The sequence below is a fragment of the Scyliorhinus torazame genome, chromosome 3 (assembly GCF_047496885.1).
Source record: "Scyliorhinus torazame isolate Kashiwa2021f chromosome 3, sScyTor2.1, whole genome shotgun sequence".
NCBI classification, from domain to species: Eukaryota; Metazoa; Chordata; class Chondrichthyes; order Carcharhiniformes; family Scyliorhinidae; genus Scyliorhinus; species Scyliorhinus torazame.
Genome location: NC_092709.1, coordinates 194,474,390 through 194,618,568, shown reverse-complemented (window position 1 = coordinate 194,618,568; position 144,179 = coordinate 194,474,390). Strand labels below are relative to the sequence as shown.

General features: G+C 49.8%; 1 protein-coding gene across 3 annotated transcripts; it reads right to left on the bottom strand.

Moving 5' to 3' along the window:
* Positions 1-33,530: 33,530 nt before the first annotated feature.
* Positions 33,531-131,901, bottom strand: LOC140408873 (uncharacterized). Of its 3 annotated transcripts, XM_072496688.1 has the most exons (3): positions 131,307-131,901; positions 67,457-67,549; positions 33,531-33,693 (listed from the first exon to the last, which is right to left on the bottom strand). In XM_072496688.1, the coding sequence occupies exons 1-3, from the start codon at positions 131,538-131,540 to the stop codon at positions 33,637-33,639; spliced, it is 384 nt and encodes a 127-aa protein (XP_072352789.1). In that variant the 5' UTR covers positions 131,541-131,901; the 3' UTR covers positions 33,531-33,636. The 3 variants fall into 3 exon arrangements, 2 of the variants coding, with proteins under 2 accessions (XP_072352789.1, XP_072352790.1); XR_011940229.1 differs by lacking the exon at positions 67,457-67,549; XM_072496689.1 differs by lacking the exons at positions 33,531-33,693; positions 67,457-67,549 and adding an exon at positions 110,328-111,184.
* Positions 131,902-144,179: the final 12,278 nt, after the last annotated feature.

Genomic DNA, 144,179 nt, shown 5'->3' with positions numbered 1-144,179 from the left:
AGCCATTATCTGCTGTCTCTCACCTGGGGTAAAGGGTTTATAATTCGCTTTAGGCTGCGCCTCTGTTCCCCCTCGACGTTATGGCGCTAAATTGTATTCTACGCGCCCCACCCTGCCGGAGGGGCGGTTGGCCCCTGCTGTGTGGGCTCGTAAGGGGGTAGGGGATCAGTTTCCCCGCTCCCTTGTTGTTCTCTCAACACGTGGTTGTGTTTCTCCAGTTCCCTTACTCTAGATTCGAATTCCCTGATCATCTCTTTGCCTTCCTTCCACTTTTCAAGAGAGGTGCCTACTTGTTCAATTAGTCCTGCTAACTGATGTACTAAGATTATCCTTATCTTTTTAGTCTTGTTTCTCTTCTCTTTGTCTATCCAACCCCTCTGTTGTTCTAAGGTCTGGGAAGTGTCCCAGCCGACCTTCTTCATCTTTTTTATCAACACGTGTCTGTCTGTCATATATGTCTCGATAAGAGAACCTGCAGATCCCCTTTTTATATCATTGTCTGCCATCTCGCAGACTTCAATACCCCCGGTTACTATGAGTAAAGAGTGCTCTCTACTGGAGGGACTTCACTACCCCCCCCCCCCCCCGCCACTATTACTACCCTAGCACCGTCTGTACAGCCGCAGCTGCCGCCTATCAAAGTGTGCTCTCTACTGAAGGGACTTCACTACCCCCCCCCCCCCCCACAGCCACTATTACTATTCCAGCGCCGCGCTATCGCTTCCGTCGCTCAGGGTTTGACATACTCACTGTGTCCACTATTACCACCTCGGCAACGTGCTTCTCCACCGGAGTTCGGCTCTAGGTCAGAGTTGATCAGCTCCTTTTCCGTACCGCTAAGAAGACATTGGACAGCCCAGAACCCAACTTATGCTCTACTTTCATACAAGAACTCTGCGTTTATTCGCCACTACAGAGATCGGGGTTAGCCGATTTCTGCCACTTGTGCTTCACAATCCTTAGTGCCTTTGGTGCCTCAATACCCACTTCAAAACCTGACCTTCGCGTGGGAGATTCCTCCTCTTGACAGCCAGTCTAAGGCTGGGCGTTTGGGGCAGCACTACCTTGTCCGTTTGTTGATCAGCACAAGCCACAAATCCTTAATACTATCAGCAGTTAGTACCAAATCTGATCTATTATCATGTCACTATACAGTCAAGACATATACCACTATGCTTATCACTATAGGTACCTTATTTTAAACTGCACCTTTTGATTTATCTGACTCCTGCAGATTCGAAACGATCTTTACCCCGGCTTTCCGATTGAGGCCTTCGATCGGAACTCACCAGAAGTAAGATCCTGCCGACTACGCCAATATGTTGTGGGAAAAATCAACCACTTCAAGAGTCAGACTTGCTGTGATCAGATAAATGCAGTTTTATTGTTACACAAAGCTTTGGGAGAAAGCGTATGTACCCCGCGGTACAGTAGCCAGCCTTTCTCCTGGTTTGAATGGCAGCCATTCCTTTTATACTTTGGGTTTGCAATGAGCCCAGATACAAAACAATTATCACCTTGTTACCTTTAAACATTTTATAGATTGTACATTGCTATCACAATGAGCCCAGATACAAAACAATTATCACCTTGTTATCTTTAAACATTTTATAGATTGTACATCGCTATTTGTAAGCATTTTGCCATTTACACATGGCCACAGTCAAAGAGGTTTAACAGGTTACAGGCAGCAGGAAGGTAGTATCGATTGTCCCTTTGTTTTAGGAAATGGCCCAAGACATTCGTATTAGCATATCATTGTGTACAACTTGGCTGAAGTCAGCTTTATTCAAGTGGTGTCCCGCATTTATGTATTTCTTAATCTTTCTGTCTGGCTTCCTTTGTCCTGGATCTGTTCCTATCTGTCCTACTGGCACCCCGCTGGACTCCAGGCATCAGTTATGTCTGCTTTATTCTCTGTGTCTCCATCTTGTGTGTCAGGCAGCCATCTTCTGTGCCAAGTGCCCTTTTGAACCATTTCCCACTTCAACAGTGACTGATAGTGTTGCTAACTTTTGCCTTAGTTTAATTGCTCTGTTTTATCACCTTTGCTCTTGAGTTGCCAGGTATCTTTTTGATACCGCCACGTGGTAGGGTCTGGCAGATGGAATACAACGTTGACAAATGTGAGGTTATCCATTTTGGTAGGAATAACAGCAAAAGGGATTATTATTTAAATGATAAAATATTGAGGAGATTCACTAGGTTAATCCCAGAGCTGAAGGGGTTGGATTACGAGGAGAGGTTGAGTAAACTGGGACTGTACTCGTTGACATTTAGAAAGATTCGCTGGGTGTGGAGCCTGTTGCATGGTGGTAGGCGTGCTGTGGCTATCGTCCGAGTCACAGTCGCTGTCTCTGCTGCTGCAGTCGGTGGGCGTTCCATGGCGGAGTGTATATTTCGGGGGTGGAGTCGAGGTCGTGTCCGTGGCTAGGCTGGACATGTTGGGGGATGGAAGGGTTACGTTGGCTGTGGGAGGGGTGTGGTGTGCTGCGTCGAGCATGACGTGATGTGCATGGTTCGAATGTGTTCCATATACCTTCAGCTGGTTTATATGGAACCACGCAGTCTTCCCGTTGGGGTACTTTATTTTATACACGGAAGGGCTTACTTTATCTGCAATGGAGTACGGACCCGAGTATTTTGGTGACAGGAATGTGCTGGGGTTATATACAGAGAGCATGACTTGCTGTCCTATACTGTACTCAGTCGCATGCACTGTCTTGTCGATACAAGCCTTGCTCTGTTTCTCCCTTGTGCCCAATTTTACTCCGGCTGCTAGCTGAGCCGTTTTAACATTTTCGACTAATTGCTCCACTGCTTTCTCATGTGTGAGGGCCGTCACTTCGGAGCTGGTCAAGTCCAAACCTAATAAAAATCCTGTGCCTTTCATGGGGCGTCCGGTCATGAGGGTGTGTGGGGTGTAACCTGTGGAAGTAGAAATTGTGTTACGTATAAACATCAGTGCAAAAGGGAGAACTGAGTCCCAAGTGGTGTTGTTCTGCTGGACCATTTTTCTGCGGGTGGATTTTAGGGTGCGATTCATGCGCTCCACAATACCACTCGACTGTGGGTGGTATGCTATGTGGAATTTTTGGGTGATGCCAAATATCGTGAGGACGTTCTGCATGACACGTCCTGTAAAATGGGAACCTTGGTCGGATTCAATGCTGCGGGGCAGTCCCCATCTTGTAAAGATGTGGTGGATCAAAATCTTGGCTGTGGTTTTTGCAGTGTTTGTGTGGGCTGGGAATGCTTCCACCCATTTCGTAAATGTGTCAGTTACCACAAGTACATAGTTATAGCCATTCCTGCAAGGGGGCAATGGTCCAGGGGCCATTAACAAGTCGCGTGTGGCTGAGTTGAGCCTTTTTGGCATATCTGTCCGGATTATTCTGGGCACAGGTAAGACAATTCTCGATGTAATGGTTTACACCTTCCTTTAAATTCGGCCACCAACAAAGCTGCTTGAGATGGGCTGTAATGGAATCGATTCCCCGATGTCCATGACCGTCATGGAACAAACAAATCAGTTGATTCCTGTCCTGTTCAGGAACCACATAAAGGGTGTCTTTTAACATCACACCGTCATGTGTGGTCAGTACATTTCTAAGCCTCTCATAGGGAGCTGGATAGTTTCCTTTTACAATCTCCCGGAGATTGCTGTCCTGCTTCTGGGCCTCTACTAGATCCTTGATCTTTGTCTGTGAGACATGAACTGCACTCACTGGTGCGCTTTCGGGGGGTGTCCAAAAATATCCATGCCTGGAACCTGCTTTAGCCAGTGCGTCGGCTTTCACATTTCCAGGGGGGGAGGAACGATGGTGACTGCGGACTTTGATTATCCCATAAGTCCTGTTCTGGGCCTTCTCTAAAATGTGATGGAACAATGGGGCTGAGGGGAAGGGTTTTCCGTCTGCGGAAACAAATTCTCTTGCTTTCCACAGGGGCAGGAATTCCGTGAGGCTGTTGCAGACATAGAGGCTATCCGAGTATATGTCTGCTGGGCTGGGGAAGGAATCTGGGTGTTCCACTATATACGCGATGGCCGCCAGCTCTGCTGCCTGCGTGCCTAGGTGGCCTGGAAGTTTCAACGATATTTCCTCAAGGGCGCGTCCCTGTGCGTCCTCGACATAGATACCGCAATCTGTTATGCGCTTCCCATCCAAGACTGTGGAAGATCCATCCACATAGATCTTTATGGGCTCACACGTGTCCATGTGCTGGGGGCTCTGGGTTGAACTACCTATCTTTCTGGGGGGTGTTTTCGCAATAAAGGGGCCTGTGTTGTGGTGTGGAGAGATAATTTTGCATTCATGGGGGGTTCTGGGGTACTGTAAGTTGTCGGCTAAATAGGTGTGCGTCTTTGCCCTTTTAACAGTGATGTCCCGTCCCTGCAAGAGAAGGGTCCATCTCGCTGCTCTAATCTGGCTTACTGTGCCGTCCTTGAGTCATCCGTCCAGTAAAAGTGGGTGGGGGTGTGTTCGGTGAGAATTGTGTTGGAGTTCAGTCCGGTAATATAGAAAAAACACTGGACTGCCCAGAACACTGCGAGCAAGTGCCTCTCTCAGGCTGAAAATCCCTGCTTCATAGCATCTAAAATTCTGGAGGCGTAAGCTACGGGCCTTAACTGGTCGTGCTGTTCCTGGAGGAGCACGGCCGAAAGGGTGCGGTCTGTGGTCGCTACCTCTATGGCGTACAGGGAAAGCGGGTCTGGAACTTGTAGTGCGGGGGCTGCTATGAGTGCCTGTTTTAAAGAGTCCACAGCATCCGTATGCTGCGGAAGCCATTCCCAGGGGGCTCCTTTCTTTAGGAGGTCTGAGAGGGGCGCTGCCTTGCTGGCGAAACCGTCAATGTGGTTTCAGCAGTAGCCAACCAGTCCTAAAAACGACCGGAGGGCTGAAACGTTCTGGGGAAGGGGCAATTTAGAAATCGAGTCAATCCTTTTATGCTCGATCTCGCATTTACCATGTGTGATAATTGTTCCCAAATATATCACCTTTTCTTCCAAAACCTGGGCCTTTTTGGGGTTGACTTTACAACCGATTGAGTGTAATAGTTCCAGGAGTTCGGACAGAAGCTCAATGTGCTCTTCCTTGGTGTCTGTCTGCAGTAGTAGGTCGTCAACATACTGAACCAGACATTCGGGGCGAGAGAATTTGGGCAAACCATTTGCCAGCTGTCAGTGGAAAATGGAGGGGGAGTTGTGGAAGCCTTGTGGCAGGCATGTCCACGTGTACTGCTGTGCTTTAAAGGTGAAGGCAAATTTGTACTGACACGCCTTTGCCAATGGAATGGACCAGAACCATTACTGACGTCCAAAACCGTAAAGAATCGGGAATTGAGTCCCTGCTTGAGCATGGTCTCGGGACTTGTTGCTACTGTGGGGGTTGCTGCGGGGGTGACTTTGTTGAGTTCCCGTGATCAGTCGCCATGATCCATCGGGCTTTCTCACTGGCCAAATCGGGGCATTATTAGTGGAGGCTACTGATCTAAGTACGCCCTGCTCTAATAAGCTTTCTATTACCTTTGAGATTTCTCCCTCTGCCTCTTGGGGAAATCCATTCTGTTTTTGGGGTCTAGGGTCAGGTCCTGCTATTTGTACGGAGCCAGTCATCCGTCCACAGTTGTGCTTGTGGGTCGTGAATGCTGCCCTGTTCTTTTGCAAAACTGCCCTAACCTGCTTGTCCGTACTAAGCGTGGTCGGGTTGAACCAAAATTCGCCTACGGCGCTAATTTTGTTCATGTACTCTCCTATGTTGAACATTGCAGGGGCTCTTGCGGATTTCGCCATCTTCCAGACACACTGGTTGACTGGATCGAATGAAAGATTATGGGAATTCATGAAATTGATTCCCAGAATGTGTTCTGCTGTGTGGGGCAGGTCAACTAAAACTATGGGGTGCTTGGTGGTGATGGTACCGTTTTGAATGGGTACAGGGGCTGTGATGTGTCCCTGCTGTGAGTGGCCTGTAAAGCCGCTGAGGGTGATAGTGGCTGTAGTGGGCCACGTGTCTTTTTTAAACAGGGTGGAGGAATTTATTGTGGTGCGGGACCCTCCTGTGACCCAGAGAAATTCGATGGGCTGTCCCTGAATTTTTGCTGCAACTACCGGTCGTCCGGACCTATCCCAAAGGGTGTCGTAGACCCAACTGGGGGAGCCCGTACACCGTCAGTCCGTTCCGGTCAAGTCCGTCTGATCTGAACGGGTGCTAACATTATGAATGGGCTCTGTCTACTTCTTACTCAGAGTGCCCGTCTGCTGGGCTCTCTGTGGCTTTTTAGGGGCATTGCACTCTCTTGCGAAGTGTCCCAACTGTCCGCAGTTGTAACACTCCTGTGACTTGGGTGGGGGGCTGTTCTTTCTCTCATTCACCCATGCGGGGTTCTGGTGTGTTTTTACTGCCTGCATATCTGCGCCGGCCTGCTTTTCCTCGGGATTCTTGACTGTGGGTTCACTTTGTTTAGATTGCTCCCAAGCGCGGGACAATCTTTTCACTACCCACTTCTTGTTATGGGCCTCCTCTGAGGGATCATAACTCGCATAGGCTTTCTGTCCTGTTTCTGTGGCATGGGAGCTAAGGGTGCGGGTCCATTTGGCCATGTTGTCTGGGGACAAATGGGCACGGTCTAGGTCTCCAAAGTCTGCTGCAAAGTAGATCCACAGGCATCCAGCAAACGCTGTGGGGTGCTCGGATTTCTTTTGCCTACATTTGTTGAGGCCATACTTAACTTGGAACTGGCCCACCAGGTCAGGGAAACGAATGGCCTTTCGTTCGTGTTCTGAGCCAGCGGGATTCAAAGTTGGTACAGATTGGTAGCTCGGAGCGCCTATCTCGTAGCGAGCGTTGAAGTAAGACTTACTGGATGTCGGCGGTGGCTGAACCGGTCACTGTCAAGGGTTGGTTCGCGTTGCTGAGTGACCCGGTCAAGAAGAACGATTTGAATTTGGGCTTGATTCTTATAGTCCCCAGGGGCTTCCCGCCTTTCGGGGCGGACCCTGTACCTGGTTCCAAGTGATTGGACTTTGTCCCAATCACTTGGTTCGATTTTCTCCAATGCTGGAGCGGTTCCCTGATCGATGGGCGGTCCTGAGGTGGTCGTTCACCTCCCTTTGTGTAGGCTTCTGCTGGCGCCAAAGAGTCTGGTTTGGCTTTATGTGTCTAAATGTTGCTCATTGTTCCCGGGGATTGCTCATTAATATGCAGATGGCTGGTGTTTTGTTATGCTGATGGTTGCCGGTATCGATCTTGTCTGGCTTTTCCAGAGGTAAATACACACTCAACCTGCAGCTGCTCGTTTGTGTCCTGCTGACTGGCTTTCCCATCAGCCTTTGCCATTCGCCACTTTCAATCGGGAGTTAGCCGTTTTAACTGGCTACAATAGAACTGAGGCTATGACAAGTGAGGACCTTGAGAGGATTGTTATCACTCAGGAGATAGTGATGGGCAAGCTAATGGGGCTAAAGGCAGACAAGTCTCATGGCCCTGATGGAATGCATCCCAGAGTGCTAAAAGAGATGGCTCGGGTAATTGCAAATGCACTAGTGATAATTTACCAAAATTCACTAGACTCTGGGGTGGTCCCGGCGGATTGGAAATGAGCAAACGTGACACCATTGTTTAAAAAAGGAGGTAGGCAGAAAGCGGGTAATTATAGGCCAGTGAGCTTAACTTCGGTAGTAGGGAAGATGCTGGAATCTATCATCAAGGAAGAAATAGCGAGGCATCTGGATGGAAATTGTCTCATTGGGCAGACGCAGCTTGGGTTCATAAAGGGCAGGTCGTGCCTAACTAATTTAGTGGAATTTTTTGGGGACATAAAGTGCGGTAGATAACGGGGAGCCAATGGATGTGGCATATCTGGATTTCCAGAAAGCCTTTTGACAAGGTGCCTCACAAAAGGTTGCTGCATAAGTTAAAGATGCATGGCATAAAGGGTAAAGTAGTAGCATGGATAGAGGATTGGTTAATTAATAGAAAGCAAAGAGTGGGGATTAATGGGTGTTTCTCTGGTTGGCATCAGTAGCTAGTGGTGTCCCTCAGGGATCAGTGTTGGGCCCACAATTGTTCACAATTTACATAGATGATTTGGAGTTGGGGACCAAGGGCAATGTGTCCAAGTTTGCAGACGACACTAAGATGAGTGGTAAAGCAAAAAGTGCAGAGGATACTGGAAGTCTGCAGAGGGATTTGGATAGGCTAAGTGAATGGGCTAGGGTCTGGCAGATGGAATACAATGTTGACAAATGTGAGGTTATCCATTTTGGTAGGAATAACAGCAAAAGGGATTATTATTTAAATGACAAAATATTGAGGAGATTCACTAGGTTAATCCCAGAGCTGAAGGGGTTGGATTACGAGGAGAGGTTGAGTAAACTGAGACTGTTCTCGTGGAATTTAGAAGGATGAGAGGGGATCTTATAGAAACATATAAAATTATGAAGGGAATAGGTAGGATAGATGCGGGCAGGTTGTTTCCACTGGCGGGTGAAAGCAGAACCAGGGGGCATAGCCTCAAAATAAGGGGAAGTAGATTTAGGACTGAGTTTAGGAGGAACTTCTTCACCCAAAGGGTTGTGAATCTATGGAATTCCTTGCCCAGTGAAACAGTTGAGGCTCCTTCATTAAATGTTTTTAAGATAAAGATAGATAGTTTTTTGAAGAATAAAGGGATTAAGCGTTATGGTGTTCGGGCCGGAAAGTGGAGCTGGGTCCACAAAAGATGAGCCATGATATCATTGATTGGCAGAGCAGGCTCGAGGGGCCAGATGGCCTACTCCAGCTCCTAGTTCTTATGTTCTTATAAATGGGGGGGTCTCTCATGGGGGTCGTTCTAATTGGTGGGTCTCTTGTGAGGGTTATTCTAATTGGGGGTCTCCGGTGGGGGCATTCTAATTGGGGGGAATCTGGTGGGAGATGTTCTAATTGGTGGGTCTCTTGTGAGGATTATTCTAATTGGGGGTCTCTGGTGGGGGTCATTCTAATTGGGGGGTCTCTGGTGGGGGTCATTCTAATTGGGGGGAATATGGTGGGGGATGTTCTAATTGGGGGGAATATGGTGGGGGATGTTCTAATTGAGGGGAATCCGGTGGGGACGTTATAATTGGGGGGAATCTGGTGGGGGACGTTCTAATTGGGGGGAATCTGGTGGGGGACGTTCTAATTGGGGGGAATCTGGTGGGGGACGTTCTAATTGGGGGGAATATGGTGGGGGATGTTCTAATTGGGGGGAATATGGTGGGGGATGTTCTAATTGGGGGGAATATGGTGGGGGTCATTCTAATTGGGGGGAATATGGTGGGGGATGTTCTAATTGGGGGGAATATGGTGGGGGATGTTCTAATTGGGGGGAATCCGGTGGGGACGTTATAATTGGGGGGAATCTGGTGGGGGACGTTATAATTGGGGGGAATCTGGTGGGGGACGTTCTAATTGGGGGGAATCCGGTGGGGACGTTCTAATTAGGGGGAATCCGGTGGGGACGTTCTAATTGGGGGGAATCTGGTGGGGGGTCACTCAAATCCTTAATCTAACCAAATGATCAAAGGCTGGTGAAACTCGTTGACCCCTTGATTTCTGGGGAGAAAAGAAGGGAGTATGGGAAAAGTACCAGGAACAACAGGAACGTCCTGCTAAAATGAAGGGTAAGACCTCATTTTCATTATTTTAATCCATTTTCCACCAACACGTGAGCAGATTGACAGGCTGCCCAGCTGCTGGGTAGGAAATACAGGAAAGGAGGTTGTAGTCCACCTCGTCTCTCTAACTGAGGGCTCTCTGGTGGGCGGTCTCTGGTGAGGGGTCAATGGGGAGGGAGTCTGGTCACCCTCATGGGCAGATGGGTGACCCAGAAAATCGCTGGGTGGGGAGGGGGGTCTGAATTGCATTGGGGAAGTGGGGCGCAGCCTGACCTCACTAGCGGGCCGCCTGCTCAAAAGGGCAGCCCCATATCAGGATTTGCGAGTAATCGCTCGCCATGCATAAATTTGCATGGCTAAGGATTGTGAATCGCTTCCTGATTTGTGCTCCCAGCATTAGCGCAAATCAAATGCCATTCAGCTCTGGCAGGAGAACATTAGAATATTCAAGAAAAACATCAGGCATGAGAACTATTGATTGGAAATAATAATTCCCTTTGCAAGGACGAAAATATGCAACTTTCCGTCACCCTCAATATCAAATTTTCAATTTCCTATGCCTGTAATTTCTGATGGCACCCTTGAATGAGATTGTCAAATATGCTCAGTTGTGGGTTGGCTTGTCCTGGGAGCCTGTTTCATTAGGCACTGAGATGAGAGAGTGTGTTCTTGTTTCCTACAGGATCCACTCACTGCCAAAGTGGAGACTTTCATCCCAGCAGCTGGTGCTGGATTCAAATCCAGGTCTCGGGCAAAAGGATAGTGGGCTGACTCGTACTAATTCCATTCTTTGAAGTCCTAACAAATGCAAATGGAGATTTTTTTTATTGATAGGCAGCAAATCTAATTTGAAGCATGACTTTATTCTGTGAGCCAGAGTGTGGAAATTTTAGGACATGGATCAGACTTCTGCAATCATTGATTAAAAACCCGTGCGCAGAATGTGCAAATGCTGGCGGTTATATATAACTTTTACACAACCCATGAACATGACCAATGCGTATAACCTCTGGGCTGAATTTCCTCAAAACTGCTTTGGCTGTTTGATTTTAATGCCACAACCTTGTGTGTGTCGGGGGTGGGGGGTGGGGGGGGGGGGGTGAGTGCTGTTGCTATTAAACTTATTTCTCTCACAAATATCAGGCACACTCCCACATTCTGCTCAGTCGTTTAATTGTAGTCAGACAATTCAGTTACAGATTAAGTTGTTTTGAATTTAGTTCATAAAGCTATTTGTTTCTCGACACTGCGAGTGCCGGGAAACAGGCGTCTAAACACGCTCGCTGGGGGACTTTGTTCTCTTTTGGGAACATCGCGCCCAATACCACCAAAGACAAGTACCCGGAAAGCAAAATATAAGTCGGCATACACAAAACCGCAGGGGGAAATGAACTGAGTATGCCTTCTTTGGAATGAGGCATAGAAATTTAACCCTGAATATTCCTCTCCTATTCAGAACTGAGTGGGGGACAGGATAAAAGAGTAGTAAGAAAAGAGGTGTCAGGGCAGCAAGGCGGCGCAGTGGTTAGCACTGCGGCCTCACGACGCCAAGGTCCGAGGTTCGATCCTGTGGGTTACTGTCCGTGTGGAGTTTGCACATTCTCCCCGTCTTTGCGTGGGTTTCACCCCCACAACCCAAAAGATGTGCGGGGTAGGTGGATTGGCCACGCTAAATTGCCCCTTAATTGGAAAAAAAATGAATTGGGTACTCTAAATTTATATGAAAAAAAAGAAAAGAGGTGTAACACCCACAATGTTGTCCCAATATGGATTCTTCACTTTCTCCACCCTTGTTAGGATGGCTACCTATTGCTCCAACCTGGCCTTTGTACATGAATTCTGGAGAGGCGTGGAACCTGGAAAGGTGTCCCATTTTCCTACCTTATACTACTTATTTGGTTACGCCACTGCCGCCAATCTTTCCCAGGAACAATCAGAGGAGCGATAGTGAAGCCCAAACTCTGATCTTTGGGGTCCAGTGCTTTCTTTTCATCGGCCTTCACCTCTTTAGGTGCTGCCCTCTAGCTGCTGGAATTTCACATCCTGGTGTTGTCACCAACCTGCTGGAACAATCCATCATGGCCTCCCAACACAGAAAAATAGAGTGGTGGGTGGAAGTTCCGTCATTACTCTACTAGGGCAAGAAAATGAAAGTGAGGTTGTGGCAAGGCCAGATACGGGCTTTTTTTGGCATCAAGACCAGGCAGTGGAAGACTTGCCGACCGAGAGTTGACGGTCAGTCAGAAGCAGGCAGCACTTTCTCTCGGCTGCACCTCTGAGGAGGCCGTGGATGCTGCTGGAAAAACTCCTGTTGTACCTTTAAAACCTCCGACACGTTTGACCAGTTTATTACTCAAAAGTTTTACCCAGGTGCCCTTATTTGCAAAATGAACAAAGGACAAAGCAGGTTCACAGTTTAACGCAATTTTATTCACAATTCCATTACCCAAGAAAATATGACTTAGATTCACAGCTGAGATTTGGGTTTTATCAGCACTTCGTCAAGGAGGCTGGCAGGCTATGGTCACTCGATGTGGATGTCTTCTCTGGGTGTGAAACACAGGGTCCTTTCTTCTTGCGATGGTTGTGCCTGGGGAACCCCCAGGTTATCGCTCAAGATCTGTTCGAAGTTCCTTTCTTTATACTGGGAAGCTTGGATTGAGTCATAGGTAAATGCCCACCAATGGCCATTGTCCTAGCCAGACCCCAACTGGTTAATGTGAAAGACAGGATACTCCTGTTTATCCATGGAGATTCCATCATGACCCATTGTTCCCTGAAACTCACTTTGTCTGACCAGCCATCAGCTCATTAAAGATGGCTTCTTTTGTCTGTTCTTCATCCTGCTGCAAAGTTGATCACCTGTGTCTGGAAGTTTTTACATATTCATAGTCTTTGGAGTGGGTAATCACAAAGTCCATATAGCAATAACAGGTTGATGTGGGTGCTGTTGCAGATGGCCAGTATCGATTCCAGCCAGGATCTCATGAGACAGTTTCCGTTCCTGGCCTATGTGTATCTTCTCAGTTTGTTATCGGTATCACACTCCCCCCAAAATCCTTTCAGAGTCCCATGATTGCAGATGACCCAATCCGCAGGTAAGTAATGTCAAGGGATAGGGGACATAGTTTTCCAGGATAGGGGGTTGCAGGAGAGGGGATGTTCACAAGGCCAGCATGGTGGCCCTCAGTGCGCCCCCCCCCCCCCCCCCCGCCCCCGCTTCCTGATGTCCAATCTCTTGATCAGGCACTGAGTGTCATTGATCGATGGATCCCCACCACCCCCAATGTCGTGGAAGTCTCACTTCAACAGTCCCACTGACAGTTGGGTTAATACCAGCCTTCGGTGCTCAGTAATTGACACTTAAGGGCTTCAATTGGTCGCGGGACTGGAAAGTTGACCTTGGGCCCTGCTGCCCAGGACTTAATTCTGGTGGATGTGGAAAGATGTCATCATCCTGCCTAATTACATTACTTTCCCGCCTCCAAACTTGGCAGGAGCAAAAGCAGAAGATTCCACCCCTTATGGTAGCTGCCAGCATGCCGCACGATTCCATTATCCTGTTCTTGTGATGTTACGCTGTTTGTTCATTCATGGGTTATTATTTTCATTTACTCCATGTGGTTATTATTAGGGTCTCTAATGACAACATATGTGACATCAATGTGATCCTACACTTTGGCAGCTAGTAAAGCTCCTGTCCTGTTGCCTTCCTTCCATGATGGAAGCATTTTTCCTTTTGGCTTCTGTGGCTTGTTTTGTGCATTAGCAAGTTGAGAGGGTGGGGGGTGGAGGGGGGGGGGGGGGGGGGGGGGCTGCTGGGGTTTGCGAAATAATGATTAAATGTGACAAATGTCACCATTGGTAGTTTGCCTGGAACCAACTGCATAAAAGATGCATGTTGCAATAAATTCGTTGCAATGATCACCACTGTTCCTGTGGCAGATATTTTCTGCAGCTTGAGCTGAAAGTGACAACATATCCCCAAGACTCCTGTGGTGGTATGTATTAGGGGTAATACGGTACACCACGTGTCGACAGGCTATTGGTGGAGGGATGCCAGGCCCTGATAGGATCTGCCACCTACTGGACTCCACCCAGAAATGCCGGTATAAGAACCCAGTTTTTCCCTCCATTTCCCTCAGCAGTTGCATTCTGTAACCACGCTGCTGGGGATAAAGTTCTGCTGAAGAAAACCTTCAATTGCCATTACCTCAACCTGCCTCGCGTCATATTGACGGTGCTACAATTTATTAAGCAGAATTTAAATTGAAGAAAACGACGTGGGAACATGGAGCTCCGAATCACCCCGGAGTGCCTGCGCATCGCACCCCAAGCAGCTAACACGGCCTCTATCTTCAAACACTGGATGGCATGCTTTGAGGGCTACCTCCGAACGGCCCCCGGCACACTGCGAGACGAACAAAAGATGCAGGTCCTCTATTCCAGGGTGAGTCCTGACGTCTACTCCCTTATCGAGGACGGTTTCACCGGTGCCATCGCCGGGCTGAAGGATATCTACATCCGGCCCGCCAACCAGGTTTTTGCTCGCTACCAGCATGCTACACGATGGCAATTTCCGGGGGAATCGCTGGACGAGTTTTAGAACGCCCTGCAGATCCTGGGTCGAAACTGCAACTGCCCGGCGGTAACAGTGAGTGAACACACAGAGCTCCTGGTCCGCGATGCGTATGTGGCAGGTTTGGCCTCTTCCCAGATCCGCCAGAGGGTTCTGGAGAAAGAATCTCTGGGACTTATGGAAGATCGGGCCCTGGCGGCATCCCTCGGTGTGGCCTCGCGTAACGCCCGCGCCTATGCCCCCGACCGCACTACAGCCCCTTGGGCTCCGTGGACCCCCGCTGCGGTCGACTCTCCGACACACACCCCACCCCCACAAACTTGCGCGGCCAAAACACCAGACCAACCGGGGGGGCCCCGCTGCTATTTTTGCGGCCAGCCAAAACACCCTCGGCAGCGCTGCCCGGCCCGCGCGGCTACCTGCAAAAGCTGCGGGAAGAAGGGCCACTACGCGACGGTGTGCAAGTCCCGCGGGGTCGCCGCTATCTCCGGGGACGAAACGGGACCACAGACCCAGCCCCCCCAGCGATCCACGTGCGACCAACGGACGCCACCATTTTGGACCCCGGACGCCACGAGGAAGAGATGGGCGACGCCATTTTGTCCACCCCTAACCGCACTCGATCTGTGGACGCCGCCATCTTGGCTGAAGGACCCCGACAAAGACGGCCACATACTGCCTGATTACGATGCTCAACTTCAACAACCACGTCTGGCTTCGACGACCCTCAACCAGTCGGGACCCCGGACGCTCCAGACTGCAACCATTACAGTCCTAGTGAATGGCTATGAGACGCCGTGTCTTAACGACTCTGGGTGCACGGAGAGCTTCATTCATCCGGACACGGTAAGGCGCTGTTCCCTCGTAATTCGGCCAAGCACCCAGAAAATTTTCCTGGCGGCGGGAACCCACTCCGTTCAGATCACGGGGTTCTGCATCACTAACCTAACGGTGCAGGGGAGGGAGTTCCGAAATTATCGGCTGTATGTCCTTCCCCATTTCTGTGCGCCCACACTCCTAGGGTTGGACTTCCAATGCAACCTCCAGAGTTTAACATTTAAATTTGGTGGCCCTATACCCCCACTGACTGTCTGCGGCCTCACGACCCTCAAGGTTGAACCGCCTTCCTTGTTTGCGAACCTCACACCGGATTGCAAACCCGTCGCCACAAGGAGCAGACGGTACAGCGCCCAGGACCGAGCATTTATCCGGTCCGAAGTCCAGAGGCTGCTGAAGGAAGGCATCATCCAGGCTAGCAACAGTCCCTGGAGAGCCCAGGTGGTAGTCGTTAAGACCGGGGAGAAACAGAGAATGGTCATTGACTATAGTCAGACCATCAACAGGTACACTCAGCTAGATGCGTACCCTCTCCCCCGCATATCCAACATGGTCAATCGGATTGCACAGTACAAGGTCTTTTCCATAGTGGACAACAAGTCCGCCTACCACAGGCTCCCCATCTGTCCCGGTGACCGCAACTATACTGCCTTCGAAGCAGACGGGCGGTTATACCACTTTTTAAGGATTTCGTTCGGCGTCACGAACGGAGTCTCGGTCTTCCAATGAGAGATGGACCGAATGGTTGACCAGCACGGTTTACGGGCCACGTTCCCGTATCTCGACAACGTCACCATTTGCGGCCACGACCAGCAGGACCACGACGCCAACCTCCAAAAATTCCTCCAGACCACTCACGCCCTGAACCTCACTTACAACAAAGAAAAATGCGTGTTCCGCACCGATTGTCTAGCCATCCTGGGCTACCTAGTGCGTAATGGAGTGATAGGCCCCGACCCTGAACGCATGCGCCCCCTCATGGAGTTCCCTCTCCCCCACTGTGCCAAAGCCCTGAAACGTTGCCTGGGCTTCTTTTCTTATTACACCCAGTGGGTTCCACAATACGCCGACAAGGCCCGTGCGCTAATCCAGTCCACTACTTTTCCCCTGTCGACAGAGGCATGCCAGGCCTTTAGCCGCATCAAAGCGGATATCGCAAAGGCCACGATGCGCGCCATCGACGAGTCCCTCCCCTTCCAGGTTGAGAGCGATGCATCGGATGTAGCTCTGGCGGCCACCCTCAACCAAGCAGGCAGACCCGTGGCCTTCTTCTCCCGAACCCTCCATGCTTCAGAAATCCGCCACTCCTCAGTGGAAAAGGAGGCACAAGCAATAGTGGAAGCTGTGCGACACTGGAGGCATTACCTGGCCGGTAGGAGATTCACTCTCCTCACTGACCAACGGTCGGTTGCCTTCATGTTCGATAATGCACAGCGGGGCAAGATCAAGAACGACAAGATCTTGCGGTGGAGGATCAAACTCTCCACCTTCAATTATGAGATCTTGTACCGTCCCGGAAAGCTGAACGAGCCATCCGATGCCCTATCTTGCGGCACATGTGCCAATGTACAAGTGGACCGTCTACAAGCCCTCCAAGAGGACCTCTGCCACCCCGGGGGTCACTCGTTTCTACCACTTCCTTAAGGCCCGCAACCTCCCTTACTCCGTCGAGGACATCCGAACAGTCACCAGAAACTGCCAGACCTGCGCTGAGTGCAAACCACACTTTTTCAGGCCAGATAAAGCGCACCTGGTTAAGGTCTCTCGACCCTTTGAACGCCTCAGTTTGGATTTCAAAGGCCCCCTCCCCTCCACCGATCGCAACGCGTACTTCCTGAACGTCGTTGACGAATACTCCCGTTTCCCTTTCGCCATCCACTGCCCCGACATGACAGCGTCGACGGTCATTAAAGCCCACGGTACCATTTTTACACTGTTCGGTTTCCCCAACTATATCCATAGCGACAGGGGGCCCTCCTTTATGAGTGTCGAACTGCGTCAATTCCTGCTCAGCAAGGGCATAGCCTCGAGCAGGATGACCAGTTACAACCCCCAGGGGAACGGGCAGGTAGAAAGGGAGAATGGAACGGTCTGGAAGGCCGTCCTGCTGGCCCTCCGGTCTAGGAGTCTCCCAATTTCCCGCTGGCAGGAAGTCCTCCCGGATGCCCTTCACTCTATCTGGTCCCTGCTGTGCACCACCACGAATCAAACGCCTCACGAGCACCTCCTCCTCTTTCCTAGGAAGTCCTTCTCTGGAACGCCACTTCCGACCTGGCTAGCAGCTCCGGGACCCATTCTGCTCCAGAAACATGTGCGGGCGCACAAGTCAGATCCGTTGGTGGAATGGGTGCATCTCCTTCACGCCAACCCGCAATGCGCCTATGTGGAGTACCCCGATGGCCGACAGGACACGGTCTCCCTGCGAGACCTGGCGCCCGCCGGAGCTACCCACACACCCCCAACGCCAATCACCACCTCCTCACTCCCGCCGGTTCATTCCGCAGCCACCCCCTTCCCGGGGGGTTCGGTTCTCCTCCCAGACCTGCCTAGGAGTAAGGACACAGGGGACAGCGCTACGCTCCCAGAGTCAGCGGGACTCGAGCCAGCGCCATCACCACCACGCCCGAGACGATCGGAAAGGACGACCAGGGCGCCCATCCGGCTCATCGAATCACTTTAACTCTCAACGTTTTCAGTTATTGTGTCTTGTTATAGTTATGGCATCATGCCGACCCTGTTTGACCCGTTGGCCCAGTTTTCAGTTATTGTGTCTTGTTATAGTTATGGCATCATGCCGACCCTGTTTGACCCGTTGGCCCAGTTTTCAGTTATTGTGTCTTGTTATAGTTATGGCATCATGCCGACCCTGTTTGGCCCGTTGGCCCAGTTGAAGCGATAATTTTGTGCTTTGTTCAAAGTTACGGCACAGTACCGACTCTGTAAACCCCTACCACCATGCGAACCACCATCCCACCAGGTTCTTCTTCAACAAGGGGTGAATGTGGTGGTATGTATTAGGGGTAATACGGTACACCACGTGTCGACAGGCTATTGGTGGAGGGATGCCAGGTCCTGATAGGATCTGCCACCTACTGGACTCCACCCAGAAATGCCGGTGTAAGAACCCAGCTTTTCCCTCCATTTCCCTCAGCAGCTGCATTCTGTAACCACGCTGCTGGGGATAAAGTTCTGCTTAATAAAGCCTTCAATTGCCATTACCTCGACCTGCCTCGCGTCATATTGACGGTGCTACAACTCCCTCCACCACAAAGCATAGGTGGTGATGGTAGGTCTCCTCAGATATCCCCACGTAGTTGTGGCTCTAAGTGCAGAATTACCATTAGAATGCTCAGTCAATTGCAGAGTGCTGAGATTGCAGTTAATGAAGCAACTGCAGTTGGCAGCAGTGATGTGTGAAACATCCCAGTCTCGCAATGCAAGAGTGGCTCAGCAAATAGCTGTAGTATGTAATACAGGTAGAGCTCGCTAAAATCAAAATGACAGAATTTTAAAGGCAAGTCGAAACTCTAAATTATATTTTGAAAAATCCATCTTTTAAAGATTGGGCTGAGGAAGACCAGCAGCATCCATTAGAGAGAAGCAATATCAGCAACTTCACTGGGACAAATTGACATAATTTGGCTGTAATTCAAAAATGTCATGAAACCCTTGTATTCTTTGTGTGAGGCTTCAAAAATTGACAATATTCAGTTTGACCAATTTGAAACACATGAATTGAACATTTACATCCATTCCTATGATTTGGCACAATTTAGTTAATCCCAAACTCTAAGTGAATGTTCTAAGCCCACTTTCATCGAATTGGTCCATTGTGTTTTTGGCTGGAATCTTACCATAGTTTTTCAAGGTGTTATACTCAGACTGCAAACTGGCTCTCCAGTTGCACAAACCAGTCTTTTCTCCAGATTCTGAGCCTCTTTGGAGAAAAAAATGAGTGGGTGGGGTTTTTGCCATCACTCTGGCAGGACGGGGTCTGATCGAGCTGGTAATAGACTCCACAGAGACCAGAGCACCATCTTTAACGGGCACCCGCTCAGAACAGAATTGTCACTCCTGCCCTCTACCCCCTGGCAATTATCGGGGGCTCCCCCCCACCTCCCCTGGACAGTCATTGGCGATCCCCCTTGGCAGCAGTGACCTCTGCATGTAATTAATGGAGGTGATGGTGGTCTTGCCTGTCAGCTTGAGAGCCAGTGAAAGCCCTACATCACCTCCATTTGAGAAAGAGCTTCCACCCACAGGTCCTGAAAGACGTGCTGTTAGGTAATTTGGACATTCTCAATTCTCCCTCTGTGTATCCGAACAGGCGCCGGAACGTGGCGACCAGGGGCTTTTCACAGTAACTTCATTGCAGTGTTAATGTAGGCCTACTGGTGACAATAAAGATTATTATTATTATTATTATTATTAAGTGCCACTCAAGCACTTCCCTGGACATTAGTGGGCCTTCTCCAGTATCAAGCACCCTGGGGAAGAGGTCTGGCAGCCTTTGCTGTCAATGCCATGCCCGTGCAATTCAATCATTTTCCTCAGTCACCTCATTGAGAGGCTGTGTGTGTATGTGTGTGTGTGTGTGTGTGTGTGCAGTGGCCAGATTTAGTGAAGAGCCAGTTAATAAATCTGCTGTGATGTGCGAAAAACTCAGGAATGAGGAAAGCTTCTTGGGATCTTGCACACTCCAACATTATCATCTTTCAATGGTTGTACACCAGTTACGCATTGATAGAGTGAAAGCCCGTGTAGTTTACAAACACTCCCGAGTGATCCAGGGGTACCGAGTTTGGCATGAATGTGCAGTTAATGACACCCTCCACCCTTGGGAGGATGACCAGAGATACAAACCCAAGTGTCCGCTCACCAAAACTGGTGTTGTCAGTAGCAAAGTGTATTTAATTATCGGCCCTTGCAATCATTACATTGGTCACCAGTGTGATGAATTTGTGGGTAGCTGACCTCTGAACCCTGGAAAGAGCCTGAGGCAAAGACATTAAGGGTGGTAGTGACATTGACAGCAACTAGTAAAGGGTAGCCATCAGGCTCACTTGGTAGACTGCGAAGATCTACCACCATCTGACATGTGACCCTGACTCTAGATACGCTGATGTTCCAATATGTCCAGAAATCAGAGAAATACAGCTTTGCAGAGGCCATACTGGAACTCTGGACATGTTGGATCATCTATATTGTACTATAATTTTTAACCCGTTATTCTTTCCTGCGCTCCTCACCTAAAAATGCTTACTAATGTTTGGCTACATGCCCTCATGGCCTGGTAACGTATACAAGTGAACAGTATTTACATGTGTATGGGAAGATAATTGTCAGTAATGAGTATTTGGCTACATTCATGCTGATCTGATATTACCAAACTTACATTTGTCAGCAGAAGTTACTGGATAGCAGTTAGGAGCAGGAATTTGACTTTCTCACACTCTGGCAACCACAACAACAACTACATCTGTGCAGTGCCTGTCATGTTATAATGAGTCCCAAGGCACTTCACAAGAGTGTCATGAAGTCAACTTTGACATTGAGACAGAGGGGTGTATTCTCAATTGCCCAATACTGGTATAGGGATTCCCAATTGAGCGGAAAATGGCAGGTTGCCCCAAAAAATGGGATGAACTTTATGGTGTAAATAAGAGAGAGTTAAACCACTTAGTTCCTTTTGATGTGATGAGGAGCTTTCAATCATTGCAAGACGGTTTACAAACCTTGTGGTTAGCATCAAAGCTGGGTAACTGAGATGCATTCAAGCATGAAGGAAAAGAGAGATAAACAATCCACCAAGCAACTGTCTTTGGACTAATAAAACTGTCAATCACTGGCTATTCCAATGTGTTTCTGTGTGAAATTGAATGGGAGTATTGCATTTAAAAGGCTGTCAATGAATTTGAAGCCCTTGAAGTATACTTGACTTTCAAGGAAGGCTCTGACATTTGTAACAGCAGCTTCATTAAACAGTTGTCTGAGGCTGCAGATGTCAGAGAAGGGTAAGTGAAAATGCAGTGATCTTTCGCTGTACTGCTGGAGTGCTCTTCAGCTTTCGGGCAGGAGTGACTGATGGGGGTTTCTAAAGGGGGTCTCTGATGGTGGGTCTACAGGGGTCTCTGATGAAGATCTCTGATAAGGATCTCTGATGGGGGTATCAGATGGAGGGTCTGATGGGGTGACTAATTGGGGGTTGGAAGGTTGGTGGGGAAATAGTTGGGTCACCCTCATGTGTGCATGCTGTGGGGAGATGACTCATTATTCCCGTGGTGGTGGTGGGGGGGGGGGGGGGAGGATGCCCCTACTTGTCAGTGCAGGGGGAGGCAGGATTTGCAATGTCGGGGTGTAAGGGTCCTTCCTGTTTATTCCCTTATTTACCCTTTCTTTTATTTTGCTGTTATCATTTTTGATCCATGGGTGATTCATTGATATGTATCTTTTATGTCAAGCAGCAGCGAGAATGAGGAATTCAGAAGTTACAGGAGAGAAAACTCTGTTATTATCTGCTAGTTTGAACAGGAGCTTCAGATTTTTTGGCACTAGAGAGAGAGAAGGGTTTGGTGTTGGTTTAATTGATTGGCTGTTGGCCAATGAATTGGCTAAAAGGCTGTACTCTGCCCAGTAACAGGTGGTGATTGGATCCTATCCCACTGGGATGGTTTTAGGAGACCTGAGGGAGTAATTGAGTCCTAGACACAGAAAGACCAGGACCTTCTTTCTCTCTCTCCCAGAAGGCTGTGAGTGCTATAATCTTGAAACTACAGAGGCCTGAATGAATCCACAGTAAAAACCGTGAAAGCAAACTTTGCAGACGTGTAAGATGTTGGAGATCACCATCTGAAACAAAAATCTTTTTTCCTTTCACTTATATATTTACCCTTTTCTTTCCCTCTGTGTTTGTCTGCCTTGTGTGTGTATGTGTATGTATGCGTGTGTGTGTGTGTATATAGAGGGTAGGGAGCAATTTAAAGTGAGGAATTAGGAACTTGACAGTTCACCAGTTGTTTTGCTGTATATTTCATTATAGTTCTTATTATAAATAAACAGTAATTGTGTTTAAACTTACAAACCTGGTGGCTGTAATTCTTGACCAGCTAAGGGCCAAAGACTTTGTGTAATTTTCTAAGAATTATTAGTTAATTCAATTGTGTTATGACTCCGGGTCAAGTGGGGCAAGAATTGACCGTACACTAGCCCAAGGTGTCGTAACTGGGGAGAGGGGGGGCCTGTCATCAGACCTCTCTTAAAATGGCGGCCCAATGCTGTAATTCCAATGGAATCCGGCGAGCTCTCCAACATGCACATGTTTGAGCAGGTCATGGCACAAGTAAAAATAGAGGACGCAAGTATAGGCAGCAAAGTTTTGGATGTTGTTTGACAGGTCAGGATGTTGTTTGACAGGTTTGGGGCAGCACGGTAGCATAGTGGTTAGCACAATTGCTTCACAGCTCCAGGCTCGATTCCCGGCTTGGGTCACTGCCTGTGCGGAGCCTACACGTTCTCCCCGTGTGTGCGTGGGTTTCCTCCGGGTGCTCCGGTTTCTTCCCACAGTCCAAAAATGTGCGGGTTAGGTGGATTGGCCATGATAAATTACCCTCAGTGTCCAAAATTGCCCTTAGTGTTGGGTGGGGTTACTGGGTTATGGGGATAGGGTGGAGGTGTGGGCTTGGGTAGGGTGCTCTTTCCAAGAGGGGGGCTGAATGGCCTCTTTCTGCACTGTAAATTCTATGATTCTCTATGAGGTCAGCCAGGAGGGGATTGCAACAGTCAAGTCTAGGGGTAAAAATTGTGCAGCTGGGGCATGCCGAAGCAGAGGGAGAGGGCGATTGGGCGAAGTTGCGGAGGTAGAGATAGGCAGTCTTAATGAGAACGTGGGTATGTGGTCAGATGCACATTCTGAGATCATATAGTGCCCAGAAATTGCGGACAGTCTGGTTTAGTCTCAAATAGTTAGCAGCAAGTTGTGTGGAGTCGATAGTTAGGAGATTGAATTTGCAGGAGGAAGACAATGGTTTCAGTCTTCCCAATTGGAGGAAATTTCTGCTCAGTGCTGGAAGTTGAAAAAACAGTCTGATCATTTTGAAACAGTGGCCAAGTCGAGAGAGGCGAGGGTGATATGTAGCTGGGTGTGATCAGCAAGCATGTGAAACCTACAGTTTTTAATGATGCTGTTGAGGGGCAGCTTGTGGATAAGAAATGAGAAAGGGTCAAGGGTATATCCTGGCGGACACGAGAGGTTTGTTACAGGAGCAGGACGAGAAGTCATTGCAAGTGTTACTCTGGCTACAATTAGATATATTGGAATGGGAGAAGGTGAGAGCACTCCCACCCAGGTGATGTTGGAGGAGGATTATATGGTCAACTGTGTCAAAGGTTGCAGTCAGTTCGAGAAGGGTGAAGAGGATGTTCTAGTCACATTGGACGTCACTTATTACTTTGATAAGACAGTTTCAAGGGTAGAAACCTGATTGAAGGGATTCAAACATGCAGGTCCAAGAAACATTGGCAAGGATTCTGGGTGTGACACTACGATTGAAGAGAAACAGGAGGCTGGAGATGGATTATAGTTTGCAAGGACCATTGGGTCATTCATTTGATTTTTGAGGCAGGATAGAAACATAGGGCGTGATCTAACCAAATTGCAACAGGGTTCCATGTCGAGCGCATATAGTCGGGTGTTTTCCAGAGCTTGCAGCGCTGAGAAAGACCGAATGGGCCTTTGTTGTAATCTGGGGCCTCAACGAGGAACCTCCCGGCAATGCCGCACTTACTTCTGTTTCCTGCACTGAGGAGCTCCGCTCACCAGAGCTCCTCAGCGCAGGAGAAGATCAGGACTCATTTTTAAATGGGGTCCCTATCTCTCAACGCCCCCCCCCCCCAATGCAAGCCCCAGACTCCCCAATTCACATCGAAGGGTATTCCTAGGGTCCTGTACCACCCCCCCCCCCCCCACCGCCACCCAGCCCCCCCCCCACCCGGTAACCCACCTCACATGGGTAGGGCACCCCTAGGCCCGATCCTCAGCATAGGAAAATAGGAAAAATGCCATCCTGACACGTTGGCCTTGCCAGCTTGGTAAGCCACCTGGGCATCCTCCAGTTGTTAGACGTTTTAGTTGCTGTGAAATGAAGAGTCTAACGTTCTTGTTCCTTTTCACCAAACACCATTTATTTCACTTCCACAGCCTCTGCACAAAACTCTTAACAACACACAACCTGACAGAGGCCACCTGAAGCCCCTTTACATATCAGTGTCAATTAATGGATATTTAACATAAATGAGACAACTAATTGCAATGTCTCTTAACCCATTACTTAACAGTCTCCCCTTCCATGGAGAAAAAATAATAATTAGGTGAAAACAAAATTTCAAGAAACTCAAAAACACACACACGATTTTGTTTTTTTGTTTGGACGAGAAAGAAAAAAAAACAGTCACAGAATCAAGCGCCCTTCATTAACAATGTCCAAAAGTTTCTGTGAACTCACCCCTCTTTTCGTAAAACAGTCTGACAGTTGTTAGCTCCTGTCGACCCATTTAATTTTTGTTATTTCCCCTCTGTCCAACATCTGCTTCAAACTTGCGATGTCTATCCGTAACCTCTTTTCATTGACACTTTTTGTAGAGTGCACATTTTCCCACAGGGATTTATTGTCAATGTGACAGTCAATAGGTATAATACCCAAATCCCCAAATTTCTGTCAATATCATACATATATAAAAAGCCATATCCACTGCCTCTACAAAGCTTAACGTCTCAGCAGCCAAAGTGCTTTTTACCACTCTCCTTATTTTCTTTATTTCCCACACAAGTGGGCAACATTTACCATTGTTCCACAAAAGGAAAATTATAAAACTTCCTGCGCTTGAAACCCCATCACATAAATTTGCGTAGGATGCATCACTATAAACTATGAGTTTCAAGTGCTTAAGGTCACCTAAAACCGGGAACTTCAAAACACACTCCTGCATTTTTAGTTTGGCCAATGCTATATTTGCTCTTATTATGTCTTCCACTTTGGGATCATTCATTTTTGTACTCAACTCTAAGACATCAAAACTCACGTCCGGTCTAGTCTGTCTACCTAACCTGTTCAGTTGCCCAATTAAACTTCGCAGTTGCTCTTTTTCTATCTTTGAAACCATTGCGTCTTTTTGCTTTCCAAATAAGATTGATGATGTAAAGTTGCCCCTAACTTAGTCTGTCCAATTTCCAGTCCAATACATTTAAATGCACCGGAAGCCTGACTTCCAACCCTGAATTCTTTCCTCAAACCAGAGATTACAATAGCTTCAAAATCACTAGACCCACCCCACAAAAAATCATCGACATGCATCATAAAAATGCCAGAAAGATTTCCTTTATAGTGCCAGTAAAACATTGCAGGATCTACTTTCAACTGGCAACAGCCTAACTTTAACAAAACTGACCTTACCGAAAAATACCAGACTCTAGATGCATCATTTAATCCATATACACATTTGTTCAACTTCCAGAGTACCCCTTCTGTGTTAGCTGCTTCTTTAGGAGGACGGAGAAAAAGGTCTCTCTGGAGCTGATGCCCCTGCAAAAAGGCAGCTTTTATATCTATAGATTTGCACTCCAATGCCTTTGTAGCTAATAGAGCCAAGAAGATCTTTAAAATAACCTTCCTGCTGTAGGTGAATCTACCCTTAAATCCTGATCTTCTAAGTTTTCTTCAAATCCCCTTGCTACAAGCCTGGCCTTTGCCTTATAAGTTCCACCTGGAAGAACCTTTTCCGTGCAATCCATCTGTGGGATAGAGCTCTTTGTCCCCTATCCGGTACTTCCGTGTATACCCCAAATTCACTCCAACTATGCAATTCTTGCTGTTTAGCTTCTTTAATAACTTAATCATCTAATTTATTTGAAGCCACCAAAATCTCACGTGCATGTGGGCTTCTACTCCTATTAGTATTCGTAGTCTTACTCATGTTCCGAGATCTTGACAAACTACGTCCCCTCTCCTGCCTGGTATCTCATTCTGTACTGCTACTGCTTGATCTTTCCCTTCTGCTGTGGGATGTCCTTTCAATAGTTCTCGACCTTTTCCTGCAGACCTGTTCACTATCCGATGTACTATCTGAACTGGCACTGTGTTTCTGTGACCTCCATTTTTGAACTTCGTTTTCCCAATCCATTGTCTTGACTCCTTCCATTCAACCAATGTTTATACTTTCCAGTGGCCTTCCCTGCTCTACTAATAACAGTTGCATCCTTCCATTGACTAGACCCTTCAGGCAAGAATGTCACTTTTGTACCAACTTTTGGCAGTTGCCCTTTCGGAAAAATGGCTTGTTTTAATTCACCAGAAGTGTTGTGTTCCTCCACAGAAACCCTGTCTATATCAGTTAATTGGTCCTCATAGTTATGTAACACATGCATACCAGATGACTCTGGTTCTTTGTCATGTCTGTCTGCTCTGTCTAAATTTGAAAATTTGTAATCTGTACCCATTATCCTTGATGAATAGACCCTAACAGTTTGATTACCATGTTGCAAAATAATTGTTTTGCCATCTATGCCTATGATCTTCCCTGGGCCTTTCCATTCATTAGAATTGTCTCTTTTATGGTATACCATGTCTCCTTGCTAAAAGACGGCATCTGATGGCCGTGCGTTATGTCTTAAAGCTCTGCGAACTCTTTCAGAGACTTCTGCTTCCAGAAAAGCTTTTCTACTGCTAGGTAATGCAGTTAAATGTTCAGCAAAACCAGAGCTAATTGTAGTCCCCTCCCAAGCTGGAGGCTGGTCATCCAAAATGGACGGAACTTTACTATTTCTACCAAACACTAATTGATAAGGACTATAGCCCCCAACCATCTTCAATGAATTCTTTGCATGTACAGCCCATGCTAAAGCTGAATTTAGCCTGCAATTTGATCGATCTACCAAAATTTTCCAAAGCATGTCATCGATGACAGCATGATTTCTTTCACAGACACCATTACTAAATGGGCTTTCTGCAGCCGTATTCATAACTCTGATATTCATATTTTCACACATATCCCTAAACTCATCATTAGCAAATTCGCCCCCATTGTCCGTAAGGAATTTTGCCGGTGGACCCATTCCTGTCCCTATCCATTTTTCCACGATTTGATCCAGAATTACTCTCTTTTCTTTACTTCGTACAATCGTTGATTGACTATATCTGGTTGCTAAATCTACAAAATGCAAAGTAAATATATTATTTGCTTTATCCCAGATCTTAAGGTCCATGGCCACAATGTCATTAAAATCCCTGGCCAAAGGTTGGGTTACTATCGGTCATGCTGGTGTCCTTCTGTACTTCCTACAAGCTTCACAGCAGTCATTAACCTGTTCTATCAGTTTAGTATAGTTGTCATCCCTTACCCCTGCATCCTTTAATACATTTTTCAGCCTCCGAGGAGACGAATGTGCAAATTGCCTATGCAGTTTTAATACCACAAGCTTTTTATCAGCTAAAGTCCCATTTCCAACTGCCATTAACACATCCTTAACCTCTCTACTTGAAAAAGTATTTGTCAGTAATGGAATACAATAGTGTCCCAACTGTGTAAATTGTAAGTCCACAGTCTTTCCAAAAACTGTTGCCTTATCCTGTTCCATATCCAGTTTCATGTGTGATTTCTTCATCGACGGTCTGCTCAGAAGCAAAGGTATCTCACTTGATACAACATCCGTGCTAATGAAATGATTCACTCCGGCAATATGAAAATGAAATGAAAATCGCTTATTGTCGCAAGTAGGCTTCAATGAAGTTACTGTGAAAAGCCCCTAGTCGCCACATTCCGGCGCCTGTTCGGGGAGGCTGGTACGGGAATTGCACCGTGCTGCTGGCCTGCTTGGTCTGCTTTAAAAGCCGGCGATTTAGCCCAGTGTGCTAAACCAGCAGGGATCACCACTCTTTTCAGCGACTTCAGAGTATTATTATCCCCAAACCTGAAACTTGTGGAACTTTCAAATTCCTTAACCTTGTTACAATTTTCAGCATTCAAAGTGTCCAGGTAACATTTTAACCAGTCAATTCCACACACAGTAGATGTGCAGCCACTGTCCAATACAGCACAGTTGGAGGATTCTGCAACCAACACCCTCATTACCGGAGTAAAACTGCTTGTCAATAGGACAATGCCTTCTTTCTGGTCACTATCTTTTTCCTCTTCTGACTCTTCCGTGTCATGTGTCGCTTCAAACACTCTATCATAACGAGTTGGGACAGTTGAAAGCATAATGGAGTCACATCAAAACATTGATATATCATGCCCCATGCATTTCTGGGGTTCATCTTCCTATTGTAGGTTCTAACTGGGTTACTGTCTTCATAATTTCCTTGTCTCCGTCTCCGTCTATAGTCTTGAGCCCTATTCGTAGCCATACGATTTCGCCATCCTGTTACTAGTGTATCTTCCATATTCTGCCTTATTGCAGGCTGACCTATTTGGGTCATCAGAGCCATCAGAATCGAATGTTTCCCCAGAAACGTTTGTAAAGCTTTTGTCATCTGTTCGAATAAGGTATCCTTATCAGTAAACTGAACTCCTGTCAAAACCAGGAGCCTATCCATGTTGCTCACTCTAGCACAGTCAAGTAATTTAAAGGCCAACACAGACTGTGGAAATTCCAGATTGTGTTTCTGCAGCCTTTTATATAGTCTGCCAAATTCCATTATATAGTCTTCCATGGAGATATCCTCCATTTTCCGGAACTTATCAAAATCCGACCATGCTTCATACGCACTTAATAAGTCATCTTTCTTATAAATCTTATCCATATAATGTAATAAAGTCTCCAGACCTTCTTCTGAGTCTAACTCTTCCAATTCCAGCTCAGAAAGAACTTTGTTTCGGATTTTACTGCCATATGGTAGAGAAAGAGCCAGTGCCATACCTTGTTTTCTCTTTCCCAAAGCAGTTACTTTAGTCCACATAACTACTGCACTTCTCCATTGGTCGTACGATTCCCTTTCAGAAAATAAGGGGGTATAGTCATATCCAGCCATCTTTGTCCTGGGTTTAGCCATGTATCTTTTTTTTTTTCCTTCTCACTCACTCCTTGGTTTGACCAGGAAAAGTTGTATCTTTCATACCTTCACATTTGCACAGCAACCATCCTCTGCTACCATTGTTAGACTTTTAGTTGCTGTGAAATGAAGAGTCTAAAGTTCTTGTTCCTTTTCACCAAACACCATTTATTTCACTTCCACAGCCTCTGCACAAAACTCTTAACACACCACCTGACAGTGGCCACCTGAAGCCCCTTTACATATCAGTGTCAATTAATTGATACTTAACATAAATGAGACAACTAATTGCAATGTCTCTCAACCCATTACTTAACACCAGTGTCACCCAGACACCCTGGCAGTACCATACATGCACTGCCAAGGTGTTCAGGTGACACTGTCAGGCTGGCAGGGGCACATCTAGGGTGCCAGGCTTGAGTGTGAAGGAGCCCTGCCTTATGAGGTCGTGTGAGCTGGGCTCGAGGACCCCCTAATCGGTAAGTTGGAGCGGTCCGGAGGCCACGGTGGGAGGTTGAGAGATCAGGATGCCTTTTAAAAATGGCGCCTGATCTCTTCCTGTGAATGTAAGTGCGGCTTGACTGGGCTTTCTCGCCGAGATCCCAACAAATCCAGAATACCTTTCAATAGTGGGTTCATTCACAGCGCTGCAGGTGCCATGAAACACCCTGCTGAACGTGCCCAAAATGGGCCTCTTTTATTCCCCAATAAATCACGCCTGTTCTTTAGTGGGAAGCAGGAGGTGTGTGTCAGGCATGGACAAGATGAGCTTGGAGGCGGCAGGTGGGAAGATTGGAGAGAAACTCGAGTAAGCACTGGTGCTAATTGTAACATCTCCCCACAACTGTCTTCTTGGGATCGGCTGGTTAAGCATGGACAAGCTATTGAACTTGTGGGAAAATTATATGAGGTGTTCATCCATTGACAGACTGAGTCAATAGATTAATTTATGAACATAAGTTACACATTTATAAATAGCTAATTTTGCAACTGCAGCATTGGAAATATAAATGCAACAGTATGCAGAGAAAATACGCCCCCCACCCCCCCCCAGCAATTTTGATAGTCAGGTTAATTTACGCAAAATGCTAATTATAAATTAGAATTCAAAAGTGAAAACATTCTAGAGTAACCTTAGATCTATAAAAAATATATCCTGGCACATGGATAGGGCATCTGGGGGCTGATTGAGCTTCCCAGGTCGATACAAGATATCATAATTATAGTGGAGAGTTCGATCCTCCACCTTAGGATTTTGTTATTCTTGATCTTGCCCCGCTGCGTATTGTTAACCATGAAGGCAACCGACCGTTGGTCAGTGAGGAGAGTGAATCTCCTGTCGGCCAGGTAAAGCCTCCAATGTCGCACAGCTTCCACAATGGCATCGGCTTCCTTTTCCACGGAGGAGTGTTGAATTTCGGAGCCCTGCAGGATATGGGAGAAGAAAGCCACGGGCCTGCCCGCCTGGTTGAGGCTAGCGGCCAGAGCAAAGTCAGACGCATCGCTCTCCATTTGGAACGGGATGGACTCGTCCACAGCGTGCATCGCGGCTTTGGCAATATCTGCCTTGATGCGGTTGAAGGCCATGCGGGCCTCAGCCGTCAGGGGAAAAATGGTGGATTTAATGAGTGGCCGGGCCTTGTCTGCATAATTGGGGACCCACTGGGCATAATAGGAAAAGAACCCCAGGCATCTCTTCAGGGCCTTGGGGCAGTGGGGCAGTGGCAGTTCCAGGGGAGGGTACATGCGGTCGGGATCGGGCCCTAGGACTCCATTTTCCACAATGTAGCCAAGGATGGCTAGGCGGGTTGTGCGGAAAACGCATTTCTCCTTATTGTATGTTAGGTTAAGGAGCTTGGCGGTGTGGAGGAAATGTTGGAGGTTTGCGTCAGGGTCTTTCTGGTCATGGCCGCAGATGGTGACATTATCCAGATACAGGAACGTGGCCCGCAGCCCGTACTGGTCAACCATTCAGTCCATCTCCCGTTGGAAGACCGAGACTCCATTGGTGACGCCGAAGGGGACACTGAGGAAGTGGTAGAGGCGGCCATCTGCTTCGAAGGCAGTGTTTTGGCGGTCCTCCGGGCGGATAGGGAGCTGGTGGTACCCGGACATCAAGTCAATAGTGGAGAAGACTCGGTACTGAGAAATTTGATTGACCATGTCAGATATGCGGGTGAGAGGGTACGCATCGAGCTGCGTGTACCGGTTGATGGTCTGACTGTAGTTGATGACCATCCGGTGCTTCTCCCCAGTTTTGACGACCACCATTTGGGCTCTCCAGGGCCTAGTACTGGCCTCTATGATCCCTTCCCGCAGGGGTTGCTGGACCTCCGACCTGATAAAGGCCTTGCTCCGAGCACTGTATCATCTGCTCCTAGTGGTGACGGGCTTACAGTCCAGGGTGAGGTTAGCAAAGAGTGGTGGTGGGGCGACCTTAAGGGTCGAGAGGCTACAGACGGTGAGAGGGGGCAGGGGTCCATCGAACTCCAAGGTAAGACTTTTGAGGTAGCATTGGAAATCTAGACCTTGTAGTAGGGCAGTGCAGAGCTGGGGGAGGACGTAGAGCGTGAAACATTTGTACTCGACGCCCCGTACTGTAAGGGTTGCGACACAGTACACACGGACTTCCACGGAATGTGATTCGGAAGCCAGGGAGATTTTCTAGGTCGCGGGTAAAAGTGGGAGGGAGCAGCGCCGTACCGCACCTGGGTGAATGAAATTCTCCTTGCTCCCGGAGTCGAAAAGGCAGGTCATCTCGTGGTCGTTGATCCGGTCGGCCATCATGGATTTAGTGAGGTGATGAAGTTGAGATTGGTCGAGGGTGATGGAGGCAAGCTTTGGGAGGTGGGTGGGCTGATTGAGGGTAGCAGAGGCCAGCGTATGATCTGGTGAGCAGGGGTTCCGGGAGGTGGCGAGGTGATTCCAAGATGGTGGCCCCCACGGTTCGCACGTATCGGGTGGCGTCGAAGATGGTGGCCAACATGGCGGCCCCCACGACTCGCACGTGGCGGGTGACGTGGAAGGCGGGGGCGGTCCCCGCGGGCTACACGCAGCGCTGCTGGGTTTAGAAACAGGTTGGGCCTGGCAGACTTTAGAGAAGTGGCCCTTCTTTCCGCACCCGTTGCAGATCGCGCTCCTCACTGGGCAACATTTCGGGCCTCCGGAGTTGGTGGGTCACGGCGCGGCACAGACTTGCGGCGCCCCTGGGTCGGGTGATGGCGGCGCCCACGACGTCCACGAGGGTGCCGCGTGGTCGGAGGTGTAGGCATCCATGTTATGGAAGGCCACTTCCAATGAGTCCGAGAGTTGGACTGTGTCTTGGAGGTCGAGTGAACCCCTTTCTAGTAGGCGCTGTCGGAGGTATTTGGATTTTATGCCTGCGACATAGGCACCTTGGATCAGCAATTCGGTGTGCTTGACAGCCGATACCGCCTTACAACTGCAGTTCCGGCCGAGTACCCGCAAGGCGCACAGAAATTCAGCTTGCGATTCTCCGGGGCGCTGTCACCTCATGGCAAGGAGATGCCTAGCATACACCTCGTTGACTTCCTTAACATACTGCCCCTTCAACAGCGCTATCGCATCCTCAAACGAGCTAGCGTCTCTGATAAAAAGGAAAACTTGCGGGCTCACCCGGGAGTTGAGGACTCACAGCTTATGGGTCTCAGCGACGGCAGCGGAGGAATCAATGTAAGATTCGAAGCAGCTTAGCCAGTGTTCAAACATGGCAGTGGCGTCGGCTGCTTGGGAGTGCAGCTCCAGGCGATCAGGCTTGAGTGATGGATCCATCTTAAGATTTTAGCTGATTAAATTGATGTACCATCAATGACGGCAGACGAGAGTCGGAAGAGTAAACTGTGGCTTTAATCAGCTAAAAGACACCTGCTGCCAGCCGGTCCCAGAATGAGGGCAGGGCTGGAGGTTAGCTAGCTTTATACTCGAGCCCGAGGGGCGGAGCCAGCAGGGACAAACCCAGACATGTAACAAACAGTAAGAACAGTAAGTACCATAAGTAAGAACAGTATGTACAATAAAATACAGTGGTTCACCACATGTTGTAAGGCAGCAGTGCTAAATTAGTGTGCCATCTTGTAACCTGTGTTAAATGGGCTTCTACCTTGTTTACTTTAATTATTTTATTCATGTATAATTATCTCAATTAAATGTTGTGTTCTGATGTTTCAGTGAGACATTTGTGACTCTTGTAAAGTTTAATGTAAAACATTTATTAACAAGAATAATTTTATAAATACAAAACTTTGAAACCAGTTAAAATTTAACTCAATGTTTAACTTTATCAGCTGAACAATGACGTACAACCACCTCAATGTTTACAAATTTCTTGCAATAAAATATATTTTCTTATTTAAACACATGGTCCCCTCTATTTGTAAAGGGGAGGGAGGGGAGAGGGGGAGGGGAGGGATGGTGGGGGAAGAGGCGAGTTTTGACAATTGTTAATTGACAAGCTCAACGTGTGAAAGCAGCAGCTGCTGAAGCACAGTATCCTGGCACACATCTACTCTGACATCATTTCAGGATGTCCTTTCGTAGTACACTCTTAAGGGTGGATGATTGATTCGCTGCAATACCTGTCAGACAAGTAATACACATTAGCTTACAGGAGGCTTGCATAAATTAACTGAGCATTCAACTTTATTATTTAATCACTGAGCCATCTAAGAATGAACATTAAATCAAGGAGACTTATAAACAACTCATCTTAAAATGCTTTGCAAAATCCAAATGTACTTTAGCTCTGAATCAGTTGGGAGGGCAGGCGTGCTAACATTAGTGTCCTTGAAGGAATCAATAACACCAGTATCAAGGCCATGATCATCCAAAACAAACTCCACAGGGCCGCCCATATGCTAGGATGTCAGAGTTCCGACGGCCAAATTTTCTTCACCCAGCTCAAGAAAGGATCCCGAACAAGAGGAGGCCAAAGGAAGCTCTTCAAAGACACCTTGTAGGCTTACCTCAAGAACTGGAACATAGACGTCAATGCCTGGGAGACCTTTGCTGAGAAGAGACCTACTGAGAGGAACCTCCTGATTGAAGGGTCACAATTCTTTGAGAACACCCGGCGGCAAGAGGAGGACCGGAAAAGGAGCCTGAGAAAGGAATATCCGCGATTTAACGTTCAAGGACCGATCCCACCTTTTGGAAACTCCTGCCAAGTGAATGATTGAAGATGCGGCTCTCTGATTGGGTCCATCAGCCACTCAATGACCCACAGAACCCATGACCAGTAACACTGAGTATCTTAGGTAGACAATCTTACTCGTTAGTGAGTGACGACTGCATTCTATTCATTATAGTTCCTTTAATTAAATTAACGTCCTCATGATAACCAAAGTTTTTAAAAAATCATTCTTTCACCTTCTGTGACTCAAAGTCACTTTATACAGTAAAGCACTCTTTTAATGGAATTAATTGCCTCATGAAAAACCAAAGTTTAAAAGAATAAAAATACATCTTCCTTTCATTTTATTTGCAGTTTCAACATATTTACAAATGCTAAGCACTAACAATATAGAACTTTCACCAACCACAAATATGTCTCCCGATGTCCCCTGCCTCTGCTAGACTGAAAAATTTCAGTGTAAATAAAAAGATGTAAAAACTCACCAAAAAATCCAGGTTTGTGGCCCAAGTTAGCGCTGCAGCTGGAATTTTCATCCAGCAGCGCAGGGCTTCAAGCTGTCATAACAAAAACTGCTGGGCATTTAAATGCCACAGGCTTTTAGCGCGCATGCACTTACGGGTCATCACACAGCGCATGTGCAGCGCCCCAGCGATTTAGAGTGGCGAATCCTCCAGGAAGTTATGGGCCATTATTTTTTATGACTTGCTCAAACATATTCATTATTAAGTGCCTTTTTTTGATAATAACTATCAAGGAGCCTTAAAGCAATTGTAAATAAAATCCAGGAAATAGTCAGCTTTTGATAAAGAACCATCCAGGCTTGCAACGTTATCTCCCTTCTCTCTCCACAGATGCTGTCAGACCTGCTGAGATTTCCCAGTATTTTCTGGTTTTGTTCCAGGAAATACAAATCTAGCTCATTGGAAAGTACTGAAAATATTTTTTCAATATGGAAATCAAATTTCAGTTTTGTTGGGAGGATATATCCTTCAATCGTTAATCAAACTGGCGATGTAATTATGCATCATTTGAGTAAGCAATTAAAGCACATTTTTTCATTGTTGGCTCGCTGCAAACATTAGAGTGTTTGTTTATTTTCTTTACGACTCTCCAATTTGGTCGCAATGTTTTTGTGTAAAAGAATTTTTTTAATGCATCGATTTAAGTAGGTTAGTTATGTTTGACTGTGAGCTCAGGATTGGAGGACATGGGTTTAAAAATAAGTATTTGTGATTATCGTTTCTTTAAGCAAAAGTTGTGTCTATGTGAACAAACTTTTGAGATGAACAGCTGATGTATCCTGATTAACAGCTTTCAGAAAGAGCTGGGGAAATATATGATTCAGAAATGGAGTTGTGGGCTACATGCATTGAATGAGCAGAATGGTTCCTAAGCTGCTTGCTCCCTGGCAAAAGAAGACAATAAGTGAAGTACCAATAATGTAGAATTTATGATTAATCAGATATTCGATAGGTTTAATATTCTGAACGGGATCTACGGGGTGGGGATGCTTGTCTTCCCCATGTTCCTTGCGGAGTATAAGCTCGCCTGCTAGGGGTGGGGTATCTCAATTACCCAGCGTATATAAGGTGTGCCTGTAAGACACCGACCAAGCAGGAGCCCGGTAGGGGTCTTCCGGGAACTGTGCATATATCGTTTTTAAATAAAACTTTGTTCTTGTCATACTCGATGTGGACTCCCTGTGTCCTTGCTAAAATAGGCTTCCTCAACTTAAACTCGACTCTGGAAAGTTGTTCCTTGCTGACACATTCTTCAGGAGGTTAAGTGAATTGGAGATAAAGTTTAAAATCAAGTGGACTGCATCTGATACATACATGGCTGAAATAACATTGTTTGGATGAATGATCCTGCAGCAATCAATAATAGATAGAAGATTGGGTTCTGTTATCAGTAATAGTAGGCCTACCCGAGGTCCATCCATCAATATAATCCACAACAAGACAGACAGAGACTGAGAAAATAGGAACAGAGGAACAATTGTAGTCTATATACCGCCTCAACTCTGTTCAATCATTCAATTAAATCATGACTGATGTGCATCTTAACTTCATTTACCTTCCTATGTGAGAAAAGGCAAGTCCACATATTGCCTCACTATATTTTTTAATGAATTGTTCCCCCAGAAACATCCAGACGTAAAGCAAAATGAGTTAAATAAGAAAGTGGAAAGGAAGAGGAGGAGATGAGTGAGATAAACCACAGAAAGTAACCTACCATGGATCATCATACACCTGGTTCTTCCTCTGTCCCCAAACTCATTAAAAAAAGTCAAAGACTGAATCATTTTAAAGAAAGAAAGCTATGTTAATATTTGTGCAACTTGTTAGAGAATTTTTGCCATTTACACAATTTCCCCAGTGGTTTCGCAGATCTGTCATGGTTTTAAACAAGAGATTGAGACAAATACTTGGAAATCACAACCGCCTCATTCTTTATATAATTATCAATCAAAATCTTGTAACAATACAGCTTCCAGTTTTGTAATAAGGTTAAGACAGGCCATACAAACCATTCAAGCATATGATTATTGTAGACATTTTGAATATTTTCACTATTTTCAATATTCCGATTCAATATTTCACACATAAAAATCGATAACATTGTTGAACTACTGAGTAATACCATATTCATGTGAACTGCCTGACTGTTTTTGTCTTTTAGCTGTAAGTACATCGTAAGACTGTAGGTATGCTGGCATATCAATCTACTTAGTTCATTCAATACTTAATTATCAAGCATTTAATGTTTTGAAGTGACTGTAGATGATTAATTTAGGAAATGTTGGTGTGCTGTGACACCGATAGGCATGGGTACGCTAAAAGTATGAACTGCCTGTAAATGTAGCTTGGCTTGCAAAAAACACTTCTTTAGCTGGACAAATCCAGCTGAAAGAGTGACCACAGACCAACTGTCAGTTAACTTTTGTTTCAACTACTCAGGGCCGGGTCTCCCGGGTCTCCCCCCCCCCCACCCCCACCCCCCCCCCCACCCCCACCCCCCCGCCCCCCCCTGCAGCGTGCAATGCCGTGGTGGAGGTGAATGCCATTGGGATTTCCAGCTTTTCACACCATCCGCTGTAAGGGAACCCACTGTGGGGGATTGCCGACCGCGGGACTGGAATATCCCATGAGCAGAAGCAGCCAAAAAATCCTGCCCTCTAAAACCAGGGAGTGGATAAAATTCCATGGGCAGGACTTTTAGATACTGAAAGGAATGGGTAGAGTTGGGTGGCGTTCTTGATGGAGAGGCCAGACAAGGAGGGAGCATCTGTGAGGGACAGACCTTTAGGGCGTCATCTGATATGGAAAGGGATCCTTGAGGGAGCCGAAACCCAAACAGGGTATCCTACAAGGCTTTATTCTTGAATTCGGCCAGCCAGCCTCAAAATTGAGGCCATTCAGGAAGCAGTGGGTAACTCACCTCCTGATCCCCAAGACCTGTCCACCATCTCCAACGGACAAGTCAGGAGTGTAAAGGAATGCTCTCCACTTGCCTGGATGAGTGCAGCTCCAACAACACTCAAGAGGCTTGTAGCCATCCAGGACAATGCAGCCAGCTTGATTGCTGGCCCTTCCACAAACATTCAATCCCTCCATCACCGACAAACAGTGGCAGCCGTGTGTACCATCTACAAGATGCACTGCATGAACTCACCAAGGTTCCTTAGGCAGCACATTCCAAACTCAATGTAGGTGTAACTACATCTCAGGGATTGTAGCGGTTCAAGAAGGCAGCTCCCCATAACCCTCTGAAGGGCAATTCAGGCTGGGCAATAAAAGCTGGCCTAACCAGCGACGCCCATATCCCGTAAAAATGAATTTAAAAAAGGTGACCAACAATTGGTCTCAATTTGGGCAAAGGCAGAGGAGCTACCTTAGGCCTCGCTCCATGTAAAATTATGGACAGAACGAGGGTAAGAATTTGTATATCATTTTATCTTCAAGTAAAGAACCAAGATTAAAGTTTTACAAATTCTAATCATGTGATTGGCACATTTACAAGTAACACAGGGGACCATACAATTCTGCCCCATTTTACAGTTGCATGGAAATTTAACAGAAGATAGAATAGCATCAAATAAATGCTGCTATTTAGCAATATGGATCACAGACAAATACTTGGAATCATACCAAAGTAATGAAAATTATTGCTGTGGACTTTCATTCTGGGTAATTCTTGGGTAGATCAATTGATATTCATGCAAAATGGTTAGCTATGCTGCAATAGGGTTTTCTTGGCTACAATGAAAACAAAATTACTTTTCAATAAATGGCTTCAAAGTCCATCTGTTAGCTAAGGTGATTTTTGGATGATAATAGATAAGTAACAGATAGAATCATTGTTATCCTCTAATGGTGCACTGTATTATCGTGAACATTGACTGCTATGGATAAGATTTATTCAAGTGCATTAGTAAGATATTTCACTTTGCCTTCCCTTGCCTGACTGTTACAATGCAGGCAATTTTAATCTAACCAGTGTAAGGTTTTCGGGCAATTCGGCCCTTTTGGAGAAACTCAGAGACTGTAAACTGACTTTCCAGCCAAGGGAACAGAACCAGTTTTCCCAGCAGGCTTGGCCCGCTGAGCTGAGTGGGGACATAAGCACATAAATATTTACAAACACCCCCCTAGGAGCTACAAGGAAGAAGGAGCCAGACAACAAGATAACATCAAGACACAGACAAAGGGGCACGGGAATACACAGGAGGCTTGCATGCAAGCAGGACAATGGGATGGTCATAGCCCCATGCAAATGTAAATGACCTGGCCTCCACCAGAGCAGAATCCAATCAACACCCCATCAACATAGCAGCATCTCCGGAGCAGATGGAAGTCTTTGAAAATCTTCAAGGGAGCTCAACCTCGTTATCTCAAAAAACAGACTGGAGGCGGACCTAGGGGAGGTACTCCCATCTCGACAGCTCTGACCGGCTCAAAGGGGGCGGGACCAGCGGGAACTTTAAAACTTACCTTTTCAATGCAAAAGGGGCTGGCCGATCACAGAACAAAGCCAGGTAAAGCAATATAAAAGGGGCTGTGTTTTCAATTGGGGGTCTCTTCGTTCCTGGCTCGACCTCTGCACCCCTGACTTGACCTCTGCAGCCTGTGACCGTAAGTAACCCGCAGCAGCTTGCGAAGCTCCCTTGATTTTAATAGTGGTTGAGGCTTTGGGGAAGGAAACTTGTTTTGTGCCTTGTGATTTTGCTAAAACCTGTGTAACCGTAAGAATTTTCGTTGTGTCCGCTATATTACTTTTGAATAGACTTAGTTGTATTAGAGCATAAGATTTTATTGTGTTTCTTCTGTTGATGATTTTGACCTGGGTTTTACAATAAATCTTGATTTGATGCTAATTGGAGTCGTTTAAATTCTTCAATCCTTCACCAGCGATCTCTGACCAAGTCATTGTTAAAAATACTCCTCACCTTAATTCCGGGTTCAGGAATCGAGGGTCATCTTGAGCGGTTCACTCAGGACAGACTGCTGGTTAGGAAATAAACAGCAGTGTCCTATTCTCTCTCTTGGGAAGGCTACTCTAGTGGAGTAGGAACCGGGTGGGGGTTGTACCACCGGCAAGAGAGAGAATCACCTGGGTATTGGTAGGGGTCTGGAGATCTGTGTGATATAAGTCTCAGGCTGTCGGTTAGGAATAAACAGCAGGCTTGAATCAGTGCTCTCTTCAGTGGAAGTGTCCCAGTGCGACATCCCCTGGCCTCTGAAGTTTCAGTGCCAGCTGAAGAGAGACACACACAGATATTCAAACCCCAGATATCGGCCCAGTAGTGGAGTAGCGGAGATGGCACCCTCTACAATGGCGACCGCGGCAGGAGCCCGGTGGTTTGGAGTATGTGACTTGGCAGAGGGGGTGAGGGAACGAAGCAAAATGGAGGAGAGAATATCCTCATATTTGTGGCAAAAGGTCAACCTCACCAAACCTTGGGTCTCAGAATTGATCAATGCGGAGCAACCGGTAATGGCAGCGGCTGCATGGACAGAAAGCAAGGCGCACAAAAGGCACTTGGAGAAGGCAGTTTGGCTGGTTTGCCTGTCCGAGCAGGTAGTCAAGACAGAGGATAGGGTCGAAGAGTTAGAGCAGGAGTTGAGAGAAGTGAGGGCCAGCGCAGGGGACAGCGCTAGCGCAGCGGAACGACTGCGGGAAGAAATGGCAGAAATGAAACAGGAAAGCGAGTCTAACCGGTGTGAGAAGGACTATCTCCACTGCCAGATAGTGGAGGGTAAAGAAAAGGAACGGAGGCTCCAGGAACTCTATGCTCGGAGTACAGAGCAGTGTAGGAAGCTGGAGGGGAAGTTCCGGGACATCCAGGCAGCGTACCGAGTGGCTCGCGAGGAAGTAGGGGACTGTGCCCATGGGCCGTGCCAGGCACGAATAACGGAGTTGGAGGAGGCCTTGTCCAGGTTCAGGGGACAGATACACCTGGTAGGTCCAGGGGGGTTCCCTAGGGGCAAGGTGCTCCTCGCAGCGGATGATTCCCCAAAGGCCAAGGGGAATAGACCGCCTCCTGAGGCACCGGGATTGTGTCCGGGCCGGCAGGGGGGGATCGGACTGCACGTTCAGGGGCAAGTCCAAGGGGGGTCGGCAGGGTACCCCCAGCTGGCGGCGTGTCCGCCTGGTTTCGTATGTGGGTCACCATGGGATGGGGACAGACCGCTGCCTGGGATGCCGGTGATGGGGCCGGGTCAGCAGGTAGGGTTTAGACCGCCCGGTCAGGGGCAGGTCCAAGGGGGGTCAGTGGTGTATCCCCAGATAGCGGCGTCTCCTATATGGGTAGTTAGCCCGGGGACAGGGGGGCTACCCAACGAGGCAGGAGAGCTGGACAGTGGGGAGGAGGAGCAGGAACCCCAGGTAGGGCAGATGTGCCCTGTCAGGCAAAGAAGGTATGGTCCCCCGGCGGGGATGGCAAACAGGGGACCGGTTGAGGGCGACATTATCGTTCCTCATGGGGCATCCGCGCTCAGGGGGATGGTGGCCCACGTTCCCAGACTAACTCCAAAGGGGGATCCGTCGCTGCATTTTATGGAGGTGGAACAGGCTGCCAACATCAATGACTGCGACGAAGGGGAGCAAATAAAGATGCTCCTGATAACCCTAGATGCCCAGCTATGCAGGACAGTGACCTCTGGGAATGGGGGAAGACCTGACACCTGGGCGGCAGCACAGACTGCTGTTCTGGAGGCAATGGGTTTGAATCTGGGGAGCCCTTTCATGAGGGTGGGGGAAACCAAACAGCAACCAGGGGAATCTCCCACCATGTTCGCAGACAGACTGTGGACTGTCTATGTGGAGGCGTGTGGGGCTCCCGCGGATAGGAAGAATTTAGATGAGAGAACAGCCCACTGGCTGAAGACCCTCGTAGCTAACTGTCTCCCTCACGTTAGGGCAAAGGCCGAACACTGGTTCGACCCGCAGAGTCCGGACCTTAATGAGGCAGAGGTCCTTAGGAAACTCACCCTTGCATATCGTAATGGGGAGAGGGGTGAGGACAAGCCCCTTAAGGGTAGGGTGCATGAAATCGCGCCAGCAGCCCCTAAGAGAGAGTGGAAGCATGAGAAATACTTATGCTACGGGTGTGGGAAGGCCGGGCATTTCAAGAGGGAATGTAAAAACCCTAGCAAGGAGGAGAGGGCTCCCGCAGTAGAGAGTCAGACCCCGGCGGCAGGAGCAGCTGCCCCGGAAACCTTCGAGGTAAAGAAACTTTTAGCCTTTTTGCAGAGCCTAGCAGCTGGGTCGGGACAGGTGGCAATGGCAACGGGCCAGGGCCTGCCCGCACCCACACCACAAGAACCCGTATGACTACCCAGGGAGCAGCCTCAGGAAAAAGGGAGCGCAGGGGTAGTTCTAGCCCCAGACCCTGGTCCGGTCCAGGTGCAGGGTCCCATTCTGGAGGCTGCCCCAGCGGCTATTTGCAGTTTAAATCCCTTAAGGTGGGACCCATGCGAACGCCACATCAGTCAATTTAAATTGTTCCACCCCATAAGGACAAAAAAGAGCAAGGTGGGGGGAAGACGGGGGGTGGTAGTGGAGAAACCCCCCGTAGAATTAACGACGGTGGGGGAGGTCCCTGACTCCACGGTCACACAACCGGTGACAAGGTGCTGTCCCGAAGGGGCAGTCCCAAAGAGACCGACCGTGCTGCAAGCACCCAGCCCAGGGACAGGAACGATTCCCAAGCCCTTACCTGTGGGTCAGGTAGCCTGCCTTAGTATAGAGGCTAAGGAGGCGGAGGAAGTGGAGGTATCACCTTGGGTTTGGGAACCAGTCAGGGGACGAAGGAGCAATCGGGTCTCCAAGCCCCCGGTAAGATGGTCCCCATCACACCTCCCTGTCACCCGGTCCCGCAGTAAGGGGGCCCGAGTAGAAGGGAGCGATGAGGGATCACCGAACCCTGTTGGGAAAGGAGAGGCAAGGGGCAGCCCGAACCCCCGGGAGGGGACGGTCTGGCCCGAGCCGTTGGACCAAACAGGTGGACTGCCCCAGTTTAGCGGGGCACAGTTTTAATTTGGCCACCCGGAGACGGGTGGCATTGTATATATCATATTCCTTTTTCTTTCCCCCTGCTAGTTCTAATTAGTGTGTAGTTGTGTGTGAAGTATTTAGGATCGTGGGAACACAGAAGCGCCTGGTGCAAGGGTAAAATGATGAAGCACCAGGCACTAGGACCCTGGTGCAGCCGGGCTGTAAAACACAGAACCCCAGACAGGCTGCGGCAACTTCAAAGCAGGAGCTGCTGCTGCCACCGGATAGCGGCAGGCACTAGGACCCTGGGGAGCCGGGCTGTAAACACAGAACCCCAGACAGGCTGCGGCAACTTCAAAGCAGAAGCTGCTGCCGCCACCGGATAGCACCCATGCACTTCAAGGTAGGTAGGGCTGTAGAGGCAAGAATGTGTTTTGGTTTTACAGATGGGGCACCCGACGATGTGGAGTTTGCTGATCTTGGCGATGGTGGGACCGGGAGAACTCCGCAGAGGCGAGACAGAAGAGTCCTTCGACTGACCGGGTTAGGGTGACTGAGGGCAGGCGGGTGTGTTCAACCTGTGAGGGGGACGTTCCTTTGGGGAGACGGTGGTGGCCCAGGAAGCTGAGGCTGGACATGAGGGATCGGTCCTCGGACTGGGAACGGACTGGACAACACCTAACGGACCATCACGGGGTCACCGGGTAGGATCACCGTTTGCGGGGATAAGGGGTGGGCTTCTGACCAGGGCATTTATTTGTGTTCATGGGGATCTACCAAGGCATGTCCACAAGGGGCATTAATCACTTTTGTAAGGTGGTGGCAGAACCCAGGGAACGGGATAAATTGACCGCAGTGGGGAGGGATGTGTAACGCCCAGGGAAGGGATGACTGTAGAAGCTACCGAACTGCTGGTTCAGGTAAAGCGACCCCTGCCCACAGCCCAACCGATCGACCCTCACAACTGTCCGATCACCACCAGGGGGGAGCCTGAGAATGGTTTAGTGTTTGCCCCCACAAAGGAAATGTTGTACAGGGGGTACATTATGCTGCCGCCTCAGTTGGACTAAACCTTTCAGCTGCAGGTATCGACGATGGAGGATAAATGAAGAGCCCTCAACGGGAAGAAGCGAAGTGCAGCCAAGAAAGGAGGATCCTTGATGAAATAAACAAATGCAATTGTAAATAGTTGTATGGATTCGCGGGTCCCAGTTACTTGACTGGGATATATGTACAGGGACCCTTACGTTTGGGGTTCCGGTGAAATGTGTACTTGAGTGGGATATATGTACAGGGACCCTTACGTTTGGGGTTCCGGTGCAATGTGTATATGTTACTGTCTGCTTGAATTAAGTATGGTCTTGTCTTTCCCTTTCATTGAAATCAGGGGTAGCCTAGATTAAGGGAACTGTCTTGGGACTTGTAGTTTCGCATGTTGTTGGGGGGGGGACCTACGGTCCACACAAAAGGAAATAATTGCCCTTCACCTGTGTCGATACGGTCCAAGCAGGTAGGGACGTATCGAAGGGGCATCTGTAAGGTTTTCGGGCAATTCGGCCCTTTTGGAGAAACTCAGAGACTGTAAACTGACTTTCCAGCCAAGGGAACAGAACCAGTTTTCCCAGCAGGCTTGGCCCGCTGAGCTGAGTGGGGACATAAGCACATAAATATTTACAAACACCCCCCTAGGAGCTACAAGGAAGAAGGAGCCAGACAACAAGATAACATCAAGACACAGACAAAGGGGCACGGGAATACACAGGAGGCTTGCATGCAAGCAGGACAATGGGATGGTCATAGCCCCATGCAAATGTAAATGACCTGGCCTCCACCAGAGCAGAATCCAATCAACACCCCATCAACATAGCAGCATCTCCGGAGCAGATGGAAGTCTTTGAAAATCTTCAAGGGAGCTCAACCTCGTTATCTCAAAAAACAGACTGGAGGCGGACCTAGGGGAGGTACTCCCATCTCGACAGCTCTGACCGGCTCAAAGGGGGCGGGACCAGCGGGAACTTTAAAACTTACCTTTTCAATGCAAAAGGGGCTGGCCGATCACAGAACAAAGCCAGGTAAAGCAATATAAAAGGGGCTGTGTTTTCAATTGGGGGTCTCTTCGTTCCTGGCTCGACCTCTGCACCCCTGACTTGACCTCTGCAGCCTGTGACCGTAAGTAACCCGCAGCAGCTTGCGAAGCTCCCTTGATTTTAATAGTGGTTGAGGCTTTGGGGAAGGAAACTTGTTTTGTGCCTTGTGATTTTGCTAAAACCTGTGTAACCGTAAGAATTTTCGTTGTGTCCGCTATATTACTTTTGAATAGACTTAGTTGTATTAGAGCATAAGATTTTATTGTGTTTCTTCTGTTGATGATTTTGACCTGGGTTTTACAATAAATCTTGATTTGATGCTAATTGGAGTCGTTTAAATTCTTCAATCCTTCACCAGCGATCTCTGACCAAGTCATTGTTAAAAATACTCCTCACCTTAATTCCGGGTTCAAGAATCGAGGGTCATCTTGAGCGGTTCACTCAGGACAGACTGCTGGTTAGGAAATAAACAGCAGTGTCCTATTCTCTCTCTTGGGAAGGCTACTCTAGTGGAGTAGGAACCGGGTGGGGGTTGTACCACCGGCAAGAGAGAGAATCACCTGGGTATTGGTAGGGGTCTGGAGATCTGTGTGATATAAGTCTCAGGCTGTCGGTTAGGAATAAACAGCAGGCTTGAATCAGTGCTCTCTTCAGTGGAAGTGTCCCAGTGCGACATCCCCTGGCCTCTGAAGTTTCAGTGCCAGCTGAAGAGAGACACACACAGATATTCAAACCCCAGATATCGGCCCAGTAGTGGAGTAGCGAAGACGGCACCCTCTACACCAGCCTATTGGAGAGCGGATGGTGTTAGCTGTATTATTTTTACACTAACTGATTTTACTCTCTATTGGAGTAACTGGCTGATGGTGTGAACACAGACTTCTTGCTTTACAACTCAGTCCCCTTCCCTTGTCCCAATCTCTTTCTGCCACCCTGCTTTCAGACACCAAAGAACTGCCATCTGACCAGTTACAGCACACCTCGGAGGAAGAGACAGAACAAAAGTACAGCATTGATGAAGAGGCCATGTCCCTTAATCCGGCAATTGTAACCACCAGATATTGGAATTGCACTTGCCCGAGAGACTAATGAAGAGTCAGGATCTGCATATGATGAGACACTGGGCACCAGTGGGCTACAGTCCCACTTACAGATTAATTCTGTTGCAGGGCACTCAGCTGGGGCGACATACAGGAAGAGTCATTTCCAAAATGGCAGAAAACATAACGCAGAGCTTCCCCTTTGCTCAGCTTTTCACCATTTTAGGTAATTTGGATATTTTGAATTCTCCCTCTGTGTACCCGGACAGGCGCTGGAATGTGGCGACGAGGGGCTTTTCACAGTAACTTCATTGCAGCGTTAATGTAAGCCAACTTGTGACAATAAAGATTATTATTATTATCTTCCTGCCACAGTGCAGATCCAGAGACACTGGGGGAATTTGATGGTCCGCCCTTCTGGTGTTTAGAGAGCATCTGTGGCAGAGAGAGCATTTAATCAATGGGAGGGTGGTGAGCTAGCAACCTGCGGCTTTCCCACCTCTGTCAAATGTTAATCTGGGATGGGATATCTCAGGGTTGGACTTCCCATTGATTTGCCAATTGAGGATTTTAGGTGGCCAATGAAGAATCATTTAAGGCAGGCCTTTTGTCATGTGGCGTGCATGGCAAGTAAACCTTGTGGGGGAGAAATGGGGTTTATCATTCAAAGGCATTCGGTGCCTGGTCAAAGGATCTGACATCGGGAAGAGCCAGGCCCTTCCCCCATCTTTGCTGCTAATCCGCTCCCTCCTCAACCACGACTCCCGCCCATGAAACCCCTCCTGCCATTATTTACATATGACCTGGATCGTTCCTCAATCCTGTTCCTCCAGTGGATGTCTTTCCGCAGCAGCGGCCACATCCCTTACGCTGCTGAGCAAAAGAGTTGCTGGTCTCGAACAGGCTGATTGCTCCTGGTGGGCAGATTGTCCCCCCTGCAAGCCTCAATGATCCTAAGGAAGGCGCATTGGTGGCCACCTAAATGCCTGAGATGCACTTAATACCTGCAGGCCTTCAGGGAGGAGGAAACATGGGTCTTCCGTTGGCTCTTTCACCAGCAGGCAAGATCCCTGACACCTCCATTAAATCTCCCCCACTCCACTCACCAATACAGCTGAAGCTCCCAAAATTATTGCAGAATTTGTGTGGTCAGTGTCAGGCCCACACAGAAGTACCCAAGGATGTGTGGAAAAATGAACACTTTATGTTCTTTAAAACAACATGGAGAATGAGCATCCTGGATTGTAACAAGATAGAGCCAAGGGGGTCAGGTGAACTCCGTCCTTGGCTGTCAACATGCACGTAGCCGCCCAAGGCTGGAAGTAGCCTGCCTGTCTGCTCAGGACATTAAAAGGAAAATCGCCATTTGTAACAAGCCTTTCCGAAGATATTAAAAATACATAGGTGGGAATCTCTGAGCCCGCGCCGGCTCGGAGAATAGGTGTGACGCCGAAATGGCACGCGGCACCGTTCCGACGCTGGGACGCGAACCTCCGAACCCACGAAAACTGCGCAAACGCGGCGGGTGCCGCGCGGCCCGGAGAATCACGAGAGGAGCCCGGCGTGCGATTCTCCGGGCCCCCAACAATACTGCAGCCTGGATGGGCCGAAGTCCCGCTGGCGTAACCCGAGGCGTTCAAGTAATCTGCTTCAAACCAGTCATGCTGGCTGACGCTCAACCGGAGGAGGTAGGGCTCGGTGTGCAGGGACCTCGGGCTGGAGGAACGGGCACGGCCATGGCTGCGGGTGGGCGGTTGGGAAAACAACCACGGCAGTCGGCAATGACCCGCCATGACAGGGCGGTGCCAACGCCGCGGACGCCATTACGGCGGCCATGCTGATGGGCACTCACCTCAGTCGCTGCCTCAGCCCAGGCCTCTCGGCCATTCGGATGAGTGCCTCCACGGGGCCCCACACACCCATCCGGCGGCATTCACTGGCAGGTAGGTCTAGGGCAGCACCCACGGCAGCCCCCGTTGAGGGCAGTGCAATTAAACTGTGCCCTGACAGGAGGAATGGGTGACAGGTGTTGTGGCACCGAGCAGACGGGCGGGTGTGGGGGGGCATGCTTGACTGGGGCGCGAGTTGCCAACTAGGGCGGCCATGTAGCCCATGGCACCTGGTTATGGAGGAGGTTATGCGCCATGGTGGAACTTTGTTGACCGCCCCCCAATGCAGATCATAATGTTTGGCCATCTTCCAGCGTTGTTAGCCGCCGTGGCGGGCGCCGCTGCCCTGCATGAAGCCCTGTGGGAGCCAGAGCAGGGATGTCTCAGTGAGGAGGCGGCGGCTGCAGCAGAGGTGTGGGCCGCAGAGGGGCAGGTTCCAGCCATTCAGCCTGGAGGGCCGCCCGCCCGACAGGTGGAGAAGGAGCAGGAGGAGGAGGAGGACCACGATGAGGAGGAGCCACAGGGGGAGGATGCCAATGGGGAGGAGGAGGTGGTGCCACAGAGGCGCCTAATGAAGCCTCGTGTGTACCGGTGCCGCCTGTCTTTCCAGGACTTCCCGGACATGGCATGCAGGAGGAGACTCCCGATGAGCCGGGAAACCGTCGCCCACATATGCCACCTGAGGCACACCTGGCACCGCATGGGACTGGGGGCAGGACACCCTCTCCCTGTGGCCACCAAGGAGACGGCCACCCTGAACTTCTATGCCACGGGGTCATTCCAGTCTCCGAGTGGGGCTCTGTCTGGCATCTCCCAGGCATCGGTGCACAGGTGCATCTGTGCAGTGACTGATGCTCTATATGCCCTTGTGGACCGGTACATTCAGTTCCCCGTGCCCACCAGGATGCCCGGGCAACAGCTTCCGCTGCAGTTGCAGGATACCCATGGTCCAGGGGGTCATCGATGGGGTGCACGTCGCCATGCGGCCACCATCGCATAACAGGCCGATGTTCATGAACAGGAACGGGACCTACCCATGAACGTGCAGGTAGTCTGTGACCAACAGATGAAGATCCTGCACGTCTGCGCCTGGTACCCAGGCAGTGTACATGACTCGTTCATCCTGGCCCAATCATTCATCCTCGGCTTGTTCGAGGGTCCTCTGTGTGTCCGTCCTCTGTGTGTCCGTCGCCTGTATGTCCGTCCTCTGTGCATCGGTCCTCTGTGTGTCCGTCCTCTGTGTGTCCATCCTCTGTGTGTCTGTCCTCTGTGCGTCTATCCTCTGTGTGCTCGACCTCTGTGTAGCCGTACTCTGTGTGCCCGTCCTCTCTGTGTCCATCCTCTGTGTGTCCGTCCTCTATGTGTCCGTCCTCTGCATGTCCGTCCTCTGTGTGTCCGTCCTCTGTGTGTCCATCCTCTGTGTGTCCGTCCTCTATGTGTCCGTCCTCTGTGAGTCCGTCCTCTGTGTGTCCGTCCTCTGTGTGTCCATCCTCTGTGCGTCCGTCCTCTATGTGTCCGTCCTCTGCATGTCCGTCCTCTGTGTGTCCGTCCTCTGTGTGTCCGTCCTCTGCATGTCCGTCCTCTGTGTGTCTATCCTCTGTGTGTCCGTCCTCTGCATGTCCGTCCTCTGTGTGTCCGTCCTCTGTGTGTCTATCCTCTGTGCGTCCGTCCTCGATGTGTCCGTCCTCTGCATGTCCATCCTCTGTGTGTCCGTCCTCTGTGTGTCCATCCTCTGTGTGTCCGTCCTCTATGTGTCCGTCCTCTGCGTGTCCGTCCTCTGTGTGCCCGTCTTCTGTGTGTCCGTCCTCTGTGTGCCCGTCCTCTGTGTGTCCATCCTCTGTGTGTCTGTCCTCCCTGTGTCCATCCTCTGTGTGTCTGTCCTCTGTGTGTCCGTCCTCTGTGTCCGTCCTCTGTACGTCCGTCCTCTGTGTGTCAGTCCTCTCTGTGTCCGTCCTCTCTGTGTCCGTCCTGTGTGTCCGTCCTCTGTGAATCCGTCCTCTGTGTATCCGTCCTCTGTGTATCCGTCCTCTGTGTGTCCGTCCTCTGTGTGTCCGTCCTCTGTGTGTCTGTCCTCTGTGTATCCGTCCTCTGTGTATCCGTCCTCTGTGTGTCCGTCCTCTGTGTGTCCGTCCTCTGTGTGTCCGTCCTCTGTGTGTCCATCCTCTGTGTGTCCATCCTCTGTGTATCCGTCCTCTGTGCGTCTATCCTCTGTGTGTCCGTCCTCTGTGTCCGTCCTCTGTGTGTCCATCCTCTGGGCGTCCGTCCTCGGTGTGTCCATCCTCTTTGTCTGTCCTCTGTGTGTCCGTCCCCTGTATGTCCGTCCTCTGTGCGTCTGTCCTCTGTGTGCTCGTCCTCTGTGTGTCCGTCCTCTCTGTGTCCATACTCTCTGTGTCCATCCTCTGGGTGTCCGTCCTCTGTGTGCCCGTCCTCTGTGTGTCCGTCCTCTGTGTGTCCATCCTCTGTGTGTCCATCCTCTGTGTGTCCATCCTCTGTGTCCGTCCTCTGTGTGCCCGTCTTCTGTGTGCTCGTCTTCTGTGTGTCCATCCTCTGTGTGTCCGTCCTCTGTGTGTCCATCCTCTGTGTGTCCGTCCTCTGTGTATCCATCCTCTATGCGTCCGTACTCTGTGTGCCATCATCTGTTGCCCTTCTTCTGTGTGTCCATCCTCTGTGTGCCTGTCCTCTGTGTCCATCCTCTGTGTGTCCGTTCCCTGTGTGTCCATCCTCTGTGTGTCTGTCCTCTGTGTGTCCATCCTCTGTGTGTCCGTCCTCTGTGTGTCCGTCCTCTGTGCGTCTGTCCTCTGTGTGTCCGTTCCCTGTGTGTCCATCCTCTGTGTGTCCGTCCTCTGTGTGTCCGTCCTCTGTGCGTCTGTCCTCTGTGCGTCTGTCCTCTGTGTGTCCGTCCTCTGTGCGTCTGTCCTCTGTGCGTCTGTCCTCTGTGTTTCCATCTTCTGTGTGTCCGTCCTCTGTGTGTCCGTTCCCTGTGTGTCCGTCCTCAGTGGATCTGTCCTCTGTGTGTCCGTCCTCTATGTGTCCGTCCTCTGTGCGTCCGTCCTCTGTGCGTCCGTCCTCTATGTGTCCGTCCTCTATGTGTCCGTCCTCTGTGTGTCCATCCTCTGTGTGTCCGTTCCCTGTGTGTCCGTCCTCAGTGCATCTGTCCTCTGTGTGTCCGTCCTCTATGTGTCCGTCCTCTGTACGTCCGTTCTCTGTGCGTCCGTCCTCTGTGTGTCCGTCCTCTATGTGTCCATCCTCTATGTGTCCGTCCTCTGTGTGTCCATCCTCTGTGTGTCCATCCTCTGTGTGTACGTCCTCTGTGTGTCCGTCCTCTGTGCGTCAGTCCTCTGAGCGTCCGTCCTCTGAGAATGTACAAACTCCATACAGACAGTCACCCAAGGCTGGAATTGAACTCTGGCACTGTGAGGGAGCAACGAAAACCATTGTGTCACCATGTCGCCTGAATGGGGCTGGTTTAGCTCACTGGGCTAAATCGCTGGCTTTGAAAGCAGACCAAGGCAGGCCAGCAGCGTGGTTCAATTCCTGTACCAGCCTCCCCGAATAGGCGCCGGAATGTGGCGACTAGGTGCTTTTCACAATAACTTCATTGAAGCCTACTTGTGACAATAAGCGATTTTCATTTCATTTCATTTGATATAGCATGAGGAGAGGTGTTGAAATCCAGAAATGGTGTCCGCAATTACTTGTAATGATGTTATGGTGAAATTAACGTTTACAAAGAAATGAGGAAAAAATAAATTACACTGAAACACAGCAATGGTTTTACACAGTATCAATACTTTATGACAATTCTGTCATGATATTCAGGTTAACATCATGGAGCAAACAGACATACATACTGATGGACAGATCAACGGACCAATCAACACACACACAACACCACAGCCAATCACAGGCAAGAGCATACACAGTACAGAACAGGGAACACAACACTTCCTGGGCATTCCAGCAGGAGACAGCTCAGGGCACAGAGCTCACAGCAAGCCACTCAGACATCCACCATGTGCTGAGTGCCACTCCAAGATAGTGTTAGGAATGGGTCCACAGATTCGAGGGTAATGATCGAACCTCAGTAACCAGTTTACCAGTGTAAATATTGTTAGTAATAAAACTGAGTTGTACCATTCGCAACCGTGTTGGTTCGTCTGTGTAACAGAGTACCCAACACATCATAGTACCAGGATTAGAACCCGGTAACTATGGGACCGACCTATGAATCCTCAGGAATCTGCCTTTCGGCGCCATGGACACCATCAGCACGCCGCAGCCATTACAAATCGCTGGAAACCTCGGCGTCAATTGGAAGCTGTTCAAACAGCGCTTCCAGTTGTTCCTGGAAGCCACCGAAAGGGAGAGCGCTTCGGACACCAGAAATATCGCCATCCTCCTCTCCACGGCAGGTCAACACGCCATCCATGTCTACAACTCCCTGGTGCTCGTAGAAGGTGAGGACAAGGCCAAGTACAAGACGGTCCTTCTCAAATTCGACCAACACTTCAACGTCGATGTCAACGTGAGTTTCGAGAGGTATCTCTTTCAGCAGCGCCTGCAGGGTAAGGATGAGCCCTTTCAATCTTTCCTTACACACCTCTGTATACTCGCGCAGTCCTGCGGTTACGACACCACCTCCGATTCGATGATTCGGGACCAGATTGTTTTTGGGGTCACCTCGGGCGCCCTACGCCAGCAGCTCCTAAAATTAAAAGGTCTCACCGTAGCCTCCGTAAGCTAAGCCTGTGTCCTGCATGAAAACGCGATTAGCCGCTACTCCCAATTTCAGGCGGCCGAATCGGCGCGGCAGGGGTCCTACGGGGCTGGATCGCCGAGGCAGGCGTCCTACGAGGCCGAACGGGTCCAGGCGATCGAGTTCCTCCTGGCCCGCGGCCCGGACGAAGGCGGCCATTTCGCACGCTTTCCGAGGCCTCCCATGTTTGTGCGCGCCAAAAAAGACGTTGACACAGAGGGACGTGATGCGCAGGCGCACTCGACGCAAGATCGAACTGCGCATGCGCAGTGGCGCAACGAACGCCATGACATCACAACGTGCGGCAAATTGCGGAGCCGCACATTTTGAGCGGCAATGTCCGGCAAGAACCCGACAATGCCTCCGCTGTGGCAAGATGGGCCACTACGCTGCCTGCTGTCGAGCAGCTCAACCTGCCAATGTTCCCCAACTCCGACAGCCTCGTAGGGACGTGCGGACCATTCAGCCACCTTACTACGAGTCGTGCCCAGACGATATCCAGACCAGTGACACAGACGACCGGGACGCCTTCCGTGTTGCGGTCGTTGATGGGAACCGAATGTCTCCAGCCAGGACCCACCAGCCGATGCCAGTGAACAGCGTCAATCAGGGTGATGAATGGTGTGCCACCCTAACGGTCAACCGATCACTGATAACATTCCGTCTGGACACTGGCGCCTCCGCCAAACCCATAGCATGGTCAGCCTTCTACGTCATGAAGGTCAGACCTCCAATTCGGCCATCCCGTTGCAAGATGGTCGACTACAATGGAAACATTATCCCGGCTATGGGATCCTGCCAGCTCCAGGTGACACACAACACACACACGGCCACACTCTCATTTGAGATAGTCGGATCATCAAAGGACTCCCTGCTAGGCGCACAGGCGTGCAAGGTTCTCCACCTCGTGCAACGGGTCCACGCTCTGTCTCCAGAAGGCACATCTGACTTCCCAGATGCAGAATTCATGGCACAGCTCCAATCGCTCCTCGCCCACAACCAGGAGGCATTCGAGGGCATGGGAACACTGCCCTACACCTACAAAATACGGCTCAAACCAGACGCCACCCCGGTCAATCACACACCTCGCAGGGTCCCAGCGCCACTCAAAGACAGCCTCAAGCAGCAGCTGCAGGATCTCCAGGACCAAGGGGTGCTATCCCGGTTCACGGAGCCCACGCCATGGGTCAGCTCCATGGTGTGTGTTAAGAAACCTCCCGGTGAGCTCCGGATCTGCGTTGATCAAAAAGACCTCAAAAACAACGTAATGAGGGAACACTACCCCAAACCCAAACGGGAAGAGATCACGAGCGAAATGGCCCGGGCTAAAATCTTCACAAAACTGGATGCTCGAATGGTTTTTGGCAGATCCAACTGGATCAGTCCAGCCGAAAGCTGTGCACCTTCAACACCCCTTTCGGCAGGTTCTGCTATAACAGAATGCCATTTGGCATCATCTTGGCATCCGAGGTCTTTCGCAGGATCATACAACAGATGATGGAGGGCATCGAAGGGGTGCGCGACTACGTGGACGACATCATCATCTGGTCCACCACACCACAGGAGTATATCAATCGTCTCCAGCGCGTCTTTGCGCGCATACGGGAAAACGGCCTGCGCCTCAACCGAGCCAAGTGTTCTTTCGGCCAAACCGATCTGAAGTTTCTGGGGGACCACATATCCTGGTCAGGGGTCCGTCCGGATGCAGACACGGTGAGTGCCATCACAGCCATGCCGCAGCCGGCAGACAAGAAAGCAGTGTTACGCTTCCTAGGCATGGTCAACTTCCTGGGGAAGTTCATTCCCAACCTTGCCTCCCACACGACGGCTCTGCGCCACCTCGTCAAGAAGTCCACGGAGTTCCAGTGGCTGCCCACACACCAGAAGGAATGGGAGGAGCTCTTAAGCGCACCACAGCCCCTGTATTGGCGTTTTTCGACACATCTCGTGACACTAAAATTTCGACTGGTGCCAGCCAGTCCGCCATTGGGGCGGTACTCATACAGCGGGATGACACTGCATCATGGGCCCCAGTCGCCTATGCCTCGCGGGCCATGACCCCCACAGAACAGCGCTACGTGCAGATCGAAAAGGAGTGCCTGGGTTTGCTAACCATGACTAGGTGTATGGTCTCCTCCTGTTTACCGCTGAGACTGACCATCGCCCCCTGGTCAGCATCATAAATAAGGACCTGAACGAGATGACCCCTCGCCTCCAGCGCATCCTACTTAAACTCAGGAGGTACGACTTCCAACTGGTCTACACCCCGGGAAAGGACGTTATCATTGCGGATGCCCAATCTAGAGCAGTGAGCACACCGCCCGACTCGGAGGGGTTCGTCTGTCAGGTCGAAGCACAGGTGGCCTTCACATCGGCAAATCTGCCAGCCGATGACTCCAGTCTGGCCCGTATTCGCCGGGAGACTGCGGCTGACCCCCTTCTACAACGGCTGATGCGCCACATGACGGGAGGGTGGCTCAAAGGGCAGTGCCCGCAGTTCTACAATGTCCGGAACGACTTAGCCGTCATTGATGGTGTCCTTCTAAAGCTGGACCGGATTGTGATTCCACACAGCATGCACAAGCTGGTCCTCGACCAACTACACAAAGGCCATCTGGGGGTCAAGAAGTGCAGACGGAGGGCCCGAGAAGCTGTGTACTGGCCGGGCATCAGTGATCAACTGCCCCACCTGCCAAAGGTTTCAGACGGCGCAACCTCCTGAGACGCTTCAGCCCCATGAGCTGGTGACGTCCCCCTGGGCGAAGGTGGGTGTGGACCTTTTTCACGCGCTCGACAGGGACTATGTAATCGTCATTGATTACTTTTCAAACTATCCAGAGGTCATACGCCTGCACGATTTGACATCGTCCGCTGTCATAAGGGCCTGCAAAGACACCTTCGCTCGCCACGGCATTCCGATTACTGTCATGTCGGACAATGGGCCTTGTTTTGCCAGCCAGGAATGGTATTCCTTTGTTGCTTCGTATGGCTTCACACACGTGCGTCCAGCCCTCTGCTTCCCCAGTCCAATGGAAAGGCGGAGAAGGGCGTTCACATCGTCAAGCGGCTCCTATGTAAGGCTGCTGCTGCAGGATTGGATTTCTGCCTAGCCTTGCTGGCCTATCGCTCGGCCCCACTAGCCACTGGCCTCTCACCAGTCCAGCTGTTGATGGGTCGCGCCCTCAGGACCACTGTGCCATCCATTCTGGTACCCACAACCAACCATGCTCCGGTACTGCACAGGATGCGACGGCAGCGCGTTCGCCAGAAGATGGCATATGGCACACGGGGAACTGATCTTCCCGCCCTGGCCCCTGGAGACGACATCCGCATCCACCTACCAGAAGGTGGCTGGTCAGCACCTGCCGAAGTTCTCCAGCGCGTGGCTCCCCGCTCGTTCCTGGTTTGCATGCCTGATGGATCCATTCGCAGGTGCAATCGCCGGGCTCTTCGCGTACTTCCACGCTCGCTACGGGAACTTACACCGGTACCATGCCCTCCTGTTCTTCCTGATGTCGACTTCGTGGAGTTTCCTGCCACCATGCCCCTTCCGGCGTCACCTGTGGCCAGGCCCATTCCTCAGCCGGTGGATCCTGACCCACCCTTGAGGCGGTCAACCCGAATTCGTCGCCCACCTACTAGACTGGACTTATGAGCCTGTTTGTACATTGAACTCATACTGCCACTGTGTTAATATGTTTCTGCTCTTCCTTGTCGTTACAGGAATTTGTTTTGTCGTTCAACATTTCCCTGTCCTTTGTTTATGGTACAACCTCGTTGCTGTGTCGCACCCGACATCGCCCCTTGTATATAGTTTAGCCCCATGTACATGCTGTAGATATTGCACACACACACATTCAGCTGCACTCAGTACACATCTCTATTTATAACCACATAGGCACATGTTCTTGTAAAAAAGGGGATGTCATGATATTCAGGTAAACATCATGGTGCAAACAGACATACATACTGATGGACAGATCAACGGACCAATCAACACACACACAACACCACAGCCAATCACAGGCAAGAGCAGACACACTACAAAACAGGGAACACAACACTTCCCGTTCATTCCAGCAGGAGACAGCTCAGGGCACAGAGCTCACAGCAAGCCACTCAGACATCCACCACTCCAAGATAGTGTTAGGAATAGGTCCATAGATTCAAGGGTTATGATCGAACCTCAGGAACCAGTTTATCACTGTAAATATATGTTTGTAATAAAACTGAGTTGTACCATTAGCAACCGTGTTGGTTCGTCTGTGTAGCAGAGCACCCAACACCAAATTCCACACAATCTTAATTTACCTACCTCCAGAGCTAACCTTCCCAGTATCTATTGAGCAACTTCTTATAGATTTTTAAATCTATAAAAGTCCAGTAATTCTTTTTACCACACATTGCCTTTAATTTCCCTTGGGGTGTCCTCTCAGGTTAACAGCAACTGTTTTTTTTTCGATCTGACTTCATTCACACTGCTTACTGAGAGTTGGCCAGTGATTCCTGCTTTCTGCTGTGATCTAAAACAACTACCCACATAGGTTTCAGTACCTCCTTAAATATGTTATTTCTTTTTGATCTCTCCATTGTCTCACCCAGTCTCTTTCAAAATGTTCTCTCACGGAATTGATTAACTTAATTTATTTACTTTAGCTTTTAACATTTAAAAGAAAAGTAAACTCACTCTATCCATACTGTACCTGTGACGCCTTAATTTTCTTCCTGCCTAAAGAGCTGGCTTTTAAAGCAGACCAAGGCAGGCCAGCAGCACGGTTCAATTCCCGTACAGCCTCCCCGAACAGGCGCCAGAATGTGGCAACTAGGGGCTTTTCACAGTAACTTCATTTGAAGCCTACTTGTGACAATAAGTGATTTTCATTTCATTTTTCATTTCATCCACTCAGATCAGAAACGCATACCTCAGTTTATTGTTGGCTCAGGGCTACTCCTGAAGACTAAGCATAACAAGTTATATCGATCTGATAGATCTGAAAACAGCATATAGTCTGACTTTTCCTTTCCAATTATTCCACTTCAGACTCCCTAATGGTTATGCTTGCTCTATTTAATGTCTAGGGACATTGGCTATGATGAAGGTTTTGTGTGTAGCCTCTGCTCTAATACTTGCATTAAATAATCCTTGTTGGTACGCATGGGAATTCAAATGCCTTTTCCAGTTTCCTCTGGTAAACAGATAGAATCTGCAACACATGAAGATATTCACTCCAGTGCTAAATTAGGAGGAAGCAATGAATATTATTCTAGGATTTTATATTCACTGGGGAGTGGATTGAGACTACTACATCTGAATTAACTTGCAATTGTCAACAATGATCAGCATGAGAAGATCTTTATTTCCTTCTCCTAGATGGAAATTGAATCTGGTCTCCGCAGGAGAATGAAGTCTTTCCAATTGTCTAAACTAGGTGCTCTACCCATTCTCTTGTGACTCATTAAATTTAGAATTACAAAAAGTGATCCAAATAGGGGTAAAACTAAATGTAATAAGGAAGGAAATATTTTAAAATCTGATAAAAGACGATAGGATAAAATATTTTGGTTGCATTGTTTGACAATAATACATGAAAAGATCATGGGCTGGATTCTTCGATTTTGAGGCTATGTTCCCATGCCGGCGTGGGAACGGTTGCGTTTTACAACAGAAAAAATAGCATAAAACGGCTACTGATCCTCCGTTTGGCCGGGGTCTAGCATGCCGGCAGCGTAGAGCACCCAGGACTGTGGTTGTGCATGCGCGCAGCGGCAAACTGCAGCGGCTGCGCCATGCTACATGGTGGCGGCTGCTGGCAGACCTGGCCCGCAAAATAGTCTTCCCCTTTGGCCGGCGCGCGTGCCCCGGACCACCACGCCACAGTGCCCCCAGCCCCTGATAATGACCCCCTGCCTGCAGATCGGCCCTCCCCCTACTGTGGCTGTGCTGGACTGAGTCCGCAGCCACCATGCCGAGTTCCCGACGGGTGAGACTGCACGTGACCGACGCCGCCGGGAACTCGGTCAGTTGGGGGCGGAGCATCGGGAAGGCGGGCCTCAGGGATTAATAGAATTATTGAATTTACAGCGCAGAAGGAGGCCATTCAGCCCATCGATTCTGCACCGGCCCTTGGAACATAAGAACATAAGAACTAGAAGCAGGAGTAGGCCACCTGGCCCCTCGAACCTGCTCCACCATTCAATGAGATCATGGCTGATCTTTTGTGGACTCAGCTCCACTTTCCGGCCCAAATACCATAACCCTTAATCCCTTTATTCTTTCCAAAACTATCTATCTTTATCTTAAAAACATTTAATGAAGGAGCCTCTTCTCCTTCACTGGGCAAGGAATTCCATAGATTCACAACCCTTTGGGTGAACAAGTTCCTCCTAAACTCAGTCCTAAATCTACTTCCCCTTATTTTGAGGCTATGCCCCCTAGTTCTGCTTTCACCCGCCAGTGGAAACAACCTGCCTGCATCTATCCTATCTATTCCCTTCATAATCTGATATGTTTCTATAAGATCCCCCCCCTTATCCTTCTAAATTCCAATGAGTACAGTCCCAGTCTACTCAACTTCTCCTCATAATCCAACCCCTTCAGCTCTGGGATTAACCTAGTGAATCTCCTCTGCACACCCTCCAGTGCCAGTACGTCCTTTCTCAAGTAAGGAGACCAAAACTGAATACAATACTCCAGGTGTGGCCTCACTAACACCTTATACAATTGCAGCATAACCTCCCTAGTCTTAAACTCCATCCCTCTAGCAATGAAGGACAAAATTCCATTTGCCTTCTTAATCACCTGTAAAACAACTTTTTGCGACTCATGCACTAGCACACCCAGGTCTCTTGCAAAGCACCCTACCCAAGCCCATACCTCCACCCTATACCAGTAACCCAGTATCCTCACCTAACCTTTTTTGTACACTTGAGGGCAATTTAGCATGGCCAATCCACCTAACCTGCACATCTTTGGACTGTGGAAGGAAACCGGTGCACCCGGAGGAAACCCATGCAGATACGGGAAGAATGTGCAGACTCCGCACAGACAGTGATCCAAGCCGGGAATCAAACCTGGGACCCTGGAGTTCTGAAGCAACTGTGCTAACCACTATGCTATCCTGCTGCCCCTCGCCCCCTGCAGTGACCTGAGGCCATCGATATGCCACTTTGGAGGGGGCGGAGCATCGCAAAAGCGGCACTGCCCTGACTGGTTGGGAATTGTGATTCTTCGGCCGATTGCCTAACACAATTTCGGTGTCGCCTACCGGAGAATCCAGCCCCATTTTCCACCCTGCCCAATTTTAGTTTCTTCCTCCATTAATACTGAAAGCTTTTGAAATTATTCAGAAAGCAACAAGTAGCTTTCTGCGATAAATCAGGACACATGTATTGCAGTAAGAAAACCCGCTCTTGTGAAATTAAGGCCTCATTGCGAGCAACATTTTTGTCTGTGATATAAGATATGTTAACTATCAAAACATAAAACTATAACCAAATATTGCACTGTGAAAATGTGCTGGGTGCAAAACTGCTCAAAACATTTGTGGTCCTGAGTGATGAACTTCTTTCAAGACTTTTTCCAAGACGTGGCCACCTTAGCCTGGTTGTGATACTTGCTGGATTTAGCTCATAAAGTTATTTAAAATTGGATATTACTTGTGAAAATGGGTGTCTCAGAGTTCAGGTAAATGTAGGTAGTTTTGGGACCAAGGGATAATTTCATGTCTACTTATGTGTGATTGTGTATTATAATCCTCTTGTCATGTGTGCTTTTGTTTTTCTTTTAAATGACTGACCTGTTCCTCACTGGGTGCGGCGACACAGTGGCACAGTGATTAGCACTGCTGCCTCGTAACTCCAGGGATCTGCGTTCAATCCTGCCTTGGATGACTGTCTGTGTGAAGTTTGCACTTCCTACCTGTTTTTGCATGGGTTTAGTCTGGATACTCTGGTTTCCTCCCACCAGCCAAAGATGTGCGGGTTAAGAGCTTTGACAAAGAGTCTTCCAGATAGCTCTATTCTCTCTTCACAGACCCTGTCAGACCTGGTGAGATAGTCCAGTATTTTCTGTCTTATTTCAGGTTCCAACATCGGCAGTATTTTGCTTTTACATGCAGGTTAGGTGGACTGGCCATGCTAAAATTATCCCTTTGTGTCCAAAGATGTGCAGGTTAGATGAGGTTAGAGGGATAGGGCGGGGGATTGGGCCTAGGTAGGTGCTCTTTCAGAGGGTCAGTGCAGATCCAGTGGGCTGAATGGCCTCCTTCTGCACTGGAGGGATTCAATGGTTTCAGGTTCCATGGGTTGCACACCATTCCTCACATTATACCAGAACAAAAACACATACCACAAAGAGTCACTGTTCTAAGTTAGCCTTCTGGGTTTTGTGATACCCTTGCATTTAACATCAGCATGGTTCATAACACATGTTATGCAGCAGGAACAAGCCCTCCCCGCATGCTATTTAAAGATATCAACTAATTAATGGATCATTTCTGTCATGATATTCAAACACACACATCATGATAGACACACCAACAGACAAATCAGAACACACAACACCACAACCAATGACAGAAAGATATAAAAGCACAGACACGACCCCTGGTGGTCAGTAAGAGCTGCAGAGGAGAACCAGGACACAGCTATTGCCAGAGACACTCAGGGAGACAGCACGTGCAGAGTATCCAGAACGAACTGTATTATAAGAGTTATAATAAAATAGAGTTGTACCACATACAACTGTGTTGGCTCATCTGTGCACCAGAGCACCCAACACCACATGGTACAGGAGTGGATCGATACCTGCCGGCATACCTCAGTGTACAGAGACAACCAGCAGTGCCCAGGCATGATGTACAAGCTCCCAGTTCCGCAGGCGCTCCAGTGCGACGGCGACCTCCACGAAAACTGGCGGCGATTCCGGCAAATGTTCGAGTTGTTCCTGGCGGCAGCTGAACTCAAGGACCTGGATGATAAGGAAAAAATTGAATTTCTCCTCACCGTCGCCGGTGCAAGGGCAAGAGCAATGTTCAGAAGGTTCAGGTTCTTCAGGAGGCAGCAAAGGCACGATTACCAGGCAGTCATGGGCAAATTCGCCAAGTACTGTGAAGAATACGCAATCCAATGGGGACTTAAAGGTAAGAAAAGCTGCAGTACTCACCTCGTGGCTGGGATCCCGGAGCCCGAAATCCCGGGCCTGAGAAAAGGCTGGGTCGAGGTCGGCGGCCATCTTGCTAAAGGTATAACGCTAGCACAGTTGCGCGAGAAGTGCGCAGAACCGGAAGTTTCGTTTGCGCATGCGCGAGATGCTGCGCATGCGCAGTCAAGAAAACGGCCATCGGTAAAGGAACAGCGATCTGAGCATGCGCAGTCGCTTCCTACATGCTACATACCGAGCGTCAGGATGTCAGAGGCCCAAGACTGGATCAATTTAAAAAGGAAATGTCCCAAATCCAATTTAAAAGGGAAACGTCCCAAATCAAAAAAACAAAAATCTGTTAAAGCTGTAAAACAACCTTCCTTCACCTGGAATGACAGCACAGTGCCGCAAATTGACCCAGGAGATGAATTTAACCTCCGAAGAACCCTCCGACAAGCAGTTACCTACGCACAAGCCGATGATTCCGACCTTGAATACTTCGATGACGATTTTTACAGTGTTTCCGGACCTCGCGAGCCCAATGATAGCTCCGTGGTCCTATATGACTATGACTCGGACGAACCTTTCGTGTTGCACATTGGCGGCCCCCACATTGAATCCGACGCAGATGCGGATTCATTTTTCGGATTTGAGGATCTTCAATCCAGCAGATATGACGTTCCAACTTATCAGTACCGGATGATGCTGCAGCCTGACATTAACAGACAGGGAGCGGTGCAAGCACACGAAGAGTGCCCTGCTGCCACACAGAGCGTGGTCCACGTCCCGCTCAACGTTCCCGACTCTATGAAAGAAGACATGCAAGACTCCAGAGTGCAGTCCTCGCATGAACCAGAAGTGACTCCAGTGTCACAAGCTTCCACAGCAAGCTCGTGGACAGACTCCACAATTGCAGAAATGCAAGACTCCAGAGCGCAGTCCTTGCACGAACAAGAAGTGACTCCAGTGTCACAAGCCTCCACAGAGAGCTCGTGGACAGCCTCCACGATAGAAGCAACGCAAGACTCCAGAGCGCAGTCCTTGCACGAACAAGAAGTGACTCCAGTGTCACAAGCCTCCACAGAGAGCTCGTGGACGGACTCCACGATGGAAGGAACGCAAGACTCCAGAGCGCAGTCCTTGCAGGAACAAGACCATGAGGGTCTAGCAACCTCTCCTGACCAACCAGCGGCAGACGATGCAAGTCTGCCATGCTCCCGTGAACAGCAAGAAGGATATAACAGCCTACCATGCTCCACTACACAGCAGCATGACCATGACGGTCTCTCATGCTACAATAAAGGGCACAGCGCTGAAGACTGTTCAAGCCCAACTGAAGACAAGCCAAAGGAATCGCCTCGTCCAAGCCCGAAGAAAAAAGGTTTATGCGCTGACCTTCAGGATCATTGTAGCCGAACAGAGATTAATAATGCTGCACGGCCACAGAAGGATGCTGAGGATTTGCTAACGAAATTAATTGAATGTTTAACTTGCAAGGAGCAGACTGAGAATTGCCAGTGTTTTAGTACGGATCGAAAAAACGGACAAGACATTGATCCTCAGGTAATGGAAATAACACAACCTGAATCATATCTACAGCAGGGACAAATGTCTCCCTTCAACACAATGCCGCAAAATCCCAACTTCGGAGACCAGCAGTTAGTCAGTAATGACTCTTCAAACCTGGAGGGGAACATTAATTGCATTGAACCTATACACACTCCACTGATTATTGAGCAGAACATTGGAGCAAGAATCCTGAGGACACCGACATCGAGTAGCCAGATAACGAATTTAAAACCCACAGCAGTTTCAAGTGAACCAAGTGTGCTTTCCACTAATGGTGAAGATGCAGATAAGGTCGACCCGATTGTCCATTGTACCACACTAACCCCAGTGATTAAGCAGTTATGTATGGGGAGTATAATGTGGGCAATTGAGAACAGTAAAAGAGAGACCGTGACCATGCCAGTCCCAGCAAAATCAGACCCAGAGACCATGAAGGCATGTACATTAAACAAAGTTACATATGAGGTACCTGAGAAGAAAAGTGAAACGGAATGTTCTTTGGAAAATGGTACAATGTCGATAGAAACAGTGCATCCTATATTCGAGACCATACATATGGGAGAATTTGGGGGTAATAAACAAGGTTCTGCAATGTCTGGGGGAAGATTTAAAGTTCCAAAGAAGAAAAGCCCAAATGAAGGACAATGGCAAGACAATGACAGTCCACCGACATGGTGTGCACCACCAGATGAAAACTCTGACAATTTACCCAACCCTAGTGAACAGCAAGCTGCTAATGACGACCTATCCACGGGATGTGAGACGAGTGACGACAGCATCCCACTTCCCATGCAAAAGGTGCAAGGTGACAGACCTCGCCTAGTGCGTACCGAGGCACTCAACGATCACGGTGGGACCACTGACGACTGCGGTGGCGGCGCACCGCTTCCACCCTCGATGGCTCGAGCCTCTCCACTGGTTGGTGCATTCCTGCATGTTCCGACTCCAGAAGTGCAGCTTCAGGGAATCTCGGCTGCCTCCAGTGAACCTGTTGGGACTCCGGACGGGGGGCATCGGCGGAAGGCAGACCGGACTCCAGATGGGGAGCAGCCAAGCGCCGACTCTGATTTGCGCACGCCAGACCTTGCTCCGGACGGGCGGTGTCGCGGCCTCGGTGATGGCACGCTCAGGGTGACGGCAGATGCCACGGCGACAGGGAATGGATCGCGTGGCAGTCCCACTGGGTCGGCAGTGACAACCAGCACCGGCGGTCCAAGATGGACACACCAATTCGCGCCATCGCCAGACGTTGATGCGAGCAACAATTCTCTCTCCAAGGCGACATGCTTCGACGTTTCTCTGCGGAGTCGCCCTTCCGGCACAGCAGAAGGCCGGAACCAGCGTACACGGTCTTGGCCAACTTCCACATCTGGCACAGTCATCGCCTTGCATGATATTAGTGATGGTGCTACTTCGATGGCAACGACCCATCGGCTACAAGATGCCGTCCACCACAAACATAAAAAGAAAACAGACTCCACCTTGTTCCTGGCATGCAGGGCGGATGGATTGGTGCGTAGGCGCAATCAGCGGGCTTTGTGCCGCCTTCCACGCTCGCAACTGCACCGTACGCACACGCCGGATCCTCCACTGGTTCCCAAGGATGACTTCGTGGAGATGCCACGGATCATGCCCCTTCCATCGCCACCAGAACCAAACCACAGCCAGGGCACCACTAACAAAGATGTTGAATGTTATATTTGCAAGAATGAAAAAAACCAAGCACTGCATGAAGTACAACAAATGGTAAAGTAGAGACTTCGGCAACAGCATCACCTCCAACAGCCCAAGGTGAACCAGTGTGACCCCAAATCTCCACAGCTGAACCGGCTTGAGGACCAGCCCATTCTTGAGGCGGTCACCCATTAGACTGGACTTATAATGCTGTTAATACGTTCAAAAAGTCAAACACTTCTGTATTATAACCTGTTGTTGTTTATTGTTCCAGATATCGTCTGACCGGACCAATGTTCAAGTTTTTTTTTTTCTCTCGCATCCAAGTTTTGTTATGGTACAACCTTGTTAGTGTGACGCACCCGACATCGCCCCATGTAAATAGTTACGTCATAAACACACGCTGTACACAACACAAACGCACACTCTTAGATGCACTCACGACACAATTATATTTATAACCACGTAGGCACTTGTCTTTGTAAAAAGGGGGGATGTCATGATATTCAAACACACACATCATGATAGACACACCAACAGACAAATCAGAACACACAACACCACAACCAATGACAGAAAGATATAAAACACAGACACGACCCCTGGTGGTCAGTAAGAGCTGCAGAGGAGAACCAGGACACAGCTATTGCCAGAGACACTCAGGGAGACAACACGTGCAGAGTATCCAGAACGAACTGTATTATAAGAGTTATAATAAAATAGAGTTGTACCACATACAACTGTGTTGGCTCATCTGTGCACCAGAGCACCCAACACCACAATTTCCAGTTGACTTCTTTTGGCTATTGCTATGACTTTTTTTTGCTGCTTTCGACAGTTGCTTCAAGTTTCATAAGTCTACAGAGAGTGGTGAGGCAGGAGCCAGAAAGACTTTTAGGTGACTTCAAGGCTTGTGCACAAATTTATTACTCCCACACATGATTGCAGAAGTAGGTCTTCCTTTTGGAATCAAACATGACTTAGGGAATGAACAGAGGTCATGCAAAATAGTGCAAGTTGCTGTTAAAGTGAAGAGGAGGAGGTATAATGTATTATGTTTGGGGCATGTAGCTGTCATGATTGTAAGTTAGCAGTGTGTGAAGCGAATATGAAGCTTGCAGCCATGCTAAGTATGTTGCATGTAGTAAAGCATGCACCTGTTAGGTATGAGCCCTGATTGATAGCGATTACTGGTAGATGGGTGATCGAGCCATCGTGATTTGAGCACTGCATGAGGCTAATAGTACAGTCTGTAGGATGTGTCTTTTGAAGATGCATTCATGCATTCACTAACTCGTGGAGTAAAGAGTTCATGGTTTTGTTAATGAGATAACGATGTTAATGGTGGCCTAGATTCTCCATTCTGGGGGACCAAGTGCTGCCGCCAGTGTTGAATCACAGTAACTGCATGCTGCTGCAAGCAGCGCCGGCGAGGAGCAATTCATGTCATGTCAATGGGCCAGCAGCAGCCCACATGCAGCCCACCCGAGTTTAGTCCTGGCACGTGTCCCATTCGCTGGCATCGGGAGTCATGTTCAGACCCAAACAGGCTGGAGCAGGTTTTAAACGCTTCATTCAGCACAGACTGTCGTTCCAGCCAAGAAGATGGCTGCTAAAAGACCTGCTCCAAGGTTTCTGGATGCTGTGAAGCAACAGTGCTAACCACTGCGCTACCATGCCACAACCCTGGCTCCGCTTCTCCATCTGCAACAATCACGGGATCATCTTTTCAAGAAGCGCAACATCTGTCTGGGCGACTGCTGTTCCCTGGGATCAAGCAACCCACTTAGTCTCCCAAAACGGAGAATTTAGGCCATCATGAACATCATTATCTCATTAACATAATCTGGATGCAGTTGAGGAGTGGAGGGACACCCTCTTCCACAGGGTGAGATGGAGACTCAAGCCCACTGTACTGAACAAGGCCTCAGATCACGTGACAGAGGCTGTGAGTGCGAGCAGCCTCAAAAAGAGTCATGCAATACAGTAAGGAGATGAACGACATGCTTTGATCAGCTCACTTGAGTAACCACCTGTGTGTCCCTGGCATCACATCTGTGCCACATTCCTCACATCTACCTCCAATCAACTGGAGGGCAATAACTCCCAAACCTCCTGTATCTCCCTTACAACCCACACTCCACGAACCCCTAATACATGTATTGCCCTCTTTGGCCAGGAGCCTTGCACACACATCTCGCCAGCTACAAATCCCCATCAAATGTGTGTCCCAGCATCACACAATGTCTTGTCTGTGTCACCAAGGCCAAAGCGCGCCATAATCGCCTGGAGTGCCAGAAGACGGATGGGGATCCAGATATTCGGGTCCACACCCCTTCAGAAGGGTCCTGCAACTCATGGGGGAGATCAAGGTGAAGGGAGTAGCTGGAATGGAGTTTGGCATGTGCCAAACAAGTGAGGGACCAATGTAACGCAGAAAAACATCTGGAATTGGAAGTCTAAAGATGTCCATGAAACCATTGTTGATTGTCGCGAAAACTCATCTGGTTCACGAATGTCCTTTAGGGAAAGGAAATCTGTCGTCCTTACCTGATCTGGCCTACATGTGACTCCAGACACACAGCAATGTGGTTGACTCAGGGATGGGCAATAAATGCTGGCCCAGCCAACGACGCCCACATCCTGTGAACACATTTTTGAAAAATTACCTGATAGCAAGCGAGTGACACATCTCCCACAGACCATTCCTTCCCAAGTTCTCACCCTGTGTCTTTTGTCTTACAGGATCCGCAAAAGACGGGGCGTGGCCATCTGGGGTCGCTGGTCCCTCTGCATACCCTCAGAACTCCCCAGAGCACCATTCCAGGGAAGACACCAAAGTTCGACACAGCTGTCATATGCACCATCTACCATTGCAGAGACTATCACCTCGGTGGGTAATGTTAGCGAACAAGCTCCTGGGTCATCCTCTGTTGAGTACCACACATACGCTGCAGCACATCAGGTGGAGGCACGGACTCCCAAGAGAGCAGATAGTTGGAGAGTTGTTTGATCCCAGGGAACAGCTGTCACCCAGACAGATGTTGCGTTTCTGGAAAAGGTGATCCCGTCATTGTTGCAGATGGAGACACAGAACCAGGATTGCGGCATGGTAGCACAGTGGTTAGCACTGTTACTTCACAGCGCCAAGTACCCGGGTTCGATTTCCACTTGGGTCACTGCCTGTGCAGAGTCTGCACATTCTCCCTGTGTCTGCATGGGTTTCCTCCGGGTATCCTGGTTTCCTCCCACAAGTCCCAAAAGATGTGCTTGTCAGGTGAATTGGACATTCTGAATTCTCCCTCTGTGTACCCGAACAGGTGCCGAAGTGCGGCGACTAGGGGCTTTTCACAACGTCATGCCTACTTGTGAGACTAATGAAGAGTATTATTATCTACAGATAATAAGGGGGAGATGTCAGCAACTTTACAGCGCCAGCTCCAGCTGGAGCAGTCCAGTCGCTATCAGGTGCAGGAGATGGTGGCGACAATGCATGACACTGAGGCCAACAGTGATAGGGGGCATCCGCTGTGAAAGGACTGGGCAAGACATCAGATCCATTGGTCAGGACATCCAAGGCTTGGGGCACACTGTGCCCTTGATGGCTATGGCGCAAGACAGAAGAGTCCAGCTATAGGAGACATGTCCCGGGCGCAGATGGACTTTAGAGATTGACCCATTCACAAAGAGTCATGACTGAGGGCATCAAAATCATTCGCCAGATGCTGAGGGACCATAACCAAACATAAAGGGACATGTGCGAGTAGCTGAGGGGCACGACACAGTCACAGAATAACATGCCCAAGGCAGTGAGGGACATGTCTCACTTTCTGATGGAGAGTGAAGTAGCTGATTCTGAGAGTAGGGTCCTGAATCTTGATAGAATGAACTACGATGGTATGAGGTGCAAGTTGGCTATGATAGATTAGGAAACGTTACTTAACGGGATGACATTGGATAGGCAATGGCAAACATTCAAGGAGTGCATGGGTGCACTGCAACAATTGTTTATTTCTGTCTGGCACATCTTAAAACAGGAAAGGTGGCTAATCCATAGCTTACAAGGAAAATTAGAGATAGGATTCGATTCAAGGAAGAAGCATACAAATTAGCCAAGATAAACAACAGATCTGAGGATTGGGACATTTTAGAATTCAGCAAAGAAGGACCAAGGGATTGATTAAGAAGGGGAAAATAGAGTGCAAGATTAAGCTTGCAGACAACCTAAACACTGACTGTAAAAGTTTCTATAGTTACATGAAGAGAAAAAGATTGCTGAAGACAAATGTAGGTCCCTTACAGTCAGAAATAGAGGAATGTATTATATGGGACAAAGGAATGGCTGAACAACTAACATATACTTTGGTTCTGTCTTCACAAATCAGATACCAGAAATGTTGGGGAACGCAGGGTTTAGTGCAAAGGGGAAACTGAAGGAGATCAATATTAGTAGAGAAATGGTGTTGGGAAAATTGATGGATTGAAGGCTGATAAATCCTCATGGCCTGATAATCTCAATGCCAAAGTACTTATGGAGGTGGCTCTAGAAATAGTGGGCGGGATTCTCCCAGTCCTGGGCCAGGCCGGAGAATCCCCGCGACCGGGCCAACCCGCCCCAACGCCGGCACGTGATTCTCCGCAGAGTGGCCCCCCCGTGATTCTCCGGCCCGGGTGGGCTGAGCAGCCGTAAGAAAAAAACTAGTCCTGCCGGCGCCGTTCTAACTTGCTCTGAGCCGGTGGGACTCGGCATTGAAGGGTCGAGTGGCGGCCTGTGGGAGGGGGAGGGGGGGATCCGACCCCCTGGGGGCCTCCGATGTGACCTGGCCCACGATCAGGGCCCACAGATCGGTGGGTCAGCCTCTCTGGCTGGAGGTCTCCTTTCCTACGCGCCGGCCCCTGTAGCCCGGCGCCACGTTGCGTCGGGGCCGGCGCATTGAAGGAGGCCACTGCGCATGCACGCGTTGGCGCCGGCGCCACTGAGCATGCGCGGATCCCACTGCGCACATTTCCACTCCAGCGCCATGCTGGCCCCCTGTAGGGGCCAGAATTAGTCCTGGCAGCGACGCGTTCACGTCATTGCAAAACGCGATGGCGTTTACGACGACGTGGACATTCTGCCACGGGATTAGAGAATCCCGCCCAATGAATTGTCATGGGAGTGTCCATTTAAGAAATGTTTTTGTCTTATCACATGGCTTCAGTGATGTCATTGTGTGGGTGGAGCTGGGCTGTGGCCCTGGGAGTTTGTTTTACTTTCGCTTTGAGTTTGAACTGGTATTGTTCTGCACAGGCTGAGAGAAGGATTTTTCTCTCTCTGCATTTTAAAAGCTGATTACAGACTGCTTGATAACTTGAAAAGAAATGACTGTTTTCTGGCAGAATTCAAACCTGCTGTTTTGGAAAGGAAATAGGAGCAATCATACCAGGTCTTGAGTGCTGTCGCTGGGCCACTCCTTTGAAAAGGGTTTTCTGTTTTTTGGGCTCTTGTTATTAAATTGGAACAGCTAAAGGGGGAATTTATTCAGGGTCATACATAGAGTACTGTAGCTGTATGGGGTACTTATGTTGGTAGTTGATAAAAATGCTTACTGTGTGTGTTTATAGAAATGTTAAATAAATTTGTAGAATAACCTTTGTTTTTGATTAAAAGTGCTAAAGACCTCTGTTGAATAACACCCGAACGGTAGGCCCTTGTGCTCATCGTAACCAAAATCGATAAACAGTTGTAGGTCAGGTGAACTCCGTGATATACTTTGGAGTCTTCTAAACCATGGCTCAGAACAGAATGCACTGGTGGTCATCTTCCAGGGTTCTATAGACTCGTGAAGTAACAAGAGGAATGGAAGGTGGGACTTTGTCCCATTGTATTACAATTCAAATTATTAAAAATCTTTTGAATGTAAAGTCAAGATTATTTTAACTTTTATTCTTAACGTAATGATTGTTCTAAGATTGAGATTCAAAATTTAATGTAATCTATTCGTGGACGTTACATAAGAAATTCAAATTGTTTACCTCACAAACCATCGCAAAGCAACTGTGTGAAATGATGCCCAGGTTTCTGAAAATGCAATCTAAATGGTTATGTTTAGAACGTATCATGGGCCACTGTGTCTGAAAATTGCAGCATTTAGTGAACTGTGCAGAATAAATAGCTCAGTTGATGGTGAGAATCTGAAGTAACTCTACAGAAATCTTTTCTGTTCATTATTATTCTATCAGCGCTATTCAATTTTCTTCCAACTTCTAGTTGGATTTTGTCATTGTTTCAAGTCCTTGTTTCTATTTTATCCTGTCAGATATGATGAATATTCTTGCCACTTCTAGTTCTATCGATCGATCGTCAGCATCTCATTTTCTCTCCTTATTTCTGTGAAAAGACATGGATTTATTGTGAAACCTTTCTTCACAAAAAACTATCGTAAAGCTGTTATCAGAGAGGTGGCCCAGCTAGCTGACCCCTGGGCTTGCCATTCAAGCTGAAGGAAAATGTATTTCCTTGAAAGTGATGACAACCCACATGCAATCAATTTGTCAGCAAGACCAGAAGAGGCTGGCAATTACATCTCAATGAAGTTTTAATATAAAACGGACTAACGCAAAGATCTTTGAAATGATGAGTAGCTTTTACTCTGGTCAAAGTGCAGATTTTCAGTCATAAAAACAACTAACAACACTTCTTCAACCAACACATGAACATCCATCATTTTAATGTAAATGTATTTACTGACTTATTTAAGAAGACAAGATATCTGCCTCATAATTACTCTATTTGATGGAATGTAAGAGGCATCTGTATTTTGTTCTAGCAGAGGATGCAATGACAACACAATGCACAAGTCTAGTACTAAATAATGGATACTGTTTATCCACGCCAGATATTTTAGTTGGCCTTAATTTGAGCAGCATATTTCCTTTATTTTTCCTTTTAATATGTGTGTTTCATTGGGGAGCTTTTATGGAAGATAAATTTTAATCATACACGTTCATTGCATGCAGCCTCGCTGGGCAGGGCCATCAGCCAATGGCAGCTGTTGTTCCCAGTTTTAGCTATCGATACAGACTATGAGGAGCACAGAAAGTCAGATTGTCTTCTCACCAACATCCAGTTCATAGCAGGGTTCATCAGATAGCAATAAGAAGCAGGATGCCTGAGATACTGTTACCAACTGTGACACTCACTTTTGCCTGTCCACTTGGGATAAGCTAACTGAGGTTAGCTTTCTAGGTTTGTAGAAGTGAGTACCACACAAAACTATATGGCTGCATTAATATTATACGAGATAAATTGGGAAGTTTGAAGAAAACCTGATTTTTTTCCCACTGTTTTTTGGGAAGATGGCAAATGAAAAATGTCCCTCAGTTGCTGTGAAAGTGAAATAAAAATCTTCCCTGGTGTGGGCATTGCAGCTAGCATTGCTCTTGTTTTCAATCAGTTCCATACTTCATTGTGCAGTCAAATATGTACTGCTGTGTATTTCAACATATCCATATGTGCACCTGTGTAACAGGAAATACTGGGCTGCATCGGGAACCCCACTACCGGCAACGGGCAGGGGAGAATCCAGCATCATGCAAAAGACGGGCCATCGATCCCATTCTGATGCTCCGGTCCACTGCTGGTGGCAGCTTCAAGGTTCGCGCCTCCACGAGCAGGAAGGTTCAAATAGGCCAATTTGACCCATTTGCATCCTATTAATGGGCTGGGCACCGACTTGTCCAAACCTACATGATTCTCCGGTCCTCTGGGCCGGGATTAATGTGAGCGAGCATTGGTGCAGATATTTCCCAGTATGGCCCTAGCACGGTGGACCACACGGTCTCTTTCAGAGAGTTGTCTCCAAAGTCCATCGTCAGACCCCCCTCCCCACAACAATGCAAATCCTTCCCACCCACACCCCACCAGAAACCTCCCATATGAGGGATCCCCCACCTGAACCGTCCCCATTTCAGAAACCCTCACCAGCGATCCCTCGTTACAGAGACCCCCGCTTGGAAGTTAGAGAACGGTCTAAACAAAGACTGTGGTCTCTGGTCGCCACATCTGGGTGCCAATTAGTACTGGTCTCCACAAGAGGAAACCAGATGTGATGCCCACTCCAGGGATCCCAGAGGCCATTACAGCCCAAGGGTGGTCAGGGACAGGCCAGGGCAAGGAAGGCCTTGGCACTCCCTAGGCTCCCTGGCTGTGCCGCCCTAGCACCTTGGCAGTGCCAAGTCATGGGATGGAGAGACAGCTGGAGTGAGCTCCAGAAGCCTCTGTGTTATCTGGCATTGCCATCCTGGGGACTCCCCATTGTCTGCACCATGGTGTTGATGCTCTGAGCTCTGGTCCTCATTGACTGGGCCACGCTCTGGAGTGCTTCGGCAATGTTCAGCTGTGTTGTCATAGACTGAGCCATGCCTTGGACGCCATCAGTTAATACGCGGGTGTTGTGCTCCTGGTATTCCACTGCAGTTACCACCCTAGCTGTGTTGGCCTCCGTTCCTTGCATTACCGGCACCATCTCCTGCACCTGAAGGCTTTGGGGCTCCTCCCATTGGTCTTCCAGTCACTGGAATTTCACTGACACCCCCTCTTGAACCTCATGTCTGTGGCGTACCATCTGCATCAGCTCAAGGACAACCTTCTCCAGAGCCTCCGCATCTGTGACCCAGCTGTATCCTGGAATTCAGCAGACCTCCAACTGCTGTCTCTCTTGGAAGACCCTGCCTACACCTGATGTGCAGCTGGAGGATGGGGTGATAGCTGTGATGCATCGCTGAGAGCTCTCCTTCGAGGTTTTCTCTTGGGTTGTGAGGGAGGCAGGAATGACTCCGGATGGGTCGGCCTCATCAGATGGTGATACTGTAAGACAATAGACATGTGGTCAGTGAGAGGAAACGGTTAATTTTGTGGGACATCAACAAATCACTTGATTCAGGTCATAGAATAATAGAATTTACAGTGTAGAAGGAGGCCATTCGGCCCATCGAGTCTGCACTGGCTCTTGGAAAGAGCACCCTACCCAAGGTCAACACCTCCACCCTATCCCCATCACCCAGTAACCCCATTCAACGAACATTAAAGGCAATTTTGGACACTAAGGGCAATTTAGCATGGCCAATCCACCTAACCTGCACATCTTTGGACTGTGGGAGGAAACCAGAGCACCCAGAGGAAACCCACGCACACACGGGGAGACGTGCAGACTCCACACAGACAGTGACCCAGACGGGAATCGAACCTGGGACCCTGGAGCTGTAAAGAAATTGTGCTAACCACTATGCTACCGTGATGCCCTGGTGTATCTGGGTAAAGGGATCCTCACCTCTCTCATGCAGGCCAACCTCGTTGTTCGTCACTGCTCACTCCTCAGGAAACCCCACGATCTCCAGGGCCTGTTCCTCATGGAGGGATGAGGACTTGTAGCTCTGCTCCACCCCATCTTGGCCCTTTCCCTCTTATTGTGGGTGATCTACCCCTGCAGGGACAAAGAGAGGGCATGATGAGCCGCATGCTTGATGGGGCAAGGGGTTCTATAGCAGGTGACATGTGAAGGCACTGCACATAGACATGAAGGGATTGTGCTGGTCTGTGCCAGGGGGTGCTGAGGAACAAGTTTGAAGATTGGATGTGGGGAGCGTGTGAGTTGTCAGCCAGTTGATTGGGGAGAGAAGGGGGTGCAGTTTGGGAAGTAGAGGGGTGGCAGGCAGAACTGATGCCAGAAGAGAGGTGGTAATTTACGCTTGCAGCTCATTGGAGGTCATTTGTCATCTTTCAACATTGGACAACGGTCCTCCTGGCCGATTGGCCAGGGTGACCCCCATGGGACTGGGGCGGTGTCCAATCATGGACTGCCATTACTGCAAGGCAGGTATCTTGCTGCACACCCACTGACCACAGGCCTTGGCCCCTGGTTCTGCAGAGTGATACCAGCCATATGGGTGCCCTCACAACCCCACCCCACCCTCTGCCATACCCCCCACCCGGTCACCACCCACTGGTGGCCCACCAGGGTAACACTCACAGTGGCCCCTATGGAGGTGCCGAGTGAGGGCCGTCGTAGCCAGTTAAAATGGCTAACTCCCGATTTAGAATGGCTAACTCCCGATTTACAATGGCTAACTCCCGATTTACAATGGCGAACGGCAAAGGCTGATGGGAAAGTCAGCCAACAAACGAGCAGCTGCAGGTTGAGTGTGTATTTACCTCTGGAAAGGCCAGACAAGATCGATACCAGCAACCATCAGCATAACAAAACACCAGCCATCTGCGTACTAATGAGCAATCCCTGGGAACAATGAGCAACATTTAGACACAGAGACTCACCATTGCCAGACATTAGTTCAGCAGAATCCTCTGAGAGCTTGTCTGCAGAGACTGGTTAAGGAACCAGATGCCCGTTCGTAACTGCCCTTCTGATTCAAAGGTAGAACCACTACGGCAGCCCCAACACGATGACTACATTTTTTGCCCGTTCTTGTCGATTGCTCAGGCAGTGGAGAAACGGCTTGGGACCCGCCCTGCCTGGGAACCCCCCCTCTAGTCAACTATGCTCGGGTAGGAGAGACACGGCATTGGTAGCCGTCCTACCCGGGGACTCCATCCAAGTCTTACCCGTCGTGGCCCGTACGCACCTCATTTTGGCACTTTTCATTAAAAAAAAAGTTTTGTTTTGTTTCGGTAACCTTTAGGTTGCCAACCACATGCTATTTACATCCTGAAACATTTGGATGGTAAATTGCACAGTCTGCGAGACGGCTCGCACTGGTTCATTATTGGGAAGTGTGTCTTGTCCTAAAATTCAATTTTTGAAAAAAAAATGAAGGAGTCACACATAGTGACCAATTATAAAGGGAGTAATTGGCACTACAGGACAGACACACTATCGTACAAGATATTAAACAAAGATAGTTACAGACACTATGCTTGTTTCCACAGAACTCCAGAAGCTCCAGGACCGGAGAAGAGAAGAAAGAAAAGGAAAGAGAAGAGCCATGAGGACTTCCTTCATATGGATCAGCATCATGTTTATGGACTTTTGGTTGCGCGTGAACGCGGACCCCATGACTTCAAGCCCCCCCAGCCGTTAATGTTTCACTTCCCTTTGTTAGTTAAAAAAAATGTCATAGCTATGGTCAGTGCAGAGGCCATGAAGGAAGTGTAAGTGTTCCCCCCCCCGCCCCCCAGGTCAGGGAATGGAAAGCAACATAGTTATGTGATCCTTCAGGCTTCGCGTTAGGATCACAAGGAGGGAATGTAGCTAGTTAAAATGGCTAACTCCCGATTTAGAATGGCTAACTCCCGATTTAAAATGGCGAACGGCAAAGGCTGATGGGAAAGTCAGCCAACAGGACACAAACGAGCAGCTGCAGGTTGAGTGTGTATTTACCTCTGGAAAGGCCAGACAAGATCAATACCAGCAACCATCAGCATAACAAAACACCAGCCATCTGCATATTAATGAGCAATCCCCGGGAACAATGAGCAACATTTAGACACACAAAGCAAAACCAGACTCTTTGGTGCCAGCAGAAGCCTACACAATGGGAGGTGAACGACCACCTCAGGACCGCCCATCGATCAGGGAACCGCTCCAGCATTGGAGAAAATCGAACCAAGTGATTGCGACAAAGTCCAATCACTTGGAACCAGGTACAGGGTCCGCCCCAAAAGGCTGGAAGCCCCGGGGACTATAAGAATCAAGCCCAAGTTCAAATTGTTCTCCTTGACCGGGTCACTCAGCAACGCGAACCAACCCTTGACAGTGACCGGTTCAGCCGCTGCCGATATCCAGTAAGTCTTACTTCAATGCTCGCTACGAGATAGGCACTTCTAGCTATCAATCTGTACCAACTTTGAATCCCGCTGGCTCAGAACCCAAATGAAAGGCCATTCGTTTCCCTGACCTTGTGGGCCAGTTCCAAGTTAAGTATTGGCCTGTTAGCTGTAGAGTAGCTTAGACGTAGAATTTGTACATGAGTAGTGATTACTGTGTATCATAAATATGCTTTGATTTAAATCTTACTAAGCGGTGTATTGGATTATTGATCATTACTCGGACTTGAACCACGTGGCGGTATCAGAAAGATACCTGGCGACTCAAGAGCAAAGGTGATAAAACAGAGCAATTAAACTAAGGCAAAAGTTAGCAACACCGTGGAGTGTACCACTGGCAAGGGCAGTGCCAGCCAATGGTGCCCTGGCATCAGAGAGCAGCACTAGGGCTAGAGGCCACCACAGCGGCGGGCATCAACAGGATCAGGGGTGCAGGGATGGGGGGCCTACGGAGGAAGAACCCGCGGTGCCAATCAGGGCCATTGTGTGGCCTGTTGGACCTGGTTGGGCACGGGGGTATGCAAATTGCTAACATGTTGGCCTTTCACTCCCTACAGACAATGGATATTGGAATTCAACCAACAATAGTGGCCTTCCTGCTAGTCGCCGCTGTCCTGGGAATGCCCTGCGGCTGTATGAGCTGGAGCTGCTCGAGGAGGAGGAAGCTGCAGCAGCGGAGCGTGCAGCAGAGGAACAGGAGGCGTCCGCTCTAGATGGAGAGCCGGCTGCCCAAGAGGCTGGGGGGAGGAGGTGCTAAGGAGATGCCATGTATCTACCGGCAGAGTCTGTCATTCGAGGACCTGTCGAACTGGGTATTCCGTCGAAGACTCTGGTGAGCAGGAAGATGATGGCACACCTGCCACCACGGGGTATGGGGGAGGACACCTGCTCCCGGTGGCCTTCAAGGCGACGGTCGCCATGGACCTTTACACAACAGGATCCTTCCAGGCGCTGAGTGAGGACTTGTCTGTGATCTTGCCGACCTCGGTTCACAGGTGCATCCGCGCAGAAGGGTCTCCAACTCAGTGTTGGTGAATCTTGGGGCTGCTCTACTCGCTGCCATCTTGTTGGCTGGGATGGTGTGTGTGGGGAGTGATGTATGTGTATATGCGGCTGCAGTTTGTCAGCTTCCTGAATGTCATTCGTGAATCCAGTGCACCCAGCAAGATTTCTCATAGGAATCAATTGCGTTCCTCATGGTGCTGCTGCTAGCCCCTTAACAGTAGCGGAATCGGTCTAGGTGCGGCATTAGTGTTTCTGTCGTGGAACTCCACGAATTCTGCGTCAACACTTAGTCTCAGAAAGGGAGAACCCCGCCCAAGGATGATCTTTGGATATGTCTACTGCTCTTTAATTTATTTTTCCATACATATACAATTTTGCTGAACAGCTTTCAGCCCTCAGGAAGTTGTTGGCACAAAGACCACCAAAACCTCTTTGAAGCACTGAAATAGTAATTATTAGAAGCATTGGTATTGCAATTTTCTGATTCAGGGAGACAACTGCCCTGGAGATAGATGCCCCACACAAAGGTTTGGGAGCTTGCATACTAAAAATATGCAAACCGATTGCATTTGTTTCAAAATCACTGTCCTAAAGGCAAACTAACTGTTCCAACGCGGGCAGAATACGCTCGCTTCAGTGTTTGGAATCATGCATTTTCATTCCTGTTAAAGTGGCAAAATATTTGTGGTAGCGACTGAACAGAAGCTACTGTCGATAATTTAGTGAAAACCATTCACCAGTCCACTGACAAAATTGAGATGTCACTTGGTAAATTTTCAAGGTTGTGAGTGTGAGATTAGAAACAAGCCAGGTAACTTGATGATCACATTGGATACAACTGGGATTGTCCAACCCAGTGAAAACAAAAGTTATATCCATAAGACCATAAGACATAGGAGCAGAATTAGACCACTTGGCCCATCGAGTCTGCTCCGCCATTCAATCATGGCTGATATTTTCTCATCCCCATTCCCCTGCCTTCTCCCCATAACCCCTGATCCCCTTATTAATCAAGAACCTACCTATCTCTGTCTTAAAGACACTCAGTGAATTGGCCTCCACAGCCTTCTGCAGCAAAGAGTTCCACAGATTCACCACCCTCTGGCTGAAAGAATTCTTCCTCATCTCTGTTTTAAAGGATTGTCCCTTTAGTCTGAGATGGTGTCTTCTGGTTCTAATTTTTCCTACAAGTGGAAACGCCCTCTCCACGTCCAATCTATCCAGGCCTCGTGGTATCTTGTAAGTTTCAATAAGATCCCCTCTCATCCTTCTAAACTTCAACGAGTACAGACCCAGAGTCCTCAAACGATCCTCATTAAACAAGTTCTTCATTCCAGAGATCATTCTTGTGAACCTCCTCTGGACCCTTTCCAAGGTCAGCACATCCTTCCTTAGATATGGGGCCCAAAACTGCTCACAATACTCCAAATGGCGTCTGACCAGAGCCTTATATAGCCTCAGAAGTTCATCCCTTCGATCTACAATTTGACTTAATTGACACCAACTGATCTGGTATTTTTTGCACAATAAAAATGCCAGAAGACGAAGTGGCAAAAGGTTCTACACTGCTGAAACTATGGAAAACCATCCTCGAAGGATGGTCTGATTCAATTCAACTTTTCCATGAATATATGAGATCACTTCGGCCTTATTGAGGTAATCTAAGCATCTCCTGGGGAGTCATTTTTAAAGGCAGGTCGGTGATCATACCTGAATCCCCACTATTTAGTTGGAAGCCCTATCCATAGCCCTAGTTATTTGTCCAGTGGTGAGGGACAGGAAGGTGTGACTATGAGTGAGGCAGGTAGAGGGATCCAAGAGGTAGGGTTGCAGGACTCTGGTCTCAGCATGATTGAGGTGAAGACCGTCCTATTGGAACAGCTCCCTCGTTTACCACGACTGGTGCCTATGTCTCATGAATTCAAAACACATTTCCCACACTAACCTCTGAGCCACGCTTTACCTCTTTAATCTTATTAGCTTATGCCTCAGGTAGTAATTCGGAGATTATTACTTTTTGGTTCTGTTTTTCCATTTAGCTCTTAGCTGTTCATATTCCTTCAGCAGATCCTCTATCCTTGTACTATGGATGTCATTGGTATCCACGTGGACCACAACAACTGGACCTTTACCCTCTCACTCCAAGTCCCTCTGCCCGAACCCGAGCACCAGGTAGGTAACATAACCTTCAGGACTCTCAATCCTGATCACAGAGGACAGTGTCTGTGCCCCTAACTATACTATCCCCGATTATAACTGTAGTAATATGCATCACTGTATATACACAAGGGATTAATGTAAATAGACTACAACTAAGTAACCACTAGAGGGGGCACCAGAGATGTCATGACATGCAGGCATGCAACACATGGGTCAGTAGAACAGGACACAACCAATGGGCACCATTGGACAGGACACCCTGTGTGGGTTTCCTCCAGGTCACCCAGAGGTGGCATTACCACAAGGGGGCACTACACAACCCATATAAAAAGGACAAGGCACACAGGCTTTGCCTCTTCCACCGGCAGAAACTAAGAGAGCAGGACAGGGTTGATTATCAGCAACATCACACCCTAGTACGTGGTCGAGAGCAAGCTTGTATAGTTAGCAGAATAGACTGAGTTACTGGAGGCAGATTAGTAGAGTGTCGAACACATCAAAGAGCATTGTTAATCGTTCAATAAATACGTTAAACTCATCTCCGAGTCTGGAGCATCTTTCAGCAGAGCCTACATCAAGTGGCAGCTTATGTTACTAGCAATAACATAACACAACAATGACTACATTTCTTTCTCTCCCCCACTTGAAGGCTTCCTGTACCATGGTGCTGTGGTCAGTTTGCTTATTCTCCTCGCAGTCCCTGCCCTCATCCACACTGGGAGTAAGAAACCTGAACCTGTTGGTCAAGGACTGAGGATCCTGCAGTGCCACCTTATGGATCCCTCCACCTACCTCACTCAGAGTCACACCCTCCTGTCCCTGACCACTGGCCGAATTCCAGGTAGAATTTAAGTGGTGTGACTGCCTCCTGAAACACAGCGTCCAGACAACTCTTCCCCTCCCTGATGTGACAGCGACAGCAGTGAGTACGATCAACAAGATACATTGCAGAAACGCACCAAAGCTCCTTAGACAACACTTTGCAAACTGATGATTGTCATGATATTCAGGTAAACATCATGGTGCAAACATACATACATACTGATGGACAGATCAACGGACCAATCAATACACACACAACACCACAGCCAATCACAGGCAAGAGCACACACACTACAAAACAGGGAATACAACACCTCCCGTGCATTCCAGCAGGAGACAGCTCAGGGCACAGAGCTCACAGCAAGCCACTCAGACATCCACCATGTGCTGAGTGCCACTCCAAGATAGTGTTAGGGATAGGTCCACAGATTCAAGGGTAATGAACGACCAGTTTACCATTGTAAATATTGTTAGTAATAAAACTGAGTTGTACCATCCGCAACCGTGTTGTTTCGTCTGTGTAGCAGAGCACCCAACACGACATAGGACCATGTTTGGAACCCGGTAACTGTGAGATCTACTTACGAATCCTCAGGAATCCGCCATCCTGCGCCATGGACACCGTCAGCACGCCGCACCCGTTACAAATCGCTGGAAACCTCGGCGTCAATTGGAAGCTGTTCAAACAGCGCTTCCAGTTCTTCCTGGAAGCCACCGAAAGGGAGAGCGCTTCGTACACCAGAAAAATCGCCCTCCTCCTCTCCACGGCAGGGGAACACCCCACCCATGTCTACAACTCCCTGGTGTTCGCGGAAGGTGAGGACAAGACCAAGTACAAGACTGTCCTTCTCAAACTCGACCAACACTTCAGCATCGAGGTAAATGAGAGTTTAGAGAGGTATTTCTTCCAGCAGCGCCTGTAGGGTAAGGATGAGCCCTTTCAATCTTTCCTCACACACCTCCGTATGCTCCCGCAGTCCTGCGATTACGACACCACCTCCGATTCAATGATTCGGGACCAGATTGTTTTTGGGGTCACCTCGGGCGCCCTACGCCAGCAGTTCCTCAAAATTAAAGGCCTCACCCTAGCCTCCGCAATCGAAGCCCGTGTCCTTCATGAAAATGCGACCAGCCGCTACTCCCAATTTCAAGCGGCCGAATCGGCGCGGCAAGGGTCCTACGTGCCCGAATCGGCAAGGCAGGCATCCTATGAGGCCGAATGGTTCCAGGCGATCGAGTTCCTCCCGGCCCGCGGCCCGGACGAGGGCGGCCATTTCGCGCGCTTTCCGCGGCAGCCAAAAAAAAGACGTTGATGCAGAGGGATGTGATGCGCAGGTGCGCTCGACGCAAGACTGAACTGCGTATGTGCGGTGGCACAACGCACGCCATGACGTCACGACGTGCGGCAACAGCGGAGCCGCACATTTAAAGCGTCAATGTCCGGCAAATAACCGACAATGCCTCCGCTGTTGCAAGATGGGCCACTACGCTGCCTGCTGTCTAGCAGCTCAACCTGCCAATGCTCCCCAATTCCGACAACCTCGCAGGGACGTGCGGACCATTCAGCCTCCGTACTACGAGTCGTGCCCAGACGATATCCAAACCAGTGACACAGACGACCGGGACGCCATCCATGTTGCGGTCATTGATAGGAACCGGATGTCTCCAGGCAGGACCCACCAGCCGATGCCAGTGAACAGCGTCAATCCGGGTGATGAATGGTGTGCCACCCTAACGGTCAACCGATCACCGATAACATTCCGTCTGGACACTGGTGCCTCCGCCAACCTAATAGCATGGTCAACCTTCTACGCCTTGAAGGTCAGACCACCAATTCGGCCATCCCGTTGCAAGATGGTCGACTACAATGGAAACTTTATCCCGGTCATGGGATCCTGCCAGCTCCAGGTGACACACAACACATACACGGCCACACTGTCCTTCGAAATAGTCGGATCATCAAAGGACTCCCTGCTAGGCATACAGGCATGCAAGGTTCTCCACCTCGTGCAGTGGGTCCACGCTCTGTCTCCAGAAGGCACATCAGACTTCCCGGATGCAGAATTCATGGCACAGCTCCAATCGCTCCTCGCCCACAACCAGGAGGCATTCGCGGGCATGGGCACACTGCCCTATACCTACAGAATACGACTCAAACCGGACGCCACCCCGGTCATTCACGCACTTCGCAGGGTCCCAGCGCCACTCAAAGACCGCCTCAAGCAGCAGCTGCAGGATCTCCAGGACCAAGGGGTGCTATCTCGGGTCATGGAGCCCACGCCATGGGTAAACTCCATGGTGTGGTTTAAGAAGCCCTCTGGCGAACTCCGGATCTGCATTGACCCGAAAGACCTGAACAACAACATAATGAGGGAACACACCCCATACCCAAACGGGAAGAGATCACGAGCGAAATGGCCCGGGCTAAAATCTTTACAAAGATGGATGGCTCGAAGGGTTTTTGGCAGATCCAACTGGACCAGTCAGCAGGAAGCTGTGTACCTTCAACGCTCCTTTCGGCAGGTTCTGCTATAAAAGAATGCCGTTTGGCATCATCACGGCATCCGAGGTCTTTCACAGGATCATGGAACAGATGATGGAGGGCATCGAAGGGGTGCACGTCTACGTTGATACATTGACGACGTCATCATCTGGTCCACCACACCACAGGAGCACATCAATCGTCTTCAGCGCGTCTTTGCGCGGATACGGGAAAACGGCCTGCGCCTCAACCGAGCCAAGTGTTCTTTTGGCCAAACCGAGTTGAAGTTTCTGGGGGACCACATATTCCGGACATGGGTCCGTCCGGATGCAAACAAGGTGAACGCCATTACAGCCATGCCGCAGCCGGCAGACAAGAAAGCAGTGCTACGCTTCCTAGGCATGGTCAACTTCCAGGGGAAGTTCATTCCCAACCTTGCCTCCCACACGACAGCTCTGCGCCACCTCGTCAAGAAGTCCACAGAGTTCCAGTGGCTGCCCGCACACCAGAAGGAATGGGAGGAGCTCAAAATTAAGCTCACCACAGCCCCGGTATTGGCATTTTTCGACACATCTCGTGACACTAAAATTTCGACGGATGCCAGCCAGTCCGGCATTGGGGCGGTACTCCTACAGCGGGATGACACTGCGTCATGGGCCCCGGTCGCCTATGCCTCGCGGGCCATGACCCCCACAGAACAGCGCTACGCGCAGATCGAAAGGGAGTCCCTGGGTTTGCTAACCGGAATAGACAAGTTCCATGAGTACGTGTATGGTCTCCCCCAATTTACCGTTGTGACTGACCATCGCCCCCTGGTCAGCATCATACATAAGGACCTGAACGAGATGACCCCTCGCCTCCAGCGCATCCTACTCAAACTCAGGAGGTACGACTTCCAACTGGTCTACACCCCGGATAAGGACCTTATCATTGCGGATGCCCTATCTAGAGCAGTGAGCACACCGCCCAACTCGGAGGGGTTCGTCTGTCAGGTCGAAGCGCAGGTGGCCTTCGCATCGGCAAATCTGCCAGCCGATGACTCCAGTCTGGCCCGTATTCACCGGGAGACTGCGGCTGACCCCCTTCTACAACATGTGATGTGCCACATGACGGGAGGGTGGCTCAAAGGACAGTGCCCGCAGTTCTACAATGTCCGGGACGACTTGGCCGTCATTGATGGTGTCGTCCTAAAGCTGGACTGGATTGTGATTCCACACAGCATGCACAAGCTGGTCCTTGACCAACTACATGAAGGCCACCTGGGGGTCGAGAAGTGCAGACGGAGGGCCCGAGAGGCGGTATACTGGCCGGGCATCAGTGATGACATTGCCAATATGGTGCTCAACTGCCCCACCTGCCAAAGGTTTCAGCCGGCGCAACCACCTGAGACGCTTCAGCCCCATGAGCTGGTAAAGTCCCCCTGGGCGAAGGTGGGTGTGGACCTTTTTCACGTGCTCGGCAGGGAGTATGTAATCGTCATTGATTACTTTTAAAACTATCCAGAGGTCATACGCCTGCACAATTTGACATCGTCCGCTGTCATAAGGGCCTGCAAAGACACCTTCGCTCGACACGGCATTCCAATTACTGTCATGTCGGACAATGGGCCCTGTATTGCCAGCCAGGAATGGTCTGCCTTTGCTGCTTTGTATGGCTTCACACACGTGACGTCCAGCCCTCTGCATCCCCAGTCCAATGGAAAGGCGGAGAAGGGCGTTCACATCGTCAAGCGGCTCCTCTGCAAGGTTGCTGCTGCCAGATCGGATTTCTGCTTAGCTCTGCTAGTCTATTGCTCGGTCCCACTAGCCACTGGCCTCTCACCAGCCCAGCTGTTGATGGGTCGCGCCCTCAGGACTACTGTGCCGTCCATTCTGGTCCCCACAACCAACCATGCTCCAGTACTGCACAGGATGCGACAGCAGCGCGTTCGCCAGAAGGTGGCACATGACACACGGGCAACTGATCTTCCCGCCCTGGCACCTGGGGACGACGTCCGCATCCACCTACCAGAAGGTGGCTGGTCAGCACCTGCCGAAGTTCTCCGGCGTGTGGCTCCCCGCTCGTTCCTGGTTCGCATGCCTGATGGCTCCATTCGCAGGCGCAATCGCCGGGCTCTTCGCCTGCTTCCACGCTCGCTACGGGAACTTACACCGGTGCCACACCCTCCTATTGTTCCTGATGTCGACTTCGTGGAGCTTCCTGCCACCATGCCCATTCCGTCGTCGCCCGTGGCCAGGCCCATTCCTCAGCCGGTGAACCCTGACCCACCCTTGAGGCGGTCAACCCGAATTCGTCACCCACCTATTAGGCTGGACTTATGAGCCTGTTTGAACATTGAACTCACTGCTGTATCATACCACTGTGTTAATATGTTTCTCTTTTTCCTTGTCGTTACAGGAGTTCGTTTTGACGTTTAACATTTCCACGTGTTTTGTTTATGGTACAACCTCGTTGCTATGTCGCACCTGACATCGCCCCATGTATATAGTTTAGCCTCATGTACATGCTGTAGATATTGCACACACACACATTCAGCTGCACTCAGTACACATCTCTATTTCTAACCACATAGGCACATGTTCTTGTAAAAAAAGGGGGGATGTCATTATATTCAGGTATACATCATGGTGCAAACATACATACATACTGATGGACGGATCAAAGGACAAATCAATACACACACAACACCACAGCCAATCACAGGCAAGGGCATACACACTATAAAACGGGGAACACGACACTTACACTTCCCGTGCATTCCAGCAGGAGACAGCTCAGGGCACAGAGCTCACAGCAAGCCACTCAGACATCCACCATGTGCTGAGTGCCACTCCAAGATAGTGTTAGGGATAGGTCCACAGATTCAAGGGTAATGAACGAACCACAGTAACCAGTTTACCATTGTAAATATTGTTAGTAATAAAACTGAGTTGTACCATCCGCAACCGTGTTGGTTCGTCTGTGTAGCAGAGCACCCAACACGACAATGATCTTTACCATCTAGAAGGACAAGAACAGCAAACACATGGGAACACCACCACCTGGAATTTCCCCTCCAAGCCACTCACCATCCTGACTTGGAAATATATTGCCGTTTCTTCACTGTCGCTGGGTCAAAATCCTGGAACTCCCCACCCCTCTCACCTAACAGCACTGTGGGTGTACCTACAGCAAATAGACTGCAGGACCTCTAGAGGGCAGCTCACCATCACATTCTCAAGGGCAATTAGGGATGGACAATAAATGCTGCCCGAGCCTACATCCCTTGAATGAATTTTTAAATTGTGTTTCTGACTTGAATTGTTGTTTTCAGTGTTGATCAATGCTGCCGACTCATAGTCCCATCGCCATGTTGTGCTCCTCGTTCTAGAATAATACGAAAGCAAAGCTAATGGGCAGAAATAAAGATTGAACACAGAACTTTAATGGAGACTTCAGCTCACATGTGCGAACGGACTGTGCAAGAGAACTGAATTACATGACAATACATCCCTTCCGGTGGTGTCATTTGTATTAGCACAAACATATACTTAAATGGTTGTATTTCACATGCTACCAAATGCACTATCACAACAGATACCAGGGGCGGGATTCCCCAACGCTGGTTTCGTAATTGGTGATCGGGCGGGGAATACCTTTTTACCACATAATCGGGGGTGTTGCCTGTTTCCGAATGCTCCCCCCCCCCCCCTCCAAAACAGCATCATTGGGGAGTACGCCGCATGCCGTTGGGGCAGCCTCAGGACGTTACCTGAAGGCCTTCCCCGATGCTCCGCCCCCGCTGGGCCGATTTCCCAATGGATTGGGACACGTGTCCGCTCAGCTTTTGGGAACCCGGCATGGCAGCTGCGGACTGTGTCCAGCATGCCGCTAGCAAGGGGGGCTTTGTTGAGGGTTGGGGGGACTGGTGGGGAGTAGCCCGGGGGTGGCGAGGGGGGGTCTAGGGTGGCACTATCTGGCAGGTAGGGTCCGCGCTGGTGCCATGTTGTATGGTGTGACCACTGCAGGTGGTTGCCGTGCATATGCGTGGCCACGGACCTGACAATTCTCCCACCGTTTATTTTGTGAAGGCCGGGAGTTTTACTTGGTGGGGCTGCTAGCCCCTCGCCGGTAGGACGGTCAGTGCTGGGGCCTTGTCGATTTTTTCATCCTCGAACGAGACACTTACTCTAGACAGAGCCTCAAAATCGGAGAACCCAGCCCCAGGTCTTTTAAAAAAAATCTCAGCCCTGAATCTTTTCAGCATATCTCTAGCAAACCACAGATGTAAGCAACGTCACAAAGACTGTCTATTTCCAGCTCCATGACATTGCCCAGACCTGTCCCTGCCTCAACTCACTTGTTATTTTTTTTAATTTTAGAGTGCCCAATTATTTTTTTCGAATAAAGGGAAAATTTAGCATGGCCAATCCACCTATGCTGCACATCTTTGGGTTGCAGGGATGAGATCCACGCAGACACGGGGAGAATGTGCAAAATCCACACGGACAGTGGCCCGGGGCCAAGATTGAACCCAGGTCCTCGGCGCTTTGAGGCAGCAATGCTAACCACTGCACCACCATGCTACCCTTACCATGCTACCCTAAGTCACCTGTATTAAAACCTCATCCATGTTTTTTAACTCCAGGCTTGATAACTGCAATGTACTCTGGGCCAGCCTCCCACATTCTATTTGCCTTGAGATCTTCAAAACTCTGCTATCAGCGTATCAACTCACACAAAATCTTATTCACCCATCACCCCTTTACTTGTTGACCTTCACTGGCTCCCAGTTAAGCAATACCTCAATTTAAAAATTGTCATCCTTGTTTTCAAATCCCACCATGGCCTCACCCCTCCCTGTCTTATAGTCTGTCCCAGTCCTGCAATCTTTCAAGTGTTATGAGCTGTCGAATTCTGGCTATTGGTGGCCATGCGTTCACCTGCTGAGATTTTAAGCTATGGAAGTCCTTCCCTGGATCTGTCCACTTCTCTACCGCACTTTCCTCCTTTCAGACATGCTTTAAAGCCTACTTCTTTGACCAAACTTTTGGTCATGTCTCTTTTATGCGTTGTTGTCATACTTTGTTTTGTAATTCCTCTGTGAAGCCCCTTTTTTATGACATTAAAGGCATTGTACAAATGCATATTATTGTTGTTAAAGAAAGGCTGAGGAGATTGTGATGATCTCTGTATGTGCATGTACATAAGGGGTTAATGTGTAATCAGTAGAGTCAGATGATCACTCAAGGGCAGCACCAACAGGAGTAGAAAGCCAGACTCACTCTGAGTTCCCGTCTCTTTTGGGTGTATTGTGACTAGAGGATTGGAGTGTAGATTAGCTCAGAGTGTTAGTGTAGATAATCATTGCTACTGTATTTAGCTCTTGTTAATCTTATTGCTAGTATAAATATTAAAGTAAAGAACTCATAATATTATTGTTTTAGTTACTCAATAAATCTTTTGTTATTCCTGGACGACTTCGAGTCTTTCTCATCAAGATTCAGAAAATCTCATCAACAACAGTATTGAGTAACATATATTACATTCAGTAGTATAACATAACATACTACCAGAAGTGTAATATAACACATATCTGACTTGACTTAATCATAATTAGCTTCCTCACTTGGCTAATTTGATGATCCTATGAATTGCACATGCTATTGTGATGAATGTAGGAATTTCTTATATATATTGGATTATATGTATCTGGTGCAATGACAGTTGTAAAAGCTTGGTTTAGGGTGTGTATGTATCTGCTGAAGTAATGGTTTTAAAAATCCTGGTATAAACAACAGGCAGATACTGTGGCTACAGGAGATGTCATTAAGATGTTGTAAAAGTGATATCATATATTATTTCAAACCATGCTTATGTTTAAAAGGAAAGGCCAATACGTTTTTGTTATGATTTCTGGGGAGTAGATAATTCGACTTAAGTAAACTTAAGTAATCAGGTCATGGGATTTGAATGTGATAAAGATGATGTAGTAATGGGAGGGGCCAGGTCTGTGGCAGTGAGTTTTGGAGTCAGTTCTACCAGAAGCTGTGGGCTGAACAACAGCCTTTTCCAAATGCTGTGAGGTTAAGCAATAGTCTGCAACAGACAGGATTTCGCTCTTCAAGAAGTCTTTACAAGGCATCTCTATACAGAAAGTAGCTCTTTATTTGTTAACTTTATTTATAAGTATTATTTGGCCTGTGATGGGCTTTGCTCAATTGGAGAAAAATAAGATATAGGTTAGTAGTAAAACAGGGTTTCCTTTTATTGTTAGGAATTGTTTAACTTTTATGATGTTAAGATAGTTTAATACTGAGGTAATAATAAAGTTTATTTTAATACACCGTAGGCTGAATTCTCCGATCCTGCGGCCACGTCCGCAGGACCCGTCTGGTCTTACGACCAGAAAGTCGGCCCCGCACTGATCCTCCGTCCAGTGGGGGGGCTAGCAGCCGTGTAGCGTAGAATTCCTGGCTTTACCTGCGGATACAGCCGGAGAATGGCTGGGTCCGTGGCCGCGCATGTGCACGGCAATGGCCTGCAGCAGCCGCACCGTGCAACATGGTGCCGGCTGCATCAGGACCCGACATGCAAAAAACTGCCCTCCTGTAACCACCCCCGGACCACCTCCCACCAGCCCCCGCCAAAACCCCCCTTGCCAGCGGAACAGCTCACCCCCCAACTGTGGGGGCGCTGGAAACAGTCCACAGCCGCCATGCGAGGTCCCCAAACAGTGTGAACACACATGAGCGACACCGTCGGGGACCCGGTCCATCGGGGGCGGAGCATCGGTGGAGGGCCTCAGGTGATGTCCTGAAGCTGTCCATATGGCGTGGGGCGTACTCGGTTATTGAGGGGCCGGAGCATCGCAAAAACAGCGCCGCCCCCGGTTTCAGCGTAAACGGGGCTTCTCTGGATGATCACCGATCAACAAACGTAATTTCAGCGTCAGCGATGGGAGAATCCAGCCCCATATCCCTATTTGCGTGTGGAATCACTCCTGGAATTAAGTACTTTTCCTCACAGTTTTACAAATGGAAGAAAATTGTCGGGGTCTCGTCCGGTTTCCTAATATAAATTGGGGTCTCATCTGGAATTGTAATACTGGAGCAACATATTTTCATTTCTCAAGCCTCATCATTCCAAGGTTGTTTTCTGTAATGTCAAATTAATAAAAGATCTGAATAAGCAGCTTCAGGGGGACAGAAAAAAATTGTATTTGTTTCTAAAAATAAGTATAATGGCAAAACATGGAGAGGAGGAAACCTAGGAGAGGACATCCACAGAAGGAAGAAGAAACTACTGGCAGAAACCAATATAATTGGATAAGTTTAAGAACAATAATCTTTAAATTGGAAATCCAGCCGGTTGTGTCTTACCTTCTGTTAAATTGACAGGTCCAAACTTGCGCATTGAGTTCTGTGGGACCAATTTCATCCTCCTGTCCAGACAGGAACGTGGAAATAGTGTAAGGAAAATGGGAACGCACAATTTATCCTCGCAGTTTCAGTTTGGAGGAGTCCTTGAGATGGCTGTTCTAGGTGTCTGCTGTAAACAGGCCTCATTATCCCTTGAAAATCTGCACTCTGTGACATCACCAGGATGTCGATACAACATTTAGAATGTGCACCTGATATGCTCCTCAAACTTGCATTTGCTTCTCGCAATCTAACCAGTGTTTTTGAAAGATACTACAGTGGGCCACTCAAAAAGATCATAGAGCCAGAGGGCAGGATTTTACTGCCCTGCATTGGAGGGGGCGGAGCTGCAAATGTGGTGAGCCGTTCAAAACTCCTTTGAGATTGGCGGGACCAGATGATCCTGCTGTGGGAGGGGCTATAAAATTCTGCCAATCGAGTCATGTGAAATTTCCAGCACAGAAGGAAGCCATTCAGCCCATTTTTCCTGGTCTTGGAAAAAGGCTATCCATCCTAATCCCATTTTCCAGCTATTGGCCCGTAGCCCAGTACGTTACAGAACTTCAAGTGCATATCCAAGTATCCCATAAAATGTAGGGGCTGGTTTAGCACAGGGCTAAATAGCTGGCTTTTAAAACAGACCATGGCAGGCCAGCAGCGCGGGTTCAATTCCCATACCAGCCTCCCCGAACAGGCGCCGGAATGTGGCGACTAGGGGCTTTTCACAGTAATTCATTTGAAGCCTACTCGTGACAATGAGCGATTTTCTTTTTTTTTTCAAATGTGATGGGGTTTTCTGCTTCTGGGGGGGGGGGGGGGGGGGGCGCACATAGCACCGTGGTTACCATAGTTGCTTCACAGCTCCAGGGTCCCAGGTTCGATTCCTGGCATGGGTCATGTCAGGATATTCAAACATACATCATAACACATACATAATGATAGACAGACCAACGGACCAATTAGCACACATAACACGACAGCCAATCACAGACAAGAGCAGACACAGTATAAGACAAGAAACATAACACTTCCTGCGCAGTCCATCTGGAGACACCACAGGGCCAGGACCTCATAGCAAGTCACTCACACCGTCACAACGTGCTGAGTACCAAGTCTGATGTATAAATAGTTAAATGGAATAAAACTGCGTTGTACCAATCGCAACCGTGTTGGTTCGTCTGTACCTCAGAGCACCCAACACTTCATGATACCAGGAGTGAATTGATACCTACCGGCAAATCTGCCATCCTGAGCCATGGACACCCGCAACAAACCGCAGCCGTTGCAAGTCGCAGGGAACCTGGGCACAAATTGGAAGCTCTTCAAGCAGCTTTTCGAACTCTTCATGCAAGCCAATGAAAAACAGGGCGCCTCGGACATAACAAAGATTGCCATGCTCCTCACTACCGCAGGTCAGCACGCCATCGATGTATACAACTCCTTGGTGTTCGCGGAAGGTGAGAACAAAGCTAAGTATGACACGGTCCTCCTCAAGCTCGATGAGCACTTCAACGTTGAGGTAAATGAAAGCTTTGAGAGGTCTGTCTTTCAGCAGCACCTGCAAGGTAAGGATGAGCTCTTTCAGTCCTTCCTGACGCACCTCCGCATACTCGCGCAGTCCTGCTGTTACGACACCACCTCAGAGTCCATGATCCGGGACCAGATCGTTTTAGGCGTTGCCTCCAGTGGCCTACGCCAGCAGCTTCTAAAAATTAAAGGCCTGACCTTAGCATCTGCAGTTGAAGCCTGTGTCCTGCATGAGAATGCGACCAGCCGCTATGCCCAATTTCAGGCGACCGAATCGGCAAGGAGGGGGTCCCAAGCGATCGAATCGGCAAGCCAGGCTGCCCACAAGGCCGAACGCGTCCAAGCAATCGAGTTTCTCCCGGCCCGCGGCCCGGATGAGGGCGGCCGTTTTGCGCGCTTTTTAAGGCCTCCCGCGTTTGTGTGCGCCAAAACCTACGGCAACATTGAGGGACGTGCTGCACAGGCGCACCCGACGCAAGACCGAACTGCGCATGCGCAGTGGCGTAACGAACGCCATGACGTCATGACGTGCGGCAACTGTGGAGCTGCACATTTAAAAGGGCAATGTCCTGCAAAAACCCGACAATGCCTACGCTGTGGCAAGATGGGCCACTACGCTGCCTACTGTCGAGAGGCTCAACCTGTTGATCTTCCACATCTCCGACAACCTCGCAGGAACGTGCGGACCATTCAGCCTCCACATCACAACATCCAAACCGACGACACAGATGACCAAGACGCCTTCCGGGTTGCGGTCATTGATGCGAACCGGGTCAACACCATCAATCCGGGCGATGAATGGAGTGCCACCCTAACGGTCAACTGATCGCCGATCACTTTCCGCCTGGACACTGGCGCCTCTGCCAACCTCATAATATGGTCAGCCTTCTACGCCATGAAGGTCAGACCACCAATCCAGCCATCCCGGTGCAAGATGGTCGACTACAACGGGAACGTTATCCCGGCCATGGGATCCTGCCAGCTCCAGGTGACACACAAAACACACACGGCCACACTCTCGTTCGAGATAGTCGGCTCATCGAAGGACTCCCTGCTGGGCGCACAGGCATGCAAGGCTCTCCACCTTGTGCAACAAATTCTCTCTCTCTCTCCAGACGGCACGTCTGACTTCCCGGATGCAGAGTTCTACGCACAGCTCCAATCGCTCCTCGCCCACAACCAGGAGGCATTCGAAGGCATGGGAACACTGCCATACACCTACCGAATTCGCCTCAAACCGGACGCCATCCCGATCGTTCACGCAGCTCGAAGGGTTCCTGCGCCACTTAAAGACCGCCTCAAGCAGCAGCTGCAGGATCTCCAGGACCAAGGGGTCGTATCCAGGGTCACGGAGCCCACGCCATGGGTCAGCTCCATGGTGTGTGTCAAGAAACCCTCTGGCGAGCTCCTCATCTGTATTGACCCCAAAGACCTCAATAATAATATTATGAGGGAACATTATCCCATACCCAAACGGGAGGAGATCACCAGTGAAATGGCCCAGGCGAAGATATTCACGAAACTGGATGCTTCTAAAGGATTTTGGCAGATCCAACTGGACCCGTCCAGCCGAAAGCTATGTACCTTCAACACCCCTTTCGGCAGGTTCTGCTACAACCGGATGCCATTTGGCATCATCTCGGCATCTGAGGTCTTCCATAGAACCATGGAGCAGATGATGGAAGGCATCGAAGGGGTGCGCGTATATGTGGATGATATCATCATCTGGTCCACCACACCGCAGGAGCACATACATCGTCTCCAACGCGTTTTTGCCTGCATACGGGAAAACGGCCTGCGCCTCAACCGAGCCAAGTGCTCCTTTGGCCAGACCGAGTTGAAGTTCCTGGGGGACCATACCTCCCGGTCAGGGATCCATCCGGATGCAGACAAGGTGAGCGCCATCACAGCCATGCCGCAGCCGGCCGACAAGAAGACTGTCCTACGCTTCCTTGGCATGGCCAACTTCCTGGGGAAGTTCATTCCCAACCTTGCCTCCCACACGACGACTCTGCGCCACCTCGTCAGAAAATCCATAGAGTTCCAGTGGCAACACACACACCAGCTGCAATGGGAGGAGCTCAAACGCAAACTCACTACGGCACCAGTGTTGGCGTTTTTTGACACGTCTCGTGCCACCAAAATCTCAACTGATGCCAGCCAATCCGGCATTGGAGCAGTGCACCTGCAGAGGGATGACACGGCATCATGGGCCCCAGTGGCCTATGCATCGCGGGCCATGACCCCCACAGAGCAGCGCTATGCGCAAATCGAAAAAGAATGCCTGGGCTTGCTAACCGGTTTAGACAAGTTTCACGATTACGTCTATGGTCTTCCACGGTTCACAGTCGAAACTGACCACTGCCCCCTGTTCAGCATAATAAACAAGGACCTGAACGAGATGACCCCTCGCCTCCAGCGCATCCTACTTAAACTCAGGAGGTACGACTTCCAACTGGTCTACACTCCAGGGAAGGACCTCATCATGGCGGATGCCCTATCCAGAGCAGTGAGCACGCCGCCAGATGCGGAGGGGTTCGTATGTCAGGTCGAGGCACAGGTGGCTTTTACAGTGGCAAATCTGCCGGCTGACGACTCCAGTCTGGCCCGTATCCGCCGAGAGACTGCGGCCGACCCCCTTCTGCAGCGAGTGATGCGCCACATGACGGGAGGATGGCTCAAAGGGCAGTGCCCGCAGTTCTACAATGTACGAGACGACCTAGCCATCATTGATGGTGTCCTTCTGAAGCTGGACCGGATTGTGATTCCGCACAGCATGCGCCAGCTGGTTCTCGACCAACTACACGAAGGCCACTTGGGGGTCGAGAAGTGCAGACGGTGGGCTCGAGGGGCGGTATACTGGCCGGGCATCAGTGATGACATTGCCAATATGGTGCTCAACTGCCCGACCTGCCAAAGGTTTCAGCCGGCGCAACCTCCTGAGACGCTTCAGCCCCATGAGCTGGTGACGTCCCCCTGGGCGAAGATGGGTGTCGACCTATTTCACGCGCTCGGAATGGACTATGTCATCATAGTTGACTACTTCTCAAACTACCCAGAAGTCATACGCCTGCACGATTTGACGTCGTCTGCTGTCATCAGGGCCTGCAAAGACACCTTTGCTCGCCACGGCATTCCGATGACTGTCATGTCGGACAATGGGCCCTGTTTTGCCAGCCATGAATGGTCGTCCTTTGCTGCTTCGTATGGCTTCACACACGTGACGTCCAGCCCTCTGCATCCCCAGTCCAATGGAAAGGCGGAGAAGGGCATTCACATTGCCAAGCGGCTCCTCTGCAAGGCTGCTGCTGCCAGGTCGGACTTCTACCTCGCCCTACTGGCCTATCGCTCGGCCCCACTAGCCACTGGTCTCTCACCAGCACAGCTGCTGATGGGTCGCGCCCTCAGAACCACTGTGCCTTCCATCCTGGCACCAACAATAGACCATGCTTCGGTACTGCATAGGATGCAACTGCAGCGTGGTCACCAGAAGAGGTCGTACGACATACGGGCAACTGATCTTCCCTCCCTGGCCCCTGGAGACAACGTCCGCATCCACCTACCAGACAGTGGCTGGTCAGCACCTGCCGAAGTTCTCCGACGCGTGGCTCCCCGCTCGTTCCTGGTACGCATGCCGGATGGATCCGTGCGTAGGCGCAATTGCCGAGCCCTTCGCTTACTTCCACACTCGCAACGGGACTCTACACAGACGCCGTGTCCTCCATGGCCTCCTTCTGCACAGTAAATTCTATGATTCTATGATACTCCTTCGCAGGCAATGAATTCCAGAAACGCCTCATCCCCTGGATAAAAATATCCCTCCTCAACTCCCTTCTAATCCCTCTACCTATTAATTTAAATCCAAACCTTAGACTCGTGACCTCTGCTAAGGGAAATAAGTCCTCCCTATCCACTCTCTCTAGGCCCCACATAATTTGATACATCTCAATTAAGTTTCCCATCAACCTCCTTTCTTCCAAAGCAAGAAACCCCAGCCCATTTAGACTTTCATCATTTTTAAAGATTCTCAATTCTGGGGATACTTAGTCAGCGAGCATTAGGTTTGGAATAAAGCCACATTGTAAGGCATGTAGCCTCACTAACGTATTGAAATTGGGACCTGCCTGCCGGGAGCAAATTAGTCTCCAGTCCTTGACATCTGCCTCAGGTAAAACTCAAAGTGGGAGTGTTGGAGGTTGGTTGGGGTCAAGTTCCTGTTTGTTTTATTTTTAAGCTCCCACCCTGCCTGCGCACACCCCCACCCCACACACACCTTCAATGCCCCTTCCCACTGCCTCCCTGGGAAAATAGACCCTCATATCATTTTGAACTGCCCGTGCTGCCCATGACCTCCTACACTGTACTAATAAAGCTCTAACAAGCTACAGGAAGAGGACCTATTCTTTTGATGAGGCACTTTACAATCTTCTGGCCTCAACAATGAACTCATCAAGTTCAGATCATAGCCACCATTTCCATTTCGTCAGACCGCAGTTCCTGGCAGTGTATCTGCTGCTGCCATGCACCTCCTCTGAACCACATATTTAGTTTATTTTAATTGTCCTCTTTCCACCCTCCTTTTTGCCTTGCACCATCATTGTTTATGGTCATGTAACACATCTGTTGGTCTCTAAAAAGATTATCAGATCTTGCAATTGTTAAAATCTCCATTATTAGCGCGAGCTGAAATTGTAATGAAACAGAGATGATAGACTGACAACCAAAAAATAATTAATAGGAACTAGCCGTTCTCATTTGAAGGGCTAATCATCAGCTGCAGAATATGAACTTTCCAAAATGGCACGAAAAAAATTTCAATTATATGTTTCAAATTGCCAGGTGAGAGAGTAAATTATTCCCACTTAATGATGATATGCATATATCATGCTGACAACCCTGTTCTACTCAATTTTAGACTATCGCCCAGGAAATATATAACCACATTTTGCCATATTCAGTGAAGCATACATATAATTGAAACTTCATTAGTGCCACGATTGGCGTCCCCGATGGAGGCCTTGGGGGAGAGGGTTTCACCAGGCCTGGCATATGTTGACCCATGGCCGAAGACCTCTCCCCCAAGGCCTCCACCACAGACGCTAATCGCGCGGTGTTGGCCTGGGTGGCACACATGGCTGGCAGCACCTCCTGCTGCTGCATGTGGTTGGACTCCTCCAACTGCACCTGCAGGTACTGGATACTGGCCGAGAACCCCTCATGTAGTCCCTGGCTCTGTGACTGCATCTCCACAATCAATGGGACTGTCCGTTCCAGAAGCTAGAAACCCCGGGGTCAACCCACCCTCTGACCACTGTGCCACTGAGGGATACCAGCTGTATAGTTGTCACCCCAGCCAACCCCAACCACCCCCCTGCCCCCCAGGTGCCCTCTAGCCCATCAGCTGTCTGGGTGCGCTCCAGCACAAGCAGTGCCATCTTGTTGATTGGGATGAGCGGTGTGAGTATGAAATGTTTATATGCGGCTGCAGCTTGTCAGCCTCCCGAGTGTCAATCACAGACCCGGCAAATCTCGCACCATTTCTCATTGGAATTGATTGTGTTCCGCGTGGTGCTGGTGCTAGCCGCTCCACGGTCACTGAATCGATCCAGGTTTGGTGCCTGATTTGTAAAAGTCCACGAATTCTGCCCAGGCGGCAACACTAGTCTCAGGAACATAGAACCAGATGCGACCATCAATTCACTTAAAGACACGAGGAGAAGTAAACCGTGGTTTTAATCAGCTTAGATCAGTGCCTGCCTGCGACCGGTACAATACTGGGAACTGCCTGCAGGTCAGCTGCTCTTTATACTTCCTCTTAAGGGGAGGAGCCATGGGTGGAGCCCGTACATGCCCCAACATATCCCCCTGTGGGTGAAGCCACACAATGGCCCACAGGTGGAGCCCACAGGGTTAACAACATAACACAACAGCAGAACATGATACAAATGCACTGGCGAATTATTAGCACTATACATTCACCACGTTCACCCCTTGTTAAAAAATGAAGTCCGGCGGGGGTGACGGGCTCATAGATTCAGCCGGTCCGGCGCACAGATCGTGCGCTGCGATTGCCGAAGCACTGGTTTTGCAGCCGGTTCGGGTGGCTGTGGAAGTGGGTCCGGTGCGAGCACAGGCGTGGACTCCGGGAGCGGCTCTTCCAGAGCTTCATTCCTGTGGACCGGTGTGGTGGGTGGGAGGGAGCGCGGGAACCATATAGGGGTGGGGGCGCTGAACTTGGAGGTTGGACGGGATATAGTGTGGGGGCTGCGGTGGTGGGGCCTGCGGGCACCAGGTCCCGGAGAGAGACAGTATCTTGTCGGCCATTGGGGTGTTCGACATAAGCATATTGTGGGTTGGAGTGTAGGAGCTGGACCCTCTCTACCAGGGGGTCGGTCTTATGGCTCCGAACATGTTTTCGGAGGAGGACTGGACCCGGTGTCATCAGCCAGGGCGGAAGCGAGACCCCTGAGGTAGATCCCCTAGGGAAAACAAACAAGTGGTCATGAGGAGTCTGGTTTGTGGCCGTGCAAAGGAGGAACCTAATAGAGTGGAGCGCATCGGGGAGGACCTCCTGCCAGTGAGAAACTGGGAGATTCCTGGACCGCAGGGTCAGTAGGACGGTCTTCCAGACCGTCGCATTCTCCCTCTCCACCTGCTCGTTTCCCCTGGGGTCATAACTGGTCGTCCTGCTCGAGGCAATGCCCTTACTGAGCAGGTACTGACGCAGTTCGTCGCTCATGAACGATGAGCCCAGGTCACTGTGGACATAACTGGGGAAACAAAACAGGCTGCAGACACTATGCAGGGCTTTAATGACAGTGGGAATGGTCATATCGGGGCAGGGGATGGCAAACGGGAAGCGGGAGAACTCATCTATGATGTTGAGAAAGTATGTATTGCGGTTATTAGAGCCCCACTTTTCTCTCCAGATCTTTAGCCTCTTTAAGGAAAGAAAATGAGCAGACGGTGTTTACTCTGTCACTCTGGCAGGGCAGAGCCTGATAGAGCTGACACCCAGCTCCACAGAGATCAGCGTGGCAATGAAACCTCACAGCCTCCAACCCCCACAACAGAGGTATCGGAGTTCCCCCACACCTCACCAGGAAATCGGCGGGGCCCCCCCATAGGCCAGGATGGGGAAATATCACGGGCGCTCTCCCCCTTCAGTGTCCGCTCTCCACCTCCACCACAAATTAAAGGAACTCCCCGCCCCAATGGGGCTCCCACGTGGGTCCACTGCTGTTACTGCCACGGCACAAGTTGGCATTGCCACGTTGGCACTGCCAGGTTGACAGTTGCAACCTGTGCTGGCAGCATGTCCTTCTCCCCCCGGGGCTTATATTTACTGTTGTGCTACAAGAGGGATCCCATCAACTGTTTCTCGTTTTGCCAAACCTGTTGTATTTGGTGGATATTTGGTGAGGGGGATCATGTTGTGGGGAGTCCCGTTAATAACGTGGAAATGTATTAAAATCCATTTAAATGTGGTTCCCATCCTTTGTGGGCGTGATCCTCATAATGCTGTGAGCTAAGGGGTGGGTAAAATTGGGAAATGTGATCTCACCGAAGAGAATCATGCTTCCAGAGTCTCTCTGGATTTTTTATCCGCGTCACCATTCTTTCGGATGGCGATCATGAGTTGAACATTGCCCCTCATGTATTGCATTCTGCAAGCACAGGCTGCTGCAGTACTTTGCCTGTTGCAAATGGCCGAAGGGAGGTGCTATTTGATACGATCTGTAAATTGTTGGGACCTATGGGGCGGGCTTCTGCGTTAGCCGGCGCCAAAATCAGTGCGATTACGCGGACAATAGCTTGCAACTCGGAAATCACGGGAGGCGCCAGTTTGACACTGATCCGCGATGCTCTGCCTCCTCGAAAGCGGCATCATTGTGATCCAAGCCGCGCATAGTTCAAACCCCGTTCGCATCTCATTAGTGCACCCACCCACGATGCTCCGCCTCCGATGGACCAAGTTGCCGACGGCGCTGTCCACATGTGCTCTCAACAATCGGGAACCTGGCGTGGTGGCTGCGGAGAGAGAGAGGGTGTACAGACAGTGTCCAGCACCGCCATACTTCGCCGGCAGTCGTGCCGCTGACCGGATAGCTCCTACCAAGGCCGGGGGGAGTAGTGGGGGGTGACCAGGAGATGAGCTGTGGGGTCGGGGTGGACGGGTCGCAAAACCATTACTGCAGCCGGCAGGGCAGCCATGCGGCTGCGCATGCCACTGACAGCCTGCTTAAAACCTGGTGCCCTGGATCGTAGAGGTGACCCCGTTGGGGCACCTCCCCTTGGTGTGCCCTCTGGCCCCAGCCAACCCATCAGCTGTATGGGCGCTTCAGCACGATATGTCCCACCTCTTCGGCCACGATCAGTATGTGTGTGTGTATGTGTGGGCGGGGGTTCCCGGCGATTCCCGTACCGTTTTTTTGTGTGTTCTGACAATGTTCCACGTGGCGCCGGTACGGCTAGCCCCTCACCGGTAGCAGAATCGGTGCGGGTTTGGCGCCGATCTTTCTGGCGTGGAAATCCAAGGATCCTCCAGTAGGCATCAGCCGTTAGACTCAGGATTGGGGAATCCAGCCATTGTCTACAAACCTGGCATGATGGCACCTGGCCAGATGTGATGCCAAGTATCTCGGCCATACATCAACTGAAGTATCGTGTACTATCCTGAGAGATGGGCGACCCGCCAGATGGATTGACAAATGAACGATTTATTAAAGTGAGAAACTACGTGCAGATAGTGAGATAAAAACTACCCTGTTCCAAGACTCCAAACTCTAAACTGACTGGAAACCCACGCATCGCCCCCAGGGTTTGCGTAATCCAGCCTAATGTTTTTTTAAAAAGAGTACCCAATTCATTTTTTCCAATTAAGGGACAATTTAGCGTGGCCAATCTGCCTACCCTGCACATCTTTGGGTTATGGGGGTGAAACCCACGCAAACACGGGGAGAATGTGCAAACTCCACACGTTCAGTGACCCAGAGCCGGGATCGAACCTGGGACCTCGGCGCCGTGAGACAGCAGTGCTAACCACTGGGCCACCATGCTGCCCTATTATCCAGCTTCATTGGCTGACTCGGTCATATGACCCCCAGGGACTCATTGAATCCCCACAGTGTAAAAGGAGGCCATTCAGCCGATCGAGTCCCCTCTGACTCTCTGAAAGAGCACTCCACCCAGACCCACTCCCTGTAACACCCCTAACATTTTAGACATTAAGGAGCAAGTTAGCATGTCTAATGCATCTAACCTGCACATCTTTGGACTGTTAGAGGAAACTGGAGCACCCGGAGGAAACCCACGCAGACACAGGGAGAAAGTGAAAACTCCACACAGACAGCCACCCAAGGTCGGAATCGAACCAGGTCTCATGCTCTGTGAGGCAGCAGTGTTAACCACTGTTCCACTGGGCCTCCCCCTTAAATGGACACACTATCGTATCCCCCTCCCTTTATGACCCTGATGAAAATTCTCAAATAGCAAAGGAACTATTGTGGTGAATGTACTTTATTAATAATCCACCATTGTATCTGTACTCTGCTGTTGCCCTTGTATTTGTATCTGTGCTATGCTGTTGCCCTTGTGGGCTCCACCTGTGGGCCATTGTATGGCATTATCCATAAGGGAACATGTTGGGGCCTGTATGGGCTCCGCCCATGGCTCCTCCCCTTGAAGGGAGGTATAAAGAGCAGTTGACCTGTAGGCGGTTCTCAGTCTTAGATCAGTCGCAGGCAGGCACTGTTCGAGTTGATTAAAGCCACAGTTTATTTCTACTCATGTCTCGAGTGAATTGATGGTCGCATCAATTTAATCAACTACAACACAACTATGGAATCGGCCCTCAAACCTGACCGACTGGAACTTGATCCGCAGGCCGCGGAGCCAAAAGAAATCTTTTCGCACTGGCTCCGCTGTTTCAAGGCCTATATCGCCGTCTCCTCCACGCCTTCCGTCTCGACGAACAGAAGCTGAGCCTCCTCCACGCACGGGTGAGCCATCGAATCTCTGTTCAACTCGATGAGGCCTCCTCCTACGCAGACGCCCTCGCGATGCTCGAACGCCTCTATGTAAGGCCCGTGAACGAGGTCTACGTGCAACACATCCTCACCACTCGCCGGGCAATCGCTAGAAGACTACCTACGTGACCTCAAAGTCCTCGCACTCAGCTGCAACTACCAGGACGTTACGGCCATTCAACATATGGAACTCGCTGTCTGAGACGTCTACGTGGCGGGAGTCTGGTCCAACTACGTGAGACAGTGCCTACTCGAAAAAGGGGCCCTGGACCTGGATCAGACGGTAAAGTTAGCCTCCTCTCTGGAAGTAGCGTTCCAGAGCCTTAACGCGTTCCCGTCTGACCACGCGGCCCTCTCGTGGACCCCCGACCAAAGACTACCCCAGGTCTGCCGTGCGGCCGCCCGCCCACCATGGGGGGCTACCCTGCTATTTCTGCGGCCAGTCCCAACACCCCCGGCAGCACTGCCCGGCCCATAACGCGAACTGCAGCAGCTGTGGGAGAAAAGGACATTTCGCCAAAGTTTGCCTGGCCAGGTCCAAGAACTCTAAACCGCAGGCCCGACCCTCAGATTCACAGACCCGCAGAGTGGCAGCGTGTCTGCCGACTCCGCCCCTGTGGGTGCATCATCAGCCTCGTGCTATCCGTGAGGGCAGCCATCTTCCAGCCCACACAGCACGTGCGACACTATTTACAAAAATGTACACCAATTGTCTCTCAAAACAATCTCTTATAGGGTAAATTGGTCAGGGGACTTCTTCATTCATGGGTGGCATGGTGGCACAGTGGTTAGCACTGCTGCCTCACAGTGCCAGGGACCCAGGTTTGATTCCGACCTACGGTGACTGTGTGGAGTTTGCACGTTCTACCCGTGTCTGCGTGGGTTTCCTCCGGGTGCTCCGGTTTCCTCCCACAGTCCAAAGATGAGCAGGTCCGACGGATTGGCCAGGATAAATTGCGTCTTTGGGTGGGGTTTCAGGAATAGGGTGGGGATTGGGCCCAGGTTGGGTGATCTTTCGAAGGGTCGGTGCAGACCCGATGGGCAGAATGGCCTCCTTCTGCACTGTAGAGATTCTATTCTATGATTCTATTCTTTGAGAGAAACACAATTCAGCAGTCCCTCAGTGGGCTGACTCTCGATATGTGAAGGTGTATCCCATTCAGGTAGTTTCCTCAGTTTCCCTTGAAACAAAACTGGGTTTGTCATCCAGGCATATCGCTGTGGCATTACTTTCACTCGCATCCAACTCACTGACAAGTCTACTCAGGCCAGGTTGTCACACTAGTTCAATGTACAGTTCACTTTTCTTTAAGTGGACCAAGTGTTTTAGTCACCTTCTCTCTTGTAATTATAATAATCTTTATTACTGCCACAGGTAGGTTACATTAACACTGCAATGAAGTTATTATGAAAACCACCTCACCGCCACACTTGTGGGAGGAAACCAGAGCTCCTGGAGGGAACCCACGCAGACACGGGGAGAATGTGCCGACTCCGCACAGACATTCCAAAGCCAGGTCAATGGGGTTTATTTAAAACTTGCAATCATAAAGTTTCCAAGGTTTAATAAATTACACATCATGCTCCCTTCATCTGCTGACTAAATGAACCTGATTTGCATATTTATGATTTTTCTTTGTCAAGGAGGCGAAGACTTCACTGCCACGGTTAGAATGAGAAGTTACATGTTAATTGATATATGGAAATTATTTCTGACTTTTTGAGGTTACTTGTTACAAAATGTATGCCAATAGCATACAAAAAGTAGGAAATTCATTCTGTCAGGTGGAATTAACACGCTGTAAACTTACTTCAAAAAAGCACAGCAACAAGAAGCCCAATGTGTAACATGGCAGATTGAACACTTCAACGTCTATTCCAACTTTTACTTATGCCAAATTTATAAATTAAAAAATACGATGCTCCAAAAAGCAAGAGTTTCCTGCAGAATACTGCACATAAAGTGTAATATGCAAATGTCAAGTCTTATTTCTGAATGTTCATATCAAACAGTGTTAAACACGTAACAGAAGAATCCGTTTGGTTTTTTTACCCTTTCTTATTGTTACCTCACTGACACACAGCTTCATCCACAATGTACTTTAACCTGGAGAGAAACTTAGAAATAAGAAATGAATTCACCAGAAAACATGGCACCTGAGATATTCAATCTCTACCCATCACACGCGCGGCATTTGCTTTTAACTTTAACTTCATTACAGTTGATTCTTTGGCACCAGAAAGTGAATTGAAGTTTGATGATTTATTATTTGTTCTTACACTTCATTTTGCGATGATGGATTTAACTGATAGGAAAATATAATAAAGGTGTTCAAAAGTATATGGGGCGAGATTCTCCGCCGGCGGGTTTCTCCATTTTGCGGGCGCCCCGAGGTTTCCCGACTGCATGGGGTTACCCCACAATGGGAAACCTCATTGACCGGCCGGCGTATCGGAGAATCCCGCCGGCGGGTCGAGGCAGAAATGTGACGCGACGGGATGGAGAATCCAGCCCATGGAGTTTTGATCGAGCTGGAGCCACTGGAAACAGGGCTGGTAAGCAGCAGACACTGATTTAAGATAATTGGCAAAATAAGTTGGGAAAAATTATTTTGTTTAGTTATAATCTGGAATGCACCATTTGAATGGGTGATGGAAATAGATTCAATGGTAACTTTCAGTTATAACCCCTGCAGGTGCCTTGGGATAGGAACCATCAGGTTTCCCGTGCCCTCCGGGAAATATGAACTTCCCAGCTAAAGGGGTGGGGCTTCCCCATAACAGGTGTAGCCCCTCTCGTATAAAAACCCTGACTTGGTGCAGGTTGGGGAAGGAGATCCTCTGGGGAGTGATGATGATGATGATATTATTGTAATTAATAATAAACCACTTTGTGCTCTATGATAGGGGGGCACAGGAATCACTGCCGCCTCAAGGCGCCAATGACCAAATTCTTTTTGTTTAATAATCTTTATTGTCACAAGTAGGCTTACATTAACACTGCAATTAAGTTACTGTGAAAAGCCCCTAGTCAGCGCCTGTTCGGGTACACTGAGGGAGAATTCAGAATGTTCAATTCACCTAACAGCACGTCTTTTGGGACTTGTGGGAGGAAACCGGAGCAGCCGGAGGAAACCCACGCAGACATGGGGAGAACGTGCAGACTCCACACAGTCAGTGATCCAAGCCAGGAATCAAACCTGGGACCCTGGTGCTGTGAAGCCATAGTACTAACGACTGTTCTACCGTGCTGCCCTGATCCTGGTCCCGGGTCATTGTCCATGTGGAGTTTACACATTCTCGCCCTGTCTGCATGGGTCTCACCCCCACAACCCAAAGATGTGCAGGGTAGATGGATTGGTCACGCCAAATAGCCCCTTAATTGGAAAGAAATAATGAATTGGGTCATTTAAATTTATAAAAAAGGGAAAAAATAACCCGTGGCTTGGGCGTGGCTGCTTACCTCGGATCTAACACTTTCAAAAATAAATTAGATATGTACTTAGAAAAACTTTTAGAGTTATAGGCAAGTAAAGTTATTTTGATAACTCAGTAAAGTGCTGACACACGGTCAAGGTGCTGACTGGCCTCTTCCTGTGCTATATGATGAGAGATGGGTACTGCTGAAGCAGCTAGGTGTTCAAGAGAGTGGCTCAGCATGGAGGTGCACTTGAAGGGGCAAGGGAGATGATAGTGTGATTGAAATGTCACTGGAAATTCTCATGCAGAGACTCACCTGGGCACATGGGTTCAAATCTCACTTTAACAACTGGTGGAACTTAAATTCAATTAATTTTAAAAATCAACAATTGAAAACTCGTCTTAGTAATTGTAATCACGAAACTAACATTGATTATCTTAAGATCTACCTTTAGGGAAAGGGAATAAGCTGTCCCACCTAGTGTGGCCCACATACGACTTGCCTACAGAAATGTGGTTGGCTCTTAACTGTTGTCAAGGGCAATTGGGGATGGGTAACAAATGCTGGTCTTGCCAACAATGCCCACATAGCATGACAACTTTTACAAAAAGAATAACATTTCAGAGGGGTCAATTAGACAGGCTCGTCAGATTGAATGGGAAACCCTTCCAGATGGCTCACTGTGGCAGACCCTCACTTTGTGGGGTGGAACTTCTTGCTCCAAGAATTATCTCAGACTGCCAAATGGAGACCACCTCCACTGAAAGGCAACCCCTGTCCTTGGCCACACCAGTCACCGCCAGGGCCCACACCTCGAAGGAGGTGAGGATTCTCAAGTCTGGCATCCCACCACCAGTCTAGACCTTCTACCGCCAATTATAGGAGAGCTTTTCCTGAGGAGACACAGAGAGGGCATCATTACACGTGCATGGTTCACAGTTGGGTGGGGGTGTGAAGGGAGTGTTGGGATGGAGGGAGGGCTGAAAGTGGAGGGATGGAGGGAGGGTTGGGGGTCGCCTGGGGGGAGTGGGACAATGGTGTCTACTCGTTCGTGCTGCCCGGTGTAGGCCTCATTAAGTGGTCCAATTAATGTTAAATAGTGTTGTCGGCCTCGCTGGGCTGAGCGCCGGGAAACTGGCAACAATTCCCGCTCGCTAGCACATTTGGAAGTTTTTCCGAAAGATCGTGCCCTTTAATTGCTCCATGCAAATCCTTGGACAAATGTATTCTTTAACACAACAAATTACTTGAATTATCAGTCTGTTTATCCAATTAAGTTGGGGCTGTTGCAGCTAAATGATTGATGAGGATCAAGCAGAATGATTTTCTGTTTGATTTACTGCCCTACCGGCTAAGAAACCTTGGGCTGGATTCTCCCAGACATCGCGCCGAAATCGCGAAATGCAATCGGTCGGAGAATCGGCTCCGACGCCGAAATCGAGCTTGACGCCGGTTTCATGCCGATTTTGGATTCTCCAGACCCCCCAACCCGACAAAATTATGGCGCCGCCGCGCGGCCCGGAGAATCGCATTATCCACACCGACGGCCTCAGCGATTCTGCGGCCCGGATGGGCTGATTTCCCGACGGCGTGGGTCGAACCACCTATAAAAAATCGTGATACCGGCTCTGAGGCAGCTGCGACAGGAGGTAGGGGTTGGCGTGGGAGGGACTGCGAACTCCCTTAACGGACACCGGCCGTGATTTGGGGGGGTGGGGGGAGGGCCTGCCAGGGCCGGAGAGGAGAGAAGGGGGGGAAATAGGCTGAGCAGTCGTGGAGCCCCCGACATGACACGGTGGTGCCCCATAATGAGCGCCATTATGGTGGCCATCTTGTTGGCCACCCACCCCGGGTACTGGGTGAACGCAGGGTTAACGGCCGTATAGGTGGGTGCCGCCCCCTCCCCAACCACCCCACTCAACCGCCGATACCCACCGGGGGGAACACCCAGGGCCACACCGATAGCAGTCACCAGTGAGGGCAGTGCCATCAAATGGTGGCCCTGGCAGCAATGACGGGCGCCAGGAGCGGGGGCACCGACGGGGCGGGGTGGGGGGAATGCGTGGCTGGGGCGCGCGGTGCACGGATGTATGCGCCATGATGACATGTTTTCCCTTCACCCCCTTGTAGATTATCATGTTTGGTCACCTACCAGGAATGTTGGCTGCTGTGGCGGGGGCCAATGCCCTGCATGCAGCCCTATGGCAGCGTCAGTGGAGGCGGCGCAGAGAGGAGGCAAAGGCTGCAGCAGAGGAGCGGGCCGCAGAGGGGCAGATGGCAGCCGCTCAGGCTGGTGGGCCGCCCACCCGACAGGCCGATGGGGAGGTGGAGGAATGGGACAAGGAGGAGGAGGAGGAGGAGCAAGACGCGGAGGAGGCGATGGTGGTGCGGAGGAGCCGGATGAGGCCCCGTGTACCGGTGCCGCATGCCCTTTGGTGAACTCCCGGACCGGGCATGCAGGAGGAGACTGCGGATGAGCCGGGAGACTGTCGGCCATATCTGCCACATGATGACACACCTGCCACCGCCTGGGAGTGTGGGGGGGGGGGCGCTACCGGTGGCCGTCAAGGTGACGGTCGTGCTAAATTTTCATGCCACTGGGTCGTTCCAGTCGCTGAGTGGGGACCTGTCCGGCATCTCACAGGCATCGGCGCACAGGTGCATCCGTGCCATCACTGACGCCCTGTATTCCCTGGCGGACCACAACATCCAGTTCCCTGTGGGCCGTGCTCACCAGGATGACTGGGCAGCAGAGTTCGCTGCCGTCACCCCAATGCCCCGGGTCCAGGGGATAATCGATGGGGCGCATGTCGCCCTACGGCCACCATCGGATAGTAGGCCGCTGTTCACCAAACAAAAGGGGTACCATGCAATGAACGTTCAGGTGGTCTGTGACCATCAGATGAGGATCCTGCTTGTCTGCGCCGATACCCAGGCAGTGTGCACGACTCCTTCATACTGGCCCAATCTGTGATACCTGGCAAGTTCGAGGGACGTCCCCCCTGGCTGCACGGCTGGTTGTTGGGTGACAGTGGTTACCCGTTGCGGCACAGAGACCAGGTAAAATGATGCCCATGGTGCGACCAGGGGTGTGGTCGAGCGGTGCTTCAGGTTCCTGAAGACGCGCTTCAGGTGCCTGGGCTGCTCTGGAGGGGCCCTCCAGTACGAGGCAAGAAGGGCCGTCCACATTGTGGTGGTCCACAATATCGCACAGCAGAGGGCTGATGTGCTGGAGGCGGATGAGGAGCAAGGGCAGGCCTTGTCAGACGAAGATCAGGGGGAGGGGCACAATGAGCGGAACATGGGGTCTTGCCATGCACGGGAGGCCACACTATGCCATCGGCAGGGCCAGCGAGCACAGGATGCTTTAGTCAACGCACATTGCACCAACTAGAGGTGGGGGGGGGGGTTGCTCGGTAGGGGCACGGACACCACAATACCACACACCCTCACCATCTGACACCCTCACCTCCCACACCACTGACCACCATCACCTCTTACACCATCGAACCACCCGCATGCACCCCCCCCAACATTAAATATACCTGCGGCACAATGAGCTGAGGGCACTGGGTTAGCGGTGACAGCGGGTCTGGTCCATGGGATGGAGGATGATGACAGCCCACTTTGTGATGAGCTCCATGTTCCACATCGTTAGACAATGTCTGACTCATGCCCACAGTAGCACCGTCCAACTGGGTGATCACTGCATGCGGGCTGGCCAGTCCATTACACAGTCCTGTTGAATCGCTGGGGTCGAGGTGGTGGGGTCGGTCGGGGGAGGGGAGGCTGCACGTTCCACCCACTGGGCCTCACTCGTCCACCACCTCTCAGTCCCAGTGGCCATCACTGACCGTCCCACCCCCACACCCATCAGACAGAGCACAGAGGCAGGTTTGAACGGTGTTAACAGGTGTTTAATGTGAAGAGGTGTGGTAAACCACTGTTACACCTTTATTAGGTAATGTAAGGTAGGATCTGTACAATAGGTTCGCCGGTAGTCCCTGCCTGCTGGCTCCGCCCAGTAGGCGGAGTATAAATATGTGTGCTCCCCATACAGCAGCCATTTCGCCAGCTGCTGTGGGAGGCCACACATCTTAGAGCAATAACGCCTCAGTTGTATCCAACTCTAGTCTTTGTTCAATTGATCGTGCATCAAGAGGTATATACAATCTGTGCCTGAAAACTTATAACTAAACTGTGCCCTGCACCTGTGCCAACTTAACTGGTGTCTAGCTTTCTGGCCTTACGGGCCCTAACACTAGGCCTAGGTGGTTCCCAGATGGTACAACAGGAGTGGAGGCGGACTGCTGAGACTCCTGCCCTGCGACTAGGGTCCCCGTTGGCGCTCGTCTCCTGGCGCGGCAGGCCTGGATGGGGCCAGCTGCTCCTCGGATGTCCCGGGTGGCGTGCTTTCGCCCTGTTCTGCCCACCAGATGCACCAGGGACAGGAGGAGGGGAGGTGGGGGAGTCTGAGGTACTGCGATGTTCCGGCACCTCCCCTGCGGGAGTCACCGGCATGGGCCCGAGCACCTCCTCCTCCCTCGGGGTGCCCGATGGCCCCAGGGCTTCTCCATGGGATGGGAATGCGAGCGGAGCCAACCCCTGAGGCCTCCCTAACACCTGGCACTGCCAGTCCTGGATGCCCGCTCTGGTATCGACAAGGGTCTGTATGTTAGCGGCTATGGAGCACAGGGAGTGGGCCATTTCCCTCTGGGACTGCACCATCTCCCTCTGGGTCTGTGCGATGCTGGCCAGCACCTGGGCAATGGTTCTGACGCTCTCAGCAATGGCCTGCTGTGACTTGGCCACACTGAGGAGCGCCGCTGCAATCTGCAGCTGGCTCTGGCACATGGTTGCCTGTGAGTGGGCAGCCCGTCCTGGGCCACGGCCCCTGCCTGCATGGAATTCCCTAAGCCTTACAAAACCTAACCCATGTTCAACACCGTCGCCTCCATTGCCTCCCCTATGGACGCCACCCTATCGGTTTCAGCCTGGGTGACACGTATGACCGGCACCTCTCCCTGCTCCGGCAGGTGGTTGGACTCCTCCACCTCCGCCTGTAAGTGCTGGAAGCCGGCCATCATCCCCTCCTCTAGTCCCTGCGTCTCTGACTGCACCTGCACCGTGCGTGGGAATGGATCTCCCAAGAGCCTGGGACCCTTCTGGGCGGCAGCTGGTTGCTGGGGCCGGGCTGCCCTACGACCATCCAGCCCCTCGGCTGCTCTTACCTCCATGTTCTGGACCGGAACGGCTGTGTGGTGCACACCAGTGATTGCCCCAGAAGCCTCCTCACTAATTTGCCCAACCGATGTGATAATCTCTGAGATGGTGGAGGGTGTTAGAGACAGCAGTGACGGAAAGTCAGTGTCCTCACCCGACCCGAACTCCGGGGTCACCTGGGTTGTGGTCCCCTGTGCATCTGTCCTCAGTGTCTTTGTCTTCTGTGCGTCTGTCCCCTGTGTGTCTGTCCCCTCTGTGTCTGTTCCCCGTGTCGCGGTCTCCTGGCTTGTCTCAGGCAGAGGGCTGGTGTTACGGGTGCTCTCCCCATCGGTGCTTGGGGTCTCGGGGGGCACCAGCCCTGGCACTGGCTGGCCCATCACCGGCTGGTCCTGTAAGACACAAGACAGCATGTACGGTTAGACAGGCGGACGGGGGTGAGGCGAGAGGTGGTGAGGGCTGTTGGTGTGTGGGGTGAGGGACGTTGGGGTGTGGGGTGAGGGGGTGAGGGGGGAGTGGGGGGAGGGATGTGGGGTGTGGGCTGAGGGGTGTGGGGTGTAGGTTGAGGGGGCGAGAGGTGTGGCGTGAGGGGGTAAAAAGGTGAGGGTGTGTGGGGTGAGTGGGTGATGGGGTGAGGGGTGAGCACACATGTGTCGTGAGGACCCGCAACCAGGCAGGGGGTCTCACTTGGTGGCGCGCCTCCGACCTCCACGTCAGCGACCTCCCTCTCTTCCGGCCTGCCGACAATGTCTAGTGCCCTCTGCTCGGCCACGGTGAGGGGATGCAGGTCTGGTGGTCCTCCTCCGGTCTTCTCCCACTCTCGGGGTGTCATTGGGTGTGCAGCCGGACGCGGACAAGGTAGCTGCCATCACAGCTATGAAAACACCAGAGGACAAGAAGGCGGTCCTCTGATTTCTGGGCATGGTCAATTTTTTAGGGAAATTCATCCCTAACCTCGCCTCTCATACCACGGCTCTCAGGAACCTGGTCAGGAAAACGACAGCCTTCCAATGGCTCCCTGCCCACGAGCGCGAATGGAGAGAACTCAAGGCAAAACTGACCAGGGCCCCGGTCTTAGCCTTCTTTGATCCAGCAAACGAGACCAAAATTTTGACCGATGCCTGTCAATCCGGCATTGGGGCAGTGCTCCTTCAACATGATGAGGCCTCATCATGGGCCCCCGTTGCATATGCGTCATGTGCGATGACCCCCACGGAGCAGCGCTACGCGCAGATAGATAATGAGTGCCTGGGCCTTCTGACCGGTGTTGTTAAGTTTCACGATTATGTCTACAGACATCCTCAATTCACCATCGAGACCGACCATCGCCCGCTGGTCAACATAATACAGAAAGACTTGAACGACATGACGCCTCGCCTCCAGCGTATTCTTCTCAAACTCCGGCGATACGACTTCCAGCTCGTATACACCCCGGGCAAAGACCTAATCATTGCCGACGCTCTCTACAGGGCAGTCAACACTCTATGTGACCCAGCGGGATTTGTCTGCCAGGTTGACGCCCATGTGACCTTCGCGGCCTCCAATCTACCTGCCTCGGATGAACGCCTCGTCCAAATTTGCCGCTAGACAGCGGCAGACCTCTTGCTACAGCGTGTCATGCGCCACCTAACGGACGGGTGACTCAAGGGCCAATGTCCTCAATTCTATAATGTCAGAGATGATCTGGCAGTAGTAGACGGGGTTCTTCTAAAATTGGACCGCATTGTCATCCCGCATATCATGCGCCAGCTTGGCCTGGAACAACTACACGAGGGCCACCTTGGCGTGGAAAAGTGCCGCCGATGGGCATGAGAGGCAGTGTACTGGCCCGGCATTAATGAGGACATAGCCAACACAGTGCTCAACTGCCCCACTTGTCAGCGTTTCCAGCCGGCCCAACCACGTGAGACCCTGCAGCCCCATGAGTTGGTCACATCACCATGGACCAAGGTGGGCATCGACCTATTCCACACGCTGGGTAGAGACTATGTCCTGATCGTGGAATACTTTTCGAATTACCCGGAGGTGATACGGTTGCATGACCTCACCTCGTCTGCAGTCATTCGTGCATGTAAAGGAACCTTTGCTCGACACGGCATCCCGCTCACAGTTATGTCGGACAGTGGCCCTTGCTTCGCCAGCCAAGAATGGTCCAACTTTGCCAGGCGGTACAATTTTGCCCATGTGACATCCAGTCCCCTGTACCCCCAATCCAACGGTAAAGCGGAGAAGGGAGTACATATCGTCAAACGGCTCCTATGCAAGGCTGCCGATGCTGGGTCTGATTCCTACCTTGCCCTGCTGGCCTATCGCTCCGCCCCACTGTCCACTGGCCTGTCGCCAGCCCATTTACTCATGAGTCACACCCTAAGGACGACGGTGCCATCCATCCATGTCCCAGACCTCGACCACATTCCGGTCCTTCGCCGGATGCAGCTGTCTCGTGCACAGCACAAGGCGGCTCATGACTCCCGTGCAGCTGATCTCCCTGCTCTGGCTCCAGATGACAACGTCCATGTCCATCTTCCGGATGGTGGCTGGTCTGCAACCACTGTTGTCCTTCGGCAGGTGGCCCCCCGCTCGTTCCTGGTTCGTCTACCGGATGGCTCTATTCTGCGCCGCAATCGACGCGCCCTTCGTCTCACTCCACGCTCACCACATGATCTTCCAGTGTTGCCTCGCCCTCCTGCTGACCCTGCCATGGACTATGCAGAGCTCCCTGTCACTCTGCCTCCCCCTGACTTTGACGCAGTCCAGCCCGCTCCTGAACCGGCTGCTCTCGACCCACCCTTGAGGCAGTCAACCAGAACTCGTTGCCCACCTCAGAGACTAAATTTATGAACTATTCGAATTTATGGACTCTCTGAATTGTTTCATTGCTTTGTTTGATCGTTTCCCTGTTTGTATATAGTGTTGATCTCGTTATTCTTGTTGCATACTGCTTCTCTGCACCAGGCACCTTCCCATGTAAATAGCTTAGTTCTCATGTACATAGTCCTGTAAATAAGTCTTTGCACCCCACACGTAGTTAGGAACATTCTCACCACACATTATTTATTGCCACTCACATACATTTTTTTATAAAAAGGGGGATGTCATAATATACACCAGTATATCATGGTGCAGACACACACACTGATGAACACACAGCAAGACCGATCAACACACAACACCGCAGCCAATCACCAGTTAGAGCACACTCACTATAAAGACAGAGGGCATCAGAGTTCCCGTTCATTCGGGATGCAGCCTCTCAGAAGGACAGAGCTTACAGCTTACAGCATAGATCTTCACTATGTGCTGAGTGCATAGACTGGTTAGGACAGGCATAGGTCTTTAGTTTAATCTAACATTGTGTTAACCCACAGTGAAAGTATGTTCAACAGTTTCTAACTTAATAAAATAGTGTTGTACTATTTTAAGTGTTGGTGGCCTATATGTGTTCCACGGATCCAGAGCACCCAACACATCACGGGGGCTATGCGCGACTTGTCCTGGAAGGGGGGGGGGAGCAAACACAAACAGCAACAGTGTTAGACGGTCCATGGAGTCCAGTAGGGCCTCAAGTTCGCCATCCCGAAATCGCGGCACTGCTCTCTTGGCGGCCATCTTGCCTGCAACGGTGTGTGTGGGGGGAGAATTATTAATTTCAGCTGCGGCGTCACGTTAATGATGGAACCTGCGAATCGGCGTTGCACGATGCATCCATGCTAGCCCCTTCTGGGCCGTTGAATAGCTCCACTTGGGGGCCCGCTGACACCGTCGTGAATCTCCACAGTTTCCACAACGGCATCAACACTTAGCCTCATTTTGGGAGAATCCAGCCCCTTACCTCCAACCTGAAACATGTACCTCCCAACAGTCTGTATTCCACTCACATGGTGGGATTCTCCGATCCTGGGACTAAGTGTTGACGCCGTCGTAAACGCTGGAGCACAGGGGGCCAGCACGGCACTGGAGTGCTTCACGCAGCTCCAGCTGTCAATCCTGGCGTCAGCACGGCCGGTGTGAGTTCACGCATGCACGTGGGTTGCCGTCTCCGCTGGCCCTGACGCAATATGGCGGAGACCTACAGGGGCCCAGCGCGGAGGAACATAGGTCCTCACCGGAATAGCCCGCCCGTCGATCAGCAGCCCCCGATCGCGGGCCAGGCCACCGTGGAGAAACCCCCCCCCGGAGTCGGATCCCCCTGCCCACCCATCAGGCATCCCTCCATAGACAGAACGCCGAGGTTCCACTGGGTAGGATCACAGAGAGCGACCCCGGCGGGACTCAGCCGAACTCGATGGGCACTCGGCCCATCGCACGGGGAGAATCGACGGGTGGGCGGGCTGAGCGGACCCCGACCGGCGGCGTGGCGACCGCGCCGGCGCCATTGGCACAGATTCTCCGGCGACCAGAGAATCGACGGGCCGCCGTTGGAGCGGCGTCGCAGGATTCACGCCCCCCTCCCCCCCCGCACCCAGCGAGTCTCTGGCGTGAGATCGGAAAATCCCACCCACTGACTTTGGTAAGCACTAACAGAGCTACACAGAATATCGGTATTTGGAATATTCCATAGGTCTTCTCCCAATCCTCAATCATAATTTTGGTGGAAGATTGTTGTAAAACTGCAAGAAATAAATTGCAATTTACACTATTTTCCTGGCGTTTCAACTGATTCTCCACCAAAGTTTCATGAGAAATCAGGAAAGCCCCTGTGGTAATTCCAGGAGAGTGGGTCAAAAGAGGGAGATTTTACAAATCATAACATGTGGCTGTGAAATAATAAATAATGGTTGCAGGTTATTCGCAAGTACCTGCTGCCCAGAGATACAATAGTTCAAAATCTGCACCTCGAAATGGATTAAATCAGACAACAATAATTGATGTGCACACAAGCACAGGAAAACACAAAAGTCAAGAAGTGGTCTGAGTTGCCCTGCTTTCCCACAGGTTTTGCTTTATTTGCATCTCACTGAGAGAGTCCCGGTTCTGAAACACATCTGCAGGAAATTGTTGCCCTTACTGTGAGATCTACTCAAAACATGACAGAAGGGTTGTAGCTTGTTCATTCAAGTAGGAGCAAATGTTTAACAGCATGGTAAGTCATGGGCTGGAATTCTCCGATGGTTGGGATTCTCGGTTCCCACTGGCAGTGCCCCCCCCTTCTGTAGGTTTCCCTGTGATGTGGGGTGGCTTCAATGGGAAATCCCATTGACAAGCGATGGAAAGAGGGAATCCCGCTGCCTGCAAACGGCACACTGCTGAGAAACACAGGGCAGGGGGACCGAAGAATCCCATTTCTGCCAAATACACTCTCTGTGTGTGATTTGCCATTCCTTTAGATGTTTAATTTAACTTTCTGTCTCATTGGCTTTTCTCTCTTTTATTCTCAACTCTCTTTCCTTCTCCTTATTTGGATTTCTGTGCGTGATTTTCTATTGAATTAAATTCTCTAACTTAGGCTTCTTGCTTGCATGTCTCAGTAAAGATTCAAGTTGAAGAGATATGTCATTGCTTGCACTGTTCACAAAGATCGCAGTTCCCCTTTATGTTTGACAGTCGGATGATCACAAATCACTCTGTAAGATCCCTCATACACTCTGTGAGCAAGTGTAAGCATGATGAATTGTGAATGGTCACTAATCACAAAATATCTTTCCTTCCCGAGCTATAATGCCTCGCGATTGAAAATCCGTGGTGCTTCCTCATAGAACATTGAAATGGATCCAAAATTACTGGTTGAAGCACGGGCATCTTTTGTACCTTACTTTACACGCGTTTGAATTTATTGCAATTCTAACTGCATAAAGCTATTGAGAGTTCTGAAGATCAGCCTAGAAATGCATCCATTCTTCAATAAGACTCTTGAAGAATCACTTTGAACTCCAGTGTAGCAGGAGATGGACAACAGGAGAGAAGATATCAGAAATGGTTTAAGGCTGAGCTAGCTATGCATATAGCTGATGTGTAGTGAATTATCTACTATTTTTCATAATCCATAGAATTTCACCCAGCATCATTCCATGCTGAGATTAGTCATTACGACACAAACCATGCAATACTATTGTGCATCGTCGGCATGCTGAGTTTAGTCATAAAAAGATCCCACTGTTCATGAAAGAAGAACCCAGGTAGATAATTAGCAATAAAAATTGATTATTTTGTTCTTGGAACTTTTTCCCAATGCCATCAATAAAGGCACAGATGAACTACATTGTTCAATTAGAATAATTAACTCATCACTTAAAATGTACCCATCACAGTATGTTATGTTTTTCTATCAAAATAAGTCATGATTGTAATCTTATTAACATTTTTCTTGACATTGATAGAAATATTTTTTTAAACTATAATTTTCATAATATGCTGAGGATTCGTCAGTGGCCCTATCCAGAATCGTCAAATTGCAAGAAGAAAAATTAAGGGTAGCTGGTAGTGGTGTAGAATTCAGTTTACACACACAGCTTTCATGCCCAAAAAAAGGGTAACCAGGAGCTGAACAAGGGGTACCTTGGGATATGCTATTGACCTCCCGAGGCCCATTTGATGCAATGTTTTGGCGTTGCTGTAAATGGGGGCAAACTGTCCAGAATAGATGTCAGGTGACTTTACCAGGCAAGTCACATCCCTATACAAAACTCATTGGGTTAGCTTGCACCACACAAACTCAGCCTAGCTGTATCCCATCTTGTGTGGCTTAATGAATGGCCCCTAAAGTGACTACTGGAGGATGCTCACAAACACTTGACTCCATGAAAGTACTTCATACTTTCCGCCTACACAGTCTGGGGATCTCTATTGGGACAGTCTTTTGCTTCTTGCTGCTTGATGCTTCCATTCATAGGAGAAAAGATGGAGAATTTTGCTCTGGCCTCAGGCCAACATGGGACAATTGATTTGCCGAATTGTAATGTGGGGTGAGGGGGGGGGGGGGGGGGGGTATTCTCTCATGTCCGCTAGGTAGTGGTGGGATTTACGACGACCCGGAGAATCAGGCTTCCGGCACAAAACGGGTTTCACGGCAGGCTTCAAATCCATTGCAAGTCTATCAGCTTCCCCTGCCAAACCCGACAGGCTTCCCGCCCAGACCTAGGGGGGGGGGGCTTCCAAATTTATTCTGGGTTGCAGAGGGGGGTTTCCTCCTGACCTGCGGTTAATGTAGAGGACAGAGGTTGAAGTTGGGGGCCACCCTCCACCCCCTGGGATGGGGGTGCCGTGGCTTAACCTCTTCACGGTGCAGTTAAAGATTAGCAACCCACCCCTTAGATGTTACTTTCAGGCACCTGGCCGCTTATAGTGCTGACTGCTGTCAGTTTCATGCAAGCGCTGTGAGGTCTGCTGTTCATGGACCCATCCATCTGGAAACCCTCATTGTTGTGTCAGCACTCTGTTCAAAATGTGGGCGTGGCCATGGTTAACCTCAGGACCCCAGGTGTTGGGACACCTCATTGAACTCCTTAGATTCACAGCTCAGATGAAGGAGGGGATTGGCAGAGCTTAGATGGCACAAGTAACAGATGCACCAGTAGCTAATGTTAGGATATTGTCTGTCTGTTATATGTTCCCTTTTAATGCCTGTCCTGCTGCCTCTTCTGATGTAGATTCTTCGGGGTAGCTGCTACACATTACTGCACCCTTTGCGATTTCTGTTTAAATTGAAGTCTTTGGACATTGGAAAAAAAAACCCTTTCAGATGAGTTGGTTCGAAAACATCCCCTTTAGGTTCTGTGGCAGGATTTATAATGTTCTCTGATAGACTTGGCAAGCGGCCAATTGGTGTAGGTGGAATTTTCAATGTTTTCCTATCGGGGCCTGTGGATGGTGAGGCCAATCAGTAACTTTCAGGAAAGAAGGTGAGTCTTTTGGAGAGTGCCATCTTTTTGTTCAGTTCTGTTAAGCAACCAGCAAACAAGTGTCCCTCGCTTCTTCTCCCTCTCTCTTTTTCTCTGTGCTGAATGATTTTAGAAAGCATTGTAGCCAAATCTGTGAAAACTTTCCTGTTTAAAGGAGCACAGACAGCCAACGGAACTGAGAGAGATATCCTCTATTATTGGGACTATGTCCCAACGCCGGCGTCAAAATGGCAGCGTTTTCTGCCAGAAAAACGTGGATCAAAGGGACACGCATTCCAAGCCCTGCAAGGGGCTAGCAGGGACCCGGAGTAGATCTCACAGCTTTTGCTGCATATATGGGACCCTGCACTTCCGGGTCGGAGGCCGTGTATGCGCATGGCGGCGGCCTCCAGCGACCGCCGCCGTGCTCCATGTTGGACTCGGACCACGGAGCTAGACCCAAAAAAGAGACCCCCCCCAATTGGCCACATGCCCAACCCTCAACCCCCGCATAAGCATTCCTCGGCCGCCTATAAGGACCCCCCCCCCCGCCCTCCGATTGGCCCACCCCTGACCAGGGGGTATCCCGACCAGCTGGAGCACATCAATTCCACGCCATTGGGACTTCGGCCAGTCGGGGGCGGAGAATGTCGGAACGGGCCTCTGGCAATGTTCCCCGGTGGCGCGGCGTACTGCCCGGTGACACCGCTTTTCGGGCCCCGCAGAATCGGTGACCCAGCGCCAGTCCCGATTTCTTGTGGGAATGTCGATTCTCCGCCCCGTGCCGGCCGCGATTTCGCCGCGAGGGTGCGGAGAATCCAGCCCCCTGAATGTGCAAGTATAAGTTTTCCGAAAGTTAGCAACCTTTCAGCTGTGTGTCTGGGGCTGGGGAGAGCTGAAGAATTCAGGCTGGAATGTTCCCTTCCAGTCGGGGAACACTTCAGCAGTCAAGGGAATTCATCCTTTGATCTTCGGATAAGCGGTCTCCAAGGCGGCCTTCAGGACGCGCGACAGCAGAGAATCGCCGAGAAGAACTTACAGCCAAGTTCTGCAAACATGAGTATGGCCTCAACCGGGACCTGGGATTCATGTCACATTACATTCACCCCCACCATCTGGCCTGGGCTTGCAAAATCCTACCAACTGTCCAGGCCTGAGACAATTCACACCTCTTTAACCTGTCATTATCCCTATCTCCAGTCACTCCGTCTGGACCCGTAAAGACTTAATTACCTGCAGAGACTCACATTCAAAGTATTGTCTTGCATCATTGACTTTGTCTATATATGTGTTTCTGGAATCCACCTCTTCAGTCACCTGAGGAAGGAGCAGCGCTCCGAAAGCTTGTGATTCAAAACAAACCTGTTGGACTTTAACCTGGCGTTGTAAGACTGCTTACTGTGCTCGCCCCAGACCAACACCGGCATCTGCACATCATCTGAAGAATTAAGGCTTAAAATGAGAGCATTTGTGATAAAGCCGCCAGAGTTTTGTACAGGAATCAGGCAAGTATAAACTGCTAAGTTCCAGAACCAAAGCTGTATTGTTCTCGGAGGGAGGTGAAAGCTCTGTCTGGTGATAGAAAGGCGTAAGTGCACGGACCTGAGCATCCTGTGTACAGCACCATTTGGTGGCCGGCGACAAGAACTGCACTGATCTGAAAACCCCGGACTTAGCTCCACCTAGTGGGCGAATGATGGAATTGTGCCTAACTGAACCTCTCGAGTCAATCTGTTTCCCAGATATTAGAACCACAGTATGAAGACTCATCTCAGACATACCCTTTTAATCCCTGTTTTGTTTATTCCTCAACAATCCTTACCTTGCGTCTGTCTTGTGTGTGCCTGGGTAGAGGGTGGGACGTGATCTTGGGATTAGACAGTCCAGTGGACGATTTCCCTTTTATTTCCTTATAGAACCTTTTTGAACCCTAAGGGCAATTTAGCAAGGCCAATCCACCTAACCCGCACGTCTTTGTACTGTGGGAGGAAACCTGAGCACCCGGATGAAAATCACACAGACACGGGGAGAACGTGCAGACTCCGCACAGACAGTGACCTAGCGGGGAATCGAACCTGGGACCCTGGCGCTGTGACGCCACAGTGCTATCCACTTGTGCTTCCGTGCTGCCCCTAAGATGTTAATCTTCTGACTCTGGTGTCTGTAACTCATTGGAGCAGTCAAGAGTTAAATAACTTCGGAAAATCCAAATTATTGGTCAATTCACTTATGTTGGGACTCCGGAGGGTCTGTCGGGCTGGAATTGACCGCACACTCGCCCAGGGTTTCGTAACACTGATCAAACCTTTTTTTGCACACCACCCATGTCAGATTGAAAATGACATTGTTGAAATAATCAGTTAACATACTCTTAAGACTATTGTCGCGATTCTCTTGCCATGTTGCGCTCAAGCGAGAGCACAACGCGGCCGGAGAATCTCGGGAGAGGCCTCCAGAGGGCTTCCCAAACACCCTCTGTGCCTCGTGGCATTCACCCAAGTCCTGCGAGATGTCGTATTCGGAACTTCACCCAAAAGAGGCGGGACTGAACGGCATTCGCGGACGTAGGTCGTAAACCTACTTACCACCTATTGCCTGGGGTCCACCGGACTCTGCCGATTCTCTGGCCTCCCCAGGGGGGCTGCAGCCATGCGCCATTCAGCACTGGACAAACAAATGTAGACCAGGCGGAACGGCACCTGGTGGTCTCCTGGGCCATCAGAGACCCTTGGGTGGTCAGGGTCAGTGCAGCATGGCCCCCTGACTCTTTCCCTGGAACGTGGACACCTTAGCATTGCCCAGCTGACATCTTGGCACTGTCATCTGGCACTGCCAAGGTGCTTGGGTGGCAATGGCAAGCTGGCAGGAGTACCGCCTGGGTGCTCAGGTGACAGTATGAGGGTGCCTGAGTCCCAGTGTAGCACTGCCAAGGGTCAGGGGCCATACCCATGAAAGCAGGGTGGGGGGTGTTTGAAGGGTGGGGGTGTGCAGGGCAATTAAGTACAGGCCTCTGGGAGGTTGGGGGGGGGGGGGTGGCGGGTGAGGGTCGTGCAAGGGATAGAGTGCTGGAAGAGGACTTGGGAAGCCTGGCGAGGGGGGCCCCCCAGGGACCCCATAGCGCGATGTCTTCACTTGGGGGGATGCGTGGCAGTGTCCATGTGTGTGGAGGTAACTTTTCCCATGGGTGGGGGTGTGTGGGGGACCCATAAGCTCACTTCGAGATTGGGGCACCCTTTCAAAATGACGGCTCGATCTCTGAGTTCAGCTCTCCAGTGCTAAAAACAATTCGAAATGTGGGCTAAACCAGTGGATACTCCCCAGGGCCTCAAAAAATGACTAAGTGTCATTGAATAGCGGCGGGGGGGTTCGCCGGCAGAGCCAACGGGAAACTCACTGAAAGTTGAGAAGGTGACTGAACAGGTAGACGAGGGTAGAGCAGTTGATGTGGTGTATATGGATTTCAGCAAAGCGTTTGATAAGGTTCCCCACGGTAGGCTATTGCAAAAAATACGGAGGCTGGGGATTGAGGGTGATTTAGAGATGTGGATCAGAAATTGGCTAGTTGAAAGAAGACAGAGGGTGGTGGTTGATGGGAAATGTTCAGAATGGAGTACAGTCACAAGTGGAGTACCACAAGGATCTGTTCTGGGGCCGTTGCTGTTTGTCATTTTTATCAATGACCTAGAGGAAGGCGCAGAAGGGTGGGTGAGTAAATTTGCAAACGATACTAAAGTCGGTGGTGTTGTCGATAGTGTGGAAGGATGTAGCAGATTACAGAGGGATATAGATAAGCTGCAGAGCTGGGCCGAGAGGTGGCAAATGGAGTTTAATGTAGAGAAGTGTGAGGTGATTCACTTTGGAAGGAATAACAGGAATGCGGAATATTTGGCTAATGGTAAAGTTCTTGAAAGTGTGGATGAGCAGAGGGATCTAGGTGTCCATGTACATAGATCCCTGAAAGTTGCCACCCAGGTTGATAGGGTTGTGAAGAAGGCCTATGGAGTGTTGGCCTTTATTGGTAGAGGGATTGAGTTCCGGAGTCGGGAGGTCATGTTGCAGCTGTACAGAACTCTGGTCCGGCCGCATTTGGAGTATTGCGTACAGTTCTGGTCACCGCATTATAGGAAGGATGTGGAGGCTTTGGAGCGGGTGCAGAGGAGATTTACCAGGATGTTGCCTGGTATGGAGGGAAAATCTTATGAGGAAAGGCTGATGGACTTGAGGTTGTTTTCGTTGGAGAGAAGAAGGTTAAGAGGAGACTTAATAGAGGCATACAAAATGATCAGGGGGTTGGATAGGGTGGACAGTGAGAGCCTTCTCCCGCGGATGGATATGGCTGGCACGAGGGGACATAACTTTAAACTGAGGGGTAATAGATATAGGACAGAGGTCAGAGGTAGGCTCTTTACGCAAAGAGTAGTGAGGCCGTGGAATGCCCTACCTGCTACAGTGGTGAACTCGCCAACATTGAGGGCATTTAAAAGTTTATTGGATAAACATATGGATGATAATGGCATAGTGTAGGTTGGATGGCTTTTGTTTCGGTGCAACATCGTGGGCCGAAGGGCCTGTACTGCGCTGTATTGTTCTATGTTCTATGTTCTATGTTCTACAACAGAACTTAGAAATTTCTCCGGAGAATTACGCCCGCTGTGATTTCTCTCAGACCCACAGGTCAGTCTTTCAACATTTGTATTCCACAGTATTAGTTCATGAATCTCGAGCCTACCCAGTACAGCTGAACTACTTTGTGACAGAACTCATGTTTTAAACATTGGCTACATACTTCATTGTTGCAATGCTCCCAGCAAAGGCACACATCCTCAATAACGATCATCTTTTGGCAATGGTATGAACAGTATGAACTTCACCACCACACAAGCAGCTACCACAGCTCTGACAAGAAGGCACAAGGGTCCCTCAATGTGGACCCCCCCCCCCCCCCATGTGACTCAATGAGAAACAAAGGAGAAAGACCAAAGAGCCCATCGCAGAGGCCTTTTGATCCGGCCACTGGCTCCACATCTGGGAGGGGGAGGGGAGGATTGTGAGCATTGAAGATTTTCAGAGCAAGGGGCAAGTAAAAGTGACTGACGGGGACAGGGCTGCAGTGTCAAGTCAGTGTCCTGGCCCTTGGGGTTGGGAGGTGGGGAGGGGAGGTGGGGAAGGTGGGCTGTCATTCGTTGTTAAAGTGCCAGGTTCTACAGTGCCTGCCCCACTGTCTGGATTGTGACTACTTGACAGGAAAAAGATGGTTCGATGTTCAAACCTGATCATCCATCCGGCATCCTTCCACACCTCTGAGAGAACCTGTGTCCTCTCACATTCCTGCTAACCTTGAGCCTCCTATTAACTGTCCGTCATCAATGAGAATCCAACTATCCCCAGGTTCAATATGCAAGTATGGCTCAGGGGAAGAGGCAGTCAAAAGCAGGGCCTGACCCTTGTCACCATGGGCCTACGCAGGGATGTATACCTTCACCAGAGGATGATGCTCACCATTCCTGAAGCAGTGAAGGGAGGAGTCATCTAGACCAGAGATGGTGGACAAAAATTAGGGGACAAGCGGCAGTGTAAGTGACTGTTGTGGCCAGCAGCTCATTAAGGCCATGCTGGGTGACGGGAATGGTGAGGGTTAGTCAGCTGTCAAACGCAAGATAATCATGGGGTTTGGGGTAAATTAAAGGTAAAGGGATGCATGACCTTGCTGACTGTCTCTCCTTTCCCCCTCTCCCCCCTTCACAGATTAAAGATGGAGTCAGAATTCATCCAGCACTGCCAGCTATCTACCTGGCGAGTTCTGCCATAGTAGATGCACAGTGGCGAGAACATCAGGGCCAGCCCGGGTAAAACTCTGCACTACAGGAGCCTGACCCCGAACATCAGGGACATGCTGGTGAGACTCAGCTGCCGGCTGCCCATTGTTATGGGCCAGGATTTAGAAAACTCCAATGTATATCATGGAGTTCACCTGACCTACAACTGTTAATTGATTTTGGTTATGATGAACACTGGGGCCTGCCTTTCAGCTGTTATTCAACAGATGCCTTAAGCATATTTAATCAAAAAGAAGCTTTATTCTACGGATTTAGTTAACATTTTTATAAGCACACACAGTAAGCATTTTTATCAACTACCAACATAAATACTCCACAGAGCTACAGTAATCTATGTATAAACCTTAATAAATTCCCCCCTTTAACTGTTCCAATTTAATAACAAGTTCCCATAAACCAGTACCCCCTTTTCAAAGGTGTGGCCCAGCAACAGCACTCAAGAAGGTATGGATGCTCTTGTTTCCTTTCCAAATCAGCAGGTTTAAATTCTTCCAGAAAGCAATTATTTCTTTTCAAGTTATCAAGCAGTCTGGAAACAGCTTTTAAAAATGCAGATACAGAAAAACGTTCTTTTAACCTGTGCAGAACAAAACCAGTCAAACTCAAAGAAAAAGTAAAACCAACTCCCAGAGCCTCACAGCTCCAGCCACACAATGACACCACTGAAGCCATGAGAGAAGACAAAAACATTTCTTAAAGTGTCATGTGAGAGTATCTTTAAGAAATGGGTGTTTATAAATGGGTGTGTATGTAAGTATCTGTAGTGAGAGTACCTTTAAGAAATGGGTGTTTATTACTGCAGTGATGTCAGAGAGTGGGTGGAGCTGGGCTGTTTGTCAGCTTTTTACTTTAGTTTTAGGCTGTTTGCTGCAGGGTGTGTTTTAGTTTAGTTTTCAGAGCTGGATAGCTGCAGTCACAGCCAGAAGGGGTATTAGTCTCTCTCTCTGTAATCTAAAGAATGTAAATCGATCCTTTGGTGATTTAAAACTAATAACTGCTCTCAGTAGTGACTTTAACCTGATGTGCTTCTTTTAAAAGATTTTTTAATGTCTTATGGATGTTAAAAGGAAAGTAAGAATTACTTAGTGTTGTATACTTTGGGGGTTGCATTTGAATTAATGGTTGCTAAGATGTTCACTGTATGTTTCAAAAAGGTTAACTTGAGTTCATAGAATAAACATTGTTTTGCTTTAAAAAATACTTTTCCATTTTTGCTGTACCACACCTGTAGAGTGGGCCGTGTGCTCCCCATACCACAACCATACCACAAAAGTTCTGAGTCAGGTGAACTCCATGATACACTTTGGGGTTCTCTAAACCCTGGCCTATAACAAAAGGGGCACTCCCATGACACCATCAATCCGAGGAGGGGGTCAGAAGGCTACCTACCAAATGCCACATGTTTATAGAGGTGCGGGTCCTTCAACGAGCTGTCAGACAACATGTGTCAGTGAGACTGCATCTTTGCAGGAAAAGCCTTGTGGCCATGGGACTGCGTAGGGGTGTCTACCTTCATGCGGCAACTGCGTCAGATTATTGTAGACCTTGCATTCTGAGGAGGATGATGACACTTGCTCTCGGTGACTGCCAAACTAATGGCTGCTCTGAAATTTTATGGCATGGGACTTTCTAGGTTTTGAGCGGTGATCTGTGCGAGATATCACAAAGGTCTGCACACTGGTACAACCACAATGTTCCAGATGCACTATGTGCCCAAGCAGCGGACTACCTCTCCTTTAACCTGAACAGACCCACTAGGGTGCAGAATTCACTGCCATCACTGCGATGCCTCAGGTCCAGAGAGCGATCTATGGCACCCATGTCGCCCGAAGAACGCCAGCTCGACAGAGGTGCCCTTCATTAACAGGAACGTGTTCCACTCTCTGAATGTACAGTTGGCGTGTGACCATCAACTCAATTTCATTCACATATGTACACGCTATACGGGCAACTTGCACAAGCATATATTCTGGCGCACTCTGAGGTATCCAGCACCTTCGAGGCTCTCCTCGGATGAAGGGTTGGCTATTGGTGCCAAGGCTTACCCGTTAAGGTCATGGATAACAAGAACTGTGTCGAGGTCCCATACTGCTGCAGAAGAATGTTATGATGAAGCCCACTCAGTAACCAGGAGCATCATCGTGCACAGGACTTTTAAAAATACAGTTCCTCTGGTACTGACCCCGCCTCCCACAAACGCCTGCAAATCCCCCCCCCCCCTCCCCCCCCGGGGGATGGCCGAACCACCATCCTGCCCCACATGCCAGCACCCATGCCAGCTGCAATGGCTGGGTTCCCTGGCCCGACCCTCTTATGGACTGACCTCATTAACACTGCACCCCTGTATGCTTCACCCGATGCCGGAGTTACGTGTACCTTGTGTTGCCCTATCATGTGTTTTATTTTATTTTCGTTTCTTTTCATGTACTTACTGATCCGTTGAGCTGCTCACAGAAAAATACTTTTCACTGTACCTCGGCACATGTGACAATAAACAAATCCAGATCCAAATCCAAATCCACTGATGCCTTCATCTACCTGAACCCTGGACTGCATGCGTCGGAACATCTAACACTACCGTTGTTTGTATTCCACCACCCTACCACCCCCTCCCCCCGCACCCCAGCATAAGGCCGCACACAATCGCCGAGAGCGGAGGGGGACCACCAGACCGGCGGCCCCTCACCATGCCCGAGCAGAGGGCACTAGACATGGTCGGCGGCCTGGAGGAAAGGGAGGTCGGCAAATGGGACCCTGCTTTGTTGTGGATCCCCATGACATGTGTTTGGACACCCCCACCCCCACACCCACCTCACCCCCTTCACCCCCCTCAGTCCACCCCCCCTCCCCCTTACCCCCTTCACCCTTATCCGCCCCCCCCCCCCCCCATTCCCCCCACGGCCTCCTGTCTAACCATACATGTGGTCTTGTGTCTTACAGGACGTACCGGAGATGGGGCCGATCCATCCGGAGCACCCCACCCCCAGCCAGAGCCGGTGCCCCCCAGACGGCCAAGCACTGATGCGGAGAGCAGCCCGAACACCAACCCTCCGCCCGAGACTCAGGACACCCTGGAACTCGGGTCGGAGGAGGACACCGACATTCCGTCACTTCTGTCTCCAACACCATCCAGCATCGCAGAGACTATCACCTCGGTTGGCTACATTAGTGAAGAAGCTCCTGGGACACTCACTGGTGTGCACCATACAGTCGTTCCAATACAGCAAGTGGAGGTAGGAGCAGCCAAGGAGCCGGACAGTTGGAGGGCAGGCCGTACCCAGGAACCAGCTGCCGCCCAGACGGGCATGGGCTCCTGGACCATCCAGTCCCAGACATAGTACAGGTGCAGTCAGAGACCCAGGGACTACAAGAGGGCATAACAGCAGGCATCCAGCACCTGCAGGCCATCAGTGTGCAGGAACATGGTGTGGTGTCGGTCATATGTGCCAACCAGGCCAACACCACACGGGTGGCATCTGCAGTGGAGGCAATGGGGGCAACGGTGTTGGATATGAGTCAGAGTATCCAGGGCTTGGGCATTCTGTGCAGGCAGGGGTCAAGGCCCAGGAAAGGGCTGCCACTAAGGCAGCCATGTGCCAGAGTCACCTGTCACGATCAGACTGTCCCCTGTGGCTGGCCCTGGCGATGCTGTTGTGCGGACTCCCTTGTCTGCCTGGGCCCCATGGCCTGCTCAACGTCCCCTTCCCCCACATCCTCCTCAGCAGATGAGGCCTGCCCTTCCAGCACATCACCCCTCTGCTCTGCCATATTGTGGAGGATGCAGCAGGCCACCACGATGCGGGTGACACTCTCAGCCTCCTTTGGAGGGCCGCTTCAGAACAGTCCAGGCACCTGAAGCGCATCTTGAACCACAGCTCGACCACTCGGATCGCTGTAAGGGTGTCATTGTATCGGGTCTCCGCGTCAGTTTGTGGCCTCTGGATAGGCGTCATCAGCCACGACCGCAGTGGGTAACCCAGCAGCCAATGCTGCAACTGGGGTGGAATGTCCCTCGAACATGTCGGCATCCATCGAGTGTGCCAGGGTGAAGGCGTCATGTACACTGCCCGGTTATCGGGCGCAGACATGCATAATGTGCATCTGCTGTTCGTGGAGTGAAACCCTTTTCGATTGGTGGTCACTGGCTGTTATCCGCTGATCCTCGTAGGGCGACATGCATTCCGTCGATCACCCCCTGGACCCGGGGCATCTGGCGAGGACAGTGTACCCTGCTGCCCGGGCATCCTGGGGGGCTCGGTCCACATGGAACTGTATGCACTGGTCCGCCTGGGCATATAGGACGTCCGTAATGGCACGGATGCACCTGTGCGCCGAGGCCTGTGAGATCCTGAGCAGGTCCCCACTCGGCGCCTGAAAGGACCCCATCGCAATAAAGTTCAGGGCGACCGTCATCTTGACCGTCGCCAGGAGCGGATGTCCTCCCCCATACCAGTGCGGGGCCAGGTGTGCCATCATGTGGCAGATGTGTCACACTGTCCCTCTACTCATCTGCAGTCTCCTCCTGCATGCCCGGTCCGGCAGGTCCTCGAACAACATGCGGCACCGGTACACGCGGGGTTTCATGCGGCGCCTCATTGGCACCTCCTCCTCGGCCTGTTGGGCGGCCGGTCCTCCAACCTGTGCGGCGCCACCTGTCCCTCTGCAACCCCGTCCTCTGCAGCCCGTTCCTCAGAGCCGCAGGGCATCTCGCAGGGCTGCGGCCATCACCACAGTGGTCAGCATCACGGGTTGGTGTCCGAATGCCATTGTCTGCAGTGGGTGAAAAGCCAACATGTTAGCATGGGGCATACTCCTGTGCCCATCCAGGTACCACGAGCTACATGGTGGCCCTGGTTGGCACTGCAGGCCCCGTCCATGTATGTCCCCACCCACCTCCACCCCTGCACCCCTGACCCGTCGGCATCCGGCCCCGTCATTGCCCCCGGTCCTGCTGCCAGGGGAACCATTGGATGGCACTGCCCTCACTGGGGGCTGTCTTGGGTGAGGTCCTTGGTGGTCCCCCAGTGGTGGTTGCCGGTTGGGTGGCGTGTTCGGGGCCGGGGGGGCACGCTGCGGTGGGTGGGTGGCGTGCGGGGATGGGCGCATCTCTAGAGCCGGTGCATTGTGTAGAACCAGGGGCCGGGGTGGGTGGTCAGTGGATGTTCAGCAAGATGGTGGTCGGTGCCTGGGCATTGCCCCAGTCCCACGGGGGGGGAGGGGGGGGGGGGCACCATGGCTAGTCGGCCCGGCGTCCCCCTCCCCCGGCCCTGACAAGGACACCCCCCCAGCAACCAGTATGGCCGGTATCACTCCATGCCATTTCCTACTTCCTCTCTCTCGCTCAGCAGCCAGGACGCCAGGGTCACGATTTTTAAGTGAACGATGCCATTGGGAAATCGGCCCATTGGAGGTGGTGAATCGCGGAGGCCCCAAAGCATAGGGTGTCGGGCCCGCTAATGATATGCCTACTGTACTTTCACCTCGCACAGCGAATGACACATACGCATTTTCGGTGTACCAGAGCATCCCGATTTGGCGTCAAGCCAGCGGCAACCGCATTTCCGGCGTCGGAGCTATTCTCCGCCCAATTGCATTTTGTGATTTCATCATCGGCAAGCGGAGAATCCTGCACCTGGACTCCACCCATTTCCACCACTCAAATTCAAACTTTTTCCCTGTCCCATGACCAGTGCTCACCCTTAACACCCTTAAGTACAGCTTAACTCCACACCAGGGTGATGGGCCTGAGTTGGCAGTTTCAGCGGGTCTCTTCTGCAGGCAAGAGGGTAATGATGCCTCACTGTGAGATCAGCTCTGGTACTCCTCATAATCTGAGAAAGTATGACTCCTGTCATTCTGAATACAGGCCACTGACCTGCCCGTTCATTCATCAGTGAGCGATGGAGACACTCTTGTTCCTGAGGGCTATTGGTCTTCTCCAGTTGGCCTTGCAATCACTTGAATGTCACTTAAACCCTTCTGTAAAGACTACCAAGCAGTAGGATCTCAACGAATGATGGGATCACCCTTTCCAGAGGCCCAACATCTGGCTTGGGGGCAGTAGTTTACTGGGATTGGGCAGCCCTCCATCTGCCCACAGCCTTGGAAGTTCATGCCTCCACCTGATGTGCTACAGCAACTGTGGGATGCTCACTAGAGAGTGTCCCAGATGCCTGTCCGCTAACATGTCCCACCGAGTTAATTGTCTCTGTGGTGGTGGATGGTGCTGCCAAAAGCAGTGCCGAGAAGTCGGTGTCCTTCTTTGTAGTTCTGCTCCAGGGTGCTCTGAGGGGTTGGAAGGGGGACAGTGATCCCGGATGCCCAGCCTCATCTGATGGATATTCTGGAAAACAAAGGACGTGGGGTCAGCATTTGGGAATGACAAGGCTGTGGGAGGTGAGAGACTCACTTGAGATAGGACATCTGGATCAAGTTGCATTGGCCTCTCACTTCTTTGGTGCAAGCCCACCTCACATTCTGCCACTGCTCATTCCTCGGCGTCCCCCATGAGTTTCATGGCCCTCTCTTCAAAGTGAGTGAGGACACGTATCTTGGCCATGCCCCGACCCACCTTCTCCCGCTGCCTCCTGTTATGGCTTGCCTTGTCCTCCAGGGACACAAAAAGGGCATTATGGGGTACTGGCCTGGTGGATATGGGGGAGTTTACAGCAGATAGTATGTGTGGGCCAGGCACCTAGACAAAGAGGGGATGGGATGATTTACGGTGGGGATTCATGATGGGTGATGGTTTCTGAGGGAAATGCTGGCAGGTTGGGTTTTAGAAGATTGCAAGGGATTGGGCTAAGATACTAAAGGTTAGGGATGAGAATGATGCCAGGGGCATACAGATGGGTACTCACCCTAGAAGTTTGAAGGAGATCATTCATTTTCTCGTGGCAGGCCAGTCTCTTCATGATGATAACAGCACATGCGGCCTCTGCCACAGCATCCCAGGCTTCGAACATCTGACGAGAGGGAAGTCTTCTGCCAGCCCAGGAGAATAGGGTGGCCCTCCTCTCCTCCTTTAAGTCCAGCATCCTATCGATGTTTGCATCAAGGAAGCCTGGTGCAGATTTGCATGCAACCAGCTTCATGGCTGAAATGACAGTCAGAGCCAAGGGAAATGTTTAAATGCTGCTCCTGCTTGCCAGGGCAAACTGATGATTCCCAACTCTGGCGAGATTCACATGGGCGGTGTGTTTGCCCAGTTGCATAGATTGAATGGTGTTTCTTCAGCACTCCTAGGGTCAGCAGAAATCTCTCCAGTTTTCCCGTTAGTGGAGTATTAGTCTACAAAGGGGAGAATCGCACCTTCATGTTTTGGGTGAAAGTTATTTAGTCACCGGCTCCCCTCCTCCTTCTAACCCCCACCAAATTCTTGTTGGCAAATTGAGATTGTCTTTTCAGCAAATATCTTTATATCCAGAGGCTGTGACTGGCAATATGTTCCCAGTCCTATTGTACTCGTGATTAATGCAAAGTGCAAGATGTAAATCATTTACACAATATCTTGCAACTGTTTTTAGAAAGCAAAAAGGTCAGTGAATAAATTGCTGCTGTTGCTATGGCAACAGGAAATACTGGCAAGAATATACTTTCTCTGATCCCTTAGTTCCTTCTACGCAAAGAAGTTGAACAAAATTATTCCCTTTCTGCCTCCATTATGAATTAATACCCGATGGAGGTAATTAAAATAACATCTTCAAGTTAAGTTTTGTATTAAAATGCAGAAAATGTATTTCTTCATGTAAATTTTGCTACTTAAAAAAGAATTATATTCATTATTATACATACTTCAGGAAACTACTTACATAATCTACCAATTCTGCTGTGTGATATTCGTACCAAACATGTTAATGTGTTCAGAATTATAGTGAGCATAAAATGATTGAATACTAATGTGCTAATTGTGTTAATTACTTAATCTGCAAAGTCCAACGTCATCCCACAGGCAAGATAAAAGAAACATTTAAGACAAATATAGGGACAAGTAAGTTAAATCAGTAGAAAACTTTGGTTATCATTCATAAGGTGGCTGTGATTCAGTGACCCCCTGTTGCGCCCTGCGTAAGTCTGGACGCAACGGGTAAATTACACGAGAGCCCCAAATCGGGTTCCATGCTGGGCGCCGGGCCGATCACGAGTCTCCCGATTCGCTCGCCCGGCACGATCTGGATCACATCCTCGATACGCAGCATCCAGATATGCATATTTAAATGAGCCTAATGGATAATTTAAATCCTGGACACTGATTCACCCAGCACTCAACTATTGTGCCTGCGAGATCTCGCCAGGGTGCCGTTTAATATTTGTCCACTTTGGTGGATGGTGGAGGAAAGGTTGGGGCTGCCGATCAAAATGGCACCCCAATCTGCGAACAGCCGTTCCTGTTGGCGAGATCAGCTCGCCAGCAGGAAATCAACTAAAGTGTGGTCTCAGCAGGGAGAAACTCCCCGAGGCCAAAATAAGCAGCAAAGTGCAGTTGAATAGCGGAGCAATTCTCATCTGCATCCACTGCGAAAGCCCCGTTAAACGTGCCCCAAAGTGGACTTTCACATTTGTTCACGGAATCGTGCCCACAAGTTATTAGAAATGAACTCAGGTCATTCCCAAAAATGTATTAAAATTAACCATTTAATTTGTTATTCGTTTAGGACCTAAAGTTTTATGATTTTCAAGTTGAATTAGAAGTTGCAATTAGAAAGTCAACATCTGAACTAATGGATACCATCCAGCCCAACACACAACAATTGACATTGAACATATCAAAGGCTTTTCAAGGTAACAATAAATGTGGCAAGACAGAAAAGCTGAGATAAGATTTTCAAAATGAAGGACAAGTTGACAAAAGCTCTGACATAAATGTGAGGGGGGAGTTTATGTAGAACTACAGAGAATTACGTAGGATATACAATAGAGAAACACGGCATTTGGCACAATTGGTCCATGCCCGTGTTTTTACACTCAACATGAACCTCCTCCTGCCCCACGTCAATTATCCTCATCACCAAACCCTATTTCTTTCTCCATCATGTGATTATCTAGTTACACTTTAAAATAGCTATGATATTCACCTTTGTGGTAACAAACTTCATGCTCTCGTCACAGATTGACCAAATAAATTTCTCCTGAATTCCCTATTGGATTATTAGTAACCATCTCATATTTATGTCACCCAGTTATTAACTCCCTATAAGTAGACACATCTTCTCTGCATCTAGCCTATCGAACTATTCCGTAAACTTAAAGACCATTATTATGCTAGCCATCAACCTTCTCTTTTCCAGACAACAGAGCCCCAGTCCATTCAGTATATACTGATAATTCTAACCTCTTTATCCTGGTATCATCTTTATAAATCCATTTTACGCTATCTCCAATTGTGTGTTTGCACTTTTGATGGCCATGTTAATCTGTTTTGCTCCTTATAATCACTTGTGAATTTATACCCTAAGATCCCTTTGTTCCTTGACCACATTTAGACATGTATTTTCCAAAGATTGTGTGACCACCTTATTCCTCGCATGAAAATGTCCCACCTCAGACTTACCCATATTGAAACCCATTTCCCATCTACACACCCATTCTCCAATCTTCTGGTATTCAATGTCTCCTTGTATTTTGTTGCTATCTTCCCCAGCATTAACCACATCCCCCAATTTGTTGTGAGCTACATATTTATAAATTTAGCTTCCACTTCCTAATTCCTAACTTTTTATATAAACTGAATCATCACAGTATCCAAGGCAACGGACCAAGTGCTGGAAAATGGATGAGAATAGATAGGTGTTTGATGGCCGGCACAGACGCAATGGGTCGAAGGGACTCTTTCTGCCTTGTAAAACTCTATGACACTATTAATAGTGCAAAAATTATTCCAGCAGCCAATCCCTGTGGAACACTGTCTTCCACTACCAATAATCCCTATTCACTGTTTACTATTTGGCAGTCAGCTTGCTAACTGTGCTACTGGTCCCCTGTCTCTTATGCTCTGACCTTAGAAATGATCAATACTAGTGAAAGAGCAGTGTGTGCAAACTGAGATGTAGCTCTGGAGAAGTAGAATAAGCCTAACCATGGGAAGATTTGGTGCAAGGATGAGAACTTCGAAGCTGATACACTAACAGGTAAGTGGAAGACTAGGATACTTGGCCTTTAAACAAAAAACTTTCATTATGCCTGAACTCTGTCCCATCTTAATAGCGAATACATGAAAACCTATGGGTTTGTTTTACAACAGGGACAATAATTTCTGGAGGTGCACTGTGCAATCTTATGAATGCAACAGATTTTTTTTTAAATTTCCAGCATGCTGCGTTTACAATAAGCGATTATTATATTATTATTACATGTCCTTTTGTCAGTACCCTAGAATTAACTTTAACCTCCAAACTGTGTCTCTGACTGTTCTGAGGAGTGTTCAACAGGCCATTTTCCTCACTTTTATACATATCTTATCCTGTTGCTAACATGCATTTGAAACAATTCATAACTATAATTATAATCATTGCTGTGGCCTCTCTTAAAAACTTTATGATCAGCAAATTTGGACTTGATTTCCAAAGGAACACTATTTTCAAATTCTTCCATTAGGATCACCTCTAAAGTTTTCAAGTCTTGTTCAAACTTCATAGATCTACGGCGCCTATCAAATATAATTTTTATTTTCACTATCAAATTCCAAAACAGTCTGACCACTTCTTCCTCACATTTCAAAATCTGTCGGTAAGCATCTGGCACAAACTCACAGGCATTCAGAATCGCAGCTTTTACTGTACCGTGGTCAGCTGATTGTTTGTTTGAAAGAAATGAGAATACTTCAAATTTCCACGCATCCCATCGCTTCAAAGAGAGAACCAGTTCTCATCAGCAACCACCTTGATGGCTAACACAAAAGGCGCGATCGTCTGGCCTCATTGCACTCGCGCTCAAGCGTAATGAGGCCGATAAATAGTGGGAGAGGCCAAAAACTGGAACCCGCCAGGCACCAAACAGTTTGCGATGCAACCGTCCCGCTCCCGTAGGCGCATTCGGAATCTCGCCGGAGAGTGGCAAGAAAACAATTATCACCACTTAAGCCCCATTTCCATACAATTAACGAGAGGCACATGCCATCCAAAGGCCTCCTGTCATTCACCGGCCTCCCCAGCAAGTGGCCACATTGGCGCTGATTCGTACTCCTTTTGAAAAACATGAACCTGGTGGGAGGGCTTCTGTGAGGAGCTGAGAAGGGGAGTAGCAATCATTGCACACAGACAAAGAGATCGGGGGGGGTGCTTGCTTTTCCACACCAGTGCTCGGCGGGCGGTGGGGACCCGCCGCAGGAGTTGGCCACCATGGGAGGGTGGGGGCGAGGTGCTGGGGGGGCAACTGGGGGGGCAATCGCTCACGGCAACAACGTGCCATCCCTTGGATCCCAACACCATGCCGGGGGCAACCCCTGTCCCCGCCCGTCTGCCCCACCGATCATCCATAACCCTCACCAACTGCTGAGGCCTCTGGCTGCGCGTGTGAAGACAATCGCTAATCGGGAATTGGCAATCGTGGTTAAATCAGCACTTAACACATGCCAAGTGGGTTCCCGTGGGTAGATGGGACATGTAGCATGTGGGAGTCATTGCCTCGCATTCCAATCAAACCTTGATGCCTGGACACTGTATCTGAACACTGCGGGGTGCATCACCACACATGCTGCAGCCAACATCCAAACACCCAGGGGTGGATCACAGCTCCCGGAATACGACCATGGGTGGAGGATGGGTGGGTGCCATGGGAGGGGCGGGGGGGCGGGGGGTTTCCTGGAGAGACAGGCAAAGAGTCCAGAGGTCAGCCCACATTGCGGAAGAAAGTGTCATCATAATGATTGTGCAAAAAGTTGTTTAATGTGCTGCACAATACCCCATTCCTGATAGTGCCACCCCCGCAACCCAACCGGTCCCCAACGCGACCCCCTCCCCACCCCCTACCTAATCCCTCCCCCCTACATCAGTGCCCTCAGTGATTGTCAATGTGCCTGGCCCTCCAAGGTCTACCACTACTTCTCGGTGTTCCCCCAGGATGCACATCTGAGGTGGAAGCAGCCAGCTGCTTACCTCATCCCGTGGCTTTCAATGCTCCTGGCGGGCGTCCTCTGGGGGTTCTGGGGCCGGACAGCCCCAGCTCACTTGTCAACGGCATATGCACAGCCGTGCCGCCTTGTCCTGTGTGCTGACCCCAAGACGTGGCCTCATCAGAGGGATGGAGCTCGGAGGTGCTGGTGGGCACCATCCCCGCCCCATGGGATGGGTCTGGGTTGGCACTCAGTGCCCCCTCTTCCCAGTCTGTACCCATAAGTCCCTGGGGTTCACCCTGAGACAGAGGGGCAGCTGGGTCGGGCCCCGGCTGCCACTGCATCATCTGGCTCTGACAGCCCTGGTGGTTCCCCATTGTCCGCACCATCATGTTGATGCCATCGCCGATGCTCTTCAGTGACTGGGACACATTCCCCAGTGACTGGGCCATACTCTGCAGGGCCTCAGCCATGCCGACCTGCGACTGGTCAATCTCCGCCGCGCACGGCCATTCCCATCTGAGAGTAGGACATGTCCCGCAGAACCCCATCAAGGTCGGTCTGGCACTGGGTGACATCCTCAGTGAGGCAAACATACTGCCATGATTCTCAGCCATGGCCGTCACCGACTACGCAATGTCTTGGACACCTCATGGTGCCGACATCGTGCACCAGGCGCTCCATTACGGTCACCACCCTGGCAGTTTTGGTCTTGGTGCCACTCATTGCTGGTGACATCTCTTGCACCAATAGCCTCTGGGACTCCTCCAATCGGCTATAGATCTGCTGGAGTGACACTGACATCTTCCTCTGCACCTCCCAGCCGCTCCCTAACGTCTCCAGCAGATTGGGGATCGCCTGGGGGAATGCTTCCTTGGGGGGTTGGAACGTTGGTGTCTACTCACTCTGGCTGCCCGGTGTAGGTCGTTGACCTTCTTCTGACACTGGAGGGCAGACCTCCTGGTCACATTGCCCCAGCTGACTGCTGCCACCACCTCATCCCAGGCAGCACTGTCTCCAGAGCCCTCGAGGGAACAGGACATCTCTCCTGGCCTCCACCGCGTCGAGGAGCCTCCCAGGTCAGCATCCCTGAATCTGGGTGCTGGTCTCTTGGGCGCCATTGCTGCGAGCTGGCTGGGGTTGGCTGAGCAAGTGCCGCCTACGTGCTGCTCGATGTTGTTAGCGGATGGCTGGCAAGCGTGGTCATGGCGAATAAGCTGGCGAGCCGGCATTTGGGGTGAGAAGCCCGTGTGGCCTCGTTAAGGGCACCAATTAACGTTGAGCAGTGTTGCCGGCCTCGCCGGGCTGAGTGCCGGGAAACACGCGCCAATTCCCGCTCGCTACAGCACTTGGCAATTTTTCGGGAGAATCGCGCACAAAAGGTTGTCTTTTCCTGTCCTCTTCAGATCAGCAGCTGTTTCAGTTTCTGTTTCTCCAGATCTCTGTGTCTGAGTGTCTCTGTAACTAGAAATATAACCAGCTGCCTCTCATGGTGTGAAAATTGTCACTTCATTTTCAATAGATTCCAGTTACAGATCAGAAGGACCAGTCCCTGGGCAGGGTTTAGTGTGACCACTATTCCTCTACTCAGAATATTTCAATTTCTCCTTCAATGAAACGCAGAAAGGCACCCTCGTAAGGACGGGATATGACGCTCGGCTCATCGATTGACAGTTCCAACGCGCCACAGCAAAACCACACCGACCTCCTCAGAAGACAAATACGGGACTCAACCGACAAAGTACCTTTCATCATCCGGTAATTCCCCGGAGCGAAGAAACTACAACATCTTCTTAGGAGCCTTCAACACGTATAAATGAAGACGAATATCTTGCCAAGGTCATCCCCACACCCCCATTATTTGCCTCAAACAACCGCGCAACCTCAAACAGACCATTCTTTGCAGCAAACTACCCAGCCTTCAGGAGAACAGTGATCACGACACCACAAACCCTGCCATGGCAACCTCTGCAAGATGTGCCAGATCATCGACATAGATACCAACATTACACATGAGAACACCACCCACAAGGTTCGCGGTACATACTCATACGACTCAGCCAACATTGTCTACCTCAGAGAAAAAATCGAAGAGAAAATGCTGGAGAATCTCAGCAGGTCTGGCAGCATCTGTAAGGGGAGAAAAGAGCGAACATTTCGAGTCCAGATGACCCTTTGTCAAAGCTAAAAGACATAGAAAGTGGGAAATATTTATACGTGAGGTAAAAGAATTAAAGATGAGTCATAGCCACAGAAACCAAGGGACAGGAGTGCTAATAGCCAAAGAGACCAAGGGAAAAGACTGTAATGCCAGTCCGCAGAGAGAACAAAAGGTCTGAAAGGCCAAGCAGCAGAGAAACTAACATCAGAGGGCAAAGTGTGTCGGATGTAGATGTGGGGGAAGAGGGAAGCAAAGGGGAGAAAAGGTAAGGAATGGGGGGATAAGATGCTGTGGCGGGGTTGGGGGGGGGGTGGAATATATATAAAGAAAGACTAGAAAGAAAGAAATGGTAAAAGACAGTTAAAATGAAATGGGATGAAAACAAAGGGTCAAGGTGGGGTAGAGCTAATCATCTGAAGTTGTTAAATTCAATGTTGAGTCCGGAAGGTTGGCGTGCCTAACCGGAAGATGAGATGTTGTTCCTCCAGTTTGCTTTGAGCTTCACTGGAACATTGCAGGCCAAGGACCAACATGTGGGCATGGGAGCAGGGTCGTGTTAAAATGGAAAGCAACGGGAATGTCAGGGTCCTGAATACGCGAAGATGCTCAGCAAAGCGATCACCCAGTCTGCGTTTGGTCGCTCCGATATGGAGGAGACCACATTGGCAGCAGCGAATGCAATTGACCAAATTGACAGAGGTGCAAGTGAAATGCTGCTGAACCTGGAATAAGTGTGTTGGGCTTGGGATGTTAAGCATGGAAGAGGTAAAGGGGCAGCTGTTACACCTTCTGCGATTGCATGGGAAGGTGCCATGGGTGATGGGAGAGGTGTTGGATATGGTGGAAGAGTGGACTAGATTATCTCGGAGGGAATGGTCTTTGCGGAATGCTGACAGAGACAGTGAAGGTAAGATGTGTTTGGTGGTGGCATCACGCTGGAGTTGGCAAAAATGGCAGAGGATTATGCTTTGCATATGGAGACTGGTGGGGTGAAAGTGAGAACGATTGGGACTCTATCCTTGTTCTGGGAGGGAGGAAAGGGAGTAAGGGTAGTGGCGCGAGAGATGGACCACACACTGTTGAGGGAACTGTTGTTATGGGCCAGGGTTTACAGAACCCCAAAGTGTATCATGGAGTTCACCTGACCCACAACTTTTAATAGATTGTGGTGTGGGGCGCACACGGCCCACTCTACAGGTGTGGTACAGCAGAAATGGAAATGTATTTTTTGAAGCAGAACAATGTTTATTCTATGAACTCAAGTTAACCTTTTTAAAACATACAATCAACATCTTAGCAACCATCAATTCAAATATAACCCCAAAGAATACAACACTAAATAATTCTTAAGCTGTCCTTTTAACATCCATAAGACTTAAAAAAACTTTAAACAGAAGCACATCAGGTTAAAGTCACTACTGAGAGCAGTTATTAGTTTTAAATCACCAAAGGATCGATTTACAGTTTTTAGATTACAGAGCGAGAGACTCATACACCTTCTGGCTGTGACTGCAGCTATCCAGCTCTGAAAACTAAACTAAACCACACCCTGCAGCAAACAGCCTAAAACAAAAGTAAAAAGCTGACATACAGCCCAGCTCCACCCACTCTCTGACATCACTGCAGTAATAAACGCCCATTTCGTAAAGGTACTCTCACTACAGATATTTATATACACACCCATTTATAAACACCCATTTCTTAAAGGTACTCTCACATGACACTGTCAACAACTGTGGGTGAGAAATTACGGTTGAGAAAGAAGGAACACATTTTCGAAGCACCATATTGGAAAGTGGCATCATCGGAACAAATGCAACAGAGGCGAAGGAGCTGAGAGAAAGGGATAAAGTCCTTACAGGATGTAGGCTGCGAAGAGCTGTAGTCCAGATAGCTGTGCGAGTCAGTGGGCTTGTAATGGATATTAGTAGATATTCCATTGCCGGAAATGGATACAGAAAGGTCAAGAAAGGGAAGGGAAGTGTCTGAGATGGACCAGGTGAAAGTGATGGAGGGGTGGAAACTGGAAGCAAAGTTGATGAATTTTTCCAGGTCCGGATGAGAGCATGAAGTGGCATCAAAATAGTCATCAATAGCACCTCATACACTGCAGGAAAGAGTGTCCCGAGGCGTGATGCATTTGCGAGACCTTGCAGACAATGCGACAACGGATGAATGACATCGCACGATAATCACTGGGCAGAAATGTTCCCTTCCAGTCAAGCAATACTTCAGCAGTCAAGGGCATTCAGCCTCTGATCTTTGGGTAAGCGTTCTCCTTGGCGGGCTTCAGGATGCACGACAACGCAGAATCGCCGAGCAGAAACTGATAACAAGTTCCACACACATGAGTACAGCCTCAACCGAGTTCTTGGATTCATGTCTCGCTACATTTAACCCTCCGCCATCTGGCGTGGGCTTGAAAAATCCTGCCAACTGTCCTGGCTTGAGGCAATTCACGCCTCTTTAACCTGTGATTATCCCTCTCTCCAGTCTCACGTCTGGACCTGTAAAGATTTAATTACCTGCAAAGACTCGCATCCAACATTTCATCTTGCACCATTGGCTTTGTCAATTGATGCTGTGTCTGTGTAACCTACCTCTTCACTCACCTGATGAAGGAGCTATGCTCCAAAAGCTCATGATTCCAAATAAACCTGATGTTGTAAGACTTCTTACTGTGTCCACCCCAGTCCAGCACGGGCATCTTGACAGCATCCTTAAATGAAAGGAGATAGTTTAAAACATAATTGTCTTAAAACATCTTGCATTTATCATGTATGTGAAACTTTTGTATGGTGAGTGCATGTAAAGGCTGTGAGCTGGAATGCGTCTAAATACAGAGTAGGGTGTATTGACACCATACAGCCCTTGGCGCAGTCATGGTAAGCAACACAATCATTGCAACGCATTGTGGAGAAGGCATGCTTGTATGTGCAGACATGCTTAATACAGTGTAACTTTAGGAAGGCGTTGACTGCAATATTATGAAATCAATTTAGTATTGAGTGTTTATGCATGAATTATTTACATTGCCACTTGTCACCGGTCACTGCCCTGGTCACTTTGTTGCACTGATCCTAGGCAACTGATCTTGGGACCTTCCATCAATCCATTCCATGAAGGCTCTCCCAACTTCACCTAACTTTCAGTAGCAATAATCTAAATTTGCAAAGTCAAGTGTTTTGTGTCCTGCAGCAGATCTCTCAGTCGTTTAGAGTTTATTAATTACATTTCTTTCAGCCAAGCCATGTTCACAGTGTCTGTCCCTCAAACCTGTTCCATGCCTTTAATACTTGCAGCAACAATTGATTTTCTGCATCCTGCTCTCTCAAATACTGGATCCAAATAGATAAAACTAAATTGATACTAGAAATTGGCCACCCCCACCCAACTCCAAGTAAGTTTTGGACTTTCCATTAATATCCTCGAGGAACAATGGACATGAGGCAGCCTGGAAAAGCTGCAATGAAGTCACACTAAAGGTTGACCTTCAGTCAATCTTCTGGGCATGCACAGCTGTGAAGGTCACTTTATCCCTGAAGCTTCTTCTCAGGCTCATTCCAGATTTCCACGAAAACAAGCTGTACTGCACAGCTGTATTTGTATTATTCCTTGTGTCTGAATAAAGCTCGTAGCCTTACAGTTGAAGTAGATGCTTTATTGTGTGAGTTTGTTCTCTCTCCAGCGCTTATACTATGTTACATCTGAGCTGTCTGTCTGTGTCCTGCTCACCAGCTGCCGTTCCTGTGAAGAGTGCCCCTAGCTTCCGGTCTGTCTATATTTATACATCTCCCGTGCTCCCTCTAGTGTTGCTTAGTTGTGGTGCATTTACATTGACCCCTTGTATATATACACAGATATGCAGATCACTACAGTATTTATCTTGTGGTTAACACTGTGTTCGCCAGAGCAAGAACTTCATCATTTTCCCTGTGGACAACAGCAGTGACAGGTGAGCGATTTAGAATTAGTCCAAAAAGTTGGAACTCCCAAAGTCCCAGGGCAGGATCATCCATTCCTCAGACTAAGTGTTGACACTGAGGCAGGATTTGGGGACTTTCACGACAGAGAAATTAGCACTGCACCTGCACCGATTCAGCGACTGTGGAGGAGCTAGCACCAGCACAACATTGAACATGGCCAATTCCAATTTAAAATGGTGCGGGATTCGCCGGGTCCCTGATTGATACTCGAGAGGCTGACAAGCTGCAGCCACATATACACATTATCCTCCACACACACAACCCAGCCAACAAGATGGCACTGTTTGCGTTGAAGCGCACCCATATAGCTGATGGGTCAGCTAGGGCCAGAGGGCACCTGGGGGGGGTGGCTTGGGGAGGCATCGATACGATCCTTGGCACTAAGTTGACAGTGGGCAGTCAGCGGTGTGCACAGTTGCATGGCTGTCTTTTCGGCTGCAGCAATGGTGTTCTGTGCCCGTCCACCCTGATCGCACAGCCACCTCCTGGCCATCCCCCGCTGCTCTCCCGGCCCTGGCAGAAGCCCCCGGCCAGCGGCACAACTGTCAGCACACTATGGCGACTTTCCGTACTCCCTCTCTCTCCCTCAGCAGCCATGACGCCAGCTTCATGATTTTTAAAAGCACACGTGAACCACGCCGTTGAGAACTCGGCCCATCGGAGGCGGACAATCGCAGAGGCCCCGGAGAATATCGGGTCAGGCCCGCTAATAATATGTAAACTGTGTTTAATGTAGGTGCATTCTGAATCGCATTGACGCCGCTGCCGAGGTGACAGAGTATCGTGATTTGGCGTCAAATCGGCGTCCACTGTGATTTTGGCGTCAGTGTCTATTCTCCGCCCAATCGCATTTCCCGATTTTGGCGTCAATCAATGGAGAATCCCGCCCCCAAGCTTTGGGTTGAAACACTGAACCCTTTGTGAAATGATGAATACCCACAGGGATGCCATTCCAAAAGGCTTATCTGTGACCACTGGCGCAGCATTAGCTCTTCCCTCCTCTGTTCTAATTATATTAGTATACGTATTTGTCTTTACGAAAAGCCCATTTCAAAATATTGAATTATCTTTTTCTCCACGGATGCAGCCTGAGCTACTATTTATTACCATTTCTGCTTTTGAGCATTTGCAGGTTTTGTTTTTAATTTGTATGAATAAATGTTAAACCTTGTTGGCACGTTTTACTTTACCCATTGAGAGCACACTTTGAAAAACCATATGAGCACAACTTTGATTTTCAGTACACGGGCCCCCTCTGCCCATGACTTTCCTATAATTCCTGCCATGCAATGCCAAGAGTACAACAGCAGAACAATTGCAGTTGCGCTCAGCAGTAAACACGATTATTCTTTTTTCAGTACCATTCAGGCAGGGGGCCGGTTTAGCTCAGATGGCTGGACAGCTGGTTTGTGATGCAGAGCAAGGCCAGCAGTGTGGGTTCAGTTCCCGTACCAGCTGAGGTTATTCCCTGCCTTCTAAACCTTGCCCCTTGCCTGAGGTATAGTGATCCTCAGGTTAAATCACCACCTGTCAAAGG

Excerpts from the sequence above, each read along its gene's own strand:
- LOC140408873 (XM_072496689.1), bottom strand. The coding sequence starts at position 131,540 with ATGAAGCTGGTTGCATGCAAATCTGCACCAGGCTTCCTTGATGCAAAC. Across the intron at positions 111,185-131,306 it reads ATCTCCTTCAAACTTCTAGG|GACCAGCCGGTGATGGGCCA; the intron begins GTGAGTACCCAT and ends TGTGTCTTACAG.